Source organism: Cricetulus griseus (genome assembly GCF_003668045.3).
Source record: "Cricetulus griseus strain 17A/GY chromosome 1 unlocalized genomic scaffold, alternate assembly CriGri-PICRH-1.0 chr1_0, whole genome shotgun sequence".
Taxonomy (NCBI): Eukaryota; Metazoa; Chordata; class Mammalia; order Rodentia; family Cricetidae; genus Cricetulus; species Cricetulus griseus.
Genome location: NW_023276806.1, coordinates 162,996,373 through 163,140,551, shown reverse-complemented (window position 1 = coordinate 163,140,551; position 144,179 = coordinate 162,996,373). Strand labels below are relative to the sequence as shown.

The following is a 144,179-nucleotide window of genomic DNA, read 5'->3' as shown; positions in this document are numbered from 1 at the left end:
ACCAGCCTGGTCTTGAGCTCTTTGCTCATCACTCCTCCTTCTCTGCAACTAGATTCCAGTTCAGTTCAGTGTTTAGCTGTGGGTGTCTGCTTCTGCTTCTATCAGCTGCTGGATGAAGGCTATAGGATGGCATATAAGTTAGTCATCAATCTCATTATCAGGGGAGGGCATTTAAGGTAGCCTCTCCACTTTTGCTTAGATGATTAGTTGGTGTCTTCCTTGTAGATCTCTGGACATTTCCATAGTGCCTGATTTCTCTTTAAACCTATAATGGATCCCTCTCTTATGGTATCTCTTATTTTGCTCTCCTCTATTCTTCCCTCTACACTAGAGTACATTTTCAATGCAAGCATCCAGCCTCATGCTATTACTATGACTTCTCTTCCTATTGCCATTGTCCTGCTCTGCCCCCTGCCATGATAGACTGTATCTCTTTCTAGATAAGATCCAAAGTAAAGTCTTCAATTGCTTTTGATAGTGTATTTTTAACATAACAGACTTGTAACTATGCCATGGTACTCTATGTGATCAAAGCAAGACATAATTCAAACCTAGTCAACCCAGGTGGAAATAGAAAACAAGTAAAACAAAACAAAACAAAGCCAAAGCCAAAGGCAAAACCAAGACCAAAACCAATCAACTAAACAACCAAAAACTGTATTTAGAATCTTAGTGTGGTGAACACAAGATAATATTTCATGTGGTGAAGAGTTATAATACAGCATTTGCGGTCACATAATTGAAGACACCATGACTGGGAGCCTTTGTGTATCTTAACTTTTTCTGAGCTGCACTTTTCTTAGCCATTTAAAGTACCATAAATATCTTCTTTTTGAGGTTGTTGTAAGGTAAATATCAATTGTGATATTAGTACTGATTCTGCTCTGAATGGAACACTTAGAATATTCCATTTTTCAGTTATAGCACATAGTTAGAGAAAATTGCCATTATTATTACAAATTTTTTGTCAGAATCACACATACATGCTATATTTCTATTATGTATATTTTATCCTCCTTTTCCTAAATATTTAGTGGACTCTTCTGAACCAAATAAGTGATTTTATTAATAAAACATGCATATATTTGCAGAAAATGATTCTTTGCTTTCAGTATCCTATCAAAATACATCAAATTCTGGAAATGTTGTTCAGAAGGAATTCGAGTGGGAAACATCTTGCCTTAGCCATGCTTGAAGAAGCAAATGTTAGAATCCTGGGACACAGTTGGTGTTTAAATGACAATTAATTGCCATTAATATCAGCCGAGTGAAATAAAAGTATGTCTAAATTATTGTGCGAAATAAAATAAAGTGATAAAGAAACTCCCAGAAGCCATGGAAACAGCTCAATATATCTATATTGCATAACATTTCCACTTAATGATACATATGAAAGATTTCAGCAATATGAATATGTGGCAACCATCTTGGCATGAGGATGGTAAAAGGATATATGAAGGGCTTGTGGGTAGCCTGGTTTGCTTTCTCTAAACTATTGCTTCTCACTCAATGTGAATGTTACTGAGGTCACAGGGTTTGTTTGAGCCAACCAAGAACTTTTGGAAGGGATTTAAGGCTTGTTAACTGGAAAGAGTTCTGTCACTTGAGACAAGGACTATTCCTCAATGTAGTCACTTCCTTTGTGGTTTCTATGATGTGGCCTAATGTAAATATTGGTTCCTATGGCCGAAGTCTAGGAACCAAGATTTGATTGAAAGAAAGATACAGCCTGATTATAGAACACTTATCCTCATGACCTCAAATGCTGACTGCAGATTATTGACATATGAGAACAGTGACAATGTCCTTTCAAAAGCTTGTCCTCCATCTGCTAATGCCAACCATAGAAGGTTTTGTACAAAAAAACCTGATCATTGGATCCTTTTCTTATTTAAAGCTAAATGCCTAATTAATGTTCCAAGCCTTTCAGTGAGGTGGGAATTAATTGGTTGCTTTACTTCATTCAGTGGGGTTCTGAGCCCTTTCCAGATCTCACTTCCCATTTTTCTTCCTGAATCTGCCTTCAGCCCAATTCACTTCCCTGTAAACCCTGAGTTGCATGTTATTTTTAGGAGAAATGGCCCAGTGAATATTAAGGATGCATTGAGTTTCTGCTTGGATTAACAGCTCAACATAATTCCTTGGGTCTGATCTAATTGGCTATTCTAGAAGCATTCCATTCTATCCATCCCCCACCCTCTACCATGGGAATGGCCCTTACAGTTTTACAACTAAGCAATATTACAAACTGCAGGAGCAGCTGATAACATTTATATCTTCCCAGAGCACATATTAAGCAGTCTCTTGCTCAGCTAAACCAAATAATTCCTGACTTTGCTATTTGCTGCCACAAACATAAAGACTATGAATAAAGACAGATAAAGTGGGCAGCAGAAAGGATGCAGTTATACTTAATATAGGTCTCTGGTTTGATGAATTCTGGCTTAAAGATTAGAGGCTAACTCCAATTCACTGTGATAAATCTGATATTCTTCACTCAGAATTAACAAATACTTCTAAATATATTTTCTAAATATGTCATTGTTTTTTATTGCCATCGGCATCATCTCTCTCTATTCTGTTTATTATTCATGTTTCTTTCATTTGTATTTATTTTATAGCATGCTGTGTGTTTTATAGTGATTGGATTTTGAAAGTTCTTTATATATTCTGTATACAAGTCCTTTAAGTAGGCATCTGATCATATGATGACAATCTAAATATTTTCTACCAGTCTATGGTTTGTCTTTTACATTATTCCCAAAGGGAATCAGATTGGATCTTATAAACAGGTATATCCCAAACAGTCTTTGTGATTTGTATGGCATAGAAGTGACATCAATAGCCAGAAGCCCGATTCCTCCTTGTGGTTCTTCTCTTAGAGTCAAGTTCTATGGAAGCCAGCCATTGAATCCAGAATAAAAGCCAGCTTGCAGTGCAGCCATTGTGTCTATGGTTTCATAATGCCATCATTTCCATGAATGCTGAGGGTATGACTGGCATGGAAACACTAGGTATTTGGTCAAGCCTCTCATTGCATGCTTGGTAGGTGGGATAAACCAATATAATGGGAAGGACCAATTGGAAACTTATGAAATTGAGCACATATGGCCAAAATAGTAAATTTAAAACATTGAACAATCTAAAACTCCATGCAGGCCCATTGTTACCTTTAACACACAGTTACTGCTTATATAAAAGGACTTCAAATTCCAAAGGAAAATTGAGATCAGATTTTAAAGCAGAAGAAAGAAAAAATAGTTACATCAGGAAAAGCAATATAGATTATTATTAGACTATTTATGTGGCATGCAACAGTCTAGTTCCAGCAGAAGATGTGTCATAGGTGATGAATAATAATTGTATGGGAACCAATAACTAGTACTAATTATAAATAGACTTACTTCTAGAGCAAGTTGGAAAGGCCATGGTAGAGTAAATGTAGTCATTTGTATTTTTTCCAAAAACAAACCCAGTTTATATCCATTCAGACTACTCATTGGCATGCATACCAATACTCACAAATGAATAGGTGCAGCATTATTCATTGGCATGTGTACCAATACTCATGAATGAATATTGCAGCGATATCCATGTACATCCATTAGGAATATGTTAATTACACTTAGCTCCTACAACATAAAGTAGTCTGGGGGAGGTCTGACCATTGAGGCATGCCACGAACAACAGTGCATTGATGAGAACAACAACTGGTGTCTATTATACTAGACATCTTGGCAAGGCAACAGGTGTTTTAGACACCTGAAAATAGTTGTAGGAGGTTGATAGATTGTACCTATGCCAAGATTCCCTACAGAGTGAAAGACAAGTTGCTGCATCCTGATTTTTCCATGATAAAGAAGATCCAATAGGCCTCTTAAGGTATCACAATGGCACATTGCACATCCTGAGTCTGTTCTCCAAACCATTTACCTCTTGTGATGGCATCCTACTTGTGTAGGACTAACATCAGGAGGAGCAATCTCTTTAGCATGTCTGCTCTATGGGGCCTGGAGGGAAGAAGAGTACCTTAATAGACCCAATGGTGAAAAAGATACAGTTTGAAGTTGCCAAGAAACAAAGGAGATAGAAAATCAGTATAGCTCCCAACCAACATAGAGTAAGGCCAACAATCTAAGCCAATTACAGATTCAGAGCAACCTAGGTGCCACACTGAATTATGTCTTACACCACACAAATAAAAAATGACTGTGCTTGTTGAATTACATGGTGCATCAAAGACCAAGCTGAATGACAAACTCAGAAGAAAGGATTAGAAATGATGGTGTCGTTAATCAGTGGCCCTTGTCTTCACTTTGACTTGGTATCTGTCAGCAAGGAAGAAGGATTTCTTTTGACTCATGGATGAAGAAGTGTTCCAGTCTAGCATGGCTGAGAAGAAATCATGGTAGGAGAAGGTATAATCAGGGCTCCTTGAAGCAAAGAACTTGAGTCAGAATCACAACGTGGCCATCATTTTCAAAGCCCTGCATCTGGATACCTACTTCTGCCAATAAGGCCTCATGTTCCAAAAGTTTCACAATCTTCCCAGACAGAACCACTGGCTGGGCAACAGTGTTCAAGCACAGGTACCCAGTGAAAGATATTTCAGATTCAAAACCTACCAGGAGCTAGTATTCATAGTATAATACAGGCATTAAGTTAGAGGTTTCTATCTTCTGTGTGTTTCTGGTAGGAGAAATATATCAGCTCCCAAATTCATGGGATGGAAACAGAGGTGATCCATATTATCAAAAATAAGAGAGCACATGCACAGAATAGTCCTTCTATTACAAAGTTTTAAATTTTGCCTATTTGTAATCCACACTTCTTTCCTTATGTTATTAATTTAGTTATTGCCTCAAATGCTTACATTTTGGGGGGGTTACTAGGTAACTTAGAGTCTTAAAATCATTATTAGTCTTGGGACCTTCACCTCTGAATACTTTTAGTTTTATGTTAAAATTGTGTCCTTTTATTTAGTAGTTATAAGTAAAACCTTTGAAATTAGATGGCATAAGAAATCACGGAAGCATGAATAACACATAATCATTTGTTAAAAATTAAACACATGCACACACTAAATGACATAGATTAGTAAAAAGTAGAAGAGACTAGAAGACCTTTACTACTGGAAGGTGATTTAGCCCAGTTGATTCAATACTACAAAATAGAAAATGCTGAGTGGCTGTGAATCAATGCTTGCATTTTATAAATTAACAAATGATGTGCATGCTGCAAGTGAAAAATCAATGAGAAGTTCACTTCTTGGCCTGAGTAACACTGTTTATCCTAACAGCTTTTAAATCTGCAGATAACTCATCTGATTAGAAGATTAACATGCCAACGGAGTTGTTTGTCTTTTTATAAAAGAGAACTAACCTTGGGAATTCAGATGGACATAAGTGCAATCCATTATTTTGCTGGTTGAGAATAGAACAGAAGCCACTCACACCCACTATTCTAATTATTAGTACTGAGAACTTAATCCACCTTTTCAATATGACTTATATGTTTGCTCAAGGAAAATTCTACTTGGGAAGATAAGAATATAAATGACAAATAATTTTACTCTGAGCTTCATGAGATTTGCACAAACCAATTTAAGCAAATAGTTTTCTTGTCTAGATAAGGAGTTCTCTCAGGGTAATAGATCACTCAGTTGTCAAACATGTCATTCATTTGGCAATATTTTACTTCTGAGATCTGCCCAAAGACCCAGCTTTAACAAATCTATCAATTTCATACTGTAAACCCTCTCCTAATGCCTGTCTAAGAACTATCTACACACCAACCCAGTAGATACAAGGCTTCATTCTTTCAAACAAACAAACAAAAACATATTATCAAGGTTGTGTGAATCTATTACAACAAATCTGAAGAGAGTAGCTTTCCTGAAGGACAGATGTTTACTCTGTGAGTCCTAGAATGTCTCTACCATCGTACTGCTGCCACTCACACATGCCACAACCACCTTACTCAACCAAGTGCAATCAAGTACATTCAGTTTTTGTGCAAGAGAAAACATACCAAAATTAAAAATGTTTCTCCTACCTACAGCAGGGACTCTCAACCTTCTTAATGCTGTGAACTTTTAATACATGTACCTGTTATGGTGACCCCCAGCCATAAGATAATTACAGCTACTTCGTAACTGTAATTTTTGCTACTGTTATGAATGTAATATAAATATCTGTGATTTCCAATGGTCTTATGTAACCCCTGTGAAAGGGTCTTTTGTCCCCCAGTGGGCAGAACCCAGAGGTTGAGAACTTCTGATCTACAGTTTATCTCATCAATCTGAATTGGGTTCATCTGAGCAAGCAAATGCTGTTAGTTCACACCTGTTAACTCTGCAACCTCATAATCACACTGGATTTGAGTACAGTGCACACAAATAATACTGTCTAGACTGAGTGAAGCTTGGTGCGTTGCTTAATTTCCAAAGTTTCTGGTACTTCATCTATAAAACAATGGTAATTAAACATAGTAATATGGATCAGGGTGATAGCACAATCAGTAAACTGCTAGCTGCACAAGCATCAGGATCTGAGTTTGGATGCACAGCCCCCACGAGAAACTAAGGCATGTGAGTGTGCAGCTGTAATTCTGGTGCTGGGGAGGCAGAGCCAGGAATCTTCCTGGAATGGACTGGCTAGCTAATTCATCCAAGTTAATGTCCTTCAGATGCAATGAGACTCTGTCTAAAAAAAATAATGTGTTTGGTATCAGAAGCACATCTGATACCAACCTCTGGTGTTCATACTCACACCCACAAAAGTAGAAGCAGACCCACAAAAGTTCACAAAACACAGGAACACACACACACACACACACACACACACACACACACACACACACGCACGCACAAGAAAATAATGATGATATTAATGATGATTAATGATGATAATAATGATTAAAATAATGATGATAATAATGTATTATTGGCACCTCCCACATTGACTGCAACCAACACTCTTCCCAGGTTTTAGCTCCAATTGCTTCTGTATAAGGGGAGGAAGATCAGAACCTAAGACCTACTGGTTTGGGATCTGATCATGACAGGTATAGAATGCACCTCTCCAGATAGGAAACTGAGTGTAACTGGAGAAAGTTTGTGACATAAAATTGATAGACTTCGAAAAGCAAAGAGTCTTAAAGAAACTCTAGAAAGTAAAATAATACTTCCAATATTTCATAGTTCAGGAATGAGGCAAAAAATAGAGTTACAAAGTTCAAGAATAAGTTTTCCTGAAAGAACACCCAATGAAAACAAGTACTCAGCAGGACTAATGGATTTCTTATTCATCAATACTTGAACAAAGACTTTTACCTAGCTCTGCCTCTCCTGTCATAAACAGCCCAGATGGATCAACTATGAACCCCTACCCCAAGTGTTGGAAGGCTTGGGAATCACAACAGGAGAGGGAACAGAAGGAATGTTAGACCCCTGAAAAGTAGTGCTATAAAATGCTGACCTCTGGACGTCATAAAACCACCAATAAAAGTATGTGTGTATATATATAATTTTTCATACACACACATGGCATATTTTTCTCCTAATTTTTCCCTTTTGGTATTCTTCTTCCACAGAGTTGCAGAATGGTATTTTTCTACTGCAATAAGTTTAATAAATTGAGCCGTGCTCACTCAGCTGGTTTTTTGAGCTCCTTGTAGGGTTTGACAGATGACACAGGCTATGCCCTCAATACATCACAAGTATTAGTTTCCTTAATGCTCAAATACACTCTGTAAAGTAGGCAATATTATCTCTATTTTACAGAAAAATTAATTGACTACACTAGAAACAATAGAATGTAATGAAGTGCTTTTTTGAGAATCATATATAAAGCATGAAAAAATTACAGCGTTGGCAACCTAACACAAAGGCAGGAATCCTGAGTTTGATTGATTTTCTTCTGTTACAGTAATAATCCAGGGGACATGATGACATCACCCGGGAAATCTACCATAAATACTTCAGTAATGGGAAAATCATGTACATTTTTCAACTCCTTGAAATGCTTGGTCAACAAGAAGCTATAAAAATATTCAGGAAATGGCCACTTCTCACATGTGAAAAATAATGTAAATGCCTGAAATACATGTTTATGTTGTTTCTTTCTTCTCTCTCTCCCTCCTCTTCCCCTCTCTTCCCTTTTGCTCACCCAAGCTTCCTCTCCCTGCTCCCATTTTCTTTTTCCTTCCTTTCAGTTGTTTTTAGAAAAAAGAGCCTCACTAGCATTATTACCCAAGCTGCCTGGAAGTCACTATGTGCCTAGCCTGGTGTTAAACTCATGACAATCTTCATGCTTTAGCTTTCCCACTTCTGAGATTACAGTAATGTGCCCTTGTGCCCAGCTTTGTTGCTGTATTCTTCAATAATACATAGTAGACAAATAAAAGTAAATGATGTACTATTTTGGTGTGCATGTGTGGGCAGATGTGTCCATTTCTAGGCTTTGCTAAATAGTGAATAATACAACATTTTATTTAAAAAATGAGACTTTTTGAATTATAGTAAAAGATTAGAGGGTCAGAGTTCCATATGAGCCATGTGTGAACTATTATCAAGGGGCACATGCCCTTCTCTGTGGAAAGAGTTTGTCACAGCTTTAGATTGGCACAACTAGTCAGAGCGAATAGAGTGGAGTACTCAGCTACAAACTATCATACCAGCTGCCCTGACCTCAGAAACTACCAAAGAAGACAGAATGGAAAGACTAAAGAATCAGAGGTCACAGAGGACCACTGAGAAACTGTCGCCTGGATATAGCAAGAACTTTGTGTTTGTGAGCTCACAGCAACCATGGTGGTCTGCACAAGATTTGCACAAGATCAAGCCAGTCAACATTCTAGCATGGGGTGGAAAACAGGCTCAGGAATTCCTACTTCTTGTTGATGGAAAGTTTTCTGTCCCACTAGGGTCCTGCCACCCTGGAGCCCCAAATAAACACACAGACACTATATTATTAAACTGTTGACAGATGACTAGGGCTTCTTATTGGCTAGCTCTGTCTTAATTATTAACTCATTTCTATTAATCTATGTGTTTCCACATGGTATTGGATTATCTGAGAATACCTGGGGCACCCTCTTCTCCTGGTTCTACATGGCAACTCTGTCTGCCTACATTTCCCAGAATTCCCCTTGTCTCCTAGCCCAGCCCATCTTTCTGTCTGGCCAATCAGTGTTTTATTCATCAACCAATAAGAAAAACATATATACAGAAGAACATCTCCTCACCTTCTAACTAAGGCTTTATGGACAATTGATGGCTCTTGGGAGAAAGAATGTCTGTAAGAAAACAGAATATGAACTTTAGTAAGATGGCCATACTCCAGTGGATGACCCCACACCTGGAAGTATATGGGCATCAAAAATTGGAGTTAATGGGTTATTTTTAAAAAGGGAGAAGACACCAAAACATTAAGTGGGGGGTGGTTATGGGTAGAACTTGGGAGAAGAATTGAATGTGAATATGATTAAAATATATGGCATTCTCAAAGAATTAATAAAAATATTTATACTAAAAGTATCTTAGGTTTTGTCCTTCAAATGGTGGCTGTCATTATAGAACTAAATCAGGTACATACAATCTATACATGAGTAGGTTTGCTTGTGTCTATAAAACTTTATTTACAAAAGCAGCTGATAGGCTGTTCTGAGGTAGCAAGCTTCAGTGTCCTGGCCACTTTTCTAGGTGTGATTCTGAAAGCATGCCTAGGAACATGGGTTCTAACCATCCTTGACTTCTTGCTCAGCTCACTGTCCTAAGAGGTACCCATGTAGCACCCTTTCCTCATTTCTGCCCTGAGACCTAATTACTTGGCCCATTCCTCATTTCTGCCCTGAGACCTAATTACTTGGCCCAGTCATGACATTTAGTACTCTAATCCTGTGGCTTCTAACACACACACACACACACACACACACACACACACACACACACACACACACACACACGAAGTAAGAAAACCCTGGGTGGAAAAAAATGATTTGGCTACTGTCATGTACCATCTTGAAAGCCAGTAGGGTAGCATTGCTGCTCCCAGGAGTGTTCCTTCAGAGAAGGCAATCTATGAGCAAGTTTGGGCAACAATTTCAGTAAAAATGAGTTATTTCTGTCAAATTCAGTGTACAATCCAGTTTCATTATTTTAGGATATAAAACTGTTTGGTGATTAACTTTGTTTATACTTGGCAAGCATCACTTCCTTTGCTGAGGAAGAAAAAGACAAAAAAGCTCATAAAAATTTCAGAAAGCTTTTTGACTTCAAACAGCTCTTACAAAACTGCATTTGGATGAGTCAAGTGTAGAGGAATCAAAACCATATGGATTTCTCTCCTTTTAAAATAAACACCAACTTAAAAATTGAAGGAATTTTCTTGGAAAAGGATACTTTAGCCTCCACAGACTATAAATAGTAAAAAGCAACTTTATGAAATTTGATAAACCCAAATCACAGCTGGGTTTGCCCATCCTTAATTATAGTGTTTTCACTGTATATCATGTAAAAATAAACAGTTCCAGGAGTGGTCTATATTCAGCAATTTCTAGAGCATAGAGATTTTTCATTTATCACTCAAGAAATTTTTGTCCAAATCTTGAATTTGAAATAAATTTCATTGTTACATGTGAAATGCCATAATGCTACACATTAGCCATTCCTTGTATTTTATTTTCAGATATCCAGTCTTGCTACAGACCAGAAGTGACAAATTGTTGAGAAATGGCAGCCAGGCATCATGCCTGAAATCCCAGAACTCAAAAGTTTGAGGGAGATCTTAAGTTTAAGGCAAACCTGAGCCACATGGTAAGCTTGAAGTTAGCCTGGCCTTCAAAAGTAGATCCTGTCACAAAAGAAATAATAGATAGACAGGCAGGGAGGGAGAAAGGGAGGGAGAGAGGGAGAGGACAGAGAGAGACAGAGAAGGGGGGAAAGAAAATGAAGAAGGAAGGGAGGAGGAAGATTAAAGGAAGGAATGAAGGAATGGTGGGAGTGAAGAAGGGAGGAAGAGAGGGAGGGAGAGAAAAAGAGAAAATGTTGAGTATGTTTGTAAATATTTTTTAAAGATTTTTTCATTAAGCTTACCAATATGCAATATCATAGGAAAGTGACATTGATGCTGTTAACCAAAGGACAGAAATCATAAGCAAAATGCCAAAAGTTGTTTTAGTTGAAAATTTAATTTTTGTTTTTAAGATATTGTTCATCATTATTTATTTTGTGATAATATAGTATTTTTAGAAAACTATTTTCATAACTTGATAAACTATAGCTGTGTTAGAAAAGTTGCTTCAATGTGTAAATAGGTGACAAATGGTGTAAATAGTTTTGTAAAAGGCTTCAAAATGTTTATACATGGACATCTACATCAAAAGCATAAACCGGCTGCTGTTTGACTTCTTTGTATTGTGATCATTTTGTATGCAAATATCGGAGCAAACAGCTGGAAAGTTGTAGAATTTTTTGAGAGTATGAGATGTGTGAGCCATCCATATATGTGTACTACTTGTGTACAGAAGACCATGGGAATCAGAGGAGGACATTAGATTCTTTGGAACTGGAGATACAGTGGCCATGTGAGTGCCAGGAACTGAAACGTAGGTCCTTTTTGAGAGCAGAAAGTGCTTATAATCACGGAATGATCTTTCCAGGACCTAACTAGATGCATCTTTGATATGATTGTATTTTTCATGTACTTTTAATTTACATTTTGTAAAAAATCTAAACAATGAAAAACTGGTACCTTACTTAGGTAGATTAAATGATCTATTTGGATGGATATTAATATTATTAAAAATAATCCAAACCAACTTTTCTTAATTATAGACTATACAAATTTCCCCAAGTCAACCAGTCTTTTATTCATTCCTTAACTGTGTTGTTGATATCAAAAGTTCAAAGACACAAAGGTGTTATCTCTTAGTGATACTCTTGGAACAAAAGATGAAAGGTAGTAAATGGATTCTTACATGCTGTTACATGCTTCATATCATGAGTCAATATCAATAGTGATCAGAAGATATGATGATCATTCTCATGATAGGGTCAAGGTTTCTTAGTCAAAGGGCCATGTGTGTCATAGCAGACAAGCAGTTTTTCTAATATAAAAGAGAAACAGCATGTATGAAAAATTAGGAGAATATATGGTGTTCCTATGTGGCAGTATAGATGGAAGGAAAGAATTAGAGATAGTGTCAACACAGGGCATACAGAGAACTTTGCAAGTCAAAATCTAACAGGTGCTTTTGTAAATCTATTACTATTTGTACTGAGTGCAACAATTTTGATAGCTGCTTGCAGAACCTGATTGAGGGAAGGGATATTTAGGAAATAGGAGTACTTAAAAAGCAAGGGAACTGGTTAGGATTTTTCATGACACAGTGCTAATTTTGTCACTTAAGAGTGGGCTATTCAAGTGTGGGGACCAAGCCTAGCCTATCCAGTGCTGTTTCAGGGTTGTGCAGTAGGTAGAAAGCAGCACAAATTTTTTGAATAAATAATTAGCAAGGTGCACACCATGTTGAATTGATATGAACTGAAGTGATAGCAAGTCTTAAACAAAAAAAAATAGAAAATTCTAGGAAACAAAAGCCAAAAAACAAATTAGAAATGGGGATGGAGCCTTCCAAGGTCTTTGAATTAATCTGGGTGGGCAAGGAGGAAGAGGAAGTTGGTAGCTCTTCAAGCTGGGTCAGGAGCTATGTGTAGGAAACCTCTTTAACCCTTTGTATGCTGTTTGTTTTTCTTGAACAATTCCAGCTCATGCTGGCCCTCCAAAACTGACAATTACCCCAAAGAGCCTACAGAAAGTAGGCTTACATAAAATTTCTTTTATGAATGAGCCTTCTCATTTCCCCTTCCTGTGAAAGACAGACAGAAACTTCACATTAAGGATCTACAAGCAGTATGAGGCAGAGGCAGGAATACACATTTATTAACTTTGATCTGTTTTCACTGTTAGATCATCGCTGAGCCCATTTCTGCCTTAGTAAAATGGGCATAAAATAATAAATAACAGGAATGAAATTAGTCTAATACCAACATGGTTCTTAATTTTGTTTGTTTTCTTTTATTTCCCTTCCCCATTGTCTACTATGTCCTGGCATATCTTCATCTTAAAATACTTGAAACACATTTCCACAAATAGGCAACTCAATGGGAATTTACAAGCAGCTTCTCATGGTCCTAAAATTCCTTGTCTAATTGTCAAATAAATGTATTTCATTTTGATTGAAGAATCGCTACTCAAAATTTCACTGAACACTCCACAAATAAACAATCATCTTCCAAGAGAGCCCAGCTTGGTACTCATTCAATCAAAACAAACGAGTAAAAAACAAATGTTTTAATTCCCCATAGACTCAAGCCACTTAATACTGGTATGTAGGCTAAGAGAGCAATTCATAGCCCCCAACATCAAACAGTCCTATTGTTGGCCAAAGGGTCCAGAGGTAGTTGATTACTAACCATGGCAATGGGGGAGAGGGGGGAGAATAAACCAAGATCTATATTCCTCTTAATTGTCACTTTGTGAGGACTCACAGATGTGGTTTGTTCCATCTTGACTTATGGCCAGAGAGTACAAATGTAGTCTTGCTCCTCAACAACCCGATGTTTGGCCAAAGGTGTGGCTACCGATGCTGCAACCCTCAGGAACAATTACAGGATGTTTGATTTATGTATGGTGTGGTGACCAGATGTTTTTGGTATTGGGACACTAATTATGCTTGCTTGTTCTTTGTATATTAGAAGTCCTTTGCCCTCCCCTTTTGGTTGGGGTATGTAAGGACTGTGAATAATAAACTTGGGTTTTTTTCACTACTTACTGAGTGCCCTCCTGACTCTCTCTACTATCCTTTGTCTATTTCTTTCTTCAATCCACACTGCCATTCTTGGTAATGTAAGGACTCATTGGCTGGACTCAACACCATTTTACACTTAAAGATTCCTCATATCCCTACCAAATATTCCCTAGGTGGTAGGGCAGTTGGAATATATCCATCCAACCCTCTATCATATCCTCTTCTTTAGGGGTCAAACAGCATTATGTACCATTAGTCCTCAAAAATTTTCTAGGTTCTCTTTCATTTTTCCTAATGAAATTCTTGAATATCTAACCTGTCTTGATATGTGTATCTTGGGAGATTGGAATGGTGTAACAAAACATTCTTATGGGCATTATCTTCTACCATAAAGATTTTTACCATGTTCTCTACCTTCTAAGACCAATGTTAACCATCTGCAAATGTCAAAATTGATCTCGCATTAGTGGAAGCCTGTTTTTCAGTCCATTTCATAGTGTTGTATTCCTTCCTTCCATACATATACACATCATACCGTGAAATAAGCATTCATTCATCTAAAATTCAAAGGCAGAAAATGCTTTGTTAAGATTATGTGTTACCTTCAAACTGATCTTTTCACAATGCCTTCCCCTCAACCCATGGTCTGTCTGAAGAACTGCCTTCTAATGCTCCTTTCTGTTTGTTAAGCAAGACTTCTCCCATGCAACTGCTTAACCCACTGCATGCCTCTGGTCATACTTGGTGTTGTGGCTGTGGGTTCTTTTAATGAAAGACTAAGTCAGGCAAAAGAATGTGAAAGAAATAGAGTAAATTTTAGAAATGGGACACTTGGGGTTGAATTACAGATCTGTCATTTATGAATTGTATGATTTGAGCCTAAAAAACGTATTTTTTCTGAGATTTGTAAAATGAAGAAAATAGGCCTTATAGGACTAAGGCTTTATGAAAATATAATGAGAAAATTCATTTATTTTGCATGAATCAAAAAATAAATAAATAAAAACCAGTACCTGCTTTGAGGCAAGGACACAGCTATGTCCAGGACTCAATTAGTGACATCAGTATTGTCCAAATGAGACCAGGGATATCCATGGGTCATGAATACCAGACCCCAGCTCTGCCATCAGTGCATAAGATTTTCAAGAGGATAGCCAGAGAACTTTATTTCAGTTATATTGAATGACAATAAGACACATAATATAGTAAATTTGCATTATCATGAATTGTAAGATACAATTAAATGAAGTGTAAAGGTTCTTTCCATAGTCCCATAGCACACAAAAACTAGGACAGGAGAATCAATTATATGTTCAAGGCCTGCCTGGGTGGCTAACAAAGCCCATGCCTGTCTATGTTCATAAGAAGAGACATTGTCTCAAGCAAACTAACAAAAGCAAAATCAGTAACAACAAGAAAATGAAATTAAGCAGGAAGCTGTGCTAGATAATTTTGGAGGAAACAGAAGGTACAGACCTTGGAGTGTTCAAGGAAAGATTTTTCAAGAAGAAATAGATTACAGACTGTGGCTTGTACCAGATGAATATCCACCAGAAACAAACAATTCCCTTCCCTCTCCCTCTTTTCTTCTCTTACTCCTTCCATCCTTTTGCCTTTCTTGCCTTCAGCCTATCTCCCCTCCTTCCCTCCCTCCATCTCCTTTTCCACTATACACTAATTAAACTTTTATTATCCAAACTGCACATAAAAAATCTCTATATAAAAGCTTATAACTGCAAATACATACACAAAGGCATGATAAATTATATATATATATATATATATGCATATATATGATAGATGGATAGATAGATAGATAACTAATTATAGAGAGATGGATAGCTAGATAGATGATAGGTGGATAGATGATATATATGCATATAGATCTTACTTCAAGTAAATGCCTTGGCATGGCACTAGCGAGGCAAGTTCACAATCAACAAGGAGGTCTGAAAATGTCCAAGCAGGAGCTGAAGTCTCAGCCTGTAGAGAGGGAGGAGCAGTAACATAATCAAAGGGGTCAAGATCATTTTGGGAATACCTACAGACACAGCTGACCTGAGTTAGTGGGAGCTCAATGACTCCAGACTGACAGTTGGGGAACTTGCATGGAACTGAACTGGGCCCTCTCAATGTGAGTGACAGTTGTATTCTTGGACAGTCTGTGAGGCCACTGGCAGTAGGACCAGGATTTATCCCTAGTGCTTGAACTGGTATTTTGGAGCCCATTTTCTTTAGAGGGATACCTTTCTCAGCCTAGATATAGGAGGAAGGCCTGGGTCCTGCCTCAAAGAGATGTGTCAGACTTTGTTGAGTCCCCATTGGGAAGCCTTACTCTCTAAGGAGTGGATAGGGTGAGGTTGGGGGAGGGTGGAGGAGAGAAGGCAGTGGGGACTGGGATTAGTATGTAAAATGAGAAAAGATTAAATAAAATTATTAAATAAAAAAGATATTTCATTTTCAATATATATATATATACATATATATATATATATATATATATATATATATATATATATATCCTTCACTGGTAGGATTGAATACTATAAAAGCCAAATATACTGAATTCTTCTATGCCATTCATTGCAGTGAAATACACTAAAAATATCAGAAAGGATTTTATTGTTCTACAATACTTAGCAAGCAGTGCAGCTATCGAATATCTTAAATGATTAATTAGAGAAAACTCTATTTCCTTCAGTTTTGTACCTAATATTTTTCATTCTAAAGAAATATGGTTTTAATATTAATTTAATATTGATTAAGTACCCAGCACTTCCACATTAAAACTAAATTGAAAGCACATTGTTTTTTGCAAGTGAATATTAAACAATCTGTCAGTGGGGAAAAAAAACCCATGTTAAAAATCAATGTAGAAATTTTTTAAATAAATCAAACACAAAATGAACAAATTATTATCCTTTATTTATCAAGCAAAAATATTCTTGTGTTTTTCTTTACACAAAAGTTTAATCTTAATGGATGCCTGTTTGCTAACCTCCTCTTCACCAAAATGTGAAGCTTGACTCTCCAGGCTCTCCTCACACCCAATTACTGGGTCATAAATGACCTCTGATATTTTTTGCTAAGTTCCCCCTGAGAGGTACTGAGTATCACTTTTAGTAGGTCATCATAGAGATGCGGATGTCAGATTTTGTATTGATACGGGAGGCAGAATGACCCCAAGCTTGAATTATTTGTTATTGATTAAGTGACTCTGTCATGTTAACTGGAAACTGATCCTGTCACTAGAAATGACATCAGTCTTGCGTTTGAATACACTCACTTCAATCTAATGGTTGTAACTTTCATAAGTGCCTTTATAGTTTTCTATGTTTTATGTTTATGGTTTTCTAAGACCACTTGATTATCCAGAGGACATTGGCTGTATCCCATTCGTGATTTTGTGAGGTCTCCTCTCCACCGACTACAAAATGGAAGGAAGGCTCTGACAATTCTGTATAATTTAGAGTCATGCTTTCTTTTAATGTGATTTTGTATTCTAACACCATTATGAGCCCTGCTTTTTGTTTTAAAATTATTTAAAAGTTTTAAACAAAAAGTAATTTAATTAGCTACTCAGAGGAAAATAGCAATTTTTTTCTACTTTTAATCCTGCCATAGATTTTTCATCTTTGGTATGGAGGATAATTTTATAAAAATAAAATGGATGTTATGAATATAAAATCTGATGTGACCATCTTTGACTTCAGAGGGGCTATTCAAAGTATTTTTGTATAGATAACCTTTAAATGATAACTGTTTAAAAAGATTAATGTTTTAAACAAGGATTAATGTTTCAAAACAATAGAAAGTGTACGGCACATGAGCCAGTCAAAGATGGTGTCCAGGGCAAGTCAGATGGGCGAGTCCTGAGTTGTTTACAAAAAAAGATGATTGGTTGCCTAGATCAAACCAGCGAGGTCACTGAATGAACAGCTCCTGTTCACTAGGTAAAGCCTAAGGTGCCTAGGCATGTGATAGCCTGACATCTAAAACCATTGGCTGGCTGTTTTCCCTGCTCTGCAGTTTTTTCCTTGAAAAGATGCTTGCTGTGTGGTAATAAACCAGTTCCTGCTTTACTAGATGCCTTGCTACATCTGAGAGGCTGTAAACAGGGGAGCAGCACACTTACTCTTCCTGGGACCAAGCTCAACCTTCCCTGGTTGGGCTAAGACCTTGCATCCTGTGCCCAACATGGGGGTGGAACCAACCACTCTTAGATTAAGCGTCTCATGCTCTACCTACTGAACTAGCCAGGCATACCCACAATCATATGGGCCAGTGTCCCCCGAGTGCCGCCTATCAGATGGGCACCAAGAAAACCCATATGGATGGAGCAGTGGCAGCTAACTTAACCTAAGCTGCTAGCACTCCATCATCTAGTGGATGAACAATGAAGGCTGGGACATATCTGCCCTTCTATGAGCCCATGGAAACCCTGGTGTTTGTAAATCAAAAGGAGTCCAGGGCTTGGTGCAGGCTCCAAGATAAATGAGAGGATGGAGCTAGTGGGCACCCCCTTAAGAGGCATGCCCTGGAACTCCTGATATTCTCAAAAAATATACATTTATGGTAATCGATATTAAGGATTGCTTCTGTTCTATACTGCTACACCCAGAGGACTGTGATAAATTTGCCTTCTTTGTTCCTTCACTTAATTATTCCAAAGCTGATCGACATTTTATTTTATTTAAATTAATATCAAGCTTGCTTCACATGTCCTTCTCGCTCCCCCAGTCCCCCCAATCCTCATCCCATCCCCTCTCTGCTCCCCAGGGAGGTTGAGGCCTTCCATGGGTGATTTCCAATGTCTGTCATATCATCCCAGGCAGGGCCTAGTCTCTCCCCGATGTGCCCAGTCTGAAAGAACATTCCCTCCATGTGGAATGGGGTCCCAAATTCCATTCGTGGGTCAGGGATAAATACTGATCTACTATCCAAGGCCCCATAGATTGCCAAGGCCTCCTCATTGACACCCACGTTCAAGGGGTCTGGATCAGTCCCATGCTGGCCTCTCAGCCATCAGTCTGGGGTCCATGAGCTCCCCCTTGTTCAGGTCATCTGTTTCTGTGAGTTTTACCAGCTGGTCTTGACTCCTTTGTTCATCACTCCTCTCTTTCTGAAACTGTGTTCCAGGAGTTCAGTTTGGTGGTTAACTATGGGTATCTACCTCTGCTTCCATCAGCCATTGAATGAAGGCTCTAGGATGGCATATAAAGTAGTCAACAATCTCATTATCATGTAAGGGCATTTAAGGTAGCCCCTACACTATTGCTTAGATTGCCAGTTGGTGTCATCCTTGTAGATCTCTGGAAATCTTCCTAGTGCTGATTTCTCTTTAAAATTATAATGGCTCCCTCTATTATGATATCTCTTATCTTGCTCTCCTCTATTCTTCCCCTGACTCAATCTTCCTGCTCTCCCATGTCCACCTCTCCCCTCCTCTTCTCCCACTCTCTTTCTGCCAGCTCCCTCTCCCTTCACCCCATGCTCCCAATTTGCTCAGGAGATCCTGTCCCATTCCCTTTCTCCAGGGTACCATGCATGTCTCTCTTAGGGTTCTTCCTGTTTCCCAGACTCTCTGGTGGTGGGATTGTGGGCTGGCAATCCCCTGTTCCATGTCTAAAATCCATATATGAGTGAGTACATACCATGTTTCTCTTTTTGTGATTGGGTTACCTCACTCAGGATGGTTTCTTCAAGTGCCTTCCATTTGCCTGTGAATTTCAAGATTCCATTGTAATTTTTCCACTGAGTAGTACTCCATTGTGCTTCAGAGCAGAATTCTACCAGAAATTCAAAGAAGAGCTAATACCAATACTCTTCAAATTGTTCTACACAATAGAAGCAAAAGGATCACTGATCAACATTTTGAATGGGTAGTACACCACAGGGAATGGCTAATAGCCTGACCTGTTAACAGTATCTTGCTACTCTCTTAAGGCCTGTGTTAAGTCAAAGGATTCAATAATGTATGCTTATATGGATGATTTAATTTTGGGACATTGGGATCCACACATCTGGAGGGCTTTGTGACACAGGTGCTCTAATTGCTTTTCAAAGGGGGGGGCAGGTAATGGTGGCACATGCCTTTAATGCCAGCACTCAGGAGGCAGAGGCAGGTGGATCTCTGTGAGTTTGAGACCAGCCTGGTCTACAAGAGCTAGTTCCAGGACAGCGTCCTAAGCCACAAAGAAACCCTGTCTCAAAAAACCAAACCAAAAGGGAGGGGCTTTACTGTTGCCCCAGAAAATGTCCAAAAAGTGCCCCCTTCAAAGTACTTGAGTCTTGCCTCATGCTGACATAGGCTAGCCTGCTTAAGTCTATTCTGGAGTTGTCTGAATCTATGACCCTGACCTAACTCCAATACTTACTGGGGGAGATTAATTGGCTGAGACACTGGGTGTCAATCTTCCCACAGAAGACCTGGTACCCCTGTATGCCCTGCTAAAGGAAAAGGCACCTCATGATGTATAACTATGACAAAGGAACAAGGATGATCCTTGTCTTTCAAAAGGCTTGGACAAATGTTCTCTAAGGAGTTATTGATGACTAGGCCCTTGTCCCTCTGGATGTTTGCTGGAGCCTCCCTAATTATAGTGGTTCTAACCCAGGAAGGGGAGCTGTTGGAATGGATCCATACATCTTTGGGAGGAGTATCCCAGGTCTACTCTCAGGCAGATCAGCTTGCTGATGCCATCATAAAGGGCAGCCTCCAAGCCCAACAACAATATGAGCTAGACCCCTATACCATTGTCTTCCCCTTCTGGGTGGCAGATGTTGAATGGCTTGCTCAGGCTAACGCCTGCCTTGCTCTCACCTTAGAAGGATTTATGGGGAGTATTGATTGCCACTGTGGGCCATCCAAATGGGCTCCTCTTTTACAGAGACTCCCCTTCAGATGCCTTCCTTGTGTCCATCTGAGCCCATCCTGGAAGATATTTGCATCTTCACTGATGGGGGCCAAGCAGGCTCTGCCTATGTTGCCTTTAAGGGATACCAAGAGACACCAAGCCACCAAAGATTTCAAATCTGCCAAAGTTCTGCCCAGTATAAGGAAATGCTGTCTGTGAAGCTGGCATTAGAGGACATCTCTGAGCCCTGCAATCTTTTTTTCAGATAGTCTCTATGTGGTTAACTTACTTCCACATATCCCACAAAGCACACATCTGGTTAGATAATAGCCTTATATCCCCCATCATGGTGGTTCTTAAGGCCCTTTTAGAGGGTCCAGAGACACTAATTTTTATATTCAACACCTTTGGGGGTACTTCAGCCTCCCAGGGTTCCTGACTAAGGACAATGAATGGGCAGATAGACTGGTGACAGTCCCAGAGGCACTAACCCTACAGAAAGCTACTCAATTGCATGATGTGACCCATGCCAATTGGAGGGGACTACATAATAGATTCCCAATGATTCCTATAAAAGAACTAAAAAATATAGTTCACATCTGCAAATCATGTCAACCATATCTAAGAGTTCCCCTCTACAGCTTCTAGGAATTAACCCCAGAGGCCTATGTCCCAATACCCTCTGGCAAACTGATGTTACTCATTTTCCAGCTTTTGGCAAACAGACATAATTTTTGTCTCTGTAGACACTTATTCAGGGCTCTGTTGGGCCACTGTATATACAGGAGAAAAAAAACAAACATGCTCAATCTCACTTCCTCCAATGTTTCACAACCCTAGGATTACCCACATAGGTTAAGACTGATAATGGCCCTTGCTTTGCCAGTAATTTCATATCAGATTTTTTTGATAAATGGTGCATCAAACATACTACAGGAGTCCCTTACAACCCTCATGGCCAAGCAATTGTAGAAAGAAACCATCAATGTCTTAAAGAACAACTTTTAAAACTAAAAGGGAGAATCAGCCCCCATTTACAACTAGGAAAGGCTTTACTTACTATTAATATTTTTGAATTTTTCTAAGGGAACAACCGAATCTAAGTTCCAAAAATATTGAGGTCACCTAAACCCTAAACCCCAAGTTAAGGTCAAATGGAAAGACCCTCTAGCATCTCAAGGGAGGGCCCCAGTCCCATTAATTATAAATAATGGGAAGAGGATTTGGATGTCTCTTCCCAATAGGGGAGGAAGCATCCATCTGGCTTCTGGTCAGAAATCTAAAATTCCTGCCTGCTCCCACAATTCAGGAAGATAACCAAGAGCAGGTTGACCAACAAGGAGAGGAAGTGACAATGGTGGTCAAGGCTTGTCTTCTGAAATAAGAGGGCCAATACAATGCTACCTAACCATGTCCAAGGGCACCAGAACCTTGAGGAGCTCTTCTGTTCTTTAAACATTACAGTTGATGTCCTGCTTCCTGACCACTCTAATGCTCCTGCTGCTGATACTGACTGCTCCAGTGACCACCAGAAGAAACTTCAGCATCTCCAAAAGTTGATGTGGATGGTGATTGATGCTGCCAATGGAGATGTCCTCAACAGCACCATGAATGAGGCAGTCCCTCAGACCTGATGGCCCACACTCTCCTTCGACCTCTGTGACCTTGGGACATAGGAGACTGGACTTCTCTTCATCAGGTATGGTCTGAATGTGGAGAGTTGTGGGGGTACCAACTCCCCCATCTATGGGACCCCCCAATCCCCAGGCTGCTCACATGTTCCCAACAGGGCAACCTTAAGGGACCCAGACTTTTACATATGCCAGGGGAGCAATTGAACAGTAATGGACATATCCAAATGTGGTGGGGTGGACGCCTTCTACTGCGCATAATGGAGGTGTGAGAAAACTGGGAACAGATTCCTAGATAAGGTAATCTCCACCCTGTTGGGCTCCTTTATAGTAATAACCTTAATTTGTGTCTTTCGGCCTTGCCTTTCAATAGTCTGGTCAGACTCAGAACAAAGACTCAAGAGACCCAAGTGATGACCCCTCATGTACATTGTGATAGGCTCAGCATGAGGATATCTTCCTTTTGAGTGAACCCTGGCAAAAGATGCTACTAGACCTGAACCTCTGCAGAGGTGCCGATAGGCCCTTATTTCAAAATGAGGTGGGCCATAGTCTAAAACAAAAAGGGGAATCTGTGAATCTGTAGGGTACATGAGCCAGTCAAAGATGGCACTGAGGGGAAGTCAGATGGGTGAGTCCTGAGTTGTTTACAAAAAAAGATGATTTGTTGCCTAGATTAAACCAGATGAGGTCACTGAATGAACAGCTCCTATTCACTGGGTAAAGCCTAGGGTGCCTAGGCATGTGACAGCCTGACCTTTAAAACCATTGGATGGCTGTTTTCATGCACTGTGTTTTTCTTTCCTTTAAAAGATACTTGCTGTGAGGAAATAAATGAATTCCTGCTTGACTAGACTCCCTACTGCATCTGATTGTCTCTGGGAGACTGGGAACAGGGGAGCAGTGCACTTTTTCTTCCTTGGATCCAGGTCAACCTTCTGTGGTTGGGCTAAGACCCTGCAAAAGAAAATGTCATAGAATTCTGTTTTTTTTTTTAATTTAATTTTTGGTTTGTGTTGTGTATGGGTGTTTTAGCTGCAAGTATGTCTGTGCACCGCAAGTATACACTGCCTTTGGAAGACAAAAATGGCATCAGATATCTTGGGACTGTGACTGATGATAGTTTTCAGCTTCCGTTGGATGCTTGGGGTTGAACCCAGGTCTTCTGGGAGAGCAGCCAGTGTTTTTAACCACATAACCATTGATCCAGCACCATAATAGTCTTTAAAACAATAAATTTCAGGTGGTGAAATCTATCTTTATAGCAAAGCCTTCCAGAGCTCAGAAGCTAGAAGAATCTTCAATTGAGCTATCATTATGACATGATAGATACTACTAAAAACTTGGATACCAAGAATCTATCCTGAGCTTTTAATTAAACATTGGCATTGCCATTTTCAAGGTTTGACAGACACTTCTAACATTTATTATTTGGCATTATTAATTTAATTTTGTAGGCTTTATTGATTAGGTAGAGCTATATCTGACTGCGGGAGTCTGGCCACTTCAATATTTGGTGTGATCTACTAATAAATTGCAGATTTCATTAAGTTTAATCTTCTGAAGAAACAACAACCCAGCTAAAATATGTAAAAAAAATTCTCATGTTTCTCTTTTTTAAATTTGCTTTCAAGTGATTGCAGACTGTACACCCCCCAAAAATTATCATAGTTATTTTCTTGAGATTGCTTTTTATTTAAGTAATTCAATTTTAAAGATTAATACTGAATAAGATTCACTACTAAGAATAATAATGTAAACATGACTAAGACATGTAAATAAAACATCTGCAGATTATGTTGGTTGTGATAGAATATTATTTTAAGGTGTGTGACTTTTGTTTATACTGCATTTGTTTAACTCTGTGAAGCTATGATTCTTTGCCTGTCTAAAACACCCGATGGTCTAATAAAGCCCCAATGGCCTATAGGTAGGCAGGAGAAAGGCTAGGCAGGGCTTGCTGGCAGAGAGTATAAATAGAAGGAGAAATGAGGAAGAAGAAGAGAGAAAGAGAACAAGGAGAGGAGGACATAGGGGCTAGCCACCCAGACAGCCATGGAGTTAGAAGGAAAGTAAGATATATAGAAGTAAGAAAGATCAAAGCCCAGAGGTAAAAGGTAGACAGATTAATTTAGATTAAGAAATGCTGGCAAGCAACAAGCCAAACTAAGGTCAGGCACTCATAAGTAATAATAACACTCCAAGTATAATTTATTTGGGAACTAGGTGGTGGAACCCTCAAAAAGCCAAAAGAGTAAAAACTATTTCACACAACATTTGGCAATGGGATGTTGTGTCTTTTTGGAGAGCCCTACTAAAGAAATAGAAGACTACCATCCTTTAAATTCCCAAAGCCAATTCATTGTCAAAAGTTACTTTGAAATGAGAGGAATAAAGCAATTGATGATCTTTATACCACTTGATAAGAATATTCTTTTATTTTGTTGTATAGATTTCTATAATTACTGGGCACTTCCCCCAAACAGGTTCTGTGTTCAGAGCCACATCTGGTATTGCCTGTATCCTATATTTTCTTTACAAAACAAGAATTTCTGAAGCACCACTGCTAGAGAATTTTATGTAAAGAGTTGTAGATGTATATTCTCCTCTTTCAATGGCGCTAAACTCCATGCCATGTGGAATATTCCCTGTAAATAAAACTGTCAACATCTCTACTGGTCTTTACTTATTTAGGCTATATTTGAAGTACCAACATCCCTTGGGCTTACTACACAGGTTGTTTGGCAGTGCCAGAAGAAAACAAATAAACAAACCAACCTTGGCCGTTCTGACTGGTATTGAATAAAAATCTCTGTCTGAATGTGGTTTTGATTGGCATTTTCCTGATGACTAAAAAATGCTGACCATTTCTTTAAGTGATGCTTAGACACTTATATGTGGGTATTAGATGTTATTTTTTTATAACCAAGCTACAGTCTGTAAAACCACAGAAGTTAGGTCTGGAGAAAGGGACTAGTTGGAGGAATTGATTTCTCTAGGAAGGGCAAATAGAATAGATAGTTATGGATGGATGGCAGGTGGGGTAACCTGGAACAGGAGTACCAAATGGGGATGGTAAGTGAAGAGGAGGATACAGAAGGGAATACACAGAGGGACAGCTAAAACTAAGGGCCATTTGAAGGGCTGTATGGAAACCTAAAACACTAGAAGCTTCTTAAAAAGATATATGAAAAATTTATTTTCAATAAAAGAAAGAAAATAAAAATAAAATATTTTAAAAGAAAAATAAGGCTCAGTAAAGTTATTTAAAATAATTTTTCTCATATGTATGTAGTTGGGGCTATTTGGTTTTCAGAGGCATTAGTTTTCCCTCTGTGATGTGTCTTTTGCTACTAAAATACAAAATAGAGAAGCCCCCTGGAGCATCCATGGGCCAGAGGACATAAGCAGAGAGCCATTGTTTCAAAGGGAAGTGTTAAGGGTTAGATTAAAATGAAATACTACCCCTCCCTTTTTTAATGTCACAGAGCCAAGCCCCTCCTTTATTCTGAACTGGGTCTCAAGTTAAATCAGCTCCTTATGTGTATGGTATGTTCAAACCCTCTGTTCTTCCTTCCCAGACATGCAATACATGTTCTCCCTTCAATATTTTAGCCTACCTCCTCTGTTATTTGCAAATGTGGGTTTTTGCTAGATCTTGCTTAGTCATGTGGCAAACTAGTTGCTGGCCTGGTACAAGTGCTTAGTCATATCTTTGAGATCAATCATGGGACAATGAAAATCAGCAAACAAAAATTAACAGAAAAATAAACAAATGTACTGGGAGGGGTCCACTTCCCACTGACCTAAGTATGTGATTCCCAAGGCTGAATTTCTCTTAAAATAACCATTTCTTTCTCTCTCTCTCTCTCTCTCTCTCTCTCTCTCTGTGTGTGTGTGTGTATGTGTGTGTGTGTTTTAAAATTAGCATCCCTATTGAACATTCCCTTCTATGTTGAAAATGCCTTTGTAGGAAAAAAGAAAGTTTGACAAACTTAGGTAACATTAGATAAGATTATAATATTAAACACCAACCCTAAGTTTATTATATGACTTCTGTGTTTCTGTTACAATAAATCATTCTGCCAAAAGTCACCGAGCCCCATTGCTACGTGTGTGCTTTACCAGCCATCTGCTGGCCTGAGTTAGGGCCCAAATTAATACACAGAAACTTGTATTAGGTTCAAATGCTGCTTGGCCAATGACTAGGATTTATGATCTGTTAGCTCAGTCTTAATTTATTATAAATCTATATATTTTATAAGACTTATCTTATAGAGGATGCCTTCCGCTGGCACCCTTTCTTGCCGGTGGCTCACATGGCACTGCTGGAGGAAGCAAAGGGGAAAAAGGGCCAGTTCCTGTTTCTCCTTGCTTAAATATGAGTATCCTTGCTATGTCACTTCCTGCCTAGATCACCACTTCTCTACTACATTTCCCAGAATCCTCTTTGACTCCTAGTCTTGCTGCCTCATTGGCCAAACATTATTTTATTTATCACCCAGTAAGACAAACACATACACAGAAGGACTTCCTCCATCATGTTGCTCCCTTTGAACATTAACTCTATGGTCTTTTCATATGAGTTATTCAACATAATAGTCTTACATTGATATCATTAAGCTGTTGCCTGAGAATTTTTACATATTTCCTTGTAACTCTGTTTATAAACTATACACATAGATTGATCCATTACATTTAGAATATGTATTGGAACAAGCTATGTAAAGTAGTCCATATTTGTCTCTGTTTTCTCTGATTCTTTCTGTTTTTTGTCTCTTTCTGCATTTGTGTGTGTGTGTGTGTGTGTGTGTGTGTGTGTGTGTGTGTGTGTGTGTTCTGACCTTTCTTGCCCTTGCAAACTGTATGATATAGGTTGCACTGAACTTTGAAAAGATTACATATCTTAAAAAACAGAATTTAAAAGAAAAACACCCGGATTTTCAAAGCAATTTCTATAGCGCCTTAGTTCTAAATGGTTTTGAGAGGTTCGTTGACATTTGATTTCACTTCGGTATTTTAATGGTAATAATTATTAAAACACATTCAAATATGTTGCCTACTAAATCTTAATACATTATAGACCACCAGCATATTGACTTTTGCTGCCAGGCTAATTAATTTTTATGTAGGCTTCAATGTGAAATCATTCTTACCATCTCGGGAAATATATTTAAACTTGAGAGCATGTTTCAATAATTAAAAGGGTTTCTAGTTCTATACTGTTCCTAGTTTTTGTTGCTTTGTACATCAACTTTTGTACATGCTTATACACACACTATAATATCCTTCTATTTGTCCAAAAGAGTTTAATATGTTCTATTTTCTAAACAGCTGTGAGTGATATAACTATATGTCAGGACTATTCTGACTTCCACAGTTGCCTGAATACTATGAGCCTTATTCAGTCCTGCTCTTCATTATTCTATTCCATGGTGTTCAGTTGTTTACAGCGTGTGTTGCTATTGTCCAAAAGAGAAAACAACCAATTTTAGAAATTGCAGTTATGGTCAAGCTGACTTCAACTGATAAGAGCTTGGATGTTGGATTCAAATCATTGTTTCTTCTTTAAGTAGATTTGTATACTTTGGTAACAAACACAACAACTCTAAACTGCTTCTTCAATTGAAAAATGAACCTTATAACAGCTACCTCTTACAATCTTAGGGTAAAATTAAGACACTGAACTCACTAGGGCATTTTAAGCTCACATGTCTTTAGTATATGTTGTTTTTTCTTATAAGATGCTTTGAAAGTATGAAATGTATTAAAATATATTATAAACAAATCTATTTAAAATTTATAAAAATTTTGTTGCTTAATATTATGAGTTTTTTATCTATTTTAAAATTGTGTGTGTGTGTGTGTGTGTGTGTGTGTGTGTGTGTGTGTGTCTGTGTGTGTCTGTGTGTGTGTGCACAAGAATGCACATCTTCTCTAAGACCAGAAGAGGGCAACATATCCTGGAGCTGGAGTTAGGAGAAGTTGTGAGATGCATGATGTGAGTGCTGGGATTCAAACTTGAGTTCCCTGCAGGAGCAGCAAGTACTCTTTAATTGTTAAGCCCTGTCTCCAGCTTCTTAATGTTGATTGCTTGTTTGTTTCATTTTATTTAGAATTAAATTACTTAGGGAATCTCAAAGTTTTTGTAGAAATAGATACAGAATGGTTAAGAGATAAGCCATACCATAAATAATTAAAGATCAATTATATTTCACAATTTCTCAACATTTTTAAATTGAGTTTCTCAGCTTTTAGATGACATTAAGTTTTTCTGAATAGTAAAATGCCAAGCAGGGATGGGGAGGAGGAAGCCCACTGATATTTTTGGTGGGTAAAAATGGCTTGAAAGTACTGCAGCATAGATAGCAACTGACTGAAATGAAAGCTTAAAGTGCAGTGCAAGAGGCCCATGGAATGTTACTCCTAGAAACTCCTCCCAAAGGAATCAGAAATGTAATCTGTAACTTTGACGGAATGGTCTGCTGCTCTTCTGGGAGCCAATATCAACTAAGGAAGTGAACTCTGGTGGGTGAAGTTAGGTCACTCAGGGCATGCCCTTGAAAGGGATATGGGGACCCTTTCTTTTCCTCTCTTTTTTACCCAGAATGAGATGAACAGAGCTCTTCTTACAAGCCCACCATGTTGTAGTATAGTATCACAAGCCCAAAGCAATGGATCCAACTGTTCATAGAGCAAACCCCTAAAACTATAAACTAGTATAAACCTTTTCCATTTAGAAGACAATTACTTTCAATATTTTCTTTTTGCTTTTCTTTTTTGGTATGTGCATGAATTCATGCATGTGTGTGTCTATGTGTATGCACACACACCCATGTGACACACATGTATGTATAAGCTACACATAAAAATTGGCTGAGTTCCCCGAACTTGTAGACTTGTCTAATCCAGCTATCCAGCTTGTTCCATGGATCCCTTGTCTTCTTTGCAAATCCTGGGATTAAAGTTGGGCTACCATGCCCACCACAAGTGCTGAGAATCAGAACTCCAGTCCTCAGGCTTTCAGGGCAAGCACTTTAAACATGGGACCATCTTCCAGACCCTCAGGTATTTTCTTATAGTAACAGAAAGTTAACAACAGGCATCCATGTCACTGAGCAATATCAGTGACATCATATAACAAAAGAGTAGTAACTGAAACAAGAAAATATCTTATAGATAATTCTACAAACATGTTTTATTATTTTCAAGAGTTTTAATGAAGAATTTCCCTAAATCCTTCAAATATTTTTCCTGGAAGTAGTTCACTTATTTTTAGTTTCTTTCCTGCACACATGTTAGTTTCTTACTATATAAGATAACTTACATTTTCAACATTTTTTATTATTTGTATCTTTATCTTTTATTAAATTTGACAGTTTCATACATATATAATCCATTCTGATTACTTCACCCCATTTTCTCATATCTGCTTCCCCATTTTGTGAACCCCATCACAAGCTCCCTTCTCACATTCATGTTTTTTTGTTTTGATTTGTGAACCACTGAGTTTAACCATGACTATCTGTGTGACCATGAGCTTTAAACTACATATTTGAGAAGGATGTGTTCATCAGTGGATACATAGATTTAGAGAATATTAGGATCTTCTTCAGATTCCATCATTAGTTCATGGATTATTTAATAAAGGCAGGATGATATGGGTATGTCCTTTACCAATCCATGATGCTGTTGAGAGGCCCAATCTTATGCAGGCAGATTGCAGACAGCCTCTGCTACTATGAGATTGTGATTCCAATGTCTGTGTCACTCCCCAAAGATATGATTTCATAGTCCTCACCATTTTCTATCTGGTTCCCTGAGTCTTAGAAGATGTAGTTTCAATCTCCTGTTTAGGGCTGAGTGCTCGAACATTTCGTATCTTCACACATTGAGCAGCCATGCACCTCTGGATTCACTGCTCTTCATTGCAGAGAAGTTTCTTGGATTAAAGTTGAGTGCTACTTTCTATAGGAATAAACATATATATTTTGAATAATCTTGGTGCTGTATTTAATTTAACTAAACAGGAGTAATAAGTTAGCTGCTACTATATAAGATTGCTTTAGCCATAGGTTTCTAGTCTTATTTATATTACTGGATTTGGATCCCTTCTTGTGGAGTAGGCCCAGTTAGAGAGCACTTGGTTACCTCCGTTACAGTTGTGTCACTATTACACTAATGGACATATCTTGCCTCACAGACACAGGAATAGGTTTCCCAATTAAGTAAAACCACTGATGCCTTTTCTTTCCTGGCAGTCTGCATTGCATCTTCCAGCACTATGAAAAATGGTTCAGCTCCAGTTTTAAAATGGCTAGTAATGACTTTTCAAAAGCATTCAACATCACTAATACTCAGAGAAATGTAAGTTTGCCTACTTTGAGATTACCTTGCTCCAGTCAAATTGCTATAATAACAAAATCAAATGGCAACAAATACTGACAAGGATGTAGGGAAAAGGGGAAAGTTATACTTTGTTGTTTGGAGTATAATCTGTGTAACCACTATGAGGACAATTGTGGTGAATTCTCAAAAGTCTAAAACTACCACATGATCCAGCTATACCTCTCCTGAATCTTTTTCCAAAATACTTTATATCTTAACGAATGAGATACTTGCTCATTCAGGTCCACCACTGAAGACCTCCATCCTCACACAATTGCTGTAGTGATAGTAGCTAGGAAATGGAACCAACTTAGATGGCCATCAACTGAAGAACTGATGATGAAAAAGTGGTACCTAACACACTAGCTATGCAGAAAAAAATGCATCATAAAATTTACAGGTAAATGGAAATATCTGGGGAGATTTTACTGAGGTAATCCAGACGAAGAAAGACAAATGCCACTCACGTCTTTCATATGTAAATTCTAGCTTTGACTCTTTAGGTTTATATTTTTAAACACTTTTTATTCTTGGATATAATCTGAATTTAGAAGATTTTTATTACATCCCCTTATAATTGGGACTTTGATGGATAAACTTCTATACATTTGAAGTTTTCTACTTTTTGTATTGTCAAGGATCAGTCAGAATACCCAGTAATAAAATTTCCATTTTAACAGAAAATTTTTATATTTTATTTTTAGCAAATTCTAAGTGATGAGATCCAAACTGAGATAAGAAGGAATTAACCTTGAGGTCACTCTGATGCAAATCAGAACATTCTACTTAGGGACACAAGGCCCAAGTGTCTTATTTATTTTGATTCTAATAATTTCTGATTATTCTTTCCTATATCAAATGGATGGAGCCCAGGTGGAGATAGCTGCTCATATTCATTAAAATCATGTGGCTTTTATTTGAAACTGTCATACTGTGAGGACAAAAGGTGGCCATTCCCCATCATAAAGTACCTCAAGGGATGTTTTATCAGGACATGAGAGTGCCTAGAGTTTTAACCTTTGCATGGATGAAATTTACATACAAATTCTCCGTGGACCTTCTAGAGAGATCTTGCAATTGTCAGTATTATACCAGAGGTAGCCTTTGTTATCCACTGACCAATGCAACAATTGTAATATAGCTGTATACCCAAGGGTAAAGAATGCCAGCAGACACAAACCAGGTACGACAACAACAAAATCCAGTAAGAATGCCAAGGAGGATGCTTGCTTAGAATGAATTGCGTCCCCTTGCTTTCCTTAAGTTATTTCTGCCTGCAACTAATATGTCTATTTTCAAAAAAATTCCACATACACCCCCTTTTTCACATTGGAGGCTTAACATGTTTCATGCACTGTGCAAAGCCTTTGGATAACCATCAAACTGTGAGAAATAGGTTTTCAGCTGAATAGAGAAAAAAATTATTCTAAAGGCCAGTAAAAAGAGCAATGTGACCACAGCAACTGGAACAATCTGCTCCACACTGGAGACTTTTGAAGTGTTGCATCTGATATTTTTATGATATAGTAGTTTTGTGGCATTAGTTGGCTCACTGCTCTTTGCAGTTTGTGCTTAATTATTTTAATTCTTTAAGCCAAACACATGACTATTAGAATGCATACAAATTTAGAGCTAGCACAATTTAATTAGAAAAAAATTAGTCATGATAGAACAGCATAATATATATAATGTACATAGTATTCATTGTTAGTTGCTCATTTGGGGATGAAAGTAACCCCAAGCATTTCAAGCTTCATATTCAACGAGAGGAGACAATTGCTTATTTTTCTAGCAGTAGAAAAAGTTTCAGGTGGCATTTTGATTAAGTTCTCTTTTGTTTACATATTCAGTGTGGAGATAACTAAAAGAGCCAGAGGAGTCCAGACAATGATTTCACAAGACAGACCTAAGATTACAATGGCTGAGTTACTTTTTTCATCTTATTTCAGCAAAATCACAATTATGCACACTTGAATAAAGGTATAGATGTACTATAGAATAAAGTTATATCTGTATTATAGCAGAAGATGGATAGTTGCATGCCAAAGAGGTAACAGTATTAAAATGTAAAGCTTGAAAAGCAAGATTATGTCTACAGTCCTTTCACCCAACCCCCAGACTGTAGAAGCATCACACAATAAGCCAGACTGGAAATTTAGCCAAGGATGTGGATGAACCAGCTGATGTGGGTAGAGGTACCATTCCTATTTGGTGATGGAGAAGAGAGAAATACAGAGGGTATGATGGATGATAGGTTCATAAGCATAGACTTTCTTCCATTTTCTCAGTCTACCTGTGCTGTTCTCTGTCTTCGCCCACCCAAGACAGACTCAGTAAGATGCAGTCTTTGCCTATTGTCTCTGAGAGATCTGCCATGTGGGAATTTTGTCCAAACTCAAGCTTAAATGTGACATTAAAGGATTTTAATTGCAACCAAAATCTGTATATTTTATTTTTGTATGTTGAATCAGCAATTATTTTAATATTTATTTACTTTAATTTTATGTGTAAGAGAGTCTGCCTACATTTATGTGTGCACATTATATACTTTCTCAGTGACCATGGAGGTTAAAAGACTGTTGGGACCCCTGCAACCAGAGGTATGGATGGTTATGAGTTACCATGTTGGTGCTTAGAATAGAATCCCAGTCATGTTCAAGAGTGACCAGTGCTCTTAACTCCTGAGCCATCTCTCCAACACCTGGATTGTTTTTGCTATATGTCAGACTACTGTGAATTTGATTTTTGGTAAAACTTGTTAGTTTTTAAGCAACAGAATGTCTTCCAAATAAAATTAAGCATTTAAAAAGATGTTTTCATATTAACATTCATATACCACAGAGATTAAGAGTAAAGAAGAAAATAGCACTTTCTAAAGTGATGATACAGAAAGTTGATAAAACACAAAGTGAATTGGGGTTTCTTTATCTGGCATTGGACTGGACTCCTTCATTCCTTCTGTTCCTGCTACATGTGGTCTGAGGGGGGCTTGAATGGATCTCAGACTCAGGAGTCATTTCTGGTCTAAGTCGCCCATCATGATCTCAATTCTTTCTTCAGCAGTGCCTGGCCTTCTCTGGTCAGTCACTACTTCTGCCCAGGATATGTAACAGAAGAGAATTCAGTCCTAATGATACCTGTAAAGAAGGTGTGCTTCTTTTGTTGAATGTGAAGTTTGAAGTGCTTGCCAGTTTACTTCATGAGGAAACTTAATCTGGGTCAAAGCCTGTGGATGTACTGAAGAAAACGCTGAACACTGGTCCCAAATGTCACATGCTGGGGTAAACTGTATGATCATTCTGGAGTATTTGCTAGCTTTCTTCTGGGGAATTATATTTTTCACCACATTGGTCTTAGTCTTTGTCCTACAACATGCCTGGGCCAGTGATGACTAAAGTCATGAAAACACATATTACTCTGTGGATGAAGATTTAATGTCCTGTGTAACTCCCTTCTACCAGTGCGCTATATTGTATGTTGAGATAATTTGGCCAGGTACTTTGGTCTTTAGGCTTAGTCTCAGAGTGGAGAAACACATGGACAGAACATGCCTCTGCTGGCATGTAACAAGAGTACCGGAGAAATACTTTCTGTGCAATTGCAATTCTGGATTTCTCCCTGGAGCACAGTCATCAAAACTAGGTAATGCCAGCCAGACTGTGGTGAAATACACCTTTAATCCCAGCACCCAGGAGACAGAGGCAGACAGAGCTCTGTGAGTTGGAGGCCAGCCTCATCTACAAAGAAAGTTCTGGGCAGCTAGGACTGTTAAACAGAGAAACCCTGTCTCAAAAAACCAAACCAAAACAAAAAATTAGCTAATGCCATTACTATCAAACTTCCCCCATTTAATAAGTCAATGGATGATATTGTTTTTATTTTCTATTCAAAATATCTTAACAGAAAAAATCATCAATTGAACAATGTTATTAATGCCATGAGGTATGGGAAAATACTGTTAATAGGCAAACCTCATAGAAATACATTACCGTATAATCTAATCTTTGTACTGCCAGATACTCAGTTAGGAGTGACACTGGATACCAATAGAGCTCATCTTCTATGTCTGTTTCTATGAACAACTAGATAAGACAGAAATCCCTTGCCAGTTTTTGCAATGTTCTTGGTGAATGGAGCAATCTGAGTTTAATATAGTGCAGAGCTTTATCACTGTATCATCTAGAACGTTTTTTTTTTCTTTTTGCCTGTGTAAAATATGTTCTCTCTCATTACCACATAGAATCAAAGCTAAAGCACGTGAGTGAATTTCTTTGATGCTTATTTCAAAGCATTTCAAAAAAATAATTAGTGCAATACACTGAAAAATATTTAAGTGCTATTATTTCTCTTCCATACATGAAAACCTGGACAGTTTTAATATCTTCCTTCAGACCACACAGTGAGTCACTCACAGAAGTTCATCGACCTCTGTCCTTTCAGTGTGATCTGAAACCTTTTTACAGAATATTAACAGGAAGAAGAAACATTTTTAACCCAAACAAACCCTCTACCAACAGTAAAACAGAATTACTTTTATCACTTGTTGCATTTAAGTTCTGTTTTGAGCCTACTCTTGGGTCAGCGAGATAGAATTAAGTTATTTTAACCCCTTCCAAGCAGTTACAGCCTATTCAACAAGGCTTCTGGGCATCATATAAGCAAAAAGAAAAAAATACCATGCTCAAGAGTATTTTGGATGCATCTTTCTCATCTCCTGAATTGCCCTAGTTGAGGCAGAAAACAAAATCTAGAGAAAAAAATTCACATATTCCCATACAATGAATGAGGCATCCTTATCATAAGAATATAAGCACTACTAATAAACCAACACCATATCTGTCAATATTGCTTAACATTTTGCATTTTGAATGATAACCTGGTCATGACTCAATTGTTCTATGGAACTGTGTGACTAGTAGAGTTTAATAATTTTTTATAGGGTAAATTTAGTAGAAACAATGATTCATCAGCCATTTATTCAGGACCATCTCAAGTGCCAGAGAAATGAAAGAAAACTTTACCCCTTGACTGCAAGCTTTGAACTTACCTTGTAAACTATGTCATTTCTTCTAAGTCATAGCAACATGAATCTAAAGATACAGAATATTCAGCCTCAGTCCCTTCCTCCAGTATTCTCAACACCCGGCCTAGGTATATTACATTTTTACCCCCAAAGTCTCCTATGTTTTATTATGTCACAGATAGTTAGGAAATTGCACTTAACAATTAGTCTGCTAGTGACTTTACATTTTTCTATACCAACGACGCTAGGTATCCAATTTTACTTTGCATAAAAAATGCTTTCTTTTCAAATGATAACAAATAGCATGTTTTTTTTTTAAAAAAAATATGCTTTGGTTTTGAAACAAAACATTCCAAACTTGCCAGGTGGTAATGGTGAACACCTTTAATCCCAGCACTCAGGAGGCAGAGACAGGCAGATCTCTGTGAGTTCGAGGCCAACCTGGTCTACAGAGCTAGTTCCAGGACAGCCAGGGCTACACAGAGAAATGCTGTTTGGAAAAACAACAACAAAAAATAAACAAATAAAACTCAATAACAAAACATTTCCAGACTATCTGGATGCATACAGAAAACAAAAATAAGATTATATTTTAGAAATTAATAGAATTCATCTTCTAATATAAAAATTCACTCAAATCTAACCCAGAAATAACATATAAAATCTCTGGTCTAAAGAGTTATTTTCTTTTTAATTCTTAGGCATTAATGGATTAGTAATAAATTCATATTTACAAGAACTCATTAAACATTATAAGAAAATAGTGACTGTGGACTTCCCAATAAATCAGACATTCATATCTCGTTCTACCATAGGAAATTATCACTCAAGTAAACATATTTGAGGCATAAATTGACCCAGTGATGGATCTGACATAAGTTCTTGGATAAATATTCTAAAATTTGACACTTTAATCTCAAAGCATTTATATTGCTGTTTTAATTTAAATTTTTAATAGCCTAAAATGCCAAAATTTTGCTATCATGTGTACTTTTAACATACTGAAGTGGGAAAGAGGTAAAATTCCACATATTTAATTCAGGAAAATAGACCTGTTTTCCATCTTTATAACTTCCTGAGGGAAACCTGCACTGTTTCTGAACTCTCATTAATTCTCTGGAATATCTCATGCAAAAATATTATATCTTTCTTTATTTTTCCCATTTTGCTCATTTCATATCAGACTTTGTAAATTCTACCAGCATCATTATAAAATCCCAGAGGTCTACTAACCTCCCAGAGTCAGAGAAACTGCACATCTGTATACAGTGACAGAAGTCCAAACTTTCAGAAGGCTGTACCTGAGAGCCCGCAGCACCACATAGAATACATTGGAAGTACCGTGGCTCTTTTCTGATATGGACATCTGTTAAACCAAGTGGGAACAGCTGACAGAAAATATTACATTTTACTACAGTATTATAGTGTCATTCTTATGAGTTTCTAAAATGTCTATTATTATTATTCCTTTGTTGTTTTCTGTGTACCACTGTTTCATATCATGACAATTTCTTGGTCTAAATATGTCTTGTAAATATCACTTTGGAAAGATCTAGATATTGCTTAATGCAACTAGCTCACCCATGGTTTATAAACTTTTCAGTGAGAAGGCAAGAAAGGTGTTCTAGCGTTTAGATCAAGGAACAACAGTGAATTGTGAAGAGTCAAGATGTTCACTATCCCACTGCTGTAGCAATAGATACTTAGAGAATTTATAGTGTTATAAACTTGTTTCCATATTGTCTGAGCTACATGAGTTACAGATGCTGTAAGAAAAGTCTAAGGCACAAAGATAATGACCCAACTGTATTAGTGGGATGAAATATTGGCCTGTAAGTTGCAAAATACACAATAATCTTCTGGTTTTTATAGAAAACACTAGAACTCCATTTGTATCTATATAAATGTAGCAGTGAGGAAGGCAAGTACAGGTGTAGCTGCAGATAGTGCCATTTGAATTCCATTAAAATATCCATCCCGGCAAAAAACAATGGGGATGTCTGGCACATACCTTTCAGCACACTGTAAAGTGCTATTGTTTACATCTTCAAACAAGGATCATAACACATTCTCTTGAGGAGAAAAATCATGATATGAAGTTCAATTTAAAAGTAGACAACACTGAGGAACTCAGAGAAAGAAAACTGTGTACACCATGTATGTCAGTGCCCAGGCACACATAATTTTACTGAGGATGCTGAGTCCTCAAAGGTTTAGGTGAATATTATTTTCAAATGTATACATTTTGAAGAACCTTTCCATGATTCTTGAGAAGGATGAATGTGGTAGATGTTAACTATGGGATCCTCTGTTCATCAAATATTACTTTATGGCAACTATACATTATATTATGGAGATATAAAAATAAACATCAGTACATGGATTGTGGCTTCTGGATTTCCATTAATTCATTTGATTGACACATATAGCATTTCAAATGTTGTCTTCAAGAGTTTGTAAACATTGCTAAAAGGGGACAAGACAAGGAATGTCTTATTCAAACTCAAGTACTAAGGAATTACTTTCAAAATGTTTTTTTTCTTCTGCTCTGGGCATTGAACATAGAACCTTGAGTATGGTAAACAAGTATTCTTCCACTGATATATACTCCTAGTTGCCTGCTTTATATTTTGTTTAATTGTTTTCCTGAGGTAACTTTCTTTTCTTATATATTTTTTATTTTAATTAGAAAGAAAATTATTTTACATTTCAATCCCAGGTCCCTTTCCCTCCCCTCCTTCCCTGCTCCCCCAACTAACACCCTACCTATCCCATACCCTTTGTGCTCCCAAGGGAGGGTGAGGCCTTCCATGGGGGAGTCTTCAGAGTCTGTCTTATTCTTTGGGATCAAGCCTAGGCCAACCCCCTTGTGTCTAGACTCAGGGAGTATCCTTCCATGTGGGAGGGCTCCCAAACTCCATTCCTATGCTAGGGATAAGTACTGATCCACTACAAGAGGTCCCATAGATTTCCAAGGTCTCCTCACTGACACCCACATTCAGGGGGTCTGGATCAGTCCCATGCTGGTTTCCCAGTGATTAGTCTGGGGACCAAGAGCTCTCCCTTGTTCAGGTCAGCCATTTCTGTGGGTTTCACCAGCCTGGTGTGGACCCCTTTTCTCATCAGTCCTCCTTCTCTGCAACTGGATTCCAGTTCAGTTCAAGGTTTAGCTATGTGTCTGCTTCTACTTCCACCAGCCATTGGATGAAGGCTATACAATGTCATATGAATTAGTCATCAATCTCACTATCAGGAAAGGGCATTTAAAGTAGCGTCTCCTCTGTTGCTTAGATTGTTAGTTGATGTCATCGTTGCAGATCTCCAGACATTTCCCTAGTGCCAGATTTCTCTTTAAACCTATAGTGTCTCCCTCTATTATATTATCTCTTATCTTGCTCTCTTCTGTTCTTCCCTCAACTCAACCTCCCATCATGTCTTCCTCACCCCTCATCTTCTCCCCTTCTCATTCTCCTAGTTCCCTCCCACCCCCAGACTCCCAATTTGCTCAAGAGATCTTGTCCCTTTCTGCTTCTCCAGGGGACCATGTATGTCTCTCTTAGCATGCTCCTTGTTTACTAGCTTCTCTGGCAATGTGGATTGTAGGCTGGTAATCCTTTACTCCATGTCTAAAATCTACATATGAGTGAGTACATACCATGTTTGTCTTTTTGTGACTGGGTTATGTCTCTCAGAATGGTTTCTTCTAGTTCTATCCATTTGCCTTCGAATTTCAAGATTCCATTGTTTTTTGTTTTTGTTTTAGTTTTTTTTTCAGCTGAGCAGTGCTCCATTGTACCACAACCATGTGGTTGTAAATGGACCACATTTTCTCAATCCATTCTTCAGTTGAGGGGCATCTAGGTTGTTTCCAGGTTCTGGCTATTACAAATAGTGCTGCTATGAACATGGTTGAACAGGTGTCCTTGTTGTATGAATGTGCTTCTTTTGGGCATATGCTTAAGAGTGGGATTGCTGGATCTTGTCTCAGGAAAATGGGAATCAGTCTACCACAAGATCCTGCTTTTTATTTTTATTTTGAGACAGGCTTGACAAAATTATCCAGGTTAGATTGAAACTTACTATGTAGTCCAAATTTCTCTCTAACTTGTGACCCTCTACCTCAGCCTCCCAAACAGGTAGGGTGGTGAGGTGTGAAACACATCACCTGAGTAAGAAGGACATTTTATGCTGGTTTCCCAGTGGATTGCCTATGTAACATAGCCCAGGATTGTTAGTGGAGATAACTCCAGACAGAGGCAACAGCATGTGGTTAGTCTATAAATACCTCAGTGTGGCAGCAAAGGTACTAAGCACACATAGGCTAAAGGATGAATGAACTCTTAAATGTCTCTCTGAGAGGAGAAGTTGATGGGAAGGCCACACTATACACTCACCCTCATCATGAGATTTGATGTGACCATATAGGGTATGAGATGACCAGAGACAGATATCTCTCTCATCCCAGTTCTTCTAACACAGAGCAGGAGATCTAGATAATGGCCCAATTTACAAAAGACAGTTTCTTTCTTTCTTTCCTTCTTTCCTTCTTCCTTCCTTCCTTCCCTCCCTCCCTCTTTTCCTTCCTTCCTTCCTTCCTTCCTTCCTTCCTTCCTTCCTTCCTGTTTCTTTTCAATTTACCCAGGCTTGCCTTACTGTGGTATACATAACCACCTCTGTATATAGAAGTTACAAAGTCCTATTCTTGAAATTCCCCTCATTAACACTAGCAGAAAGCTAAGTTTTTTGTTTTTTTTTTTTAAATCTAGTTAAGGTATCATGATTTCTAAGAGAGCTGTAAATGACTTAATTAACACATTTCACCCTTGCTGAATTTCTGAGATCAAAACATGCAGGGGAGTGAATTTGTTGCTCTCTCTTGGCTCAAAGAGCTTGCAAAGGAATGGAAACAGACAAGAGAATAACAAAGAGGAAATGTGTTTAAATTGATAAACTATCATAGGAAATAGGAAATAGGAGAGGGATGGAGGCAGACGTGGGTCATGAGGATGTGTGAGTCTTATAAGGAAAATTAAGTCCACTCTCCAGCCATGCTCAAGTGGAAGAGTAGAAATTTGCCTTGGTAGAAACACAGAAAATGAACAGATTGAAGCTCTCACTCTGGGGTCTGAAGCCTCTCTCCAACTAAGTCTAGATAATCTCATTGTAACTAACTACTTGGCTAGGGACAATGCTTATATAGAGACAATTTTTCTTTAGATAGAGATAGCACAGAAATGAATGTCAAAAGAGGAGTAAATGGTACCCAAGACGTCAGTGTATATGACTTCTAGCTCACCCTCACTCCTTTCTCAAACTTTTTTCTAACAATGTCCCAAACAAGATGATAAGGTTGGGTTCCGTTCAAACAAGTGTCTTGACTCCCTGTGACCCTGTACAGTAATGATTCCTTTGATTCTTGTGACCTATGACTTTATCTTAGCAACTTGTAATTCTGTCCTATGCATTTCAGCTGACACCCTCTGTTCTCATTCCTTAAAAGAAAACAAACAAGTTCTTTGGAAACCATTTAGTCAATGTTATTTCAAAGATAACCAAGATACAAGTATGGCTATTACACGAACTTAGTGAAACTCTGTTCAGTGAAACTATGTTGAGAAGGCTATGCCTACTTCTTATGTGGAACTATTCTTTCCCCCAGAGTTGCCCCTGACAGCTGTCTGTGTTTCTGTACTAAAATTCTTTAGTGCTTTAGATTTATTTTTATTTGTATGTCTTTGTATACGTGCTTTGCTTCCCATGGACTTATCTTGAAATTGAATCCCAGCCTCCCATGGATGAAGGAATCAGAGAGAAGGGCCTGGTCGACACTCAGCAACCTGCAGCTGCTCCTTATGCAGCCACACACAGGAAGTCCTAGAAAATTGATTTTTTTATTCCATTCATCACACAATTGTTTCTTCTTTTTCCAGCCATAGGAAAATTACTTTCTTCTCATGATCTGTATGTTTCTGGAGAACCCTGACTAAGTATTAGAGTATTCCTAAAAACCCCTTCAAGTTCTAAAACTCGCATGTCCAGCTCTCTTATAATTCTCTTCAAGGAACTTATAAGGGACACCCTCAGCTTTTAATCCATTCCTCCACATCCTTTCACAAAATATCAAATATTTTCTCTTCCTCCTGCAAAGAACTGTACTACGTTACAAACATTATATCTCACACTTTAATTATATATGTATGGAAAACTGGTTTCACATTAAACAATGATTGTGTGTGTGTGTGTGTGTGTGTGTGAGAGAGAGAGAGAGAGAGAGAGAGAGAGAGAGAGAGAGCTTGCAATGGTGCACAATGAAATTAGAGGAAAGCTTGTGGAAGTTGGTTCTCTCCTTTCTACCATGTGGGGCCTGGAGACTGAATTTAATTCCTTGGGCTCAGTAGCAAGCACCTTTCCATGCTGAGCCTCCTCACTGGCCCCTTAGTTAACTTTTAAACAGAAGATCCTTATGTAATAAAGAACTGGATTCCAGAGAGGGTTTCTTAAGTCCTAAACTTCTTTGTTACGATTACTGTATTCATTTGTGGTTGGTCCTTGAATCACACCTAAGATTATCTAAGTGATGGGCAAGCCCACACACAGTTTCTAGATAGGGACTGACTGTTCAAAAACCCAGCATCATTAACAAATATTAGGAGTGTAGAGTCCTGTGACAACAGTGTGACTTCTAATCTCTGGGGAATGGTTTAGAGTAGGAGATTGGGTTCAGTCACATGATCATTGATTCCCTCAATCCTGCTGACACAATGAAGTGCAAACCTCCAGGGAGGACAATGAGTTCACTTGAACTTCCCAATTGCTAATCAAGCATGGATGAGTGGATTGCTCTGAACAAGTGAGTGGTCATCGGGAGGCATCTTGGGAACCATCTCTGTCTTCACTCTGTGTGAATTTGGTGACTAAAGTTTGCATGCTTTTGGTACAGGAAAACTATGGTCAGACACAGAGTATTCAAATGTTAATTTTTGACTCTTTTGAGTAGCTTATCAAATCTAAGGGAATGCTGAGAGTCCCCCTAGCTGAGATGAAGTCATCATAAGTGCAGGAAGCCTGAGCATCTCCACGCTTGTGGCTAGTGGCTTACTTGAAAACAGTTTTGTCAGACTTTTAATCCATGAAGTCTGTATTCTAAATCAATGTAACATCACATTCTCATTGTAGAGGCTCAGTGAATATTTTAGCAGGCTAAATTAGATTGTTTAGAAATATATAGGCCTGCATTTGTACAGGAAAACTCTACCAAGCACTACTGGTTGGTCACGGCATGAAAGAGTTAAATGAACAGAAGCTGGGACCTCTTCAAAGGAGAAAGAGAATTAGCCCTACTGAGTTAGTACAAGAAGAAAAACTACAATAAGAAACAATGTAAATTGAGGGGAAAGGCAGAGGGAAAAGTTGTAAATTGGAGATCAGGGATGTTGATACTTTAAAAAAAGATGATGGACGGTAAAAAGAAAATTATAAATAGAAGCCTACACCAAGATTCATCAAAATATTATAGTAAGTTCAAGTCTGAGAAAACATTTAAAGTGTAGATCACCTGGAGACCACTAGTTATTTTTTAAGGGGGTTGTTTGTTTGTTTATTTTAATATGGGAAAAGATGGGTTCTAAAGAAATTTCAGTGAAATCAATTCATAAACAAATGGGATTTGATATATTGTTAAGCAATGGTGGAAGACCTGGAAGGTGTGAGGGGGCTCACTCTTATATCACAGATTATAAATTTTGAGGAAAAGAAACAACAACAGACCAACTCCCAATGCTTTTATATGTAGTCAATTCTTCTGTAATGCAAGCAGTTTAACATAACACACCCTGGGTTTTCTGGAGCTGTTTGTGTGGGGGCAAGGAAAATCTATTTACAACATCAGGACCCTCATTTGTAAATGTATTTGAAAAGGTGCTTAGTTTTTGTAGATAGAAAAGATGTGCTTTATGAGGTAGGATTAATTTGAGAAGGAGGGCAATCTATTTGATGATGATCACAATCTTAAGAAGAGGCAAGAACATAGAGAAAGATGAATCAGTTGAAGTTTTATCAGATTCTGCCAAAGTTCCAGAAGTTTGCAGCATGTTGAAAAGAGCACTTCCTAAGGAATGCACTCAGTATTCAGGTGAGTCACTTATCTGTATCCAAAGCTGTCACTCCAGGCACCTAGTGATTATCATCTTGTGAGATAGGAGTGTTTTCACTAAAAGAGAATGTCCCAGTAACTCATGATAAAGGACTGCTTAGCAGTGTGTGATCTATGAGATTGACCATCACAGTGACACTCCTATTCAAGCAATGCCTAAGTAGTAGCCTTGCACCTCAGCACAATGCCCATGACATCCATCTCACTTTATCTCCTAATGTAGGCTCTGTGCCACCTAACACCAGGAAAGGTGTGAGTACAGTGCGATAAGCTAATTTTAAAAAGAACACATTTATCTGACTTATTATAGTTAGTTGTTTTATTAGTTATTAATATACTGTGATGTGATTATCATTAAATTTTGTAACACTATATAAAAACATAGTGTATAACTTCTAGTATATGGTACAGTTTCAAACATCCATTTAGGGTCTTAGAACATTACTGGGCATCTTATGGAAAAAAATTAACCTAATATAGACAGGTATTTACTTACATAATACGTTATTCCAAAATGTCTGACACAATCAGATGTTTGTTCACTGATCATATGTGTGGATGACTTTTCAGTGGTGACTTTTATGTATTAGTTTGACTGGGTTGAAGGTTGATAAACAGCCAACAAAGAGTTTCCACAAATATCTCTGGAAGAGACAAGAACCTTAACTGATGAGCTGAGTGCAAAATATGGTCCTCATGGAAACTTCACCATCCAATTCATAGTACCTGGCTAGAAACACAAAAGAAATGGAGAGGGGAACTTGCTGTCTCTTCTTCAGTAGAGATAGGCATTCTCTTCCTCCCTTGGACATCAGGGGCTCTAGTTTTCAGATTTGGGGGCTAATTTTGGCACTGTGTTTTTCAAGCCTTTGGCTCTTCTGAATTCTATACTTCTTCACAATGATTTACAGATCTTTTGGCCTCTAGAACCACTCATAAAAATATCTCTTCTTACCTGTCTATCAAGCAACTATCTATCTATCTATCTATCTATCTATCTATCTATCCATCCATCCATCCATCCATCCATCCATCCATCCATCCATCCATCTCTCTATTATTATCGTCATAATCATCTTACTTCTCTGTTACAGTAAAGGACAAATTTATGCATCAGAGATCCCAACACTGTGACTTAAGGAAAATAATAAACTAGAAGCTTTATTTTTTGTAGATGTCAGATTCCCAAGGTGGATAATTGAAGATGTGGTTGCTCATCTGTTCTACAAATAAACCCATGGACCATGTCATTGACAACATAGTTCCACCTCTCTACTGCCCTCACAGTATCCGCTGTTTGTTATGTCACCCCTGTCATTGTTCCAGGTCTTGGTAGGAAGGAAAGAGAGACAGAGGAGATCATGTTCTTGCCTTTAATAATACAGAAAGATTGAAGGAAAAAACTCAGAAAATAGTAATCAAAAGCAGATTGGTCATCTCAAAGTTAATTTCCCTTGAAGTACAAAGACTTCAAGGGAAATTCAGGAGTTGCAGAATAAGTAAATGATTGACATTAGATTATAAGTGACTTTTCTGTAAGAATGACAAGGCATAAAATTTTATCATACGCTGATTAGGACTGACGTTCCAGAAATTTAGCATCTATCTCCCTCTGAATTCTAGGAAGATCAGGAATTGTGTTTCTGTTTAGAGACAAGGGAACTCATCAAGATTCACTCCATTTTGATGTCTTCTCTGTAAGTAACTAGTATGGGCACCTGGTCCAAAACAATGGGCTGCTCTTGCTTTTATTAACAGGGGGCATTGCTAGTCATTGTAGAGCTGGCTCTAGCTGAAGTTAGCTTGGGAAATTGCAGCCACAGTACTTAAGAACCCATTGTAGCAATACACAGCCATGTTCATCACACTGAGCATTTACTGATGATGTTTTCTATGAAGAAGCAAGCAAGCCAAAGAGGGAACCAGTTTTCAATTAGTTTCTTAACAGCTAGACTCACATAAGAACAGAATTAAAATTCCCAGGGCTAAAAAGGAGGTGGTTGCTCTTCCACTACTCAGCATGCAAAATGAAAAATAGCACAAGCTTTACAAGATCCTGCAGCACAAACAGAACTTGAGGAGCTGAGGACAGGAGTGGAAGCATGAGAACTTGATGAACTGAGTGTGAACTTTTGACTCTCTCTAAGCTGTTGAAACTGCTACTGCAGCCATACTCAAACCTCCAAGGAATGGCTGGTCTTCTACCTGTCTGTGTGCTGCTTTGACATCCTCTGTTGCCGTGTGTGTGTGTGTGTGTGTGTGTGTGTGTGTGTGTGTGTGTGTGTGTGTGTGTGTGTCTTTTTCTTACCCACTCCTCCTCTCTCTTACTTTTTCCATTCTCCTACTTTTCCTCCTTCCCTCTTGCACTTTTCAAAAATTGTTTCAGGTCATTCCAAGGCTTTCACCTCAAACCAGCCTTTGCCTTACCTAAGGGCCTTTGAGGAAACTGTTGAAATTCACATCACAGAATAAAATCTAAAAGCCTAGATGTATTCCCTGATTAAAACACAAAGTTTGATTTCTTTTCTTCAGCATTGCCTCTGTGTTCTCCATTTGGGGGAGAATTATTATGATTATTATCCACAGAACCATAAGCTCCAGTGAATGGCAACATTGTGTAAGGAGCTTATTGAATTGCAAACAGCCCTCTCAAAAATCAAGGCCTCCCCCTGATGCAAATCAGATGCTTACATAATGCTATTTGCTCAGAGGTGACAAAGGCTGCTAGGATTAAGAAGCCTTGTATTGGTAGTGGTGAAAAGCTATGCTGTCTTCTTGCTCAAAGCAGAATACATTGATGGATCAACACAAAACATATCTAAGTCTAGTGAAGGCACCAACATTTCTGGAAAGAATTTATACTAAACCTCTTTTCAAAGGATATGAAGGTAGACTGTTTTTCTCCTTCCCCTCACCCTTTTTAATGTGCCTTCATGGTGTTGGAAACACTTTCCATAATTCTTAGATAGGCTTATTGAAAGAACTGATGCTGATCACAGTAAGAAGAAACAAACAAACAAATAAAAACACATCTCTCTCACTGGCTTTCACAGCTTAGCATCACCTCACAGTATCAATTGTACATCATTGTACCATAGCACCATTTTTACAGACATCATACTGAATCGGGACCAGTGACCCAAATCATTTTGTATAAGTCATAGGTTTGAGTTTGACATGTGTTATGTATAGCTATATGAAGAGAGAGCTTGTAGGTTCAAGATATCTTTATTCAGATAAATACCAGCCAAACACAAGCCAGAGTGTGCCAGGGGAAGCCGAACAGCAAGCCAGAGAGAAGGGGAAGGAGAAAGAGCTTCCATGTGCTCACTGTACCTTAAGAGCCTATGCCTCGTCATTCTGACCTCACCTTGACCACGCCTTGACAGGCATTGTCAGGCACACCTGTAGGCAGCCTCTAACAGGTGTGGCTTACTGTCCCCTACAGCTTTACATCTGTTAGAAAAGTCCACACTGTTTACATGTGTCTCCTCAGTAGCTGGCTTCTGAGTCAGAGCTTTGATGTATGGCATGTATCAAAGATTGGAATATACCACCCACTGTGTAGTCCACATGAAGCCAAATCTGTTTCCTACAAGACTTACCTATCTTCCTTTCTTTTCTCTCTTCTTTTTCCTCCAGTGTTCACCCCCACCACATTTCCTTCCTTTTCTTCCCCTCAGTATTTTCCTTTATATTCATAAAAATTTTCTTTTCTTATTAAACTAAAGACTTCTTTGGAATACCACTGCATTTGAATCTTGTCTCTTAGCCTTCAGTGTGTGACTATAAAGAGCTGTCAACTAACACAAATAAACAGCTGATGCTGAATTTCTAATATTAAGTGTGTATTCTCCTAGGAGGCCAATGCACAAGCCTTTTCTTCCTTGTCACTATTATCAGAGTTTCTAACACGTTGGCTTAATCATCATCATTACCATATTGATTGCTTACTCTCCACACCATAAGTGCCATAATCATTACATTATTTAATTCTATATGACCTTGTTAGCACCCTCATCTGTAAAATGGAGATCATAATAGCACTTTCTCCACAGGCTTCCTCTAAGGATTGAAACAGAATAATATGCAGAGAGTGTGTGGTGTATTACTTGAATACTAAATAGTCTATACAGCCTAGTTATTGATATAATTATAACTTGAAGCCACAATCTAACAGTTGAAAAATAAATAAGACAGGGAAGACAAGTCATTGGCTGAAGGTCTCTCATCTGGTAAGTGTCCGACACTGGAAACACATCCTTAATTCTAATTTTATAAATCAAGCATCATCAGTCTCACCTTTCCATTATTAGAGTCTAAAGCTTGAATGATAGTAATTCTAAGTTGGAACAATGACAGGCTGAAAGCAGAGGTCTTTTCTCATAGACAAAGAAAGAAGTGGAACAAAATTTTCTTTGAAAAAGTCAATCCTTACAAGACATTTTATCTTTACTGTGGACGCCTTCATCCCAGGCTGAGAGAAAAGTGCACAGATTCTTATATTAGAAATTTACCCATGACCCCACTCTGTCTGCTAAAGAAGTATTAGCCATTTTATAATTTCATACTTTGAAAGCAAACATAAATCCTTGAAGAGTTGGTAAATAGAATTTCAATAGCGATGTATAAATGATAGCATTCATTCCAAAGAAGAAAATGGCCTGCCTTTGTCGTTAGGTTTGTTTTCCTTTATCCTGTTTGATGATCTCCTATTTTTCTTAAACATTTGCTTTTGTCATGGAGTCAAAAAATAAAGATGACTGCATGGTAGATGATGTCCTGAGGATTTAAGCAAACATTTAAAGGTAGAATCAAGAAATTAACATTTAAAATATAATAAAAACAAAACTTCTACTTAAAGGAAGAGGGAAGCTTACAAAAAGAAATGAATAGAAATGATTGAAACAGCTTCCTGCTAGGAATCATTTAAACTTTACTGTATGTTGATAGAATATGCAATACAAAGACAACATTCTGCTGAGTTTCATATCATTGGAAACAAAATAAACCTCATTTTCAGACACCTGCAACATACATTCACCTGATAAATGACACATGTTTTCCTGCATTTATACATGTGGGTGCATATGAACATGCATGCAACTGGATGTCTGAGGTGAAGGTCAGGTATGTGCTTTGGCCACTCTGCCCTGTACCATATTTTGAGATATTTCTCTGTGAATCGAGTACTCACTGATTGTATGGATTTGCTGAGAAGCAAGCTCAAAGAATCCTCCCATCTTCATGCCCACTCGTTAGAGTTAGAGACATAATTTCATGGACATGCACACCTTTTTATATAAATATTAGGCATCCAAACTTTGAAGAATGTTTGACAGACACTTTCTCATCTCCTAAGTACCAGCATGTTTTCCTAGAATTTAAGGTTTTTGTTTGTTAGATTGGTTTTTAAAACAGGCTCTGTGTAGCCTTGGGCATCCTAAGTCACTCTGCAGACCAGGCTGGTCTTGAATTCATAGAAATCTATGTGCCTCTGCCTCACAAGTAATGGGTTTAAGGCATACACCACTGTTGGAATTCTTCAAAACCTTTTCAGACTTACTTAAACATAAATTGTGATAACATTTGTCTTGCTATGGCATATGGAGAAAGACTAATTGCCTTTTACTTAAGATATTGTTAAAAGTACTCTTACATTTGGAATCTGAATCTTCTTGGATGCCTTTTGGGTCAGAGTTATTAGTGTCTGTATTTTCTTTTGTGGTACTGTTGAAAGAAATTTAATGTGAACAATAAAAAAGAGTATAAATGAAAATTTAAGGCTATTTTATTAGGTGAACTAATTATCCAAAAAGGAAATTAAGAAGTCAGCATCATCTCCAATAGCAGCTAAATGGATATTTAGAGATGTATTAACTGAGGAGGTAAGAGAACTCTAAAAACTATTTTTAAAAAAATCAAAGAATCTGAAGGCACATCCACTTTCACTGCTGCCCACAGTTTTGAAGTTTCTGAATGCCCCCTGGTCACTGTGGCCATCTGCCTTCAGGTATGTTATAAAACAGCATATAATAACAGGAGATAGGGGCCCACATGAAACCAATGATTTTAAACCTGGGAGAAATAGAAAAGAAGTGGAACTCATGAATCTATACTCTCCTATTGTAGGATGTCCTTCTGTATGCTGCAAATGTGCTATTATTTGTTGATAAATGAAGCTGCTTTGGCCTATTGAAGGCCAGAGTATAGCTATGTGGGGAAGCCAAATTGGTTGCAGGGAGAAAGAAGAGCAGAGTTGAGAAGATGCCATCCAGCTGCCCAAGGAACAACATGCCAACAGACCCATAATGCCACTGCCACATGGCAATACTTAGATTCTTAAAAATAGTTAATTTAAATTAAGAACTATCCAGTAATAAGACTGAGCCCATTGGCCAAACATTAAGCCTCAAAGTAGATATTCAGGAACTGTGAGCAGTAGAGAAAAGTCTAATTACACTCTTCCCTTCAAGGATATGTCCCCAGTAACCTGATGACTACCATATTCATAGCTAAAAATCTTTTCCCAAAGTAAACCACAGACTTATAAACAGCATGTCTTGTTTCATAAAACATTTGTGGCAAATCATGGCACATTTATGAAAGTTCTTTAAGAAATAATAGACATGGGAAGACTTTTCAATTAATTTTTAGTTCTCTATCCCCACCCAAAGAAAACACACAGGAACATGATAGCAAAAGAAGGTAAAATAGACTAATAAAAAGAAAGAAAAACAATTTCAGACAAAGGAAAATTAGGGGAGGGGTCCCAAAGACTTGGCAAATAAATAAAAAGTTTAAAAAGAAAGAAAAGAGGATCCTGACTCTGCTGAGTTCGCTGGGCTATTCCAGCCCCCACAGAGTGTAGAGAGTCCAGAGGTGAACTGATTCGGCCCCTAACTTGGGCCCAACTTCCGTCTGCCCGCCTGGGCAAATCCCGCCCCAGGATCTGCAGGCAGCCACAGAATCCCTGAGGACCCTGGGATCCTGTCTTTGCTGAGATCACTGAACCATTCCGGCCCCCACAGAGTGCAGAGAGTGCAGAGGTGAGCTGATTCGGCCCCTAACTTGGGCTCAACTTCCATCTGCCCACCCTGGCAAACCCTGCCCAGGAATCTTTGACAGGACGACTCGACCCCTGAGGACCAAGGAACCCAGAGTCTGCTGACATCTCTCACCAGTGCTGCTCTCACCCACCTGGAGAGAGAGTGCCTCAGACCTGCCTGCACCCAACTTGAAACCCATCAGAGTATCAAAGTCAATTGCACACACCTAAAGAGAACACCAGACCCATACACACCAGGAAAGGAAGTGACACCAACTGTACCCACTGGAACAAGAGAAAGGAAGATGACAATATAAGAACACATCCAACAACAGGAAAACCAATATGACACCATCAGAGCCTAGGGACTCTACACCAGCAAGACATGAACATCCCAACACAGAAGAAGCAGAAGAGAGCAACCTTAAAAACAACTTCATGTAAATGATAGAGAATCTAAGAGAGGTAATCAGAAAATCCTTCAGAGAAATGGAAGAAAAGACAAACCAAAAGATACAAGAAATCAAGGAAAGCCAAAAAAGCCAAGAAAATACAATTAAACAGCTGAAGGAAACAGTTCAGAACCTGAAAACTGAATTAGAGACAATAAAGAAAACACAAACTGAGGGAATGCTGGAAGTGGAAAAGCTTAGTAAACAATCAGGAACCACAGATGCAAGCATAACAAATAGAATACAAGAGACAGAAGACAGAATCTCAGACCCTGAAGACAAACTAGAGGAAATATACTCGTCAAGCAAAGAAAATCTGAAGTCTAACAAATCCATAACACAAAATATTCAGGAAATTTGGGACACCATGAAAAGACCAAACCTAAGGATAAGAGGTATAGAAGAAGGTGAAGAAACCCAACTCAAGGTGCATAAAACATATTCAAGAAAATCATAGAAGAAAACTTTCCTAACCTAAAGAAAGACATGCCAATGAAAGTTCAAGAAGCCTACAGGACACCAAGTAGAGTGGACCACAAAGAAAGTCCCGTCGTCACATAAGAATTAAAACACCTGTATCATAAGAATTTTGAGTCTCTAAAGAAAGAAATTAAAGAAGATACCAGAAAATGAAAGATCTCCCATGCTCTTGGATAGGTAGGATCAACATAGTAAAAATGGCAATCTTGCCAAAAGCAGTCTACAGATTCAATGCAATCCCCATCAAAATCCCAACACAATTCTTCACAGACCTTGAAAGAACAATTCTCAAATTTATATGGAGAAACAAAAGACCCAGGATAGCCAAAACATCCCTATACAATAAAGGAACTTCTGGAGGTGTCACCATCCCTGACTTCAAGCTCTATTACAGAGCTATAGTCCTGAAAACAGCTTGGTATTGGCACAAAAATAGACTGGTAGACCAATAGAATTGAAAACCCTGATATTACCCCACGAACCTAGGAACACCTAATTTTTGACAAACAATCCAAATTTATACGATGGAACAAAGAGAACATCTTCAAAAATGGTGCTGGCATAACTGGTTGCAGACATGTAGAAGACTTCAGTTAGACCTAAGCCTATTGCCTTGCACAAAACTTAAGTCAAAATGGATCAAAGATCTCAACATAAATCCAGCTACACTGAACCTATTAGAAGACAAAGTAGGAAATATCCTTGAATTAATCAGTACAGGAGACTGTTTCGTGAACATTACACCAGTAGCACAGACACTGAGGTCAACAATTGATAAATGAGACCTCCTGAAACTGAGAAGCTTCTGTAAGGCAAAGGAGAGAGTCAGCAAGACAAAACAAACGGCAGTCCACAGACTAGAAAAAAATATTCACCAACCCCACATCTAACAGAGGGCTGATCTCCAAAATAAACAAAGAACTCAAGAAGCTAGTCTCCAAAACACCAAACAACCCAATTAAAAAGTGGGGTATAGAACTAAATAGACAATTCTCAATAGAGGAATCTAAAATGGCTGAAAGACACATAAGAAAGGGTTCAACATCCTTAGCCATCAGGGAAATGTAAATCAAAACAACTCTGAGATACCATCTTACTTCTGTCAGAATGGCCAAAATCAAAAACACCAATGACAGTTCATGTTGGAGAGGATGTGGAGAAAGGGGAACACTTCTCCACTGCTAGTGGGAGTGCCAACTTGTACAGCCACTTTGGAAATCAGTATGGCGACTCCTCAAAAAAATGGGAATGAGTCTACCACAAGATCCAGCAATTCCACTATTAGGCATATACTCAAAAGAAGCACATTCCTACAACAAGGACATATGTTCAACGTTGTTCATAGCAGCACTATTTGCAATAGCCAGAAACTGGAAGCAGCCTAGATGCCCCTCAACCAAAGAATGGATAGAGAAAATGTGGTACATTTACACAATGGAGTACTACTCAGCAGAAAAAAAAATGGAATCTTGAAATTTGCAGGAAAATGGATGGATCTAGAAAAAATCATTCTGAGTGAGGTAACCTAATCGCAAAAAAGCAAACATGGTATGTACTCACTCATATGAGGATTTTAGACATAGAGTAAGGAATACCAGCCTAAAATCCACACTGCCAAAGAAGCTAATAAACATGGAGGTCCCTAAGAGAGACATACATGGTCCCCTGGAGAAGGGGAGAAATTCAAGATCTGCTGAGCAAATTGGGAGCACGGGAAGAGCAGGGAGGTAGCTAGGAGAATGAGAAGGGGAGAGGAAGAGTGATGCCGAGGACATGAAGGAGCAGAAAATATGAGTCAGGGGAAGAATACACGATAACAAGAATGGAGATATCATAATAGAGGGAGATATTTTTGGTTTACAGAGAAATCAGGCACTAGGGAAATGTCTGGAGATCTACAAAGATGACACCAGCTAACTATCTCAGCAACGGAGGAGAGGCTACCGTAAATGTCCTCCCCTGATTATGAGATTGATGACTGACTTATATGCCTTCATCCAGCAGCTGGTGGAAGTAGCAGCAGACACCCATAACTAATCACCCATCTGAACTGGAACCCAGATGCAGAGAAGGACCAGTAAAGAGCACAGAGGTCCAGACCACGCTGGTGAAACACACAGAAACAGCTGACCTGAACATCCGGGAACTCTTGCTCCCCAGTCTGATAGCTGGAATACCAGCATGTGACTGATCCAGACCCAAGGAACTTGTGTTTCTGTGAGGAAACCTCAGAAATCTATGGACCTCCTGTAAAAGCCCAGTATTTATCCCTAGCATAGGTGTGGACTTTGGGAGCCCAGTCCATATAGAGGAAAACTCCCTGAGGCAAGACACACGGGGGTGGGCTTAGACCCTATCCCAAAGGAAGTGAAAGACTCTGATGACACCCTATGGAAGGCTTCACCACCCAAGGGGAGCAGAAAAGATATGTGACAGATAAGGTTTTAGTTAGGGGGGGCGGGTAGGTGAGGACAGGTAGGAGAAGGGAAATGGGATTGTCATGTAAAACAATCCTGTTTCTAATTCAAATAAAAAAGTTGGAAAAAATTGGTATGAGAAAAAAAAGAAAGAAAAAAGAAATTTACCATGTTCAAATGTCTGCACATGAACACAGATGTAAAGTTATTTAAGAAATGTTTGTAAATCAAATTTTAGAAATTACCTTTTGACTGCCAGTCACATAAATTCAATGTATCAAAACAGCATAATAAAAGATGCATTGCATTAATAGATCTAATAAAAAATTTAAGTGGATGTAGTATCTATTTACAATAAAAGTTATCTTACCAATCTAAAATGGAAAAGGATGTTCTTGATTTGACAAGACTCTTCTATAGAAATCTCAGTCAGTGTGCTACATAAAAAGCAACAGCTCTTGAGATTTTTTTTCAATTTCATTTCGTGTGTGTGTGTGTGTGTGTGTGTGTGTGTGTGTGTGTGTGTGTGTGTGTGTGTGTGTGTGGGGCATGCTCCATGTTACAGTGTGTGTATAGAACAGAGACAATGATTGGGAGTTGGATCTCTCCTTCTGTGAGAACCCCAGAGATCAATGTCAGGTCACCAAACAAGTGCTTTTCCATACAGAGCCATCACGAAGTCCCACTGACGATTTTAAGTCATGATGAAGGAATTAAAAAATATATTCTTGAAATTATTTCCAGCCTATAATCCACACTGCCGGAGAAGCTAGGAAAGAAAGGAGGACCCTAAGAGAGACATACATGTTCCCCCAGAGAAGGAGAAAGGGACAAGATCTCTTAAGCTAATTGAAAGCATGGAGGGAGGGGAGAGGGAGTTAGGAGAAGGAGAAAGGGAGAAGAGGAGGGGAGAGGAGGACATGAGGGAGCAGGAAGATTGAGTCAGGGGAAGAAGAGAGGAAAGAGAGAAAAGAGATACCACAGTAGAGGGAGCCATTATAGGTTTAAAGAGAAATCAGGCACTATGGAAATGTCCAGAGATCTACAAGGACGACATCACCTAACAATCTAAGCAATAGTGGAGAGGCTACTCTAAATGCCCTTCCCCTATAATGAGACTGATGACTATCATATATACCATCCTAGAACCTTCACCCAGCAGCTGATGGAAGCAGGAGCAGACACACTCAGCTAAACACTGAGCTAAACTCCTGGAATCCAGTTTCAGGGAGGGAGGGGTGATGAACAAAGGGGCCAAGACCAGGCTGGTGAAAACCACAGAAACAGCTGACATGAACAAATGGGAGCTCATGGACTCCAGACTGATAGCTGGGAAGCTAGCATATGATTGATCCACACCCTCTGAACATGGGTTTCAATGAGAAGGCCTCTGCAATCGATGTGGCCTCTGGTAGTAGATCAGTACTTATCCCTAGTGTAGGAATGGACTTTGGGAGCCCATTTCACATAGAGGGATACTCACTCAGCCTAGACACATGGGGGCAGGGGCTAGGCCCTGACCCAAATAATATGACAGACTTTGAAGATTCCCCCATGGAAGGCCTCACCCTCCCTGGGGAGCAGAAAGGGGATGAAATAGGGGATTGGAGGGGGGCAGGGGAGGAGGGAGAGGGAACTGGGATTGACATGTAAAACAAGCTTGTTTCTAATTTAAATAAAAATATACACTTGAGAAGAAAAATAATTGTCATTGGCAGAGAATCCTGGTCATTAGTGAATATCCCAAACAATCTATAAACTACTTCATAGAACTACAAATAAACATAGAAAGGACTGAGTGTAATATTCAGCATATGAAAATAATTTTATATACTGGTATTAGACATCTGAGAATAATGGAATTTTTAAATTCTCATGGTTTATGCTGGCATTCAACATAAACATGAGACACCTAGAAATGAATCTAAGCCCATTATTACAACATTAGAAAACCATGATAGGATAAATTAAAAGTGGTCTATAAGTAGAATGCTCTTTATTATTGTCAAACATTTCTAATGAATAAGTATATATCCAATGAAGCTTAATTCTAGATATTAGTAAAGAAACTTTAAAATTTATATGAAAAAGCAATAGCCATAGAAGAAACCAATCAACTAATCAATTTTGAAATGGAAGAACAAATTTGGAACATACACACATGCACACACACACACACACACACACACACACACACACACACAGAGAGAGAGAGAGAGAGAGAGAGAGAGAGAGAGAGAGAGAGAGAGAGTTGACTCAGTGTGAAACAGTGTTTTTCATTTGTAAGTCTATCAATAAGAAGAATGTATGAAGGAGAACCTGGAGGTCCTTCCCTTGAATGTCACTATTAGTTAATAATTTCATAGCATCATGTTTATATGAACAGAAAGACATACCTATGCTGGTGTGTGTGCTTGAGCAGGTATGTGAGCCTCTGTATGCACATGGAATATATCTTTAAGGGGCTAGCCACTGGGAGTTTGACCATGCTCCAGTGGGTATATGGGCAAAACAAAAAGATCAAGTTTTTAATGGTTCTGAGGTATCAAACCCAGGGCCACATACTTGGAAAGCAAGTACTCTACCAACTGAGCTATATAATTGGCTCCATATTTAAAAGTAATTTTATTATGAGTCAGAATCTGATTGGAGTAGTGAAGTAACCTGGTGAAGGATAATTCCAAATGAATAAGAACTAGTGTTCTGGATATCCATACTTGAAACTAATTCTTTTGACATCTTCTGGATGCTTTCAAAGTGACTGATGTTTGTTAAAAACCTGTATTTGTCAGAAGTACTAGATTTCCAAAAACTGGTAGGTCTGCCAGAATAACTTCTTCACTTGATCTTAAAGCTAGCTAATTATTTTCTATTATTACAATATAAGCATCATTCGTCCAATAATTTAGTTACTGTGACAGCCTTGGAGATGAGAATTTTCCCAATTTGATGAATATAATTTTTAAAATTTAACTTTCACTTTGAATAGAAAACCAGTTGAAACAGAGTCAAACCTTATCACAAAGACACAAATAAACATCTATACCTACTTTATACACAAGGTATTTGCACAAATTTGTCACTATTTAACTAAGAAGACATGTGTTGTTGCTACATAATTGCAGTCACTTCTGTAAAAACTTCCTTTATAGTCGGCTTTTAGTTCTAGAGAGATCAGTGGTCTGACGTGCTGTTTATTTTTGATGGAACATTTCTTTTACATTATTACTTTGAATAGTCATTTTCATTCAATCCTACAATTACCTAGTTTTATACTCTGAAACAGTCACCTTTGTTTCAAACTACTGATCACAGTTCAGGGGATTAAGTTGTGTCTGTGAGTGCATGCATGCCTGCCTATGTGTATGTACAAGTGTGCTCTGTGGTGCTATTGGTCAGAGCAAGAGGTCATGTCTCTTCCCCTATAGCTCTCTTTTTTTTCTCTCTTCATTTTTTATTTAAATTAGAAGCAAGATTATTTTACATGTCGATCCCAGTTCCCCTTTCCTCCCCTCCTCCCTCTATGTGAAATGGGATACCAAAGTCCATTCCTGTGCTAGGGATAAATATCGATCTACCACAGGAGGCTCCATAGATTTCCACCTCTCTGTCTTATTGCCTTGAGACAGGATCCCTAAGTGAATCAGAGGCTTGCCTTTAGGCTAGGCTGGCTGCCCAGTGAGCTACTGGGATTAGCCCAACTTCTCAAACCAACACTGGAGTTACAGGTATGTGCAGTCATGCCCAGCTTCTGATGTTGTGCTAGGGATTAGGACTCAGGTCCTCAGGCTTCAGAGCAAGCTCTGTTACCCACTGAGTTATCCCTCACACACCTTAATTAAAAATATTTGCTGAATTTAGTAGGAATGTATTATTTTCTACTCCTGTGTCTTGTCTGGCATCTTGTCATCGATGGCTGGACTGACACACACAGTTAAATTTCATTGCATTAATTTTTGAGCTATGTTCAATTTTCCAGGTAATATATGATATAAATAAATGGAATAAACTTGCTTGTGCACTATTTTGGCATACATTTGACAGTAATTTGCATCAGCATAATGCCTTCCAATGAATCTTCATTACCTGAAGAACATCCTTTGAAAAACATGAAATTCCTTTATAATGCCTATACCCAGCTTCCATCATGTATAAAATGAGAAAATATTAGTACCTGCTGTTAGGATTTCTGTGCAGTTGAGATGAGTACACTCTGAGAACAGTCTCTGGAACATGCTAGATGCTGCATTTGTTAGGGATGATTTATATCTCCCTTGTTCAATGCCCAGAAAATCTTATGTGAATTCCAGCACACACTTCCCAGCCCCTTCTATACTCTCCCCCTGCAGAATTCAGCTTTCCCTGCCCAGCTCAGGATGGTTTTCCTACTTAGCACAGCATGCTCATCACATCCTTTGCCATCCCATCTTCTACCTTTGCCTGTGAAAAAGGAGGTTCGTCCTGGGATGCTTAGCACATGTTACAAAAGCCTGGTTTTCTATTGAAATATCTCAGTTTTGTAAGTCCTTTGAAGGCTGTATCTTGTCACCATTGAGTCTTGACTGCCCCAATTCAATGGCTGGTGAATAATGGGACTCAGGCAAATTCTCAGCAGATGAACAGACTGAATAAGAGTATCTGTACAAATGGAAAATTTGGTCAAGATGGTCACACACACACACACACACACACACACACACACACACACACACACACACACACACACACACACACACACACTATATTCCTAGCTAGCTCAGTTTTATGAATTAAAGTTTCAAAACAATGTCTTCCAGTGAAATACACTATTAAGGACTCGATGAAAACTTTCAGAAATATAAATATAAAAGCTTTCTAAAACACAGATTCCTAGGCTGTGGTCCAGTCATCGTGGATTAGAACATTAGGTAACAGCTAGTTAAAACAGACTCCTTGTGGTTTTTCTGACATGACTAATAACTTATGCTCCAAAGCAAGCTTGCCTTTTATGATGGGGTGGATTCCAGACTTTCACCCCTGGCAGTTAAACTTGACTCTTTAGAAGAGGTTTCCAAGTGATCTATTATTTCAGTTTTAATTGAGAGCACTCACTCCCCCAATGTTTCCTCAGAACTATGTAAATTTATGCTGAGATATTTCCTATTTAAAAATTCTACCAGTTTAAAAGATTTTTTCCTTTTCTTCCTAACAATTGCCATTTTATTTTCCCTACCCCAGGCCCTTAAAATAAGTATAAAAGATTTCCATATTTAAAATGTGCCCTTTCTATGAACCACACCAAAGTAAAAAGACCAAGTGAATGTAGGTGATTTCTTTCAGTGTAATTGCCTTCTTTTTATGAGAATAAAAGTGGTCTCGCATGCCTACTTTGCTGGCTCGTCCATATAATATAGGCAACTGTGTCAACATTCAGCTACCTTAAATGAATGCCAAATACCAAGGTGCACATAATAAACATTTCTGTTTTCAGTAACCATCTTATAAATGTTTCTCTGCTCAATGTGCATATTAAAATAACTCCTTTCCCACTCTCAATGATGGCATGTGTTGAAAAGTAGATAAATACTATTTGTTATGTATGCTGGCAAATGATAAAACACTAACAGACTGCTGTAGTGAAAGCTAATGAAAAGGCCATTTCACGCCAAGATTTTTCCACAATCACTGTGCTCCAACCCTCATTCTAAAAAAAAAAAAATGACCTCTGAGTGGGAAAAGAAAAACATCACAGTTGGAATGCAGCTGGAAAACTAATTTATAGGGGTGGGAAAGGAAGAGGACATTCACTTCAAGATTTGGATATAAATGGTACCTTTCCTCCTTCAACTACAATTAGAGAATGTATATCTATAGTTGGCTGTTAATAGGCACTAGTAGTTAAGATAATTAAGTGTTATAAGAGGCATTCATATTATTGTAGAAGAGTATCATTTCTGTAATTCTAAGAGTACTAAGTGATTTAGCTTTTCATTTGTAAGTCAATTAATAGGAAGGTAAGTCCTTCCCTTGAATGTCACTATTATAGAATAAGTTTATAGCATCTTGTTTCTGTAAATAGAAAAGATATATCTAGGCTAGTGTGTGTCCTTGATCAGGTGTATGTGTGAGCCTCTGTGTGCACATGGAATATATCCCATATAGAAACTGTAATGGCTTCCATAAATTTGGTAGTGCCTTTCTGCTAATATGTAATGGAGATAGTCACGTCACTGAAGGGAGAAAAGAGATGCTCCTAATTGCCTATCATATTACTTTAGGAGCTAAATGGATGTTACATTATTCAGGATTAAGGGATACATTTCTAAGGCAGCAAGCAAGATGGATGCTTCGGCATCCTTTCATTGGCTCCAAACACTGCTCATTGTTTGCCTTTTCATTGTTTTGTCATTGCTGCCCTGAAGGATACCTTGGGTGTGCAATGTTGTTTGCAGGCAATTTTTGCCACAAAAAAGGATTAATTTTTTCTGCCATTTCCATTTTCATCACCAATTTCCAACTGTCATGACAGTGAGCTTTGTTTTTACATGACATTCCACTCTTATTACCGTCTTCATCCCAAGAATGAAAGTCTATAATGAGAGCAAAGCCATAGCTGGCATCTGAGAGCTGTTGTAATTCACTCTCATGACAAAGACAGTAATGAGAAATGACAGTGGCACAAAATGAATCCTCTCTGATTCCAGCCCCATGGACGATAATGAAAACAGAAGATGCCACCAACTTTATTCATCTTCATGACACCTATTGTGACAGGATGGAAAGCTGCAGCAACACACCCATCCGAGGTGTAGCTCCCAGACTCACTCCCATTGTGTGCATGCTGAAACTTGGTACCACCACTTCTCCTGGGATTCCAGATATGGAAGGCTTTCAGAAGCTGCAGAATTTCTTTACTGTCCATGAGGGAAAGACTTTAGGAGAGGACAAAGCACTTTAAATCTCAGAATTATTTGTTTTTATCCTTTATTATACAACCAGGCTTGGCAAAGCCTGCAGGAGAAATAGTGGGAAATGGTAGGAAATTTATGAAGACAAAGCCATGTTTTGAAGCTCTAACTGAATTCTATGATTTTTCTGAAATACACAATTCTAAATTGCTGATTACAGTAGTCGCTCATTCAAGACCCTACCCACCTTCACATGCTTCCCAGCCCTCCCCTGCCTTCCTATTTGCTTCTTCCTCTCTTTATTTATCTCACCAAGCTATAACTATACCATCAAGAAATAAGAAAATAAATTTTTAGCCAACTTGATGCAATCTTCTCATTTCATGGATGAGTAAAATGGAACAAGAAGAGAAGCCACAGATCAACAGCCAGGGAGATAGTTCTGGCATCAGACATTCACATAATTTTTGATCTGTAGTTTCAAGGATATATGGTAGGATTGAAAATACTGGACATAAAAGAGGCACAGAATGCACACACATATATATATGCATACATACATATGTATGTACACACATATGTTAAATTCAGTGAAGAGGTACAATTCTTTTCTTTCCATTTTTAAAATTTAAATTAGAAACAAGCTTGTTTTGCATGTCAATCCCAGTTTCCTCTCCCTCTCCTCCTCCGCTGCCCCCAACAGACCTCCCTATCATATCCCCTTTCTGGTCCCCAGGGAAGGTGAGGCCTTCCATGGGGTATCCCCAATGTCTGTTAATATCATTTGGAGCAGGTCCTAGAACCTCCCACGTGTGTCTAGGCTAAGAGAATACCCCTCCATGTGGAGTCGGTTCCCAAAGTCCATTCTAGCACTAATGAATATTGATCCACTACCAAAGGCCCCATAGATTGCGCAGACCTCCAAACTGACATCCACATTTACAGGATCTGGAACAATCCTGTGCTGACTTCCTAGCTATCAGTCTGGGGTCCATAAGCTCCCTCTTGTTCATGTCAGCTATTTCTGTGGGTTTCACCAGACTAGTCCTGACCTCTTTGCTCATCACTACTCCCTCCCTGCAATAGATTCCAGGAGTTCAGCTCAGTGTTTACCAGTGAGTGTCTGCTTCTGCTTTCATCAGTTACTGGATGAAGGCTCTAGGATGGCATATAAGGTAGTCATAATCAATCTCATAATCAAGGAAGAGAAATCAAAATAGCCTCTCCATTATTGTTTAGATTTTTAATTGGGGTCATCCTTGTAGATCTCTGGACATTTCCCTAGTGCCAGATTTCTCTTCAAACCTATAATGGCTCCCTCTATTATGGTATTTCTTACCTTGCTCTCCTCTATTCTTCCCCTGACTCAATCTTCTTGCTACCTCATGTCTTCCTCTCCCTCCTCTTCTCCACTGCTTTTTCTCCTAACTCCCTCTCCCCTCTCTCCATGCTCCCAATGAGATCTTGTCTCTTTCCCCTTCTCTGGGGGACCATATATGTCTCTCTTACGGTCCTCCTTATTTCCTACCTTCTCTGGTGGTGTGGATTGTAGGATGGTAATCCTTTGCTCTATGTCCAAAATCCATATATGAGTGAATACTTACCATGTCTGTCTTTTTGTGACTGGGTTACCTTACTCAGGATTGTTTCCTCTAATTCCATCCATTTGCCTGTGAATTTCAAGATTCCATTTTTTTTCTGCTGAGTAGTACTCAATTGTGTAAATGTATCACATTTTCTTCATCCATTCTTCAGTTCAGGGGTATCTATTTTGCTTCCAGGTTCTGGCTATTACAGATAATGCTGCTATGAACATGGTTGAGAAAATGTCCTTGTTGTATGAATGTTCATCTTTTAGGTAAATGCCTAAAAGTGTAATTACTAGATCTGTGGTAGACTGATTCCCATTTTCCTGAGTAACCTCCATACTGATTTCCAAAGTGGCTGTAAGAGTTTGCACTCCCACCAGTAGTTGAGTAGTGCAGTGCTCCCCTTTCTCCACATCCTCTCCTGCATTAACCGTTATTGGTGTTTTTGATTTTAGCCATTCTGACAGGACTACAAACACCTTATTTTTGACAAAGAAGCTAAAATTATACAATGGAATAAAGAAAGCATCTTCAACAAATGGTGGTGGCATAACTGGATGCTGGTGTGTAGAAGACTGCAGATAGATCCATATCTATTGCCATGCACAAAACTTAAGTCCAAAAGGATCAAAGACCTCAACATAAATCCAGTCACACTGAACCTCTTAGAAGAGAAAGTAGGTGGAACAGACACTGAGATCAGTATTTAGTAAATGGGACCGCCTAAAACTGAGAAACTTCTGTAAGTCAAAGGACATAGTGAACCAGACAAAATGACAGCCCACAAAATGGGAAAAGATATTCACTACCCCAACATCTGACAGAGGGCTGATTTCCAAAATATACAAAGAACTCAAGAAGCTAGTCACCAAAACACCAAATAATGCAATTAAAAACTGGGGTACAAAACTAAATAGAACATTCTCAATAGAAGAATCGATAATGGCTGAAAGACACATAAGAAAGTGCTCAACATCATTAGCCATCAGGGAAATGAAAACCAAAACAACTCTGAGGTACCATTCTTAGGAGGAATATATTTTAGAGTTTATGTGTTAGTTTTTCAACATGACAAAAGCTGAGAAAAGATAAAATAGTTAAAGAAGCAAGATTTACTTTGTCTCATGGTTCAGAAATTAAATCTGTGTTTGTTGTCTGTGTTCTTTCAGGCCTGTGGTGAATCAGGATGCCAGGGTGCAAGGGTATGGATGGGAGTTGCCTCTGTTGTGGTCATGAAGCAGAGAAAGAGACAGGAAGTAGCCAAGACAAGACACCTTCAAAGACATAGTCCCAGGGCCCTACTTTCTTAAAACAGGCTCCACCTTCCAAAGTCCCATCACTTTCCAACAGTCCATAAAACTCCTGTAGCTGGATATTTTCTCCTTCTTGCCTGGTTCCTCTGGACTAGTTTCTCTGCCACCCACTGGCTTCCTGCTGCTGCTTATTAAATAATCACTCAGAGGCTAATATATTAAATATAATTGTTTGACTAATGGCTCAGGCTTCTTAGTGGTTAGCTCTACCTATAAATTAACCCATTTCTAATATTCTATATTTTACCATGCAGCTGATGGCTTGTTACCTCACATCTTGCTTGCTTTCTGACCCTGCCTTTCTTCTCTCTGCATCTTTCTTTGGATTTCTTGCCTAGCTATATTTTGCCTGTCCTTTGGCTAAAACAGCTTTATTCATCAACCAATAAGAGCAACGCATATTCTTAGGATACACAAGGACATCCCATGTCAAATTTCAAGTTAATGAATGGATAAACCCATACTGCAGCAGAACCCTCACAGTCCCATATTCTTAGCAGCCTGATCTGTGAATGCTGCTTACCTCAGGGCACAAGTCTTCAACTAATTAGTGTCCACCTCTTCCTTGCTCTGTTTTCTACTGTCAGGAGCTGTGGAAGAAACACAGAAGAGGGTTACAACCACCACCATCTTTCAGGGGAGCTCTGGCCTGCTTCATTTCATGGCATAGGCAATGCACCCCTCCAATGGCTTCTTACAGATCAACTTCCTCTTCTGACAGTAGAGTAAAACAGTTTATATCTCCTCTTGACCAGATCCTCATCTAAGTTCTTTCAAGAATCTTCAAATCAAGCTATTTATCTACATCAAGATATTTAATGTGAAACGACAATATCACCTAGCCCTAACATTGTCACTGCAGACCTTATCTATGTCTTGCTACTGTGTTTGAATCTTGAAAGTTCCTGACCTTCAGGATTGTTCAGAAAAGAGGGAAAACACTGAAACCTGAAGGAACCTGCTCTATAGCATCAGGGGTTAACTGTGCCATGTTAGAGCTGACAACCATCTAACAGGGAAAGTAAATTCATCCATTTGATCCACATTCTCACCTTCTAGGGGTTATTAGGATGCTTACATGTTTCTCAAGAAGAAAAAGATCCACATTTACTGATTTTACACATATTCATTATGAATTTTTTTCTAGCTCCTGTTTAATTAATATTGCCTCTTGGGAGTAATGAGAGCTGATCCAGTTTTAAGAGTGGATCTGTTACACACCTTTGAGTTAGTAAGTAGCAATGCACCTTTTTCATTGGCTCAACGTTTAAAACCTAGGTTGCATTTCAAGGCCGAGTAAAAGAAAATTATTGCTTCCCAAGTGATTATTGCAATAATATATTTTCCTTACTATGTTAACTTACTTTGTGTTTCTTTGAAGACTGATGCAAGTCCAGAATTACAGAGACAGATGAAATATAGATAGAGAAATGACTCTTGTTAGAGGAAATCATTCAATACCAAAACAGTAAGTAGTTCAAACTCACAATTTACAGTATAATATGAGAATGTGTGTTTCAATAATTCTCAAACAGATCATAAAGCAGGATAAGAATTTGTAGAACTTCATCTTCATGGTGATTTGTGTAACACAGAACCCAGCTATGTTTAGTGTTTATATTTTGAGCATTCGATGTACCTTTAGACTCATCAGAGCTGATGCTTTTGGAAATAATTGTTCTGTAAATATTATGGGTACTCTAGGTGATGCTCATGACAAAACATTCATGGTTCCAGAAGTAGCTAGGGCTCCAACTGGGTTGAGAATCTCACAATTTCTAAATGTTTTCATGTTCTTTGCTCTATTCTCCTACTATGATTTAGTTTGATTACTTTGGGACAAATGAAGGAAATACTATGTTAAACACAGTAATATTATTGGGTGAATGCCCTTGATTTGTAGATATGCCTCTTTTGCTAATCAATGTAATGACCACCACGGCAACTTGTATTTAAAACCCTATGAATGTGACACTTTGTACAATTTTTTACATGTTACTTCACTTCTTTAGTATTTTTCTATTGGCTTATTTGAAGAGTTAAAAAAGCTAGATTCTTGTTTTATAATCTATTTTGATGACTTATTTTTGCTACATTGAGAAGCTGAACAACTCCCATGAGAAATACAGGACAGGAAAAATGAATTGTAAAGGCCATTCATTGGCCTCTTGTGCATGGAATTAAGGAGCCTTATGGATTGTTTAATGTGTTAGACTTTAATACAAGACTAACTTGGGGAAGGGGTAAGATTAATTCTAGAATCATAAATCTTTTAACTATAGATTCCTTTTGATTACTTCAAGTGACTATGCGACATTGCACAGGATAGAAAAGCCCAGATCAGAAAAAGTTAATTCACATTCTCTTCCACACGACATGAACTTTTGATCTGAGCTTGTGGAGATGATATGGATATCACTTGCTTATATTTGTTTAGTGAACAAATAATATTAGAAACAAAACAACAGATGCTCACTCCCAGACTCTTCGAATGCAAGAAATACCTCATTTGAAATATGTGTCATGGAGCTATAAGTGACCTTAAAATCTACCAGATATTTGACAAGAGATCAAGCATATTTTCTTCAAAGCTTGCCATAGGAATACAAAGACAGAGGTCACCTCTGATATAACCGCAAGTTATCAGGTTCTTTATTAAAAAAAAACAAAAAAACAAAAACAAAACAAAACAAAACAAAACAAAAAAAACTGTTTCCATAGTTCCAAATCACAAGCCTTTGAAAACTGGATGGTTTTGTGTAATTGATTGTCATAAGAAATGCATGTTTATTTTAGCTTAAGGAATACTGCTTTTTTGTTCTTATAAGCAACACTAAACTATGTCAACCTAAAATGTTGTTGGTATTTTCTAGTCATTCAAACTGCATAGAAGTAATATTCAACAGTATAGGATTGATTAAAGAGATAGAAGACTTGTGTCCTTTTTTTCTAAACTAATTTTTGAGTAAAATAAAACATCTGCAAGAAACATTCATATATATGTCTGATTTCTGTACTTTTTCCTATCTGTAGTTCAAAAGATTTTAAAGAAGGTATGTAAATCTTGAGAAGCTGTCCTTACTCTTCCTGATTAAGTTGTCCCATTCAGAGTGCAAAGTGAAACCGTAGAGTTAGCCCTTTGTCTTCCTGCTGGAGTAGCTGCATTGCTCCTGCTGTTCAATTCACTTTCAGGAGTCCGGCCTAAGGAAAATGCATATACAGAAACTTGTTTGTAATTACCCTTCATGACATTCATGCAAAATGTAATTAAATGGTTTGAATTGTACAGGTGCTAAAAAGAAGCCTATTACAAAATAAGCAAGTTGTAATGTCAGAAACCTCAGTTTGGGATTAACATCATATGATTTTACTTATGACATTACTGAGTCTATTTCTAAGGAGAGGTTATAAAAGTAGGTTGTCAAAAATCTTCATGAGAGAGATGTTTTAGGATTATTTTTAAAGGAAATTTACTGTTTAATTATAAACGTAATACAACTACTACCAGGAAAGCATGTAAAAAGGTGAAAAGAAAAATAATTGCCTATTATTCTAGCATCAAACCACCCTTGTCATCACTGTTAGAATTCCCCCCAAATTTTCTTCATTTGCTTTGATGAACTATTTTGTTTACAATTCTAAAGTGTGCATACCACAGTTTGTACCTAGTTTTTTTACATTATGGTATGGAATATATTTAATAGGGTTTTATATTTTAAAATGTGACCATTTGGTAACAGAGAGCAGTGACCACGGTACGAGCCTCCACAGTGGTCCAGAAGGTAATTCAATTTGCTGTTCCAAACCAGTTAGGTCATTTTCACCACCTAGAACTATTTCATGAGAAGCACTTCACTCTATGCTGAATACTAAACACAAGACGAAGTCTCCATCAATTAAGGGCTGGAAAGAGGCCAGACCTAAATCACTGGGGGTAGAAATTTTGCATCTCAGCTTCAATGAGGATGGTTGGATAAAGAAAGTAGATGATACTGGACACCTTAATTGCTGTCCATGGAGGCCAAAGGAGGTCATTTGAATCCACAGAGATTAAAGCACTTCTCTCAAGGACACCTGAAGGCATGTTATGAGACCAAGAGCTGTAATAAAATTAAAATTACTCAGAAAACTAACTGTGGAGCCACCAATGAGTGTAGCTGTGATCTAACAACACAAAGGAGGCATGCCGATTCTCAGAATAATTGTGTTCTTTGAGAAGAGAAGTGGGACTATGCAATCAATATTATGTCACATGAATAGCTATACATTAGGCTTAATGAGAACATTCATGTGTAATATAAACTGTATTCAAGTAATTCACTTTTAAGGAAAAGGGTCAAAGTCCATGAAAAGTTTCATAAGAAGTGAAACAGTCTAAAAATTCTAAATTGCTCTATTCATCATCCAGAAGGCACAGTAATTAAAGATTAAGGAGCTGTGGGTATCCCACTGCTTAGAATGCCAGAGTCCCATGATTCTGGGGCGGCATAGGAAAAGGCACAGAATCTCAGCAGGGGGGACTGAGAATTCACATCATAATTTAAATCTCACAAACTCTTTAACCATGTAGCTGCACTGTTTTGAACCTCTTTCCCCTTCCCCCATGTAACTTTTATGTAAGATTTCACTCTATCTTGGCTCTCCTTTGAGTTTATCATACTCCTTCACTATGGTTTATAGTTGATTTAACCTAAGTATGATGTGTGTATCTTCCTGAACTTGTGGCTTGTTATCATTATGACATCTGGTGTATTGTTACAGAGGTTTTCTTTCTAGCCTGGTTCCATGACTGCTTGCTTTGCCCCAAATGAAGACACGAACACTATATTAGTTATAAAATTATTGGCCAATGACTAGGGCTTCTTACTGGCTAGCTCTGTCTTAATTATTAACCCATTTCTATTAGTCTATGTATTTCCACATGGTTTTGGCTTACTTGAGAATCTCTGGGCCTTCTACTCCTTTGTGGTCTACATGGTGACTCTTCTGGCAGAATCCCTTTGCCTACGTTTCCCAGAATTCTCCTTGTCTCCTAGCCCCTACCTAACTTCCCACCTCATTGGCCAAACTGTTTTATTCATCAGCCAATAAGAGAAGCATATATACAGAATGACATCCCCCATCCGTGAGTGTATTCTTCTATAGTATTTCTGCAGCAATTGCCTCTTTCATTAACCATTTCTGAAACACTGCTTTTCTAGGTGCTTTTTCTCTTTGTGATTGTGATAGATGCTATTTCCTGGACTATCATTTGATTTGCCTATTCTTTGCTTTTCTAATTTGATAGTAAATTATTAGTAATGTGTTCTTAATTCTGTATGTGTTTCCATCTGGCTGGTTTCTGTGTGTTGGGGTGGGGGTGATTGTTGTCTTGTTTTTGTTCTTTTAGATTCTAAGTGTATGCTAAAATTCTTTCCTCTGTTTTCTGGAATTATATCAAGAATATGTTTACATTTATCCTAAAGTATCTAATAACCATTATCTGATTTAGCCATGAATTTTTTTTGTTGTCCATTTTGTTCAAGTGGTCCTGAATTTTAGCATGCCTTTAATTGTTAACTTGATAATCAGTTTCAAGATGTCTGTTATCTCTGGAAGAGGCAAGGGGAGTGGAAAAATGTAAAACAAGACAACTTTTTCCCCTAGGCTCTATTACATTATATACCACCATATTATAAATACCATTAATGGGTTGATCTCATCTAATGTCCTTGTCTCCTACAGCTGTAGCAGTCCCTCCTGTGGTAACTACTTTGATTTTAATCCAAGGCCTTCCAAATACCTCATAGTACATTTTGCTCACTTATAATAACTGAAATGGTGAGCAGCTCATTCAGTAATGTCACATTATTATAATGGGAAACAGAACTCTGGTTCTAGAAAAGAAATTAGAGAATAAGAAATGAGACAAAGACTTAGAAACGTGGATAATCTATGAAAGCAATGATTCTATCAGTGAGAAATTATAAGTAAACTACAGATCTGCCAATATTACATTATTTAAATGAATTATGATTTATCCATCATGAATTGGTAATGCTCCCAGCATTAAAGGCCCAGATAACACCACAAATTTCCAATGTTAGCAAGCTGAGTGTCTATTTGTTTTCCTCTATCAAAATTTTTCTCACATATATACACTTTAAAAGGTCAAGAGTTGGATTGGATTGTGCCATAATTATCCCCTTCCGCCCAACTCATGCCTATTTGGGTTTAACTTAAGAGATACAGAGTATATACATGGATGCTGGGTGACTCCCAGAACTCTGAAAGAAATCACAGTAATAGGTTTAGGGGGCTACATTACTAGAGATAGCTTAAACAATCAGAAGTTCACCCCCAGGGCACTACTGCTGACATCCCTTGGGAGAGGTGTTGTCTCTGCTCCCCTGTTAACACCAATATGTGACTCTGGATTTTAATCCTAGAAACAGTTTCACTACTGCTTTAGAAAACTAAAAACTGCTTTGATTATTGTGGAAACTTGTTCCTGAGAGTTTCTGTAATTGTTCCTTAATCACTATGACTCTTTTCAGAAACAGGGGAATCTTTCTAAAACCAATTATTTGTAGGTCAATATGTAATGGGAGAGCCAGCCTCATTCCCCATGGGTACCAATAATCCTCCATGTGATTCAGAATCATGTGCACATAAACAACTTAGCATTTGATCCAATGAGCCACCTGAGACTGACTCTTTACTTTACGGATCCTTGCTCGAAGTGTTCTGCTTCTCTGTTTTGCCAGCAGCTTTCAGTATCTGAACATAAGTCCACATTTAACTCGATCTTCTCAACACCTGAATTCCTAGTGTGAGCAGTGAACCTTCAGGTGCTTCACCTAGTCCAGGCTCATGGTGTTTAGTCTGGTGAACTCATCTACTCTTTCTGCAATATTTAGCCATAGTCATTGTCTGTTGGAAAATTCACACTTTCGCTTTTGATAGTCACACAGTTAAGGACCCATTTCACATAACTTGGATATTTTGTTTACTGGTACACAACTCAAAACTGTGACATAGCCTGAAGCCTGAAGAATACTTCGTATAACTTAATATTTGCTAGATTTTGTTTTGTGAGTAAGTCTGATCATTCTCTTAGTTTACTAAACCTTGCTTATGTTTATTTCTAATTCACATGCTGTCATGTGACTTCCTAGAAGAAAATGGTGGGGGAATCACTGTAATTTTTAAACTATTAAATTAGTTAAATGTTTATTTAGTTGAAAGATAGGCATAAAAATACTAAATTACTCTCTGGAAATTAAGTCCAAGGGGAAATTCATTTATTCCTTTAATTGAAAATTCGTATCATCTATCACCAAGTAGAAGATTTTTTTCTTGTATCCATCATTTAGATGAAAAGAAAAGTGTTCTCTTAATGCTCTGGCTAGTGAGTGCCACCAAATACTGAGATTGTGGGGATAAGTCAAATACAAAATACACATGAGGACTTTGAGGATCTGCACTGAAGGTTTCTACCTTTCCTCCTTCTAACTAAACAACCACAAACTGTCAGACTTAACCCTCGCAGAGTAATCCCAACACTGCACTTGGTATTTACTCTGTAGTCTAAGGGGAACCAGGAAGAGACACACCATCAACAAACCAAAAGAAACTAGACATTTTTTTAAACCATACAGGCTCAGAAATCAGATGAAGTCATATTTTCTAAACAATGGCTCCCGAACAAATGATGTGTAATAAATAACTTGTATCTTCAGCACGGTGTCAATTGAAATCTCTACAGAAATCATAGTTTAACCATCAGATGCAGCAGCAAATATGTTTGAGGACAGTATCCATTGTACCTCTGGAAAGAAAGAGAAACAAATTTCTCAAATTTTTAATTCACTGAAGTGGCTCAATTTTTGCCAGCATCTGATAATGTCAAACTTTAAATTTAGTCTTTTTGTTGGGTTTGTAGTTGCAATTCATCTGAGCTTTATTTTAAATTTTCTTACATTCTAGATAAATTTGTTTTCTTTTTAAGTGTTAATTTGGACTATGCTTCTTCTGAAGCACCTGTGCAAGCCCTGCTTTGCCCTTCCATATACTTATCTTTCTCCTCCTTGATATGCAAAACTAAAATGCATTATGATTCTGTCCTCAACATCCTCTCCCTTCCTGTTTTACAGTCTACTCTCTTAACACTATATTTCTAGTCTAGAGCTTAATTTTAATGAAAATCATTGATTACCTTTCTATCCTTTCTAGCCTTCCCTCTAGATTCTTGAAATTTATACACTCTTGTTTCACATTTTCACAGTTAGAAATTCTAAACATACCAAAATGGACTTGACAAGTGCCATTTAAGTGCTATTTATTTTTTTTAGAAAAGATATTTAAGGAATATTTCATAGAAAATCTGACAGCATTTATTTTTAAAAATTATCAGTAGCTTTGTAAAATCATTCATGTCGATCTATAAATACTGTTTGGAGACCTTTCTGTGTTTTGTTTTTATTGTTGTATTGTTTTTGGATGGTCAGTTTATAACCATTACCACATTGTCTTAGCATCACTTATAAGAGTGTTTCTCAACCTTCCTAATGCTGAGACCCTCTAATATAGTTCCTCATGTTGTGGTGACCCCAAACCAAAAAAAAATTATTTTTGTTGCTGCTTCATAACTAATTTTGCTGCTATTATGAATCATAATATAACTATCTGACATATAGGCTACCTGATGCATCCAACGCATAGTAATGCTTTATTGGGTTCCTACTTATTCAATAGTCAAGCCGGAATCATCTTCACAATCTTGAATTTACAGTCCATGAACAAGGTATACTCTTGCACCCATTCATCTAGTCTTTAATTGCTCTCATTACATCATAGTTTTCAGTGAAGTTTTTGACACTACTGTGGTTTTAATATATAGCCTAGTCCATTTGTTGAAAGCTTAGTTTCTGTAATGGTTAGTTTTTGACTGTCAACTTTGCATCATCTGAGAAGAGTCTCAATGAATGATTGTCTAGAAGAGGTTGGTCTAAGGGCATGTCTGTGGAGGATAGTCTTAATTATATTAATTGCTGTGGGAGGACCCACTTACTGTGGGTAGCACCATTTCTGAGTTTAGGTGTCTGAAATAAATAAAGAGCAGAAAGCTAGATGAGCACTAGCATGGGTCCAAGTGTAATTCTCTACTTCTTGGTGTTGGATATAATGTGACCACAATTCTATCTGTGATTTCCACGATTACATCTGTGACTTTCCCACAATGATGAAATGTGACTTAGAACTCTGAGCCACAACCAATTCCTTATCCCCCAAATCACAGTTGCCAGTTTATTTTATTACAGCAGTAGGTAAAAAAAAATTAAGACAACCTCCCACTAAAGGAACTACTGAGAGCTAAGTAGATTGTGAGGGCTTTAACAATACTACTGAGCACTAAGTAGACCATGAGGGCTTCAATGTCACCAATGGGGGAAGAGTGGCACTGGGAGGAAATGCCACTGAAGAGCACTGTCCTGAACCTTTATGGTGTCTTTCTTTGCTTCCTGGCTGCCATAAAGTAAGTAGCTTAATAAATGAGAGATGTTTACTTTACAGCAAGATACTTACTTTATGGCACTTAATAACACCACTTCAGAGCATTACATTGATGCTTTCTGAATCAGCAAATATCTACAGGGGTAAAACCCTTATAGCCATCTCTTGTCTGTCAAGATATGCATGAGTATATCTTGTTTGATCTCAAAGTAGAGTTTTAATAACTGTTCAGCTTTCTAAGCCCTCAAGAAGAGTATTTTTTTTCATTTTTATAGATTTTTCTAAGCTTTTCTTAGTTGAAAGATTGCCTTGAACTTCTTAGGCTGTAATTATTATAAACAAAACCTATCCTAATGCACTTAAGATAGTTTTACAAACAGGACAAGTTTTCACCTGAAAATGAATCTGTTGCTACACTTTCCATGCATTAGCACATATTTCAACGTTATTAGCTTCTAATTCCTGTCTAAAGGATCCCTGTTTTTACATGTATCTGCTACTAATCTCTTTCCTAAGCTACACAAAATTTTAAGTGTTCTATGAAGATGTGTAGCAAACAGAGAAAACACAAAAAACTGAAGCTAAAAATAAGAAACATTATGGCCTTGTGTAGATGATATCAGAAATATATTAGAAATGTTAGACATTATGGAATATATCACACATTAATTGTTAGTGAAAGGATATATGACTATAGAATAAGATTCATGAATGTGCCTGTGTTCAGGATTGATTAAGACAGAGAGAAAAGAATGAAGATTTTGTGATGTATTTTGAGTATTTTCTGAGAAAAGAATGAATATTTTGTGATGTATTTTGAGTATTTTCTATCATGAGTATTTTGTGATGATGATGGGAAGAGTTGTGTATCTGTTTCTGGATACAATCAGAATTCTGTTCTTGCCTTTTATCCTGAGGCATTCACTATTTTTGTAAATTAGGAAATTATAACTAAGGACAGCAATAAAACAACTACTTCCCCGGAGAGTTATAATTTACCATAAAGTTGGTGAGCAGAGATTATTCTGAGCACTTTTATAATCTCTGCTCAGAAATAAGAGTAACAGGTAACAGTAGAGAGTCCTGAGAAACCCTGCTATGTGGACAAAGTCATGGAAAGATATCAGTCATACCTACTGATTTTCTTGCCAGAATACAAATACAATGCTTACATCTGCATCATTATCCTGGGCTGAGCTAGTGGGCTAGAAGATATGTTAACTATGATGCAGATGGATAACTGTCTTGAAAGAGAGCAGTGGTCATCTCCAGTGAGAGCAAGGGATCCTGTCTGATTTTGTTACAGTTGAGTGGCCTGTCATGGCTCATATACAAGAAAAAAATGTTAGAGAAAAAAAAGAGAGGGGAAAGAAAAAAATACATTTTTTTTCAATTTTTCATGAATATTTAAGCACCTGAACTAATATTACATTTAAAAGGAACGAAGAAAAGAGAATGTATGTACTATAGATTATTATTGTTATAATGCATTCAGCCAAGTTAAATGGTTTTGCTGACATAATGTTACTTTTGTCTAACAAAGGAAACCCCTAAATACAAACCATGCACTGCCACATCAGAGACATTCTATGGTACTTATCTGGTCATAGCCACATATAGCTAAATTATACAGAAAAGCAATATTTTAGAACATATTTTCCCTTTTCAGATTTTGAGGCATGGGATTCTTAAAAGTCTTATGATTGCTCTATGCCCACTCATAAGCCCAGTAATTTCCTTCTTTTTCATTCATTCCTCTAACTCCAAACTCTAGCAACACAGAGACACATCCCTTTACCTCAACATCCTAACATTATGATCTCTAGAAATTATACAGCCTCCCACATAACTGAATAAGAATGCAAACAGACTCCTAAAATTCCAGGAGGTCTTTAAACTCTGCCATCCACACATCTTGTCTATAAGACACCTCTATGCTTTTTAATTAGCAATGCAGACATGTGTGCCTTGGGCACTTGACAGAAAGGGACTCCACAAATTGACTGCAAATAACCAGGTCTTGTCGAAACTACCTTTTCCCCAAGCTTAGATATATCCTAAGAAATATAATCAGTAATTAACACTGGTGAATAATGTCATTCATGTTCCTAAAGTTAAAACTGGCACTAAGGATGTATAATAAAATAGGAATTTCATCCTTTCAAAGAATTTTAGTTGTATTAATTTAAATGATTTAAATGCATTAGTAAAAGAACTTTGTTTTCAGTAATTGTCAAACTATTACTTCCACAGTGATGATACTCCAACCATATGGATATTAGTCATAGAAACTAGAAGCTTTATGATATTTTTTAATTTTTTTGTCTAGATAGTCAGTCTGCATTTAAATATCAACCATTTTCCTTTTTTTGCTTCTTCCTTTAAAATTTATATCTATCCAATACATTTAATTGAAAAATATATGTTTTTTATTATGCTGTATTTTCTTTTGTTTCTTAATTATTGTTTATATTTTCAATTAAAAATGTACAAAATAAAATTACATTGCTGGTCTTGTAAGAGCTCTACAATTTTCCTAAATGTACCTATAACTGCAGCAGTTCACCTATTTCAAGAAGTTGGATTCTGTTCATTTGTTATCTTTAAGACCACCTCAGATTTAAAGGCTACCTTATTGTAGGTTAAAAGTGTATTATAACAGTGTGGTAGTTAATAAAACACTATTTTTTCTTTTGAAAAAAAACTTTATATAAACATCCATGAAATAAATTTATCTTGGAAAGTAGAAATAAATATGACAGTCATTGCAAATGATATTATGATGTATTATTTGGTGCACAATTAAATTATAAAATTTCATTCCCTTTTCCACTTGGTTATTCAGAAGCCAAGAGAATAACTTATTGATGAATCTGTACTAGCTAGAATGAACTTCATTGGAAATGAACAACAAAAACAAGATCCTGCTAAGTTCACGAGTAGTAGACCCTTGGTGCAGTCTAGGCAAGGTTCCAATGCAGCTCCTTTGCTGATAATGAGCTACAGAAGGGAACAAGTCTGGAAAGGATTGTTTCAACAGTGACTCCTGAAGGCACATCTAAAGAAATGTAAAACAGGAAACTTTCCAAGCTGGGATTTTTCATATTGTGTATAAGAGATTTCCATTTTAGATTTTTTTAATGTTCTGAAGAGGAGGGAAACATATTTATGAAGGACTTTAGTGGCTCCTAAAGAAATTATCAAATGCCTAATTATTAATAGTCCAATATGTGTGTATGGATGAAGGATGGACTAAAATACGAGATGGGTTTTTCTGTTTAGAGTGCTTGGCTTTGAGACAGAGGGTAAAACCTTACATTACTTTCTTATTTTAATGGAATGACTCATTATATATTTTACTTTTTAAAAAAATGAGCATTCAATGTAAAAATTCAAATCATATATGAATGGATTTTCTCCAATATGTTCTGAGGGTAGTTAGAAATAAAATACTAGAAATAAATATGGCTATTGTGGATGGAAAGGTGGCTCAGAGGTTGACATGTATACAGAGTTATCAGGGAACCAGAATCTGGTGCCCAGTACCCACATAAGGCACCTCACAACCACCTGTAAGTCTAGCTTCATTATTCATTATTTGCTCTTAACAGACAATTACTCTCACATGTATACTGCAAAATAATCCTTTTGTACACTGTGAAGATATGTTCCTTGAGTTGGTTCAATAAAAAGCTGATTGGCTAATAGCCACGCAGGAAATATAGGTAGGACAAACAAACTAGGGATGCTGAGATGTATAAGGGTGGAGTCAGATGAGTTGCCAGACAGACACAGAGGGAGCAGGGAGCTGAATGTGCCATTATAATAAAGGTACTGCCATGTGACAGAACGTAAATAAGGAATAAGGGTTAACTTAAAATTTAAGAGCTAGTTAGTAATAAGCATGAGCTATTGGCCAAGCATTTATAATCAATCTAAGTCTCAGTGTGTTTATTTGAGAGAAGCTCTGGGACAGGAAACTTCTGCTTACACATGTACATACCCCAACATAGACATACATAATTAATAACAAAAGCGAATCACAATATGAAAGATATAATGAAAGAGAAACTTTAGTAATAGTTCCATAAAAATATGCATGTGTGTGACAGTTGTATAGCTTGGTCTCTTCATAAGGCTCCTAGCAGTGAGATCAGGACCTGTTCCTGGAGCTTAGCTGACTTTTGGGAACTTGTTCTTCATGATGGATTACCTCACCCTGCTGTGATTCAGAGTGAGGAACCCAATCCTACCTCAACTTGATGTGCCATGTTTTGTTCAAGCCCACGGGAAATCTGCCCCTTTCTGAATGGAGACAGAGGAGAAGTGGTTGGGGAGGGAGGATAGATGAGAGTTGGGGAGAAGGAATGGGAGGAGAAGTAGGAGGAAAAGCTGTTCCTTATGTAAAATAAATGAAAAATGTCAATTAATAAAAAATAAAACTTAAAAATACTATAAAAAATAAGAAATACTATAAAAAAAAGAATAAGTATCATAATCAGAACAGAGATACCAACAAAGCAATTTTTCAAGAGATTACTGCCAAGGAAATACTAAATGAATATTCTATGTCTTATTTAGTCAAAATAGACATATGGTTAATAACATTTTATCTCAGTTTTACAGAAAAGTTAAAATATTTTTTTCAATGGCTCCAGGATCACAAGTGTTCAAATTCAGATAGGGAAGCAGAACTCTGCCACTACACATCATTTCCTTCCAGTGACACTGTGACATTACTATGGCAAAGGAGAACACTTCACGCCTATTCTCACCCATCAGCTGATCCTTCTGACATAAACTAAGCACTTCACAAAACTGAAGCCTGAGAAGCATTCCAAGAAAGCCACAAGACTCCATAGATCTTTGGATCTAGGAGAAAGATTTGCTTCCAAAAGCTCCATTTTTTTCACTAATACAAAGTAATGTCATTGAGATTTCTTCTTCCCAGAACTCCAACCTATGAATTAATGAAGGAATAGTCTGTCTTAGTATGTCCTATAGTCATGACTAACACACTCAATCCCTTCTTCTCTGTGTTTATGTAAATGTCATTGTATGCATACCCACCAAGAAGTGGTCTGCATAAGTGACTCTGTTCTTTCTCATCTTAGTCCACTTCAAATACTTTCTGCAGTTATCAGTTTCCATGGAGCAAGTTTCAACTTCTTTGGGTGACATTTGGAATTTTCAACATCCTTTTTATATCTAGCTTTTCTAATATTCTCTCCACATGGCTTTTTATGTATATGCCATGTCAAATGAGTTTAAAATATTTCTAAGTTTCTCAAAAGTTCCTTCATCTTCTGAGTCTGAAGCTTAGATTCCAAACCCCAGCTATATGAACATATCTGTCTGGGCTTTGTGTGCTGGTAAATACAAATGTATATATATAACTATGAATACACACATACATACATATATTGATAGATTGATGCCATATCATTAGGAGTAACAATAGTGGTCATCTCTCCTAAGTAGGAGACTTTATGTCTCCTCATGCATGGTCTTCTGTCATTCTGCATGAGAAGTCTCAGGTGGTTCAAATTTGAACTCATAGGCTGTCATCTTTGTTGTGACACAGCTTAGGCCATATCAGTTTTTCAGCACTTCTTCTGGACTCTCCCAAAGCTGAAAATGTTTTATGTTCCAGAGCATCACTGTCATACGTCAAATTCTCTGTAATTCACATGGAAACCACCTTCCTGTTCTCCTATCCTTGTCACACTTTTCTACCTATGCATACTTATGTGACTTACAAACACTTGTTCCTCCTCAAAATGCTAGCTCCTCTGGTGCCCACACCTCCTATCTTCTCTATCTTGGCAGTAAGCCTAGAATGTGTTTATACAAGGAACAGATATTTTCTGGTTTTCTTTGTATAATACACAATAATAATACTTTCTTTAAATTTATTGTACATACTTAATATTCAGTCCTTACATTATTTAACTCTATTGTGTTTATGTGTCAAGAAACTTATTTCATTTTCTTATATAATATAAGAATACTTGTTCTCTGACAAGCATTTTCAAACCAGAAAGACGTCTTTGTAATGAGAATACATCATAGAAAAGTATACACTCACTTGAACAAACCATACTCTTACAAAGTAAGGTCATTGCTTGGTGAACTTTAAGTCCACAGGTTATTCAGAGGAAAAGCCTCTGACAGATTCTCAATTGTTCTTCCCAGCTCTACTTGCCTCCAAATTTACCTAGTATTATGAGATACTTTGCATACACTCCCTATAACTCATTCAAACACAATTCCTCAAATTGCTCATCACAAGACCTTTTAATTCATCCTAGTGATACAAGTTTAAAATATGACTCTAAGCAGAGGCCGAGGCAAAGCCACAGCTGTGATACTTATTTCACTATTTTACATGTGTATGGTTTATTTATTTATTTATATTCTTTTATTTCTACTCTTTTCCTTGAGAAGAAAGGACCAGGTTTTGACCAGCACTTTAACTCCTAGTATTTCTTGTTTATAATATACATTTGAAAAATGATTTTTGAATTTTAATATGGTCATATTCATCCACTAAATCCTACTTGTTTGAGTTAAACATTATTATATGCATTTCATATGTAACCTAAAATTACATAGGAAGGAGCACAAACTCAGAAATATGTCCAAAAATACAAAGCTGATTTTTTTTTATCTGAAATAGATTTCCCACTCCTTATTCAGATCCATGATTGTATAGGCATTGCCCTCCGAGTTCCTGCTGAAAGCCATTAGATCCCATTACAGGGCAATCTGATGGAAAAACAATTATGTTATTGTAAGTTATGTGATATTAGATAAAGAGTGATTAAACCATCAACTCCCTGGAGCTGCTTCTGAGTCACTGCTGCTATAGGGATTCAATAGAAATTTAACAGTGAGTATATTTTGCACAATAAGGGGATTCATTTTGGGTGGGAACTTTTCAATGCAAGTTAGACTTGAAATAGCATTCCCTTCAGAAATAACAAACCAACATAACCAGGAAATGAAATTGAGATGCAGACTTCTTAGGCAAACTGAAATTCTAGTGTTGCTGTTGATGTAACTTCCCACAGAATCCACTGGAATCGAGCAAAACTTTCAGCAGAACTCAAAACAAGGTCTTTGTTTTTAAAGATGATTCTTTGAGACTTGGCCAAACAAGAATTAGGCTCAGTAAGAGTTACTATGGATCAAAAAGCAGACAACCCAGGGAAAATATAAGTGGACACAATGTAAATTGTGGTACACAAGACAATTTTTCCAATTTAAATTAAACAGCTGTAACCATGCTGGTCATATGTTAACTCCACCCCTGTCCTCACTGATCTCAGAAAGCTAAGTCTGTATCCCAAGGCTCCACGCTGAAAATGGCATACATTTCTAAAAATAGCAATGAGTTGAGTGATCTTAATGAATGTTTTTTGTTTACTCTATAGGGCTCAGAAGGCACCCGCACTCACCAATTTTATCATAACAAATACACAATGTACTGGATGAAACCATTGACATTTCTAAAACTGATATTTGTGTGTGATCTCCATTCTTTGGAATGATTGAGGATCATTTCTCTGTAAATTTTAAATGTTGACTCTCAAATTCCTTCACTGTATTGATAGGCAATCTTCTTTCTGAGACTTAGGTTAGAATAGTCCATTGAGGAGAGTCTGTAGGAGAAGCAGCAATGTAGATGTACCCCACAAAGTCAAAGAACACTTATATAAGATAACGAGAATCCTATTGCCTACAACAAGGGACATTTCAAAGGAAAGCATTTTATAAATGTTAATCTTCATTTATCTCTATGTGTTTTCTGTTAGTTAAGTCTCCTAAGCCTCTGACAAAATGATTTCTTGCTTCTTTGTACTGGTCAGAATAGGTCATGCTTGTCAGTCTGAAAGTACCTCTATGCTGGTGTATGGACTGCCCACATACTGTTGTGAAGACTGACTTGACACAGTCAACTTCTTGAGAGTATAATACCTTTCTGTCTGAATGCCCCTGAACCACCACAATGCATGGGGTTAAAAAAGCTTAGACAGTACCTTCCAGAGGAACACAAACAGCTGTATATTATATAACCCCTTAGAGCCTTGAGCTGATCTTCTGATGCTTAATTTGAACTGGCTAGAGACTTCCAGATAAAAACACACTGGTGACATTTCCAAAAGGAAGGACTCTGAAATCATGACTCATTATTCCAAAAGTATGAAATTAGTACTGTTTCCCTAATGGATAAGCAAATATAAAGTTGAAAGTTGATTTTTCTTGCACATTAAACAATATTCAGTTGGGTATGATAAAAAATACTTTTTTTCTTTTTGTTATAGTGCCTACTCTTTCTCCTAAAATTAAGAAGACTTTAGATAAAAGCAAATCTAGAATTTTTTCTGCAAAAATGAAATTCCAGCTCTAGATAATTCTAAATGTTTTCAAATACTTAATTTGTAGAGTATCTGACCAAAAATTGATACCCATTAAAGAGTACACAGCATACCTGAGGAAGAAGAGATTCATATATGGCAGAGCTGAGCCATGAAATATTAAAGATTAGATAGCTCATGCACAGAAAAAATGTCCCGACACCCTCCATGAGTGATTTGTTTTTATCTCAACGGTGTGAAGATGTTAGCTCAAGACTTTCCACATATTTTAACAAGATAATGGCATTTATTTTAATAATAGTTTCTGTTTAGCCTCAACTAATAGCAACTAATAAGAATGGGGTCAGGAATTCAAAAAACAAATGGAAAAAATATGTTTGAAAGGCATAAAGCCACTCAGTATATTGTAATACCAAGGTCGATTTAATTTATCCACAGGTGAGCTATTGCTTGTCCCCACCAAGAAACAGTCACATTGCTTTAGACACAATAACAATAATCTCAACTCTCAAGCCTAAAAATTGTATCAAAGTCAAATAAGTATTAAAAAATTAATTAAGGAGTATATAGGAGAAAGACATAGTTGTGCTGAGAAGTAATAGAGTAGGGATCAGGTCTGTTTTCATGGGAAGGAAGAGGGGGCACCAAATGGATCTGGTAGACTGGCAACAGAATGAAGAATGTGTGTAGAGGACCTAGATAAAAGGACAGGAAATTACAGAAAAGTGAATAGAAGCTTCAAGGTGTACTTTTTTTCTGAGCTCATTTAGACTTAAGGTCAGGCTGCCCTGTATGTAATAGGAATTTGTGAGCACATCATTCCAATAAAATTACTTTCCAGCATCTGATGTCCTAAGTAACAGACCTTACCCATCAAAAAATACTAAATAAACTCAATCTTAAGAGGCAGAAATTGTGAGTGTTTTAAAGGTCTCTAAGAGAAATCTCCTCTTGAGCAAGGTCTGTCTCTTGTGATGGATGCTGAAAGATAGTTGTTTCCATTTTCAAAATGATAAAGGAGCCCTATCATGTGAACTCTCTAGAAGGAATGATACTTAAAAGACATCATAAGAAATGACTATACATCTAAGTACAACAAAATCAGTGAGCATCTTCAGTTACGGTGGAAATATGAATAAAATATAATGGCCACTACATTAATTAGCTTCCTAATTGTGTGTCATATAACAGAGGTGAGAACAGTCAAAAGTTTGAGTGTAGAACTTGAAAGCAATACATTTGTAATAACCAATTAGCTAACATATTAGCAATAAACTAATTAGATAACATAAAAGTATAAATCATACTCCATATTATCCATAGAACCAATAGCACATACATATAGATTACAAAAAGGTGAAATGGTCTTTATGAAGAAAATGCAATAACTTTGTTGCTTCAACTGATATTTCATGTTCTTTGGTTGGAATAGTTCATTAAGTTAATAAATTCAATTTAATATAATTATATTCCAGCTAGTTTTATTTTCTTTTTGTAAGTTTGTTATTGTATTAATTATTTCTCTTGTTACTCTGATAAAATATCTGAGGAGAGCAAGTTAAGGAAATTCTTTTTGGCTCGTGGTCTGAGGATGCTGTCTATCACAGTGGTAAATCATGGCCACAGAGACTGGAGAAAACTGGAAACACTGTGTCCACTGTTAGGAAGTAGAAGATGGTTTGTGTTCAGCCACCTCTTTTCTTGTATAGTCTGGGTCCACAGCTCATGGAACACGGCCATCCACAGTTAGGGTGGGTCTTCCCACCTCTGTTAACACAGGTATATCTAGGGGCTTTTCTCTTCAGTGAATCTAGAGTCTGTAAAGTTAAGAATCAATATTAACCACAATAGCAAGTAAGACAAGATAAGGCCTCTTTTTAGGGGAAACAACAATCTGTACCGTATGTACTACAGCAGTCAAATGAACTTCCTTAACCTGTCTGTGTGACTATAACAAAATACCTTAGACTGGGTAGTTATAACAAGCAGGTAATTATTTGCCATGGTTTGTGAGTGTAGGATTCAAAGATCAGGCTTGGTATCTGGTGACAGCTGACTACATTCATGATGATGCTTTTTACTGAATTATCAGAGGGAAGAGAATGATACTGATCCTACTCTAACTCTTTAGAATGACATGAATCTATTTTGTGGCCTAAGAATTTCCCAGAAGGCTCAGCTTTCCAAATCTAACTTCTTGAGAAGAAAACAAAATAAACATTTGATCACTAATGTAAACTAATTTTTAGAAACTACCAGATTCCGGAGCAATTATAAAGTAGTGGAATGAAAGTATGGAATGCTTATAAGACATCAGTGATGAAATGTTTCACATGAATGAGAACAATCAAAACTGGATTCTTACCTAAACAACACAAGTATGTGATCTGTAGACCCATGCTGATAATAGAAACAATACAGGGCTAATTAATTTGCAGATAATTACTCAGATATAGAATCTGTTATGTAGATTTATCTGTCAGAGCTGGTACCCCCAAGATCTGTTGATCTCTGCATTATATACAGCTATAATTTTATGCAGTGGTCTCCATTTGCTGTAAGAAGTGTGGCTTCCTTGATAAGGAATGGTAGCTATACTTCCTTGTAGGCATAAGAAAAGAAAGTATAAGGTGGGAGTAAAATGGGGAGGGGGACTCCAACTGGGAAAGATGGAGAGAGGTCAATAAAGAAGAAGAAGGGACAAATAACACCAATGTTGCTTGATAAAATCTCAATCATGTTGTTTTTTATGTACCTAAAATTAACAATATATATTGTGTACATATATGGAAGTTAAGCCACATTGGTGGGCAATGTGTCTCACAATAACAACAGACAAATGAAATTCCCAGTACTAGGCAGAGAACTTTCCTTTTGAATAGTTAGTCAGGGTAATCCAAATGACTCCCAAAACAATAAGGATTATTGATGTAGAATTTGACTATCTCTCAGGGGTTACAGATGAGCTCCTATTAACACCACATACTTTGGACACAGGACTCAGATAATTAAAGCTGGATTTGATGTAAAAGCCCCTTTCCTGCAATCTAGCTTCCATGGTTCCAGAAAATACTATGCAAGATGCCAAGGGAGAGAAGTAATTAAACTGCCCTACTCAACTGCAACACCTGTGAGCCATGACATTTATAAGCATGGTAAGATACATATAAAGGTGTAGTAAGTGACATTTACATGTTGGTGGTAACCAACAGCTGCCTAATTGGCCCAGTCAATGGAGAGAAATCATGCCTAGTACTGGAAACCTGGACAGATTTATGAGGCCAATTTGACCATGAACATTAAAAAGTATCTACTCCTGCCTCTTTGCTAGAGTAGCATGGATTCTCATTGCATTAAAAAAGGAACTATTTAACTTTATTCAAACCATTTTGATATTTCCCCTGTTTAGTTGTTTAATGAAACTATGTTTAATGAAACTATATGGCCAATAAAATAGAATGAATCAATATTACAATGTCTCATAAAACATGTCAAACTCATCTGTCTTTGATATTATTATAATATCTAAAGTTTATACTTCAGCCATATGAAAAAGATATTGCCTAGATGCATTGGATTCAGAATTATCCAATGACTAAAACTATTCCACTCATACCAGCCTTGATCAGTAGTTTCCATATTTTCAAAAGGAAAAAAAATGTTTTCTACTTTTTATTTTACAGAAAGACTTTATTTATTTGAATAGCTGAAATTTGTGATTAACAACTTGAATATGGCATAGGTCCTTTGAAGGACTCTATTGAATAACAAAGACTGTCTACACTGAAAACTACATCACTGAATGCAGACTGGTCTTGTGATTTTGTTTCCAGGAAAAAGGAAGACCTCACTTCTTATTCCCTTACCCTTTGTGAAACATCAATTCTGTCTAATCACTGGCCTCTCTCTTTTTTCTCTCCTTTGCTTTGATTTTTAGACATATTTCACTTTACAGCTCTGGCTGGCCTCTATAGAACTCACTCTATAGAGCAGTCAGGTCTGGAACTCACAGAGATCTGCTTGCTCCTGGTACCTGAGTGCTGGGATTAAAGCTAAATGCCATACCACTCATCACAGCTGGACGTTTTTATGAATAGACTTTTCTTAGCTGATAGAGTTATAGGCCTAGAAGAAACACTATGTATTTACTACAATGCCTGTCTTCCCCCAACCCTGTCCCACAGATTCACGCTGAGAAATGGAGGCACTACCAACATAAATCTTGGACAGAGGTCACCAAGTTTTACTGACTTGGCCTTTGTTACTCCACGAATGAATGTTGTCAGAAATTAACCATATCTCACTCTATCTTACCTCATACAGTATGATGATTTCCTTAGGACTCTGCACTCTCATGAGAAAGGATGCATAAAATAGCTGAGTTTAACAAAGCATGTCTTGATTTTCAGTCATTAATACAATGTCTTCAGTATGTCAACACAGAAATCAGCACCTATCATATGTCCTGAAGTCTCCTGTTGAGCCCTGTCAATTCTCAGCTCTGCAAAGGTCCAGAGGGGTTTCTTTGCATTATCTGCCTCCTTCCTTCTCAACAGGCAATGCATGGCTCAGCTGAATGTGTCTGACCTCCTCTCTCTCACTACCCAGATCATACACTAAACAGCAAGTACCACGCACACAACACTCCAGCTGTTACCAAAGGTTTCATTTCTCCCAAAGCATTCAGAAACTCAGAGGTCATGGTAATTTAACACTCTGTTAACTTTGAATGATCCTAGTGACAAGCAAGTATTTTTAATGACAATGACATTTTAATAGGAACATTTCAATTTCATGAGTCATATTTTAAGGTACTTAACTATAAACATACACACGTATATTTTCTTTGTTTTTTACATTTTTTTATTTAGAAACGATTATTTTACATATCAGTTCCCCTGATCCCTCTCCCTCCCTTCCTCCCATGCCCTGTACCAATGCCCCCAATCCAGCCCCCACCCGCTCCCCAAGGATAGTGAGGCTTTCTATTGGGGATCATCAAAGTCTGTCACATCATTTGGGGAACACATGTATATTTTCATTGATTCTTCTACATTAAGCCCATCTTATTTTCTTGGGCCAGTAAAGGTTGTTGTGTTAATAAGGGTGAAAGAGCCCCTTGTAAAAGCTTGCCATGAACTTCAATTCTTGGATAGATGATGCAGCAACTTAGTTTTGGCATTTCCTTCAACTCTAAACATATGGTAATGGCGGGTAACATATAAAAGTGATATGGTTGGGCTCACATTCAGAATACACTGCTCTGTGAAGAGAATGAACCCCTGTTCAGAGCTGTGTTAACCAGGCAGTCAGGGTTCATGTCCAGACACAAACAATAAAGGAGCCAAGAGCTTGATTCCTGCCAAGAAGAAAATCAAAAATACTCTGTCTGCCACTTGGGAGCTGAAGCCTGCCTTTCTCAGTGAATGCAGGCCAACAAGAGGCTTCTGCCAGTGCTAAGGCTACACACGTGGTGAGATACAGACTCTCGGACAGTCAGATATGTTAGTCGTTGCACTGGGCCAGTCCTGTCGCTGCATTTGTGTCTCCCCTCATCTCTCTAGAGAGAAAAATAATTAGTAAATGAGAAGTTTTTGGTAGGGCCCTGCAAGGAAGCTGGAGAAAAAAGGAAAAGGAGATAAAATAGAAACAAAAAAAGGAAGAGGACAAACATAAAATATCCTTCCCTCCTCCTCACATGGACTCTACAAATGAGTGAGTACCTAAAATCAAAGGTAGGCCTCCAAAGCCTATCATGAGAGAGAATGGCTACATTTTGATAAAATTTTATTAAGAAAACTTCCATTCATAAGTAAGAATTTATGCTGCACAATCATGTGGCATAACTTCAAATTCCAAGAGATCAAGTAAAAAGCCAAATGCAGTTAATCATGCCTGTAGTCCTGCCTTCTGTGTTTGTGGCCATCTTGGGGGAAGTTGGTACCATTTCTAGGGTTTGCTGGTCACCTGCCTAGCTCCAAATTCATGTACTGAGGACTGAGGCAGAGAGTAATAGAAGAATACACCTACCATCCTCCTGTGGCTTCTCTGCCCATCGAGGAGTCAAGACATCTATATAGATGTGCACACATACCACTGATATACCTGTCACTAACACACACACACACACACACACACACACACACACACACACACACACACACACACACACACACACACACACACACACACACACACACACACACACACACACCATTATAAAACCAATGGCCACATTAGTCTCATAGACCATAGGCTGCCAACCCATGACTTAGAAGATGACTATGAAAGCCAGGGGAAGGAAACACCAAAGGTCAGAATGGAACCCTGAACATTGTAATAACTGAATTTTATTCTCACAAACACCTGGGAAATGCATATTGTATATTTTTAAAGGTTCTCCAAAAGCATGGACTAAGTTACAAGGAAGTAAGCTAATAGTTTTAATGTTATAACTAGATGGACATATAACTCTAAAGAAGAAACTAAATCTAACACCAGTACCTGCTAACCCCAATTGATTGTCCAGTGTCTATACAGCACAAGACTAAGCACTGAGTCAGTCAAAGATAGGAAATCAGAGAATAAGCTATGAATCAAGGACTCCTAAACTGTCACACATTAGGAAAGGAACTTGCCCCAAACGAAATGTGTCTATCTTTGCTTGTTTTGTTTTGTTTGTTTGTTTGTTTGTTTGCTTGCTTGCTTTTTGTTTTTTGGTAGCATTAGCAGATAAAAAAGTTTCTTTGACCATATGATTTTTTTTCTTTTTTATATCATGCATTCATATTATCTAAAGAATTAGATGATGATCAGTTTGCCAAACTGGTTTTACATCCCATACATCTGAGAAAGAGAACTAGAAGCCCTTTCTAGATGGTGCATACAGGACTCAAGGAATGCTCACAATGTCTAAATAGAACATCACAATTATTTTTTAATATGATACATAAACCCTAAATATTATGAGGTCAAATAAGTAGAAAGGCAGCTCCAATAATCAGTCTTGTAGAAGCTTAACCTGCTAATATTATTAAAATATGCTTCATATGTATAAGGAAATAAAAGAGAATATTAAAGTCATATGTATGAAGCAATGACCAAGTGAAAAATGTTTCAAATAAGTCAAAGAAGTGTTGATATATAGATACTAGTTCAGACATATGGGATTATCTTTATATACCTAGCTATCTAGAGATAGAGCTGTTTCTACTTTAACCTGTTGCTGATCACAAAATCGACAGCTGAGAAATTTGGAAGCCCTGTAGAGCTTTTGACAGGTGAAAATGTAAACATACTAATCTGAGATTGGCAGGCAGTAGAGTATCTTATGAACTTAAGTGGACTACATACTAAAATAAGGGTGAATTAAAAATACATTTACTAGGGCCTGGGTTGGTAGCACACACCTTTAATCCCAGCACTCGGGAGGCAGAGACAGGCAGATCTCTGAGTTCAAGGCCAGCCCACTCCAGGACAGGCTCCAAAACAATACAGAGAAACCCTCTCTCGAAAAACCAATAATAATAATAATAATAATAATAATAATAATTCACTGGCCCACACAAACATTCTCAAGTCCCAGTACCAAATCCTCTCCACTCTTTTGGGGCTTGAGATGTAAGTTTTACCCCACCTGCATAAAGACTCACCTTCAACTGTTATATTGATTTCTAATTTTCCATCATTAATATCTGCTACTCAATTAAATTAATCTGCAAAACAAAGAGTAAAAATTGAAGGTATGCCAACAGAAAATAAAAATAATAAAATGAAAGATTCAGATATTAATGTTATCAATACCAGATTTTAGGTAACTACTATTTACCTACAATCCCTTTATCACCTTGTTATAGTTTGGAATTTTAATATATATTTTATCCTGACTCACGGAGATACACCTGTAATATTGCTGTAAAATTTATTTCTGTACCATTTTCCTTGAACAATTACATATGCAAAGTGCTATTTCATTTTTTATATATCAGACCCCATAATGAGCCTCTGATTGTTAATATTCCTCCTTAACAGCTGGTTCCAAAATTCCCTAATTTTAAAAACTGAATCATCTTCACTTAACGCATACCTAAAACACAGCTATGGATAACTACTTGGAACTCTGAAGTATACTAAATGTAGTCCATTGAGTGATAGAAAGAAAGTAGCCAAGAAGAAAACTCTTCAAATATGGCAACAAAAACTTTCCTTAGGAAAATCAGCTGGATTGGTAAGATAAAATAAATTGTGATTTTCTTAAATAAACCATGAAGGGATTGTGCAGACTCTACTGCCCAGGTTTGAACCCATAAAGCTTTCAAGTAATGAGATGATGACAATCATAACATCATCCAAGTTCACCAGCGGCAATTTAGCTGGGCTTTGAAAAAAATGAAAAAGAAATTGGGACATTCTTTCATTAATATTTATTATTCCTGATAAAAAATGAGGTTCATTTAATCCATTTGCTAAGATTCACTAAAATACTTTGAAGAGTGACATATTCCTAAATTCTACTTAAAATAATAACAAAGTACAGTTTAAAACGTTTTCTTTGTCTCATCTAAATCCTTCAGCTGCAGATTAAGCTTCTTTTAGTCAGTCTGCTCTTTCTACTGCTTTAACTGAAGTTCACAAAAGGTGTTCATATCATGGATTTCCAAGACATATTTCCACTCAAGAGAGTATACAATGTGAATGGGAAGTCCAAAGTAACTCTAAGATTGTCAAGACTGTGTTTGTGTGACAAGATTCCAATCAAATAGAGAATACAAATGGCTGTAAACATCTGGTGGCAAAGTTATAACATTATTTGTTAACTTTCCATAAAGTTTTTTCTATTTTTAAAGTGTCTTCTCTGCGTGATATCTCCACAAAAGGAACAAATGTTTTGGTAGACAAAATTGTTGAAAATGTTAAATCTTCAAATATTATCTACGCAATGTAAATTGAAGAGGCTCTGTGAATACAGAAAAGCTCAAAACTACAAAATATTCCGGGGTAGGAGCTAGCTTTGGAAGGTCTTTAAAATCTCTTTGATATTTTAGAAAATTCACATAGGATTTGCTAAACCTGCATGGAGATTGGCCCACTACAGTAGGCTGCAGATTACTTCATAAAAAGAGGAACAGTAAACATCTTTTTTTGTAAATGGAAAATTCAGGTTTCACAACAGAAGAGAAAATTTTATTTTCTTGAAAAATAATTCATAAATCTTAATAGCTAAAGAACAAATAATCCTGATATATTTATCCTGTGAAGCACTAAAAATTTGCCTCAAAGAAATCATCCCCAAAGTGATGTTCTTATAACTTCATAAAAAGTTACTTCTTAATCTCAGCAGTCAGGAAGCAGAGGCAGGTGGATCTCTTTGAGTTTGAAGCCAGCCTGGTCTACAAAGCTACACAGAGAAACCCTGTCTCAAAAAACAAACAAAAAATACCATTTGTATGCTTATAAGTTGTTTAGGAATGCCTCTACTCTAATCATTTGATAACTCTGGAGATCAGGTTTTCTTCCATTCGTTCAATAACAAAAGAAAGAAAAAAAAAACCTGCAGAACCATAGAAATCTAGTCACTTGGCCATATTACAGAACAATGAATAACCAATCCAGGATTCAAGTCTTAGGAAGTTTGTCCTATTCTCATTCCAAGACAGCAAAATAGATTTGAATAAAATTAAATCCCCAAAAATATAGACCTTCATAACACTACACATGCATATTTAAATAGAATTTTTTTTCTTTCTTTTTTTGTTTTGTTTTTTTGTTTGTTTGTTTGTTTTTTGAGACAGGGTTTCTCTTTGTAGCTTTGCAGACCAGGCTGGCCTCAAATTCACAGAGATCCACCTACCTCTGCCTCCCAAGTGCTGAGATTAAAGGTGTGCACCACCACTACCTGGCTAAATATAATTTCTTGTAGGTAAAAATATGACTGTTTTCTCCTAAAGACTTCAAGTTATGCAGTAATTTAAAATTGTATTCTTATGGGTTCTTTGATGGTTTGATATAGGATAGACTTTAAGAATACTTATGGGAAGAGCTTAATCATATATGTACATGTTCTCATAAATAAAAATACTAAAATAATGGACATCTGTACGAAAGCATATCCACATATGTGCATAATGGATATGCATTACACTATACATCTATTGAATGTATGTGTGTATACATGCATGTATGTGGATGTGGTTTTCCATCCCCACGTATTTCTACCATATAACTATACTATCCAGGGCCGGCTCTTAAGAGAGAGCTTCAATAGCAGAGCCATCAATAGCTGCTTCTTAGGCAGTCAGTCTCCTACAGGAATACATGTCCTTTGGTGAATGTTCATAGCTATAGTAGAGGACACTGATTTTTACTAATGGGACAGTACTTGAGTGCTGTTTCACAGGCCCATAGTTTCCAGAACAGAGAATGAGTCAGATGCCGTGTTGACTATGCTTTCTTTTTATCTCAGAACAATTTAACATGTGTATATTGTAATCTACCAGGCACTTAGAGCTGATTTGTTGGCCAGACTGTTTCTAAAAAAGTCATCTCTGAGTGGCTGGCTTGAGATCAATATCTACATACATCATAGTTTTTAACGTTTATCCATTTTTTATATTAAGAAGCTGAAGGTCTTAGAGATTTTGAGATTTACCCCTAAAACCATGGTAAGACCCCAAATTAGAACTGTGAACTCTTTCCGCTCATGCTTAGAACTACTGCTTTGTCTGAGGTGGCTACCACTTATAAATTGTACTTGTACTTTGCATTATAAATATTATGGTCATTTTGACTTATAGCTTCAGAACAAACAACAGATGTAAATCAATTTATGAGCTAAATTACACCTTCTTTAAATGAATTTTTCACACTCAGAAAAATGTAGTGTATGGCATCAAAGTGGGCAGTAGGAAGGATAATGAAAAGTCCCATATACTGCAATGATTGAAGGTTGACAATCATGGCGCATTATTTTTGTTTCATGTATATAGAAAATTAAAATATATTTATATCTAAATTAGTGATTACTCAAATCCACTGCATTTTAATTCTGTAAATGCAGATAGAGCTCTATAAAATGCATAAAGATATCGTTTATTTGTGTCCACAGATTGTATTTGCAATAGAAATGTAGATAAAAGGTTGGAGAGATGGCTCAGCAGTTAAGGGCACACACTGCTTTTACAGAGGTCCCAGGTTTGGTTACCAGTACCCACATGGTGATGTACAACTGTTTGTAACTCCCTCTCTAGGAGATTCAATGCCCTTGTCTAGCCTCCAGGTGTGTGCAAATATGTGTATGTAGCCATTCACACATATACAGAAAACTAAGTCTTAAAAAGCTAAATGCAAAAAAAGGAAAAAGAAACTAAGTGCAACCACTGAATTCAAATAAGAAAAGGTACAGATGATTGGCTGGGAGTGGAAAATGCTACCATGTCTATTAGGAATAAGCTTGGAAGATATGTGCTTAGCTTTCTATACACAGTTGGCCTCGTTCCAGGTACCTCTCAAAGCTGTATTTATCATAACAAAATCTCTCTTTTCTGATTTTTAAACAACTGTTTTCTTTTTTTAATACTGAAACACACTGATAGGTAACACAGTCATGAGCTGCTCCGTCTAAGTCTACTGTTTTACTAAGGGCTAAGCACCAGTACCAGGCTGATTCTGGGATGGTCACTGGTGTAATAGGAAGACTTCCAGGGCCACTCCAGAATGTTATTGCAAAGGTTTTAGGAAATGAAATAAAAACCAATGCCTTAAGCCCTTTCAAAATGCCTTCCCAGAAAATAAAAGCTAAATGTCTACTCCTGGGAGTGGAAAGAGGAGGTACCTTCTGCAGAGCTTGAAATATCTCTCTTGTGTAGATCACTAGAAAAAAAAACTAATAAACCATGCCAAGTAGCTCCCCTCTGAAAACTCAAAAACAAATTTAAGGTTATTTAATCAGCAGTGTCCATTCTAGATGAGATAATGGCCTTGCACACTTAAAAACATCTCACATTATTTATTTAAAATATAATTTGGCATATGTAGCTTTATGAATAAGTAAAATTAAGCCTCCAGTTCTGTTTTAATACCATTTTAGTAGAACAAAGCAAAGCATAACAAAGCATGACCCATCTCAACCAACAATGGATTCCTTATCTGCTGTTCAAAAGTAATGGCTGGGGAAAACTTAGCTACACAAGCTAAGCATTGTTCTAGAGTTCTAGATATTTACTTGGTACAAATGCTGGCCCTTGTATAAAAAAATTCACATAATTGAAAACTAGAATGGTCGGTGTATATCAATAATGATACTTTCAAGGTTCACAGATATTTTTGCTGTCTGATGTTTTAATGAACATTTTGTACCAGGGTTTTTAAATACATTTGATAACTGAGAAGCTCAAAATTACTGTGGTCCACTTTTTCCTGCTGAAATAGACATTGAAATGGTTTGAATGAGACTCCAAAAGCAATATTCCTAGCTTTAGAGCCAAGAGTGGAACAGCAGGGTCCTCTTGTCCCATTTGGTTTATTTTTTTCTCTTCTTTTGTCGCAATGTATTTACTCAGTGTTAAGAAAAATGATAGTTAAACTGACTCCACTGTTTAAATATTTTTAAGACTTCAAAATCATGACCTTTTCAGTTTGGTTTGTTTTCTTGATACATCCTACCTTCATAGGGAGGGGCTGAAAAAAGGTCATATTTATCAGAGAATCAAACTGTAAGACAGGAGGGATTCAAATAGGAAGGATTTTTTAAACCCAGAATTTGAAAACTCAAAATCTTCTTGTGTTCTCTATTTATTACAAGAACACATTAAAACTAATGAAGTCAGATGGTAACACACCCATAGGCTGCAATGTGTGCATTAAATCGATAATTTGAAGCTGGTAAAGGATGAATTTCCTGTTGTACTTATGGGAGCTATGACATTTTTATAATGTTTCTTAAGAAACCTCAGGTGGGGAATGGAAAGATGGTTCAAAGAGTAAAGTGATTTCTTCTCAAGCCTAAGGTTATGACTTTGGATCCTCAGCAGCCATGCAAAATATGGAGTTCCACTGTGCACATTTATAATTTCAGTGTCTAAATGCAAGAAAAGGTGGACTCCTGGGGCTTGCTCCTGGCCAGCCATTCTAGCTGAATCATGGTGAGTCCCGAGTTCATTGACCGACCCTGAATCAAAAACCGGGGTGAGGTATAATTGAAGAAGACATATGATATCAACTTCTGTCATCCACATTATGGCACACAGGTGACTGTGACCACATACATATAAGCACACATGTATACACTGCACACATACATATACACATAAAATAAATGAGTGCGTAAATAGAAAGGAAACCCTAGATGGAATTTTCATCAGCAGAAATCTAAGAAATTACTTGGCAATTATAATTTTTCCTTTGTGACCAGAAGGGCTTTCCCATTTAATTAGAGAGCAGTCTGGGCTTGTTATGCCAATTCAAATAATATCCTATCTCCAGTGCTTTGCCCTGTTTAATGAAGCTACAGTGACTTATCTAGCTGCAGAGATATAACTTTTATAAAGAGGGACAGAGGATATTAATCACTTGTTTTCGTGCTTGACTTTCAAAGACCAAAAATGGAAAATGAACTTCGTGGCTTTGTTTGGAGACAACCATTTAGAAGAAGGGTTGTTTAAGTTCCTAGCAGAGGAAGCTCCCTTTGGCTCTTTTTATTTCCCCTTTCTAATTTTTCCATGAAATGGGAATAATTGTAGGAAGCTGGAAATAGCAGTAGAAAGCTTCACAGATTATTGATTTAAGAATGTATTTTAAGCACCAAAACTGTTTTCACAGAAAAACTTCCATGTGTAGCAATGAGATGAGAATGGTTCAGTCATACATAAAAAAAAAAACAAAAAAAATATGGGGGGGGGTAAAAATAAAGCATTTAATAAAATGAAATTGTCTCTACATTAGAAACAAGTACCATTAAAGAGAATTGATGTAGCCACTGAATTTCAGAAAAATACTCATAATTGGCTCATATATTTAAGTCTTGAGATAATGTACTTGCTTCAATATATTGATGATAAAAAGCTGTGTTTTCAATAGCCATGCATTTTTCCAGTTGTTCCAACTTCACTTTGGTGACGAGCACACAGTTATTTGCCTACAAGTATCTGCTTTTCTTTATAATTGGTGACATGTTTGGGATCCAAGGGTACAACAAAATATTTTCAATTTCTAGATTATTTCCTTAAATACAAAAGCTACACACTCTTATTTTTCCTATCCTTTATCAGGAACAACAGCTGTACTATTTCTTGAAGTCAAAGATGGAAAATGGTAAAGTTAACTGGGCTCATGTCCTGGAGACCATACACTTTTCATTTAAAAGTACTATTTTATCTAACTCTTGACATATCTTGATGCTTATTTGTGATGGTCCTTCAGACAATGTCTTGTCTATGGGAGAACGTGGTCTTTTTTTTTTCTTGCTACAGTAAATATTTAGTAAAAGCAATGACTTTAGTGAAAAGAAAGTCATGTCTCTGTATTGCAATACTTTGCTAATTATTCTTTTCTGTATGTTTGCCTGCAAATATATATGTGTACCACATGCATGAAGGTGCCTGCAGATGCCAGTAAATGGCATTCAATTTCCTTGGAACTGGAGTGATGGGCAGTTTTGAGCCTCCCTGTGGGGAGTGAAGAAAGCTTGGGCATGACCATGTCAAGGACCAATGCCTCTAACCCATGGTGAGGAAAAGTCTCTTCTGCCCCCCTGATAAGTAACAGAGAAATGACAAAGCCTTTTTTAGTCCAAATATGAATGCCAATTGTGTGTAAATCTAGCAGTTGCTGCTTTCTCCCCTGAGAGAACTTGAGAGGACTTACCTACAGAGATCTCTTATTAACACTAGCTAACCCTGTCCCTGTACTATACATAGAAAACTCCCTGAGGTTCTGGCCTTGTTACTGCCAATCCATCAGAGTCTACACAACCTACCTGACCCTAGATTTTTAGTTAATATGTCTGTCATTTCTTTAACATCAATTCTTCCTTCATTCCCTCACTGCCCCAAGTTAAATCAAGCTGCCAAGCCAAGCGGGACACCACACTTCCCCAAGTAGCTATGGAGAATCCAGCCTGGCTATTCTGCAAGAGCAGTAAATGCTCTTTATCACTGAGCCATAGTCACAGCTCATTTTTAAACTTTGTATTTATATATTCATTTACTTAAGTTTAGATATTCTTAGTAGCTACTATTAGTAGCCACACGGTTAAGTTTGGCCACATGACTACAAAGGACTGCTATATCTAAGTGACTCAAAGAACAACAAGGAATGTCCATAACTATCAGGGAAGAAGTGTTTAAAACTACAAATGAAAGATCTATGGATTTAAGTTATGAACAATGTGAAGAATCTCAGTTATGCCATAAAAATTCCAATGAGCTTCAAATCTTATACTGAACTAACAATCAGCTAATAAATTAGTTTATGCAGCCTGAATTATTCCTAATTTTAACTTGAATTGAATTAGAAGGAGAATTTTTGGGTTTTGAAGAAAATGGTTTTATTTATTATTTAGATAGTCACTTTTGTCTCTTCAAGCTTCACAAATTAGAAAGTGCAAATGATTAGATGGTTGGCCAAAATTAGTGTTGGATTGTTTAAATAATTAAATATCTACCCTAGATTCTACACTATTTTTATGAGTTTTAAGACTCAGCAATTCACTTTTTCACTCCACTTGGCAAAGCTTATTTAATTGTATATTTCCATAGTTTAAATTACAAGACTTGCTCAGCAGGTTTTTTTTTAAAATTTCTCAAAACCCACATACATGTACAGGTGGTCCCTTAATGGCAATAAAAAGGCAAATTAAAATTATGCAAAATCCTTTGGACAGCAATTCATTCCACATTTCAAGGAAAGTATCTCTTTTTAAAACCTAATGTGATCAGACATCATGTTGATACTCATTACCCTAAAAGAAATGCTGTGTTTTCTGAATTATCTGCTCTGGGCAAGAAAACAGACTACATAATTAATTTTAATAAACAATACCTATGAGTAGGATGCCAGTATGTCAGGTTTGTGTCCCAAATACTTTTAATGATTTGACAGGTGATGACATTCAAAACTACAAACTGCTAAATCGAATATCTGCTCCCTCATAATAGCTATTGATATTATAAAAATATTTTATAATCTAGAATACTTGCATACATTACTATCTCTGCAGGCATTATATGAATATATCAAGATGCGAAATACCATGTAATCACCATGATGGAGTAATATTATAAGGATTTTGGTTGAGTGAGACACTAAGATGCAATCAATACAAATAAACATTAAAATTAAATGCACACATGTTCAACTCTCACCTCACTCTGTTATTTGCACCAGTTTGGAAGTATCTCTTAATTTATTTATGTACACAATAATTATCTATAAAAATAATAATACCAATTTTAAAAAATGTTTTAAAAAGCTAACAAGTTAGATACGAAAATATTTCATATATTTAGAAGTGCAAGCAAATGGCAGTGCTCTTCATATAGAGTAAAAATAGCTAGGTGCTAAGGTTCAATGGACTGTGTTGATTCTCTGAGTTGGAGGAATAATGTGAGAGAAATGTGTCTGTGAAAAAAAGTAGAGAACAGCAATAAGATTCTGAACAGAAGAGCAAATTGAAAAGTACAGAAGCATCTAGTGATGGAACAAAAGAAACACATCCAGAGAAAGATGTATGAGCAAGAAAATGATGCCTGCTCTACAGATAGCTTGCTTGAATATTAACATGGAGAGAGAGACCATGGAAAGACACAGAATTCTGATAGATTATTCTCAATAGAAATATATTCAACTTATTACCCCAACTGTGTGCTTATGAACATGAGAGAAGGGTTAGGTTACAATTAGGCAATGTGGATCCCATTCTTAAAGAATTCATTGGTAGATGTGGGAATTTATTCTGGAGAATGAATGTCCAGAGAGATTTCAAGCAATACACATAGTCAGGTTGTACTGATTATGGTTTAGCTGTCTGTATTAAACTGAACTTCCATAATGAGCATCAATCAACACCCAGTGGGGGAGATTGGCCTGTGAATTTCTGAAGCAACTATATGGTAATTAAGTCATGATTACCTTGTGTATGTGAATGTGTGTGTCTTTGTGTGCATGTATGCAAGTGTGTGTGCCCACATAAGATGTATGTGAGCATGTGTGTGTGTGTGTGTGCATTTAAGTGTATTTGAATGTCTGTGTGTATGCAAGTGTGTGTGTGTGTGTGTGTGGTGTTGGGTCTCAAGATTAACTCTGCTTCTTACAAGGAATCATAAAATCATCTTATTTTCCAGGAGATGGATTGAAGTTTATTATAAATTACAGGATGCTTACATGTTAATTTTTAAGTGACTTCCTGTATTATTTCTTAATATCCTACTATTGAATTTCAGTAAAAACTGTTTAAAAACTAAAAACATGTATTTTGGTGAATTTTAAAGGTTATATCTGTATTCAAAGAATGAAAATGAATTACCTAGTGAATGACCTTTTGTACCTTGTGACTAGAGCCTATTTTTACTTAGCTTATCACTTGAAGCCCTTTGGAAAGTTATCCAGAGTCAAAGGTCAACACTAGGAGGAACTGGGACTGTGAACAAGGCTGAGGTAGGCTGACAGACTTCACTCCTCAGTGTTCTTCAGTGCCAGGCTTTATCACTCTCCTAAGACTATGAAAGTTCATTTTTTCAGGTCTTGTTCTGGCAGCAAAATGTAAGACACAGTTTCAAAGCAGACCTGATTCTCTGGATCTCACAATAATCAATCTCTCAAACACCTGTTTCACTATATTTCTTGAGCCCCAGGTACAGGAGTTGTGTTGAAGACGTCTCTTTAGGGTCGAGTCCTCTCCTCCACAATCTGTTGATCTCTGCATTTGGTCCACTGTGGTTTCCTGTAATTGTCTCTAATTGCTATAAAGAGATATTTTTGATGAGGGGGAGAGCTATTCTTACCTGTGGGCATAAGAATAAGTGTCAGAATGTAGTTAGGAAATTATGCTGGTCTAGTAAAGTGGCAATAGCTGAGTAGCTCTCTAGTAACAGGCGTAATTACCTTTTTGTTATATGGGCCTTAAATCTAATTATAGAATTGTTGATTACCTCCAAGATGTGAGTATTAGTATTTCATCTTTAGAGATATTTTACCATATTTTTAAAAAGATGTGGAAGCTCCTTGAAGTCAGTTGGAGATGCATTATAAAATTATTGCTAAAGGAAACAGATGGTATTTGAATAATAGAGATATACCCCATACAGACATTTTATTTGAGCTGTATATATACAATGCCAACATTTTATTTGAGCTACATTCTTCTAGATGTGAATCTATGTACGTGCATGCGAGCCTGTGTGCATGAGTGTGTGTGTGTGTGTGTGTGTGTGTGTGTGTGTGTGTGTGTGTAAGACAAATTGTGGGAGGCATGCATTTATGATCATATTTTAGTATCTTCATTCAGGAATCCTCCAAACATTTGTTTGTGAAGTATTTGGGTCAATGTAACTGGATACATATTGAAACCAATGCCCAGACTATCAATCTGTCCTCCAAATCAGTATCTCAATACCCATACATCAGTGCAGCTCTCGGACTTTATTAGAAAAGATCCTTTGTTCAGTTACTCAGAAACTTAAAACTGGTCAAAGAGAGTAAGTGCCAGTGTATACTCAGACATAGACACCTATATCCCCACTACCACTAGATGTTGTGGCAGGATCAGAGTCAGAGTATCTTCTGGATAAGAGAGAACCACTGCCTTCACAAACTCATAGCAGTTGTGATGGCCTGCACAAGACCTGTACAAGATCAAGCCAGTCAATGTTCTAATGTGGAAAGAGAAGGGGATCATGAGCCTGTACCTGTACCTGAGAAGCAATGGGCCATAGTTTGGGGGAAAGGTAGAGTCAGTTTCCTTTAAGAGCATGTCCCATCATAGGTCTGCCATGCTCCGAGGGATGGTCTTACACTCATAAATATATTGGCACAAGTTACACTTAGTTGTTTATTTTAAAAAATAACAAGAAGTTTGACAAGAAACTGGGGAGTGGGTAAGTAGTGATGCATCTGTGAAGAATTATGGGGAGAAATTTAGGTTAATATGATCAAAATATGTTGTGTGAAATGCTCAAAAAAACAATAAAATATATCATATTGACGAAGAGTACGTGACCTTCTATAGAAACCTTCCAAAGACCCTTTGTTTGTTTTCTTTGTGTTGTGGTCCTCACTGGAGGCAACTGAGACTTGAAATAAAGCAGAAGTGCATGTATTGTGAAGAAAGCAGGACTTGGAGCCAATGTCATATCATAAACTCGTGACAGTGCTTGGAATCAGTTACAAGAACCAAGAGTGTAGACACACTGCAATTCATTTTTACTACATCTCGGCAATCAAATTTTCAAAACTGAAAAATGAAAGTTTTCAGACCCTGTAGTGATTGTCATGGGGAAGAAGAAAATAGATTACTGAAGATCTGTGTCACACCTGAAGTCAGTCTGCCTTTACCAGAGTGTAAACCAGCTGCCACATTTCCTCCCTGGAGTCAGCTTAGAAATTTCAGTAGAAGCTTCAGGAAAGGATGAGTTCTGGGGAAAACTATGATCAGCAAGAGAACTGAGGAGAAAATTAGATGGGGTGTTTTCACAGCTGCTCATCATAAAAACAAAGGTGGTAGAGTGAAAGAAAATGGGATATTCTGACAAACTACGTAAATATGTTATAAACCATCCTTGAAATATAACTATGAGATCTCTTTGTTGATACTAGTGAACTCTGAAACAGGAATAAATTAAAAATTCAAGCATTAAAAGCAGAATGGATGGCTCAGCAAGGATAGATACTTGCTACCCATCCCTAGCAACCTCATTTTGATCCCCAAGGACTAGGACAGTAATAGAGAACTGACTTCCAAATTCTGTCCTCTTTCTTCCAAATTTACACCATGACACCCAGATACCTGCACTCAAATACACATATTATACACATTCACAAACACAATGATAATAATAATAATAATGCTTAGTTGTATTTTTTTTATTGTGGTAAAATACAGTGACCCAAACTGACTAATAGAAGAAAAAACTTACTTAGGTTCCTGATTCCAGCCAGAGTCCATCATGGTGGTGTAGACAGCAGCAGGCAGCTAGAGCAGGAAGCTGAAAAATTGTATATTCAACAACAAATACAGAACAAATGCAGCAAACTGGAAATGAATTGAGCCTAGAAAGTTTCAAAACCACCCACCAGTGACCAACTTCCTCTAACTGGGCTGCACCATCTCCCTTTAGTTCCACTGACTACAAACCAACTATTCAAATACCCAATTCTACAGTAGACATTTCTCATTCGAAACAATGCATAATTTTGTTTTAAGAAGGAGGAAGAGGAGAAGGAAGATTGATGTGGCTTTGCATTAGTGTAACCTTCAGTCTAGTTCTTGGAGGATTTAACTCCTAGAAACATATTGAAGGAATTCAGAGAGCTACCCTGAGAATGGGCCAGGATAAAGAGGTTTGGGTTTCTAGGGGATGGTATGTGCATGTTACAAATGCAGAATACAAATTAGCAAAGAGTTCAGTGTTCCTGCCTGCAAGGGGCAAGAGATGAGGCTGGAGAGACAGAACAATGATTAGCTGTCATATGCGTATCCACACCAAGTCATAAATACATGTAACTCACATACATTGTGTATGGAAAACAAGCATCATTCTCAACAATATTTAATGTTTATTTTACTGTTCCTTGAATGCTAACTCCAAGCATAAGAGCATAATTGTTCACAAATTCCTTGGCATCTCTTCTGTATCTCCTGAAAAGGACTTGGGCCTCAGTGGCTTCTTCATCAGAATACCGAATACTTAATACTGAAGCCAGTGTTTCCAAATCATTTGAAATAAGATATATCTGGCTTGCACAAGTATAGCAAATCAAATCATATATATATATATATATATATATAGTCCTTGACCCCAAGGATAAGACACAGCTTCAATTAGCCAGAAACATAATTAAACTGTAATGGACCATGGTGTGGCTAAAATCCTTGTGTTATCACTTAATTTGTCACTCTATTTTTAGAAGATTACCTGCTTTGCTTGTAGAAATAAGTGAATATATTTAGAAGAATAATAGGGGAATAAGAACTAGTGGGGGAGACTTAAGTGTAATCTAAATACAGTTATCCAAATTTGGAAGAAGAGGCATTTCTGAATAACATGGAAATACGTAACGAATAGAAAGAAATGTAGTTTTACAAAGCACAGTGAATACAGTCTTCTTTAATATGGTGCTATGTAACAAGGCAGCTGGTTTATACACATAAACATAATCAACACCTTCAACAAAAATCATATTGCAATATTTCTGCCTTGTCACACATGCCTTTCCCTAGAGAAGCTAAATCCCCATGTGCCTTCACCGATTTATTCTTTAAGCAGGGGTGGCAGGATAAATAAATTGTAATGTTACCAGCTGGCTCAGAATTTCCCGTAGGGAAGAAAACTATCATTGTTTAGAAAAATGCCTTGGTATTCTGTTTTAGATGTGTGAACCCCGAGGACAAGGTCTGTGAGGAGGGGATTCTTCAAAGAACAAAAGGAGTATTTCTCACTTAAGGTCTTAAAAGATTTTTTAAAGGGATGAATGAAATGGAAAAGGTAGAACTAGACCTCCAAATATATGAAGATTGATAATGATAGAAAGTGGAGAGAGGAAAGAAACCAAAGCAACATGACAAGAAACTAGAAACACTGGATTGTGGTCACAGACAAGTTCCTGGTGGGTAACTGGTAGCCAAAATATCCTGAAGATCACCATTAAATAGTTTGGCATTATTGCTGCCCTCCACCCCACTCTTGATAGTGTCTACAAGTGATTATTTGTGTGTGTGGTATTTTGAAGATATCAGAGATGGATAACAAACTCTTGGTCACCAAATGACAGAGTCCTGAACAATAGAGTAGGAGCTGAGAAACTCATGAGAATGCAAGTTCGGTCCCCACTGAACTCTTTACAGATGACACCATGAGAATGTCACTGGGGTATTGTGGCAAAGTCTAAATTTGCCACTAGAAAGATGAATTGCTGCAGGCCTAGGTAAATGCTGAGCGAGTGAAAACTTAGCTGCCATCAATCTTAGACTAATAGTGACTGTTTGGGACAGGAGAAAGTAGGAGACTGAAACATTGCTCATCAGTTCCATAGCCAATTTCAACAAAGGAAACAAGAAGGAAGGGAGAAAAAACAAATGCCCTCAGAATGGAAAAAGAAAAACAATATTCCAAAGAAAAGAAAGGCTATGATAGCTGGAGCCAAGTGACTCAGCTACTGTGACAAAGTATGGGTAAATTGGGCCACAAAAACATACTAGGATTCTTTTAGTTGTCTGTCTTCTTAATTTCCTAAGTCAGAACAGCTCCAAGGTTTCTGTGAATTCATCCCAAGTTAAATAGGATGAATTTGCCAGCATAGGGAATGCATCGGTTTTGAGACTCCTATTAGCCATAACTCTGATTCTTGCAATCAGCCAAAGACAGAGGAAGAAAAATGTAAGTTACTCTTACAACAAACCAAGAAATTAGTGAAATTATCCTTACTATATGCAGTCTAGAAAATTAAATTCCTAGACTAAGGAGTTTTAGAAAAAGAATTGCATTGTAAATTAACAGCATAATAGTCAGCAGGAGACAGAGATATGGAATTTACATGGAATGAGCCCAAGGAATACACATCAGGGGATCTATAACTTCTATGGAGTCGATTGTACTCATCTAAAGTCATATGCCTCCCCTAGCCATTTGGAGAAAGAAGAATTCTTTCGAGAAGCTACAAGTATCAGGCAAATAGAATATACTATAACCAAGCTGAGAATGAGTGGGCAATACTGGAGGGTCAGAACCTAACAGTACCTTAAGAATTCTATAAAAAGATTTGTGTTTTCCAACAGAGCTTCTTGAAAGTAGTAGTTAATACCACATGTCTTATGATACACTACTCCCTCTCCATACATTGTTTTAGGTCATGTGCAAATCTTATGAGTAGATAATACTTTTATTTCTGTCTCACAAATGAAGAAACAGAGGCTGAGTGTAATCTCAGAGACACTAGCTACCTACCTGATAGCATCTTGTAATTTAAACACCAAGACACTGCTTACACTTGCCTGGGCATCTTACCTCACCTTAAATCCTAGACAAAGTCATTCAGAATAAAATTCTAATAAATCCCTTAATAATTAACATCCACAATGGCTCTGTTTCTACTGCTAATCCTTCACTATTTCAGACTCATTAAAGTGTTTTCATCCCCATAATATAAAATATGTGGCAATGGCTTAGACATTGGTGGTAAGTGGGCTGGCAAGAGAACAAGAAACCTCCAAGAAGAGGCTGAGGAAATTGCTGAGAAATGTTTCAGGTGACTGAAGAACTGACCCCTCTTGTGTCACAGAGGAAAAAATAAGTATCAAAACATTTCCTACAATAAGGTACAAAACCAAAAATGAACCAAATAAACTCATAGATCTGGCTATCAGTTTCAACCTCGGCAGAGAATGTATAAAATGCCTGACTGAGTATGATAAAGTACAGCGAGAGAGAGGAGGAGGAGTCTTGAACATAAGAATCTGGGCTTAGAAACAGAAATCTGCTGAATGGTGTTAGGATCAGCAGTAGGCTCTCAAAGAGGTGAGGGCTGGTCTAAAGTTCAAGCTAAGGGTTTGTCTCTGAGGCTTCTTTAGTCATCTTAAGACTTAAGGCCGCATCTCACATGTAAGCCCAGGCCAGTTCTAGGATAACCATCCAGTAAATCCACAGAAATGTGGAAACAATAAGTTGTCATGCTTTTAAGCCACTTAAACTTTTAAAGGGATTCATAGTAGAGGTCACAATTCCAGAGTTATTTACTACTGATTTTCTTATTAAATGATATGTTTAATATTAAAAATGTACTCTGAGCCAAATCTAAGTACACACATTATGACTTTCACTTGTCCTTTGCTTCATATAAATTACTTGAATGCTCATTAAGATATTATTCATAATTAGTATCCCAATTTCTTCTAAGATAAACTGAAAATTTTCCCAATGAGTCATTCTTGACAGACAACACATGTTTTCAGTAAAAGGAACTTACTGCAAACGATGGATTACCTTTGGGCACCTTTGTGTGGTCATGTGATTTCATCTTAAAATTTATTAACTCTTCCATCTTTAGTTTCCTCATTGTTATGATACCACTTTCTGGCACTTACAGTGATAGTGTGCCTGGAATACAGTAATACTAAGTTATTGTTAGTTGTCAGTTCTCAAGAAATGAATTTTGCCTTCTAGGATGTGAGTCCAATATACTCAAACATTAGACCATTTCCAGACGAGAAGCCTAGTTCTAGCCTAAGAAAAAAGAGAACCACTGGACCCCAATAAAGTAACCCATGGGGTATTTCTGTTAAGCCAGCTTTCTCTGGGTATCCCATGTCTCTGCCTTCTAAAACTGAAATTACAGGTGAGCAGGCATTTATGTAGGTTGTGGAAACTTGAACTCCAAAATACATGCTTAACCACTGAATTATCTCCTCAGCGCGTGCGCGCGCGCACACACACACACACACACACACACACACACACACACACACACATATATGAATATTCTTATATATATTCTTTTGGCTTTATTCTGATGGAGATTCATTCCATCTTAGGTAGGCCTACCAGTTTTCTATCTTGAAAGTCTCGAAGTGGCATTAAGAAAGTATATGCCTTGTATTCAAACTGATCTTATTCCACTTGACTAGCACAGCAAGTATGAGGACTTAGAAATAAAGCTTTCAAAAGATGAATTGCAATTCTCTCCTTTAAATTTTACTTGAAGTAAATTTCCAGAACTATTTAAGATAAAAATTATTTAGGTAAATAGTCAATGCATAGTTATTTAAATATTTATGATCCCAGACTTGAGAAAAAAAAGGAGATGGAGGAAAAGATGGAAGAGGAATTAAGTGAAAGTTGATAACGGTGAGTGAAATAAATGTACAATATGGCCATTCTTTGAGAGTTGACTTAACCTCTATTATGATATAGAAAATGTTTCTGGCACTGGAAAATCCCCATTTTGAACTGTAGGCCAGGTGATTAACATCCACTCAAGTCTGTACTAAAAAATCTAATTAAGAAAACGTTGTGTAGCTGTTTCTTCATACTCAAATCATTCTATCCTGGAGAATGGAGTAAAGCACCTAAGACCAAGGAAGGAAGTGAAACAAGCAAGGCTCAGTAAATAAAAGAAACCACTGGATTTCAGTGCAGGATGGTCTAGTTCGAAAGGTATTGTGAACATAAGACCTGTGTCAAGCAGCCCTTACTTCCATTCAGGGTTACTTCAGCAAGTGTTCTCAACTACTCTGAATGTTTTGTTTTTTTTTTTTTTTTTCAAATGCTTCAGTGTTTTGTATGCTGACTCCTGGGTAGGTCAATGTGGTTAACTCAGCCTGAGCTGCAAGCATCAGTCCTGGCATTCTATACACAGGAGATGCTATCCTCTCCGATGCAGTCCAGAAAAATTCAATCCTGCTTCCAATTTAATAGTATAATTTGAATTTTTCCCCAAAACAAAGCAGGGTAATTGATTATAGAGCTGTTAAAAAGATTCTATATACAAGAATTCTCTCCCAAACGTGGTAAAATATTTTTACAACTAGAGACCCACTAGTCTCTCAGATGGAAATGACTGGAATTGTCCAGCCACTATCATCATGCATTATATATTTGTCCTCTGCCACGTTTTCCATGCATGTTCCCCAACTTCTCCAGAGACATTTCCAGACAACAGCCATGAGTTACATGAGGTTGACATGAAATGGATCCAGTTTGAATTGAGATAAGACAAGTGTTTAGAATACCCAAGACAATTTGAAGACATTACATTAAAATGAAAGTTTAAAATATATTTACTTGTAATTGAGTAAAGTGCATTCTTAAATATGATTTTACATTTATATTTATTTAGTGATACTACTGGAAAAATTTTAAATTATATACATTGTTTAGGTGATATTGATGTCAGACAGCACTGTTCTGGGTTAAATGCACAGGGAAGCACTAACATTCACATGAATTATGTAATATATTTGTGGGCACAGGTAGAAAAAATATGGGCATTATCTAAAATACATGGTTGTACATGCTACATCTGTCAGTAGACATGAGGGCTGCTGATTGATTTAAATGGAACTTTCTGTACAGATTCACTACACATGTTAAATAAATGCCTGGAAAAAAACAGAACAAAAATAGATTCATGAAAAAAAGTTTTCAGGGCTTGCTTGAAAAAAACGAGCACTTAGAGAAAAGAAGACCACATTGACACAAGCTCAGAGTGCTACTGTCAGTTTTTGCTAAAGGCGGCTGTTGACTCCTGAGTTGCAAATTTACACAGTGAAAAAGAAAAAGAAGATGAAATTGCTTATAGGTTAAAGAGACACACAGATAAAGCAGACGTTCTTTCGAAACAAAAAAATGCTGTGTCCCGATGCTGAGAGATAAGTGAAAGCTGAAAGTTCGTGAGAAGAAAGGGCTCTTCAAGAAGGCCATCCACGCAGATGGAAGCTGGCAAGAGTTGCACTAAAGCAAAGGGCACACGGGAAACAGACTAGCCTTCTCAGTGCTAGTGTAATCCACTTGATATTTATCTACTCACCAGATAAAAATACATCCCTTATGAAGTAAAGAATGGTAGGATAAAACCATTTTATACAGGATGTCCAGAATTACATAAGCAAATTATCAGCTAGGACTAAAAACACAATTGAGAAACAACACAAACAAACAAACAAAACCAAGGGGGGGAAATTAGTAGAGGATCCAAATACTGACATAGATCCAGGATAAGGGAAAATATTATTGGAACTAAGGAGATGCCAGAAAAGATTAACAGCTTCAACAAATAATGTTTTTAAATTATAAACCATGATATTTATTTTAAAAATAAAATTGTCAATATGATGGTTATAATAGTAGATTAAACACAAAAAACTTAAGAGATTGAACTGGAGCTGAAGGGAAATAACAGAAAAAAAACTGAGAGTCCAAATTTTAGAGCCAAGAAAAATGTTGGAAAACAGTCGTTCAAAAGGTAATGCAATGTCTCCTATTGTTGCTATAACACAACGTGTTACACCATGGAAAGGTTTAAAAGATACTTTTAACAGGAGTGTGCAAACAGGAAGGTGGTCCAAAATCAGTACATAAGATAGTGGGTGAAGTTTTTCAAATCTGATGAGAAGAATCAAGTCACAGTTGCCAAGAACTCCACATAGTCTAAGGTAAATACACAGAAAGCTGCACCAAAGTGTGCCTTTGTAAGGGCATCAGAATCCTTCATCTGCAGTCACTGAAGAAATGAGGTGGAGCTAGTACACAGAAACAGAGGTGAGTGGATGAAGCCAGGCCAATCACTTATTCATCTGTACCATTCGCAATTGTTCATCTAGACTAGGCAATTTATTGGCATACTTTTTTCATATTATTAACAACTTACTCTCTATAGAATTTGTAGACATGTCTCCTCCTTCATTCTCAAGTCTGGTCATTTGTGGTTGTTTTATTCCTCCCAAGATCAAGGTGAATGGGGGCCTATCATCTCAAAAAACTATCTTTAATTTTACTATTTTTCTTTATAATACCATGCTTTCTATTTCATTTATGTCTGCTGCTTTTGTCTTATTGCTTCCTATATTCTGTTCACTCTAGACTTCATATTTTCTTAATTTTTCTTATTTTAATTTACAGTCATAGGTTTTTGCCTATATTTATACAAGTTTAGCATCATAAATATCCCCTAAATATTATTTTACCTGCATTCTAAAAATGTGAATATAACTGTTCTGATATAATTGAAAAAAAACTACTGTGGTTTCCTTTTGACCCAGTAGATTTAGATGTATAAAATTCTTTCCAGTATTGATTTTACATGTTCTGTGACTTCAATCATCTTAATTATATAGAAAATAGTTTATGGCACAAAATGTTCTGTATTAATCAATTTTCGTGCACACAATGCTTGCATTGTGAGTATGATCTGAATACTTGTATACTCCCAGGATTCAGAAGTGGAAACCCAATCTCTACTGTGATGTGATGAGGAGGTGGGGCTTCCAGTGGAGATGGCGATCAGTGCATGAAGTTGAGCAAATCATTTATTCTGGTAATGAGGTGGGCCTTTTTTGAGTGAAATCGGTATCTTGTAAAATTGACCCCAGGGAACTGCTTTATTCCTCACCTCACATGAGAGTAGAGAAGTGCTATATATAACCACTGTAAACCAGAAGGGGCGGTTTTGTCAGGGAAAGAATTGGCCAGTGATCTTGGATCTCCTAGAGTACAGATTGTGTACTTGCATCTTTGGACTTCACTGATTATTCAGTTTATAAAATCTTGTTACAGCACCTTCTCTGTGTTTTATTTTAGTGTTGGGTGATCTGATTTACAAACATCATTTGAACATAATTGTTAGTTGCTAAGTCTTTCTTATACCTGATGATTGTTGAATGACACTTTCTTGAAATTTGGGGAAAAATAGTGTTCATCTGCTTTAACTGTGTTTACTTCTTATTTAAATTCAACAAATTCTTACTTCACGTATTTTCAAATTCTACTATAATAATATTTATGAGTTTTTATATTCTTGATAAATTAACCATACTAAACGTACTATTTTTATAGTACGTACACTGTACTACAAAAATCTATGGCACCATCTCCTTTGTGTTTGGCAATAGTTTTAGTTTAAGAACATCCTTTATATAATCCTAGTATAGTGACCCCAGTTTTCTTTTTGTTAGAACTAGAATGGTTTTACTTTTTTAAATATTAATTTGTTTTGCCTCCACCTAACCTTGTATTTAAGGTATTTTTTCATATGGATTGGATAGAATCAATCTTGTCATTTATACTATATCATTCCTGCATCTTAATGATAGCATTTATAGCCTTTATATTTAATGTAATTAGTAATTTAAGAGGTTTTAAAATAATTGCTGAAAAAAGATTCATTTCTATTTTTATTTGCATGCATGTGGCTGTCTGTGTTAGTGGTGTCATGAGTAGGCAGGTTCCTGAGGAACTCAGAAGATCATGATAGATCTCCTGGAACAGGAGTTATAAGCAGTTGTGACCTACCCAGTGTGTGTGCTGTGAACCAACCTCATGTTCTTTGGAAAGGCAACAAACACTCTTCACCACGGAGCCATATTTCCAGCTCTCCAAATGCTCTTTTATTGTTTCAAATTCATTCATTTGAGCTTCTGTTCTTTGTTATTTTTTCCTTTTGTCTGGATTAAGTGTTTTTTATGTTCCTACTTATTTTCTCTTGTAGTTGCTATTCTGAAGTGTCATCTTTGCGTTCAGCCTCCACAGTCTACCTTCCATTGCTTTGTACTACTTTCTATGAATTATAGAACTTAACAATTTAGTCTTGGTGTTTTTTACTTGCTTCTCCTCCCAGCTAAGGTGGTTTTTTCTGTATACTAACATTCCAATCTATGAGTTCTTTGTTTGTGAGAAAGAAGAAATTCCAGGTATTTAGGAACTCTTTGGAAATGTGGACTCTCTTTGGTTCTAACTGCTTTGCCTGTTTACCTTTTGTACTCAAGATACATTTGCATATGTGTTTGCAAAAAAAATGTAGTCAAATGAAACCTGTTGGAGCAGTAAACTAGTGAATCTCATCATTATCAGCCCACTTTACATTGTGTACCTAAGTACTTGCCTGAAGATAGAAAAGGGTTACAATATCCAAATGTATTCTTCAGCAGTCCTGGCAGAAGCAAGATCAATAAAGAAAACAAATATAAAACTTGGGATGCATCTATTTAATGGAAAATGATAAGTAGCTCTTTATATGACTAATGGTGTTTCAGAAAATAATTTTACACAAAGATAAACCCTTTGATGAAAGTACAATATCAGTGGCTATTTATTTGTTGTAAATGGTCATTAATTGTGGCAGAAAATATTTGTTCCAGCTGGAGGATCATGTCTCTGCCACCATAGCCACATCATTCATGATTGCATTAAGCATGCTATAGGTGGTTGGAGAAGAAACTTTCCGGTAATTGCAAAATGAGTTAATAATTAATTAGCTAAGTGTTAGTTTGTTGTTAGTAAACTTTATCAATTAACAAATTGTTTCATGGTTTCTCCAACATTTGGACTATTTTCTTTACAGTATCAAACTTGGAACTAAGATACCTTCATATTCTGAATACATGTTGAATGGCCAAAGCATGTGTAATTTTCTATCATTATATCTCCAGTTGGGAAAACTCCAAGTTTGCAATCCATAGAAACATTTAGCACCTGTTCAGGAATGTATTAAGTCCCCTTTATCTACTTCTCATTTAGGAGCACTTGATGAAGGAGAATTATATTGCCTGATTTTATCCATTGGGTATAGTATCCACACTACGCACTCTGGGATAGAATACCACAAAATTGCAATTCCAACATCGTTGAAGAGAACATGAAGACCTATAAAGTAGGCTCACATTGATTTTCACCTCATATCTCTATTCATAATAAATTCTTACAAAACTGCAACCATGGTATAAAAGACAGACACTGTAATGCCTCTTACAGATACACTAAGTAGGAGCCATCCATTCATGAAACTCAGAGTCATTAGGGACTCTTGACTTAGTATTGGCTTGATTATATATACTTGGTGGCATATGTTCACTAATATATATGTCAAAATAATTAGAAATGTATATTTTATTGTTGAAGTTAAGATTACATCAAACCCTGAGATACTAAGTATCTACTAGGGCTTCTGTTTTTTTTTTCTTTTCTTTAAATTTAAATTAGAAACAAACTTGTTTTACATATCAATGCCAGTTCCCTCTACCTCCCCTCCTCCCCTGCCCCCCCCACTAACTCTCTATCCCATCCCTTTCTGCACCACAGGGAAGGTAAAGCCTTCCACAGGGGATCTTCAAAGTTTGTCCTATCATTTGGAGCAGGGCCTACGCCCTCTCCTGTGTGTCTAGGCTGAGAGAGTATCCTTCTATGTGGAATGGGCTCCCAAAGTATATTCGTACACTAGGAATAAATACTGATCCACTATCAGAGGCTCCATAGACTGCCCAGGCCTCATAACTGACATCAGCATTCAGGGGGTCTGAATCATTCCTATGTTGGTTTCCCAGCTAACAGTCTGGGATCCATGAGCTCCCCCTTGTTCAGGTCAGCTGTTTCTGTGGGTTTCTCCAGCCTGGTTTAGACCCCTTTGCTCATCACTCCTCCCGCTCTGCAAGTGGATTCCAGGAGTTCTGCTCATTATTTAGCTTTGGGAGTCTGCTTCTGCTTCCATCAGCCACTGAATGAAGGCTTTAGGATGGCCTATAAGGTAGTCATCAATCTCATTATAGGAAAAGGCCATTTAAGATAGCCTGTCTACTGGGGCTTAGATTCTAAGTTGGGATCATCCTTGTAGATCTCTGAACATTTCCCTAGTGCCTGATTTCTCTTTGAGCCTATAATGGCTCCCTCTACTATGGTATCTCTTTTCTTGCTCTCCTTTATTCTTCCCCTGACTCAATCTTTCTGCTCCCTCATGTCCTCCTCTCCCCTCCTCTTCTCCCCTTCTCATTCTCCTAACTCCCTCTCCCTCCCCCATGCTCCCAATTTGCTCAGGAGATCCTGTCCCATTCCCCTTCTCCAGCGATCATATATGTGTCTCTTTGGGTCCTCCTTGTTTCCTAGCTACTCTAGTGGTGTGGATTGTAGGCTCGTGATCCTTTGTTCTATGTCTAAAATCCATATATGAGTGAGTACATGTCACGTTTGTCTTTTAGTGACTGGGTTACCTAGCTCAGGATGGTTTCTTCTTGTTCCATCCATTTGCCTGTGAATTTCAAAATTCCAATTTTTTTTTCTGCTGAGTAGTACTCCATTGTGTAAATGTACCACATTATCTTTTTCCATTCTTCATCAACCGGGGCTTCTTAGACAAGTTGTCCATATAACTTTTTAAAAAATTAAGACAATAACAATGGAGAAATATAATATGGCCATTTTGTCACCAGCATAGAAAAAATTATTAATTCCAGAAATAGTATAAATTGCAAGTGAAGGATTGCTTTGTCTCAAAATTTTAAGGATGACAAAGAAGTGAGATACAATTCAAGATCTGGAAGAGAAACAGAAAGACCTCTAAGGGCAACACTTCATAAGATTGCAATTATAGATCCATCTTCTGTCTCAAATCCCACTCCTGAATGTTTCCATCAGCTATCCACACATATAGACATTCTTCATACCATAAATTGCTATCCATACTGAACTTGAGTTCTTCTCCTTGCTCATGATAAAAGTCCCACTCTTATCTTCCCTCTGGAAAAGATGTTTAGGACTGTTTGGCAGAACATACCTCAGTAGCTTTTGAAAGATAATCTATATTTTGGCTTCATGTATTGTACCTAGAATCCTAAAAATACAATTCATCACTGTAGAAGATTGCATGTAAAACCAGACTGAAAATGATTGATATGCAATGACCTCTTTCCACTTATATACTGTCTAGATAACTTTCTCATTGAGTTTTATGTAAAGGGAGATGAGAACTAAGGGTGAGACACAAAAATATGCTTTCAGTTCTGAAGATGCTGACCTATATTACAAAATTAACTCAAAAATTCAGTAGCCCTACTATATACTGATGATGAATGCACTGAGAAAGAAATCAGAGAAACAACACCCGTTATAATGGCCACAAACAGCATAAAAATACCTTGGGGTAACACTAACCAAAAAAGTGAAAGTCCTAAACATAAGAATTTTGACTCTTTAAATAAAGAAATTAAAGAATAGACCAGAAAATGCAAGGATCTCCCATGTTCTTGCATAGGTAGGATCAACATAGAAAAAAATGGCAATCTTGCCAAAAGCAATCTACAGATTCAATGCAATCCCCATCAAAATCCCAGGACAATTCTTAACAGACATTGAAAGAATAATTCTCAACTTTATATAGAAAAACAAAAGACCCAGGATAGCCAAAATAACCCTGTAAAATAAAGGAACTTCTGGGGGCATCACCATCCCTGACTTCAAGCCCTAATATTGAGCTATAGTCTTAAAAACAGCTTGATTTTGGTACAAAAATAGACAGGTAGACAAAAGGAATCCAGTTGAAATCCCTGATATTAACCCACACACCTATGAACACCTGATTTTTGCCAAAGAAGCTAAAGTTATACAATGGAATAAAGAAAGTATCTTCAACAAATGGTGCTGGCATAACTGGATGCTGGCATGTAGAAGACTACAGATAGACCCATGCCTATTACAATGAACAAAACTTAAGTCCAAATAGATCAAAGACCTCAACATTAATTCAGCCACACTGAACCCATTAGAAGAGAAAGTTGGAAATACCCTTCAATAAGTTAGTACAGGAGACTGCTTCCTGAACATTACACTTGTAGCACAGACACTGAGATCAACACTTGATAAATGGGACTGCCTGAAACTGAGAAGCTTCTTTAGGGCAAAGGACTCAGTTGACAAGAAAAACAGCAGCCCATAAAATGGGAAAAGATATTCACCAACCCCACATCCTACAGAAGGCTGATCTCCAAAATTTACAAAGAACTCAAGAAGCTAGTTTCCAAAACACCAAATAGTCCAATTAAAACATGGAGTGCAGAACTAAATAGACAATTCTCAATAGAAGAATCTAAAATGGCTGAAAGACACATAAGAAAGTGTTCAACATCCTTAGCCATCATGGAAATGCAAATCAAAACATCTCTGAGATACCATCTTACTCCTGTCGGAATGTCTAAAATCAAAAGACACCAATGACAGTTTATGCTGGAGAGGATTGGAGAAAGGGGAACACTCCTCCACTGCTGGTGGGAGTGCCAACTCATACAGCCACTTCAGAAATCAGTATGGTGTTTCCTTAGGAGAATGAGAATCAGTCTACCACAAGATCCAGCAATTTCACTCCTAGGCATATACCCCAAAGAAGCACATTCATACAACAAGGACATCTGTGCACTATGTTCATAGCAGCATTATTTGTAATAGCCAGAACCTGGAACCATCCTAGATGCCCCTCAACTGAAGAATGGATAGAGAAAATGTGGTACATTTACACAATGGAGTACTACTCAATGGAATCTTGAAATGTGCAGGCAAATGGATGGAACCAGAAGAAACCATTGTGAGCAAGGTAACCCCGTCACAAAAAGAAAAACGGGGTATGTACTCACTCATATATGGATTTGAGACATAGAGCAAAGGATTATCAGCCCACAATCCACACCACCAAAGAAGCTAGGAAACAAGGAGGACTATATGTGAGACACATACATGGTCCCCTGGAGAAGGGGAAAGGGACAAAATCTCCTGAGCAAATTGGGAGCATAAAGGGAGGGCAGAGGGAGCTAGGAAAATGAGAAGGGGAGAAGAAGAGGGGTAAGGAGGACATGAGGAAGCAGGAAGTTTGAGTTGGGGGAAGAATAGAGGAGAGCAAGATAAGAGATACAATAATACAGGGAGCCATTATAGGTTTAAAGAGAAATCAGGTGCTAAGGAAATGTCTATAGATCTACAATGATCACACCAGCTAACAATCTAAGCAACAAAGAAGAGGCTACCTTAAATGCCCTCCACTGATAATGAGATGGATGGCTGGCTTATATGCCATCCTATAACCTTCACCCAGCAGCTGGTGGAAGTAGAAGTAGACACCCACAAATAAATACTGAGCTGAACTGGAATCCAGTTGCAGAGAAGGAGGAGTGATGAGCAAAGGGGTCTAGACCTGGCTGGTGAAACCCACAGAAACAGCTGACCTGAACAAGGGGGAACTCTTGGTTCCCAGATTGATATCTGGGAAGCCAGCATGGGACTGATTCAGCCCCAGGAAAGTAAATGTCAGTGAGGAGACCTCGGAAAACTATGGGGCCTTTAGTAGTAGATCAGTACTTATCCCTAGCATAGGAATAGACTTTGGGAGCCCATTCCACATAGAGGGATACTTCCTGAGCCTAGACACAAGGGGGTGGGCCTAGGCCCTATCCCAAAGTATATGACAGACTCTGAAGACCCCCTATGGAAGGCCTCACCCTCCCTGGGGAGCAGAAAGGGGATGGGATAGGTAGGGTATTAGTTGGGGGTAGGGGAGGCAGAGGGAACTGGGATTGACATGTAAAAAAAATCTTGTTTCTAAATCAAATAAAAAATGGAGAAAAAAAAAGAACATTTGTTTTGAATGTGTCTTCAACCTTCCCTTTAGACACTACTACCAAGGAATGAAGTGGGTACCATCATTACCCAAGTCTTTAACAACATCTCCTGAGGAAAATCTTATGGACAATATCTCAGCTAGTCATAATATTTTTGTGGCTTAGAACTTAGTGTCTTCCAAATTACCACTCTTCTTTATACAATAATGCCTTAGGACATCCATTGTGATTGAGTTCTTACAGCCTTCCCCTCATTTCTTTATCCTTTCTACTGAAAGCAAAAGTTTGTGCTCCATTTTTCAATTCTAATTGAATCAATATTAGACTTCAGAATGAATAACACGGCTTAGAAGACCCCTCCATGCCAACCTCTTTCAGAATCCAGATTATCTCTAATAGTTCTCATGTCTTTCCCTTTACTGTGGAAGTGGTGTTACAATCGCATAGGAATTTGGAATATATGGGTTTCTATACTGACTTTGCACTGAAGAAAGCTGTCTAGATTCTCTGTATTTAAGTTTCTTCTTCTAAATTGGGTAATTTGGGTAATGGAGTGCTTACTGTATCTTGCCCACCGTAGATTTCTATCTTAAAGTCAATTTTTTAAAGCAGAAATGTTAATCATTTTTTTAAAAAAATCAATTAAAATGTCTAAAACTATCTTGTGATCAATGGATTCTGATAGCTACATGGATCTCCAGACATTTAGTCAGGAGCTGATATTCTATAGATAACCCCTGTTCTTGCCTTCCAAGAAAGATTTTATTTTGTCTATAGGTCCATTTAATTTGTGTTCAATCTCCTGAATTAGGACTAGTAAATTTTTTTTTAGGAACAACTGTTGTTTTTTGTTATTTGTGAAGAATGTTCATCAATAGTTGAGTTTGAGTTCTGAAATGTCTATAATTCTCTAATCAGAAGCTCAAGTCAGGCCACTCTGTGGGCTGGGTTGGCTGTTGGTTTTAAGTATTCAATGTGATTTCACAAGCTTCCTGTAGATTTGCCTCTGGAATGTCACACCATTAATCGTTAGCTAACCTCTCTGATTGCTATGTAGGCTATGCTAACCATTATGACAGACATGCACAATTTATCTTAGTCATCTCAATGACTTCCACAGCACCAGAACTATGTTGTGTGTCTCAGAGTCACACTGAAATTATTGAGTTTTCTAATTCCTCAACAAAACAGAAGCTATAGGTCCACAATGTGGCAAGTAAGTTTATCCCTAGTCTCCCTTCCATGTCCTTACATTTTCAGGCACATTAAACTTAAGAGCTTTCTATAATTTTAACTTCACTTAGGAAAGTCCATGATTATCAAGTTTCTTCTGGTTATAGCCCCATCACTTAATCCAAAAGTTCTGATAAATTCATCATCTATCCATGAATTCATCCAGAATTTTGTCTAGAACTTAGTATAGCACTCCATGACCTATTATTAAGATTATTTAACATGTTTTTGCAATCTTCATATGGCTTTTTATTTGTAGTTTGTTCCTCAAACTGTGTCCTGTTTCTCTTTGCAAAACATGATGCACAAAAAAGGATCTCTTCACGTGTTCTGTTAATCATTGCAATAAGCTGGCATTTGTTGAATGTGCAGCAAGTTTGATAGTGAATGACTAGTTTGACTTATAGGCCTCAGAATAATTTGAGTTTGCAGGAAAAATGAATTTACTCTTATAGGTGTCTCCTTTAAGAGACTGATTCTAATGAATTATATTTTGTATTAATTGTGTAATGTATTCTCTCTGTGATGAATTAAATTTTATTGAAATGTGTATATAATATTTCTCATTGCTAGAAATCATTCATTATTTTTATATGGTAGTTTTTATCTCAATGGGTTATATTCTCTAAGGGATATAAATTATCTAATATTTTTAATAAAGTAAAATATTACACATTTATTATAAAATTCAATATTAGCATTTAGAACAATGTATCCAAAAATTTAAATAACTCTCTTCAACAAAGAGGCTTTGTACTGAGAATCACTTTCAACAAATTTCCGTGTGTGGATGTCAGTGCTTAGCAGAATTTACCACATAACCTCTTTGTGTTCCATATTAGCAGGGCCTATTAGACTTGATCTCCTTTTCTGAAATCTCTGCCATTTTTCCCAGGGCTAGTATCTACAGAAAAGAAATCTTGAACTTGTTAGTCAATTGCTCTTTATTTTAACCAAAAGTCCTTAGATGAAAGAAGTTGCAACATTCTCATTTTTATAGCTCTTTTGTTAACAGAAATAAAACCTTGATGTAAAACAAAAGGCTTTGAGTGCTCATTTTCCTCTCCTTTTTCTATAAAATAGAAATCTATGCTGTTGAGCTGGTAAAGATTTACCGGCAAGCATGAAGTTGGTCCTATCTCCTTTCCATCACTTTGCAATGGACTTGTATTTGTCTAGGGTTTTTACTATAATGAGGAATTATTCTTTAAGTTCGCTTTAGCTGAAACAAAGAGCACACAAAAGCACACTGATTCTTTAAAACACCATCACTCACTTGCATCAAATAAATATGATATCCTCCATTATAAGTTAGGCAGCATTCTCCCTGAAGCCTTCCTCTAGAATCCCACATGTCCACCAGATAATAGTATCTTCAAAAGCATGAAATTCCTTTTTCCAATCATGAAAGCCTTCCCTGTAATTTCTTCTTGGGTAAATTGCTTTTAATTACATTCCCTTTCGCCTGAAGCCTCATCTTCTGAATCAAGTTTAGCATTAGCATGGTGTGTCCAAGAAAGCCATATCATTTTTATAACATTTCCATTCTGGGTTTTTTTTCTTCAGAGAGAGACATTTTAATGGCACAGTTTCTTGTTGCACTCTCCTGCAGCAGCAGATATTTTCTGCCCATCCTAAAAGAGTAGCATGTACATATTCAGACCAAACCAGTGTCCCCCTTTAGCCAAAACTGAAAACAGTTGAAGCAAAATCTCTCAAAATATATGGTACTTGAAGAAAAGAACTAGACTACTTTTAACCTACAACACAGGAAGGTAATTTGGGACACAAAATAGAAGGAGATGTGGTGGTTTTCTGTCTCTGGGAAACAAAATGCTACAAACTCAGCTACTTGGAAACAGCATCTGTTCATAGTCCATGTTTCTGTATGGCAGAGGTATGAAGCATGGCTGAGTCATTTGGTGGACACCCTAAAGGCATGTCATGATGCTACAGGGCTTTCTTAGCTACATACACTAGAGTTACCTTGAAGCTTGTCACCATTTTTGTTTGCAGAGTTCTATTCTTTTCTCTTATAAGACTGACAGATGTGTTTCTGTTAGGTCAGCAGTCAAAGAAGGCTGTCAGCTCCTAAGGGCCCCTCACATTCTTTGTTTGACCTGAATAGTCCTTCAGGATAGCAATTGGTTCTCAATTTCTCTGACATCCCCCATCTCTGTTATATTAGCAAAATCTCTTGGCCATATAATGTAACAAAAATCACAAAGGTGATGTCTCCCCCAAACCAAGTTTCCATGCATACTCAGGGGGAGACTGTATGAGAGCAAAGGTCATTGGACATCATTGTGGAATTCTAGGCAACAGGGGGATAAGCATAGTTTTTGAAGACCACTGAATTTCCATCATTTCACTAGAGTTATATTTTGTCAAGCAATGACAAAGTGGCAATTTACCATAAATCAGTATTGGATCATATTGGCATTCTAAAGGATATTTACTATCAAATGTAATTTCAGCTTTTGTTTTTAATACATCAAAAGTAGAAATCAAAATTTTAAACTATTCATTGATATTTAAAAAAACGAGTCCTAGATATTCACTTTTATTTTTTTCTTATAGAGCATTTCAACCTATTTAAATCATACTATTCTCATTCAGTTCTCCATAGAAACAAAGGCCCTGACAGCAAAGGAGCTAATGAATGCCATAGAATTTTCAACCCCTTGTCATTTGCTGCCATCTCTGCCACCACCTCTGGCCCCAGGGAATTAGCTATTTGAAAAAAGGTCATAAGGCCTGAAATGGCACTGGAGCTTGCATATAAAATGACACCATCTTGACTAATGCTAAATGTGCTGGAAACAAGGAAAGTGAGTAATCACAGTTCAAAATAATAAATTTGAAAATGAAAGCAAGGTGGGAGGAATGCTATTACATTAATAAATACCCTGTGCCACATCACACCAGCGCCAAAGTCTCATTGACTAGAAAAAACATAATTTTCCAGCATGTTAGAAAGACTTCAAGAGTAAATCCCCAATTTTATTTATACCAGTTATACAAGCATATAATATATGTATATATATAAATATATATGTACATTTATTATATATACATTATATATTATATATTATGTAATGTATAATATATATATTATATATTATACATATATACATTTAATATATATTCATTTTGACAATTAATAAAAGAGAGAGTTTAATTACTTCAAATAAATTTTTATATAAACACAGTGGACCCTCCCTCCTATCTCAAAATTCAGTTTAGTTGTGATGCAGTAAGAATCTACTTGCAACTGAATATCCTTCGTTTGGACAGAATGAAACAAATGTGACAGCATACAAGTACCTTTACTGAAAAACAAAACAATGTTCACTATACAGTTGCTCACATCTATGTAGAAGATCTTTAGAGAGTTGCTGGTACATGGGATTTTCAAAAATTGTTATCTACAAAATGATAAAAGAAAGTTCATAAATATTCTCTTAGATTTTAAAGTATATTTCCCTGTGCCTCAGAAGCAGGGTACAGGAGAAATTACTTTCAGTGTCCAGGATGACTATGATCTCAGTCAACAGCTTGGAGCTGTTGGTACTCACTCCTTAGACCATGAGGTTATATAGTAATAGCTTCTCATGACTGCTTATTGAGCTGTTCCAGAGAAAGTACACAAAGCCTTCCTTCCTGAAGCCATGAGGCTATGATCATTCTTTATGAAAGGGAAAAAATGAAAATGAGAGACATTTGGCAATTTGCAAAGAGTAATAACTGGCAGAGCAGAAATTGGTTGCATTTAGGAAGTCTTAAGTAGTTAAGACTAACCAGCCAAGTAGAAAACACGAGAATGCAAAGCAAAAAAAAAATATGTAAAGACCCACTGTCTTTCACTATATGACAGCTATCATTTTCTTTATGTGGAGATAATAAGGTTCTCAAGCATCATTCCCATAACATCATCACTACTTCAAAAACATTTGGGGTTTGTATCATAGCTGACACCCCACTAAATGTGGGCTATTTCAACTGTTAGAATGCAAATGCTCCCCTTTTCTGGAATAATATATAGCATATGAGATTAGTCTCCTTCTGCCCCTCCCTTCCTCCCTCCTACCTTCTCTTCTTCCCTTTTTTCCTCCCTCCTTCTCTCTCTCTGTGATGTATATACATGTTTTTATGTGTGAATTTGGGACCATATATGCCACAACTCTTGCATAGGAGTCAGAGGACACTCTTGGGTGTGGCTCTGTACTTTCTACCTTATCTGAGACAAAGTGTCTTTGTGCTCACTGTTGTGTACACCACATCAGCTGCTTTTTGAGCTTCGGAGGATGATCTTATGTTTGCCTCTTATCTTGCCCTAGGAGCACTGAGTCTTCAAACGTGCACTAACATGCCTGTATTTGGGTGGGTTTTATAAAATGCTGTAAGATAAGAATTTTTCAAAAGAAAAATATTTCTAAAATATATCTTGTATCTTTCCTAATAAAAAAATGCATTTATGAAGACTTCAAATACTTTGCAATCATTTTGAGGGTAAAGGTAGATATACTGATACTGACATGAAATTTTTTTAATCAAATATTGAAAGAATGAAAACAAAATATTGGAGAGAATGCATGGTATGACCTTCTTTAAAAATATAGTCACTGGAATGAGAAGGGAAGAAAAGGAAAGATGCAGAGATCATGAGGGAGCAGAAAGGTTGAGTCAGGTGTAGATTAGAAGAAAGGATATGCGATAGGTAGGGTTTTAGTTGGAGGGGTGGCAGGGGAGGAAGGGAGGGAGAAGGGAACTGGGATTGTCATGTAATTCAATCTTGTTTCTAATTCAAATTTAAAAAAGGAAAAAATATAGTCACTGTGTTCACAAAGGTAGAGAATAAAAACCAGCAGAATCACATGACATAGGGATTTCAAAAAGAGAGAAGAAGTTGAGTTTACTTTTAATCTCATACACTTTTGCCATTTGATCATTTATAGCTAGAGTCCATGTCTTTTTAAAAATAATATGTATAATAATATGTGTAGATCCAGCACATAGTCTACCATTGTGGCGTTTATAGTCTTAATGAAGCCATGTGATTGATTTCACCTTGTTTCTCAATGAATGGTGATGGCTTGATATTGGTGATGCTGTTCAGAGAGTTCATTCTTGACCTTTGGCTATAATTGTTCATGTGAAGAAGTAATTTGACTAGTGATTGATAAGATTTTATGAGAAACAAAGTAGTGGTTGTACTGATTCCCATTTCTGAGAAAACAAATGAAACATTCAAAGAACTGATAAGTATGTTATGTCTATTCTAGGTTTTCAGGGGTGTTGAAAATATGAAAGCATGAAAATAAACAATGTATTTAGAGTAGTATAATACCTGAGGAAGACTTTTTATAAGGGAAATACTATGGGATTATCTTTAAGATGGAATAATTATTTAAAAATCAAATACATGGGCTAACTTTAGTTCAATTTTGGGAATGATTTGCATTAAGTTCTTTATAAAGAGGTGTTTCATTATATAACCACAGACTTTCTTCTGAATAATTTACAGCATTACTCATATTTGTACAAACTACATAAATTTTCTTGATTTATTCACTTTTGGCTATACATAGGAAACTGTTTTAGATATTTTATGCTAATTTCACTAAACCAGGAAAAAGCATTATCAAAAAACAATAAAAATAGAAACCTTTGTATGAAATTAAGAATATAATGATAATGAAGTTATTGTGCCTTCACCTAACAATGGTTATCACATCTATAACATAGAAATCAATACACATTCAGTAGTGTTCTGACTTTATCTGAGTTCTCATAATGCTATCAAAGAAGTATCACAAATCTCATTTAGCTGTGAACCCAGGGAGCTACAAAGATGAAAGGTTCAACATGATATGGCCCCTGATGTAACTGTTGTAATTTTAAAATTGTAGTATTCAAAAGAAAGATACCATGAGACCAAGCTTAGATGGAGGGTTTTTTTATTGGGGGAAAGTGAATGGGAAAATGGGAGAGGGGAGAAGGGAGACCAGTCCCTTGGGACAGGAGTGGCAGAAGAGAAGAGAGAGTCAGAGAGGTAAGGTGAGAGAGAGAGACAGGCAGAGAAGCAGAGAGAGAGAAAGAAAGATGTGAGTTGATCAGGGCCCTTTTAGATAGTGTTCTTAGTAGCTGCAGCTGAGGGTGTATCCTGTCAGAATCCCAGGAGCAGGCCAATACAGATGCCTGAATACTAACTGTAATGGTGGCATGAATGTCAAAACAGAAACCAACCAACTTGTGGTTGGAATTAAGGCCTGCTTCATGAGAGGAAACCCTACCTGTTATTGTTACTTGGACCAAGAACCTGTGAGTGGGTAGCTTCTAAGTCATAGAGAAGAACTCAACACTACTATTCTGCTAAGTGAACATAGTATTAAAATGACTCCTAATGGCTTATTTCTAATAGCTTTAGATTACCATTTCTATCAATCCTCATCAGAAAAGCTTCTTGATTATTATTAACATAGACACCCTTAACTAGTCAATGTGCAGGAAATAAAAGATTATGGAGTGCTCAGCCCTAAATGGAACTTATATACCACAACTTTTCCTCTACAATACTCAGGAATCTTGGAAGATGGGGCAACAGACAGATTATAAGAACCACAGGTGGTGGTTAAATTGAAGCAAACAGTGTTTTCTGAATACAGCCTGGAAGCTTCACATATAAACTCACAGAGATTGTGTCAGTATGCATAAGACCTGGATACACTCAAACAAGACAAAATCCCAGCAGGGGCTTTGAGGTAAACATAAAATCCAGTTCTAGCCGAGGAGCTATTGACATTTATAGACACTGATAGGAAGAGAATCAGGTTTTTTTTTTTTTAATGGCCTGATCCCTAGTATGTTGATCACACTCCAAGGCAGGCCCCACTACCAAGCATAGCTAGGCAAAACCAACTTGATGAGATGAAATACATAAGGAAGAAGAGGAGGAGGAGAGTCAAATGTGAGTGGGTAAGAAGATAAAGGTGGCAAGGTTGTGTGTGTTTGAGAGAAGTTAAGGGGTGAATATGATCAAAATCATTATCTAACTCCTTCAGAAAACTAATAAAATGCTATTAAATTTTAAATTCTCAAATTTTTATTGTCTTCAGTCCCATCAATAGATGTCAAACTCCTTGCTGTGTCAACCAAGACAGATTCATGATGTACACCTGATCATTTCTTCATTTCCTTTTGATGTCTACACCACACTAGCTACCTTCTACTTATGCCCTTCCATATCACCCCCTAGGCAAATCCAACGCCAAGTTTAGGTAGCGGTATAAAAGAAAACGCACATCTCTCCTGCTTTTTATCCGCAAATGATAAAGGATTGTTTTATATGACACTTGTAAAATGTTGCCAACCAAAACACAGACAACATGTTTGTCATTTCTTCCTGTAAATACATCTTCTGCCATCTCAAAAATTCATAACTCCTTAGTCTTCTAAAAAGCATTCATCTAGCTCTGCGCCAAAAATTTCACCTGCAATTTTCTTTTTCTTCTTGAAATGTTCTTCAGTCACACCAATGTCCCTTACTTTGCCTAGGTTACTCTTCAACTTAGTTTTTCCTTCTCTGGCTCTGAGTCATGAAGTCACTCCTAATGCCAGGAATGTCTATCTATTATCACTCTCTTGTGCTAAATGTTATTTAGGTCTTGTACTCCAAAACATGCACCCTGACTGTTTTCCTATTCTTATATGGATTCATTAGCAGCTATGCACATTCATGTAAGTGCCTGTCTCCATATAACATGTAAGCTTATTCACTGAATGAGTGAATGACTAAATAAGTGAGGGGAAATATTTATTCCGAAGTTTTTATATTTCTGAAATTTAGGAATAACTGTTTCAAAGCTATACTTATATCATGCATCATATACATACACATGCATTCTCTTCATATATTAAAAGACTAACTAATTAAGTAAAGAACCAAGCTGTATAAATTATGTTCACCCTTGCAGTGGGACCCTATTAATAATCTATCCTTTTGCTAGTTCCATTGATGAGACAAAATTGCCAAAAGGAAGAGTATCATTGAACAAAGTACTCTTTATTTAATTGGCATTTAAGGCATTTCCAATGGATTGCTAATCAAAGAGATGTATAGTAGCCTTTTACTGAGCACTATTTAATTATTTCCATCCTCATCTGTCACATTAGCACTCTCCTGTCTTGTTCTCCATGCCCTCAAAGCAAAGCAGTTGATGGATCATGGAAAATCAATCTAGTGTGGAAATGCTGATAATTTGCTCTAAGAAAAAAAAAATCCAGGCAAGAGTCATTTGCAACTACTAAACTGTTCAAGGTAGTGTGCTGGTTTACTACTCTGTAAAAGGAGGGAGAGGAGCCTGACAAGAGCCAAAATCTTCAGAGAAATATGCAAATCAGAAATTTGCTACCTTTTAAAACCTCTTTAATCCATCAGTTAATCTTAACAATGACCTAGTTTTCAGAACAGTGAATGTGCTTGACTCTATAATCATATTATCTTACTTATATTTTTCCAATTTTGAAGTGAAAGAGACATATGGGTAAATGAAAACACTGCTAAAATACAGTCACCTGGCCATGCTTCCAATTTTCTCAGGATCTACAGCTGCAGGAGATCAAATCTCCCTGGATGGCATTGTCACAGCTATTTTTAAAATGCATTTTGTGAAACCCAGGCCACTGTCCAGACTAATGACAGTATTTTAAGGCCTTTCAACAAATCTAGTCACTGTGAAAGCAAATGAAAAGGATGATCTCATTTCAGAAAAGAAAAAAAAATGAAGATGAGGCTGTTCAGTAAAGAAGGGACCAGGGGGGCTAGAGCTTATCCTTTGAGCTCACTCCTTATTAGCTAAGTTTCTGCTTTAAAATAAATGAATAATTCATTTGTGGACATCCCAGACTTGTACTAATGTTTCTATTCATGTGAAAGCTAAATATGTTCAGCTCAGTTTGGACTTTCCCCTCCCCTACCAAATGGGGTCCCATTAGCCAATAACTCAATTAGATGTAAGTGATATTTTTTCTATTACATGTGCTTTTCCTTCTATGTTACCACCAGATTACAGGAGTCACATGAAATGATGGCATGGGTGTGTTTCTGTGATCTATCTTCTCCAGCTTCACTCTAAGTCATCACTCATACATATAAACTAAAAACATGTCAAAGCAATATTTATAAATCTAAAAATGCAGTCAACCAATGACTTCTAACAAAATGTATAAGAACAAAGTACTACCTCATGAATTCTCTCCAAATATTACTAATTGTTTAAAAAAGAAATCCATGAATCTACAGTGAATAAACTTATTAGAAACCTCTTTAACAAATGATCGCCATTGATTAACACAACAGTGAGGACTCTGCAAAGTCTTGTACACGGGAGAAGAACAACCAAGTTTGTGGTATGCTCATAGCAAGGGAAGGATGTAAAATTTCAATCTGGTCCCAAGAAAACCCCAGACAAATCCATCCTATAAAGTAAATGTTAGATGTTCATCAAAAGCCTTAGAAACTGAGGATAGAATTGTTACAGACTGAAGAAACAAAGGAGATACAATGATGACATGCACAGGAGATCTTGAACCCTAAAAATGAAAAATTAAGGGAAAATGAGAGAGTCGAGTAAAGTTTACAGGCTAGTAAATTGACTTAGAATTTTACCAATGTTAATTTCCTCGTTTAAAAAAAAAAAGATTGTGGAACTTAATAAAAGAGGTATCAAGGTAGAAACTGTGTGTGAACTGTACTGTTATTTTATGTAAACCTAAACGTATTTCAAAGGAAAAAAGTTAAATATAAATGAAACATTAACAATTGGCTGCAATTTCAATTTCAGTTAAAATTGGACAAGAGAACTAGGTTTGAGTATGTATCTTTTCCTGAAAACACATTTGAAGTATTGAATACAAAAAGTTTGAAGTTTTAAAACCCCAAGTGTAAAAACCTGATGTGGGTCATTTAAATATTAGACAAATTAGTCTTCATGATACCAGAGACAAAAGGTAGTATTTTGTAAGAGAATAAATTTACCAAGAAGCCACAAAAAAAAACTAAATTTATGTGCAACTAGTAAAAGGCGTTCAAATGCAAAAGGGAAAAGAAAAACAAAAGAATGGAAAAGGTGAAAAATGGAGTTGATACTTGGTAGCCTTTCAGAAAAGTGAGTGCTGTGATTGAAATGTATTCCTGGTATTTCACTTGCTGCACATTTTCTTTCTAGTGTAACAGTGTTAAACAGCAGATGTCCTCAGAAGTGTTACATAATGAAAGTTCTGCTCTTATAAATTGCCTTGTCATCAAAATGACTTGGTTACTAAAGAATGGGGGAAAATAATCCCTTTTTCTTTCTCACTTGATCTTACTAACCCTTCCCACTTTCTGCCATGGAATGGAACAATAAAGTTCCTGACAGGATGCCAAGCATTTAAAATCATTAGCTAAGAACATTTTTTAAATCTTTATAAATTTCCCAGTCTCACATACTCTGCCACAGGTACTACAAAATGGAATTAGACAGTAAACTAAAATATAATTAAAATAAAATCATATTAACCCAGTGATCTAGTTGGTGTTTTTAGAAACTACCATTCAACAACTAAGTGATATACACCTGTGAATAGTAAATTTAGTTAGCAAAGTGCTTGCTGAAAAAGCATGAGGACTCAACCTTAGATTTCCAGTGTCCCGGTGAAGAGCTCAGCACAGTGACATGCACCTATAGAGGCATGTTAAACCATTATTCTCACTAACAAGACTTGGTGGTTAGTGACAGATTCAGTGACAGACCCTTTCTCAAAACCAACAAACATGTTAGAGAGCAACTACTGGTGGCATCCAGCATTAACCCTTGGCATACTTATGCTCATGTACACACACACACACACACACACACACACACACACACACACACACACACACACACACACAAATCACAACATAAAACTAAGTTAAGAGTAAGGCCTTCCTTTGGTTTCAATTATTTTTAAAAAATATTCTTGCAGAATGAATTTGGGTTCCTTAATTTTCTTATTCCTTATTCAACTACACTATGCTTATCAACAATTTATCTCTGGTACAGGATAAGGAGGTAGTACTAGTATGCTTGAAGCATTTCATGTGCTTTGAAAATTGTCTTTTTTAATATTATCTATTTCTAGACTAAGCAGATGAATAACCTAATAAGCTATTATAAAATGTACAGATATATACAGTAGAGGATGAGAGCTGTTGGAGCATAGGCATTCAGCAATGATGAGTGGAAGCGATTTTTTTGCCTCATAAATGACACTAAAAGTGACTTTGTCCCTGTAATTCCTGTTTGTCTCTTTTGGGGTCTCATCATTTAGGGGATAAATCCTGAATGTTTCCTCTTCTGGTTTCTCACCTCACACCTAAAATAGTCTCGTGGCCTTTGCATTTCTCAACTAAAGAAACTGATAAAAAGGGCATAATTTAGCCTACTGGAAATGTTGACTGAGTTTTCCTTCCATGTTTGCCTTCAGTATTGATCAGTGCGAAAGGAGAAGAGATGGCAGGACATTAAGTGTGGGGAAAGAAACTTTGCATCTCAGTTCAAGACCAGGCTGGAGAAACTCACAGAAACAACTGACTTGAACAAGGGGGAGCTCATGGACCCCAGACTGATAGCTGGGAAACCAGCATAGGACTGACCCAGATCCCCTAAGTGTGAGTGTCAGTTTGGAGGTCTGGACAATCTATGGGGCCTCTGGTAGAGAGTCAGTATTTATCCCTAGTACATAAATGGACTTTGGGAACCCATTTCACATAGAGGGATACTCTCTCAGCCTAGGTACACGGGGGAGGGTCTAGGCCCTGCTCCAAATGATATTACAAACTTTGAAGATTCCCCCATGGAAGACCTCACCATCCCTGGGGAGCAGAAAGGGGTTGGGATTGGGAGTTGGTGAGGGGTAGGGGAGGGAAGGGAGAGGGAACTGGGATTGACATGTAAAACAAGATTGTCTCTAATTTAAATTTAAAAATCTGAAAAGAAAAAAAAACTTGAAAAAAAAAGAAACTTTGCATCTCAAACATTCTTATTCACTCATTAACACGGCCATCAGTAACTGTTTCATTTATTTCATTTAATCACCCTGAAAATAATCACCCTGAATTCAAAAACATTTGGCCATAGGAGTCAAATAAAAGCTCAAATACCTAGCACTATTCTGGAGAGAATGTGGGAAAATAATGATAATACAAACCATTCTGGGGTATCTCCTTGCCAGGGGACTAATCCGGGGGACCAAGCAACTTCCAATCTGCTGATATCCTTGCGCTACTTCTGCCCCCATTCAGGGGAAAGGTGAGCTTGGGACCCTGTCTCAGGCATGACTTTTACTTGCCCACTCTGGGATCTCCTAGACTGGGGATTACATGCAGGTTCGCTCACCCCCAGTGGACCAAGCAACCTCCAGTCTGTTGACATTGCTATGCCAGTCCAGATCTCACCCACCAGGAGAGGAAGTGTCTCAGACACACCTGCAAACACCATGAGACCTATCATAGTATTGGACCTGCCTGCATCCACTGGAAGAGAACCTTGGACCCCTACCAACCAGAAGACAAAGATACCCCACCTGCACCTAGTGGAAGAAAGGATGGGAAGATGACAATATAAGAACACATTCAACAATAGAAAAACCAATAGGGACTCTACACCATCAAGAACTGAACATCCCAACAAAGATGAAGCAGAAGAGAATGACCTTAGAAACAACTTCATGAAGATGATAGAGATCCTAAAAGAGGAAATGAGAAAATCCTTTAAAGAAATGGAAAAAATGACAACCCAAAAGTTTCAAGAAACAATGCAAAGTTTTAAAGCTGAAATAGAGACAATAAAAAACCACAGTCTGGGGGAATGCTGGAATTAGAAAAGATGGGTAAACAATCAGGAACTACAGATGCAAGCATAACCAACAGAATACAAGAGACAGAAGAGAGAATCTCAGTCATTGAAGATACACTTGAAGAAATAGATTCATAGACCAAAAAAAAAAAAAAAAAAAAAACAAGTCCAACAAATCCCAAAGCAAAATATCTGAAATATGGGACACCATGAAAAGACCAAACATAAGAATAACATATAGAAGAAGGTGAAGAAACCCAGCTCAAAGGTGCAGAAAACATATTCAACAAAATCATAGAAGAAAACTTTCCCAACCTAAAGAAAGACATGCCAATGCAAGTATAAGAAGCCTACAAAACACCCAATAGAGTGGACCATAAAAAGTCCCCTTGTCACATAATAATAAAAGCCCCAAGCATAGAAAATAAAGAAAGAATATTAAGAGCAGCTATGGAAAAAGGCCAAGTAACATATAAAGGCAAACCTATCAGAATTACACCTGACTTCTTCATGGAAACTCTGAAAGCCAGAAGGTCCTGGATAGATATTCTACCTACACTAAGAGACCACAGATGCCACCCCAGACTACTATACTCAGCAAAGCTTTCAATCGCTATAGATGGAGAAAACAAGATATTTCACCACAAAACCAGATATAAATAATACATAGCCACTAATCCAGCCCTACTGGAAAGTACTGGAAGGAAAACTCCAACCTAAGGAATTTAACTATACTCACAAAAACATAGGCAATAGATAATCACACTTTACCAAAAGCCAAAAGAAAAAGCAAGGTAAATCCACACACAATACCACCAACAACAACAAATCAAATACAAACAATAATAAACACTCAATGGTCCTTAATTTCCCTCAATATTAATGGTCTTAACTTGCCAATAAAAAGACACAGGATAACAGAATGGATACAAAGACAGAATCCATCCTTCTGCTGCATAAAAGAAACACACTTCAACTTCAAAGACAGATATACCTCAGAGTAAAGGGTTGAGATAAGACATTCCAATCAAATGGACCCAAGAAACAAGCTGGGGTAGCTATCCTAATATCTAACAAATTAGACTTCAAATAAAAATTAATCAAAAGAGATAAGGAGGTCATTTCATGTTCATCACAGGAAAAATCCATCAGGAAGAAGTCTCAATTCTGAACATCTATGCTCCAAATGCAAAGGCATCAACATTCATAAAAGAAACATTACCAAAATTCAAATCATACATAAGACCTCACAGAGTTATAGTGGGAGACTTCATCCCCTCTCAGCACTAGACAGGATCACCAGACAGAAATTTAAGAAAGAAACAAATGAACTAGGAAAAGTTATGACACAATTGGGTTTAACAGACATGTATTGAACATTCTATCCAAACACAAAAGAATATACTTTCTTCTCAGAGCCACATGGAACCTTCTCTAAAATTGACCACATACTCAGCAACATAGCAAACCTCAACAAGTACAAAAAAATTGGAATAATCCCTTGTATCTTATGGGACCACCATGGTTTAAAGTTAGAATCCAACAACAACATAAACTGCAGAAACCCTACAAAGTCATGGTAAGGGAACAACTTGCAAGTGAACCATTCCTGGGACAAGGAAGAAATAATGAACGAAATTAAAGACTTCCTAGATTTCAATGAAAATGAAGACACAACATACCCAAACTTATGGGACAATTTGAAAGCAGTACTAAGAGGACATTTCATAGCACTAAGTGCCCACATGAAGAAACTAGAGAATAGTCACAGCACAACTGAAAGCTCTAGAACACAATGAAGCCAATACACCCCTGAGGAGTGGATGCCAGGAAATAATCAAAATGAGGGCGGACATCAATAAATTAGAAACAAAGAAAACAAGTCAAAGAATCAATGTAACAAAGACTTGGTTTTTGGAGAAAATCAACAAGACAGACAGACCTTTATCCAAATTTACCAAAAGGCAAAACAGAACATGCAAATTAACAAAATCAGAAATGAAAAGGGGGACATAACAACTGGGAAATCCAGAGAATCTTCAGGTTATTCTTTGAAAACCTGTACTTCACAAAATTTGAAAATTTAAAGGAAATGGACAATTTTCTGGATAGATATCACTTACCAAAATTAAATCAAGAACATATAAGCAATTTAAATAGACCTATAACCCCTAATGAAATAGAAGCAGTCATCAAAAGTCTCCCGACCAAAAAAGGCCAGGGCCAAATAAATGGCTTCAGTCAGAATTCTACCAGAAATTCAAAGAGCTAATACCAATACTTCTCAAAGTTTCCACACAATAGAAGCAGAAGGTTCATTGCAATCTCTTTTTACAAGGCTACAATTTCCAGGTACCCAAGCCACACAAAGACAAAACTAAGAAGGGGACGACAGACCAATCTCCCTCATAAACACTGAAGCAAAAATACTCAATAAAATACTGGCAAATTGAATAAAATTTGTTCATCAGAAAAATCATCCACCATGATCAAGTAGACTTCATTCCAGGGATGCAGGGATGGTTCAAAATATGAAAATCTATCAATGTAATCCACCATATAAACAAAATGCAAAAGCAAAACCACATGATGATGTCACTAGATGCTGAAAAAGCCTTTGACAAAATCCAACACCCCTTCATAACAAAGGTCCTGAGAGATCAGGGATAACAGGAACATGGCTGAACATAACAAAAGTAATATACAGAAAACCAATAGCCAACATCAAACTAAATGTATAGAAACTCAAGGCAATTGTTCTAAAATCAGGAACAAGAAAAGGCTGTCCACTCTCTCCATATCTCTTCAACATTGTACTTGTAGTTCTAGCTAGAGCAAAAGATAACAAAAGGAGATCAAGGGGATACAAATTGGAAAGGAAGAAGTCAAACTTTCACTATTTGCAGATGATATTAAGTTTACATAAGTGACCCAAAACACTCTACCAGGAAACTGCTGCATCTTATAAACACCTTCAGCAAAGTGGCAGGATATAAGACTAACTAAAAAAAAAATTCAGTAGCCCTACTATAAACAGACAATAAATGGGCTGCACAAACAACATAAAGTATCTTGGGGTAACACTAACCAAACAAGTGAAAGACCTCTAAGGAGGAACTTTGAGTCTTTAAAGAAAGAAATTAAAGAAGATACCAGAAAATGGAAAGATCTCACATGCTCTTGGATAGGATCAACATAGTAAAAGGGCAATCTTGACAAAAGCAATTTACAGATTCAATGAAATCCCCATCAAAATACTGGCACAATTCTGCACAGATCTTGAAAGAACAATAATCAACTTTATGTTAAAACAAAAGACCCAGGATAGCCAAAACAACCCTGTACAATAAAGGAACTTCCGGAGGCATCACCATCCCTAACTTCAAGCTCTATTATAGAGCTATAGTCCTGAAAACAGCTTGGTATTGGCACAAAAACAGATAGGCAGACCAATGCAATCGAATTGAAAACCCTGATATTAACCCACCCACCTACAAACCCCTGATTTTTGACAAAGAAGCTAAAATTATACAATGGAAAAAAGAAACCATCTTCAACAAATGGTGCTGGCATAACCGGATGCTAGAGTGTAGAAGATTGCTGATAGATCCATATCTATTGTCATGCTCAAAATGTAAGTCCAAATGGATTAAAGACCTCAACATATATCCAGCCATGCTGAACCTCTTAGAAGAGAAAGTGGGAAGTACCCTTGAACAAAATGGTACAGGAGACCCCTTCCTGAACATAATACCAGTATCATAGACACTGAGATCAACAATTAATAAATGGGTCCTGAAACTGAGAAGCTTCTGTAAGGCAAAGGAGACAGTCAACAAGACAAAATGGCAGCCCCAAAAATGGGAAAAGATATTCAATCACCCCACATCTGACAGAGGGCTGATCTAAAAATTTACAAAGAACTCAAATACCAAAATACCAAATAATTCAATTAAATTGGGGTACATAGCTAAATAAAGACTTCTCAACAGAAGACTCTAAAACGGCTGATAGACACTTAAGAAAGTGCTCAACATCCTTAGCCATCAGAAAAATGCAAATCAAAACAACTCTAAGACACCATCTTACTTCTGCCAGAATGGCTAAAATCAAAAAAAAAAAAAAAAACCCACAATGACAGTTTCTGCTGGAAAGAATGTGAAGAAAGGGGAACACTCCTCCACTGCTGGTGGGAGTGCCAACTCATGCAGCCACTTCAGAAATCAGTATGACAATTCCTTAGAAAAATGAGAATCAGTCTACCACAAGATCTAGCAATTCCACTCTTAGGCATATACCCAAAAGAAGCACATTCATACAACAAGGATATCTGTTCAACGATGCTCATAGCAGCATTATTTGTAATAGCCAGAACCTGGAAGCAACCTAGATGCCCATTACTGAAGAATGGATAGAGAAAAATGGTACGTTTACACAATGGAGTACTAGTCAGTGGAAAAAAAAATTGGAATCTTGAAATTCACAGGCAAATGGATGGAACTAAAAGAAAGCATCTTGAGTGAGGTAGCTCAGTCATAAAAAGACAAACATGGCATTTACTCACTCATATATGGATTTTAGATATAGAGCAAAGGAGTACCAGCCTAGAATCCACACGCCAGAGAAGCTAGGAAACAAGGAGGACCCTCAGAAAGACATACATGGTTCCCCAGAGATGGGAAATGGGACAAGATCTCCTGAGCAAATTGGGAGTATGCGGGAGGGGAGAGGGAGCTATGATTAAAATAAGGGGAGAAGAGGAGGGGAGAGGAGGGAGCAGGAAGTTTGAGTTGGGGGAAGAATTGAGGAGAGCAAGATAAGAGACACTACATTAGAGGGAGCCAGTATAGATCTAAAGAGAAATCTGGCACTAGGGAAATGTCCAGAGATCTACAAGGATGACAACAACTAACAATCTAAGCAATGGTGGAGACAGTACCTTAAATGCCCTTCTCAGATAATGAGATTGATGACCACCTTATATGCCATCCTAGATCCTTCGTCCAGTAGTTCATGGAAGCAGAAGCAGACACCCAAAGCTAAACACTGAACTGAACTCCTGGAATCCAGTTGAAGAGAGGGAGGAGTGATGAGCAATCGTGTTAAGACCAGGCTAGAGAAACCCACAGAAACAGCTGACCTGAACAAGGGGAAGCTCATGGGCCCCAGATTGATAGCTGGGAAGCCAGCATAGGGCTGATCCAGACCCCACTGAACATGGTTGTCAGTGAGAAGGCCTTGGTAATCTATGGGGCCTCTGAGTAGATCAGTATTCATCCCTAGTATACGAATGGACTTTGGGAGCCCATTCCACATAGGATACTCGCTCAGACTAGACACACAGGGGAGGGCCTAGATTCTGCTCCAAATGATGTCACAGACTTTGCAGATCACACATGGAAGACCTCACCCTCCCTGGGGAGCAGAAAGGGGATAGGATGGGGGTTAGTGGGGGGAGGGCAGGGGAGGAGGAGAGGGAGAAGGAACTGGAATTGACATGTAAAACAAGCTTGTTTCTAATTTAAATTAAAAAAACACAAAAAACCAAACCCTTCTATTAGAATAACTCCCAAGAATTGCCTATTATACTTTGAACTATCATTTTTAAAAACTCTTTTCCCCCTAATAAATGCTTATAGATACCAACATATATGTGTATTGATACACCTGTGCACAAATATATGTGTGTGTACACACTGGCACTCTGCATTATTAGGCTTCCTAATAGTTTTGGTTGCATTGGTTGCTATATTTCCCTGTCTCCAAAGTAAACATTGTCAGAAGAAAAGTGAAAGGTGACAACAGTATACAAATATAAAATTTGTTGTTTTTGTATTTTGAGATTATAACATAATTGGATCATTTCCCCCTTTCTTTAGTTTTCTTCAAGCCCTTCTGTATACCCTCCCTGTTGCAATAAAAGCCCCAGAAACTGATACTGAGGTTCAGAAAAGCAAAGCAGCTGACCTTTAGCTATCAACTCTAGTTCAGGCTGAAAGGGCTGATACATGAGCTCTTCACCAAGCCTCAAACTGCTGCCTCTCCTCAGTGTGGCCGGAGAATAGATGCCTCCTACTGGCTGCTTGTTCCTGTCTTGTATACCTCTCATGAATCCTGGGTGTGGGTGTGGGTTTTAATTCTCTTTTAGACTGATTCAATCTAGTGTATCCCTGGGTGGCCTTAAACTCAAAGATCTGTCTGTTTCTTAATCCTGAGTCCTCGATTAAAGGTGTGTACCACCATCTCCTAGCTTCTGGCTGCTGGGTTTAATGGTCTGTCTAGCTTCTATGGATATTGGCTGCCTTTGCTTTCTGAATCTTCAGGCAAGCTCTAATAAATCATAAATAATATATCATCTCCAAGAATCTCTTTCAAATCCATGTCCCTTTTTCTTTAAAAATATTAAGTGCAGCCTGCTCAATCCATTTAATGTCACTGGTATGTGTATATTTTGAGGACTGACCATTTGTTTTATCTTGAAGACTTTTACCTAATTACAAACGGAAATGCTCTGAGGCAGCTGGTCCCCATAAGGAATATATAGAGAAATTCTTCAGTATGACTTGAGTATGTCAGGGGAGCTACTAGTCCACTATTTCCTCCTCTTATCACCATGTTTGAAAGGATTTAGATCCACGCATGAGAGTTTATTCCTGACCTTGGGTTTCTGAAATAAGTATGCATTTCATGCTGCATCTCATGCATGAGTAAGTATAAAAACTTGGTTTCTTTGCTACACTTTTCCATGATTTTATTTTACATGGAACAGTTGTTCCATCATTGTGGAATGTGAACCTTTCCTGTGGTCAGGGCATCATTTCAATTGTAGGATCTTACTTCATTCATGGGAATTGAAAGGGTGGTGTAGGAGAGGAAATAATCTGTTTTACAGTCTGTCATTCCCACCAGTTTTTTCTACAACTCCCATCATTCCTCTCTTCGTGTTCTCCTCACACACAGGCAGTCTGGGCTACTCCAACATGGAGGCTTCCACCAAATACTACATATGGGTTCATCTGGTATTCATGCCCTTGGTCATGGTTTCCTCAGGGCTTGTTGCCTTCTCAGCAATGCTAAAATACACTCTTCCCCAGTTTAGGATACAAATGAACCCCCCTTACTCATTTTCCTCTTCTTTACATCTATAGAGATGTAACATAGAGATCTCTTACGATGGGGATTATTTTCTGTGGTGCAGTCTATTTCAGGATGATCTGTCTATCCATTTAAATTCTTGCTTCCAAGAGTTTATCTATTTTGTAAACAAAGATTCGGGAAGACTTGTGGACTGATATGGATTTAAAAACGGATAGTATTCTAGCATGTTTACCCTATTTGTCACACCTATCTGTTTTGATAGATAACAGTAAACATGGTAAACTCTGACAACCATGAATATCTTGTGATTGGGAGGAGGGTAAACTTTATTATACACGCAAAGAATCAACCTCAGTTTAAATAAACTAGTGTTTATTGGATAGTTAGCATTTGCAAGGCATTCTGTATAACATACATGCACATCTAGAGAAATTTTCCATCTAGTGAATAGGAAAGACTAGGTCATAAATAACAGTAATGTAAAATCTAAAATGATTAATCTGCTCCTGTGAGCCATAAACAAAGAGCTTCGAGAGCTCTGAAAAGGTAATTAATTTTAATCAGGGGGTTGGAGGGCATTAAACTCAACGGAGTCACAGCCTACATCTCTGGGCATATTCTCTGTTCTCAGAGTAAGTTGGGTGGTGGTTCAGGGACTGCTCACCCGTTCTACAATCCTTGAACATGTCATATTGTATTTTAAAGGGTTCAGAGCTCTGAGGTAGGTTTTGCTAGGGCATTCTTAATATAGTTCCAGAGTCATTATTAGAAGAAGACAGGTTGGCGTCTGTTCTTATCTACTTCTCCAAAGTGTATTATCAGGATTTAGCAGTGGTGGTGGTGGGGTCTCTCTCCTGTTTCCACTAGCTATTTTTGGTTTTTGTTTTCACCTGAGATACCCATTTTGAATTCTCTGCCACTTTCTTCTTGGCATTTTCTGACTAAACCCATGTTGTTCAGAGGTAGAAAAATGAGACAATCTCCATGTCAGAAAAGGAAGTCAGAACCTCATTTAAAAGAATGAAAACTTGAATGGTTATTAGTGAGTGAAGCAATCCTATCAGAAAAAGTTATGCACACAGTGTTTGATTTCAACTATGTGACATTTTGGAAGAGAAACCTCCTTGAAGACAGTCAAATGAACCATGGTTGCTACATTTTAAAGGGAAAGTGTTAGACCCCCGGAAAACTCAGGTATCCGGGGTCCCAGGCCACAACTTCGGTCACCCCAATCACCAGGCGGATTCAAGAGCTTGCTGCAAACTGCACAAGGCTTTATTGTAATTAACGAGCTAACCCCATGTTAGCTCGGGTCTTTCACCCACCCGCCATGGCAGATGGCTAGCAAAAGACAGCTCCTAGGGCCTCCCAAGAGATCTTATAGGGCAGCGTAAGGGGAGTGTCTAGGGGTACTCACAGGCTCACTATTGGTGTGCCTCCAGCCTTGGAGGGCTTGCCCTGTGTTGATTGGCCAACTGGTTGTTATGGCCCATAGGCTCTCCCAGGGTGGTTGCTATGCTTTGTGCATCATTGCTGTGTGCTTGTTTGTAAAGCACACCCAGGGTCATAAAGCATAGTGCCACCAGCTAACTTCTGATTGGTTCCTTGTCACAAGACAGGCATCTGACCTCTAAGTGACCAAGGCAAGGTTATGGCAAGCACGTGTTCGGCTGTTATGGCTACCGAAAGGGAAGCTGGTCCCTTCAAAAGAAAGGAGGAACAGGTGACGCATAGAGAATATTTAAGGCAGTGAAATCAGTGAATGAGATTTTAAATGTGATCACAGATCATTAGTCATCTATCTAAGCCCATAGACTGTACAATACCAGTAGTGAGCCCTAATGTAGACTATGCACTTTGAGAGATGCTGATGTAGCAATATTGGCTCATCAATTGCATCAAATGTACCACTCTGGTTTGGCATGGCTTGTTGATGGTAACTGGGTACTTCATTCAGCTTAGTATGACCCTAACACTGGTCTAAAAATTAAAGTCTACATGAGGACAGTTAGAAACAAGGATGTATCTCAATGGTAGAGTGCTTCCTTGGTGTATACAAGCCCCAGATTGCATCCCAGGCAGTACACACCACAACACACACACACACACACACACACACATACACACACACACACACACATTACCCATACTTTCTCCACTCCTCTATTTAGTGGCTGGCTCTTTTGATTGCCCAGGACAACCTCTTTCATCCATTTCCCTTGATCCATATGTAAAAACAGAAAGAATTATTCACTTTTTTATTTCTTATGATAAGTATTTGTATTGTGCCTTGATGTTAAGCTTCAAAGGGACATAACAAAGATATAGAAAGGGCAACAGGAAAAGGGGGGAATCAATAAAAGGAAATATCATTTCTGATTGCTGTGAGTCATTCAATGTTTCCTGTTTGTTTTATCAAGCAAAGAAAAACTCTGAGCATATCCAGGCTTATGTAAGATCATATAAAATGTGTGTTTATAAGGCTGAGAAAAGATAGTCTGTCTTCTCTCTGGTCACCATGGTAACCCCTAAAAGCAAAGATTGTGTCTGATTAGGTTGCCCTTCTCTGGAGGAATTGACCAGAAAAATAAAACCCTTTGAGAAGTTTAAAGCAGAGGGTAAGATGCTGCTGTGTTCCTTCCCTTCCGTTCAGCTGCCCTCCCCCCTCCCTGACTTTCCAAACAACAGTGAGTCAGCCTAATGTTTAGAGCCCAGTCCCAGTTGCACAAAGGGATTCCGTGGAACTCCTACCTCATTAAGAATGCACCTCAGCCCAGTTCTTTGTGAGTATTGTCTGCACAGCTCTTCATCAGAATTCCAGATAGCCTTGTGATTCCTGATAAAGGGATCAAGGAACACTCTGGAAAGAAAAACAAGTGAAAGACAAAGATCCCTTCCAAGTAGGTGGTGAAAGGAAATTCAAACTCAATCACACTCATTCTAATAGGGTACTGGGGCGGGGGGGAGGGGGCGGCGGGGCACAGGAAAACACCAAGAAAGTGGAATATTGAGGGAGAGGACAGTAATTCCATGCCTGGATTATCAGTGCTAACGTGGTGGTCTTCTTCTTTTTCTCCTTCTCCTTCTCCTTCTTCTTCAACTGAAGTTGTTAGTGTTATTTGAAATGATAAAAATCCTTCCATACAAATCTGTTTTCCCTTCCTAAGTTTTTATTGCTAAACTAGTGCCTATAAAAGACAGTGTAAATCAGTCTTTTTGTTCTTCTGGTTTATTTCCTAAATAATTCAGTAATTATGTGTGTTGGAGGCTTACTATTAGAAAGAGGATTACCAAGTAGAGGAGATAATAGCTCTATTCTTATGTAACTTATGTAACTGAGAGAGTAAAAGTTTACTGGACACAATTGAGTCTGCAGGGAGGAACCTAGAAAGAATACACATAACTTCTGCAAGACATTTGCTAACCTTTTTATGTCTAATAAACCTGAAAGTTGAGCACTATCAAATATCATCTAATCCCTTACATGGCAACAATGAGTTCATGTTACCAACTTTACACGGACAAAAAATAAGTGTTTACATTTGAATAAAAGATGAAATATAAAAGCCATCTTTTTCTCTTTTTATTGAAGGAAAACGAATTGTATTTTCTGATTATACATGATTACTATAACAAATTTAGAAAACTAAAACTAACCAGACTCTGTGTAGAGATGGCTTTCCAACCTCAGTGAAGCAAAAGACAGACAGACATCTAGCTGGTGCCAGGAAACACCAGGTTAAAAAAAAAATCAATGTATTTATCCAATGTATAATATACTATGTGTATGTTTTAAAGACTAAAATCTTAGGCTGACCAATAAGGAACACACCTAAATATTTCTAAAATTTCTAAAATATTCTTTTAGAAAATGTGTATGTTATATGTATGCAGCAATAATTAAAGAAAAAAAGAAGCCATGAATTTGAAAAAGAACAAGGAAGAAATTGTCTAGAAGGAGAAAAAGGAATGGGAAATGATTAGATTATAATCTATAAGAATTAAATAATAATTTTAAAAGCGATTATGTGTGTATGGGTGGGTAAGAAGGGCATTGTGTGGCCATATATATGAATGCCAGAAAACAAGCTGGGGTGTTACCTACAGGGACACCATTTACCACCTTTGAGACAGGGTTTCTCACTGACTTGGAGCTCAATAGGTTCCAAATGCCTGGCCAGTGATCTCCAACAGTACTACCATCTCTGCTTCACCAGTACTGGGATTGTAAGCACGGACCACCATGTCTGCCATTTCTACATGTATTCTGGGAAACAAACTCAGGTCCCTGTAGGGGGGAACCTTTAGCCAGCCCCCAAGCAGGCGTGGCTACAGGTGGTCAGCCATACCTTTAGCCAGCCCCTAATCAGGCATGGCTACAGGTTCACCTACAGGTCTCCATTCTTTGAAATCAAGTTTCTTGTTGTTGTTTTGTTTTGTTTTTTGCTTGTTCTTTTTTTTTTAACAAAAGAGCCACCTTTCCCAGTTCAAGATATACTCCCCAATGAATATGTGACAAATGCATAATGCGTACTAGATATATTTTAAGTGCTAGTTTTACAAGAACTTACTGGTTTCCAGAATAACTCCATTAAACACGTAGTCATATAATCCTCATATAATCGATGAATCAATAAAGGCATAGGAACAGTTAGATAACCTGCCTAGGCTGAAACAACTGGCAGGATCGGGGTCTGATTCTATAATGTCTGACTTCAGAGGACTGTGCTGTTAAACACGGAACAATACAGCAAAGCAGTGTTAGTGGCAATGTGAATGCATTGAAAATGTGACTAAAGGCTGTATACACACATAGATAAAGAGATATCAAAACGAAATGAAATTACCCAAAAAGTCTTTATGTTTTTGTTGCTGTTGTTGTTGGTAGTAGTAGTGGTCTGTGCGTGTGTTTCCTTCTAAGCATGGCTATGGTATTTTATTTTAAACTGGAACAGAAAAGAACTGTCTTTTATCAGTCACCTTTTATGTCCTTTATAGATTTTATTAGGTTCTTATTTTACTGGAGAGACAAAAATTTTCATTTTACCGGTGAAATGAACTGTAAGTGATTAAGCACCTTCCTGAAATTCGACCCTTTATATTCCCAGGAGACTGCAAAGCATGGCCTTTTGCATACTCATCTTTGGGTTAAATGTCTTTGAATATGCTTGCCTAAACCCTAATATTTGACTTTCACATCTCTATGTCACCAGGCTATTTTTGTTATTATATTCAACATGTCTGTGTGAAATGGTGCTGCACATTGGCAGTGACCACAGAAGAAAGGCAACAGACCCTAAGAGCATACATCAAAAGCGCACACCACTCAGGGCAACCAATGAATATGGCCTTTTCAGTACATCTATTGTCCTTTAGCAAACACATTTCAACAGAGGTAAAACATGCTGTTTACTTGTTTGCTTAAAAAATACACGATACTGGCACTTGGATTAACATAAAAGGTGTGTTTACAACACCGAGCACACAACTCAGCTTCTAGAGCTGAGTTATGTTGAATATACATGAAGGTATTTAGTCTCAAGCTTGTTTTTAATTTAGAATATACTCTCTCTCTCTCTCTCTCTCTCTCTCTCTCTCTCTCTCTCTCTCTCTCTCACACACACACACACACACACACGAGAGAGAGAGAGAGAGAGAGAGAGAGAGAGAGAGAGAGAGAGAGAGAGAGAGAGGAGAGAGAGGCTGCATTGCGATTATTGCAATTGCAATACCTACTGATTTCCTCTGGGGGGAG

General features: G+C 37.4%; 1 long non-coding RNA gene across 1 annotated transcript; it reads right to left on the bottom strand.

Moving 5' to 3' along the window:
- Positions 1-64,572: 64,572 nt before the first annotated feature.
- On the bottom strand, positions 64,573-141,295 carry LOC118239589. Its single transcript, XR_004772152.1, has 5 exons — positions 141,176-141,295; positions 102,052-102,120; positions 89,578-89,640; positions 67,132-67,250; positions 64,573-64,639 (listed from the first exon to the last, which is right to left on the bottom strand). It is a non-coding gene; the product is annotated as an uncharacterized LOC118239589 (long non-coding RNA).
- Positions 141,296-144,179: the final 2,884 nt, after the last annotated feature.